General features: G+C 48.3%; 4 protein-coding genes across 6 annotated transcripts; 2 read left to right on the plus strand and 2 right to left on the minus strand.

The window, feature by feature from the left end:
* Positions 1 to 2,715: 2,715 nt before the first annotated feature.
* On the minus strand, positions 2,716 to 8,927 carry NICOL1 (NELL2 interacting cell ontogeny regulator 1). The gene is made up of 3 exons (XM_087726714.1): positions 8,789 to 8,927; positions 5,247 to 5,335; positions 2,716 to 3,143 (listed from the first exon to the last, which is right to left on the minus strand). The coding sequence occupies exons 1-3, from the start codon at positions 8,907 to 8,909 to the stop codon at positions 3,072 to 3,074; spliced, it is 282 nt and encodes a 93-aa protein (XP_087582840.1). The 5' UTR covers positions 8,910 to 8,927; the 3' UTR covers positions 2,716 to 3,071.
* Positions 8,928 to 13,509: 4,582 nt separating this feature from the next.
* NELFA (negative elongation factor complex member A) lies at positions 13,510 to 35,740 on the plus strand. The gene is made up of 11 exons (XM_087726713.1): positions 13,510 to 13,777; positions 21,242 to 21,413; positions 23,483 to 23,644; positions 24,137 to 24,226; positions 25,541 to 25,671; positions 27,702 to 27,771; positions 28,660 to 28,748; positions 29,183 to 29,294; positions 30,202 to 30,476; positions 31,331 to 31,430; positions 32,494 to 35,740. Exons 1-11 carry the CDS (start codon positions 13,568 to 13,570, stop codon positions 32,676 to 32,678), a joined length of 1,596 nt encoding a protein of 531 aa, XP_087582839.1. The 5' UTR covers positions 13,510 to 13,567; the 3' UTR covers positions 32,679 to 35,740.
* A 6,500-nt stretch (positions 35,741 to 42,240) lies between these two features.
* Positions 42,241 to 91,169, minus strand: NSD2 (nuclear receptor binding SET domain protein 2). Its single transcript, XM_087726193.1, has 23 exons — positions 91,049 to 91,169; positions 78,214 to 78,826; positions 72,552 to 72,747; positions 70,645 to 70,811; positions 69,625 to 70,101; positions 67,443 to 67,587; positions 66,392 to 66,469; positions 64,977 to 65,098; positions 64,584 to 64,659; positions 63,329 to 63,444; positions 58,055 to 58,186; positions 57,082 to 57,205; positions 56,059 to 56,259; positions 55,187 to 55,366; positions 54,071 to 54,227; positions 53,642 to 53,847; positions 52,480 to 52,583; positions 51,098 to 51,367; positions 49,782 to 49,898; positions 47,820 to 47,961; positions 46,145 to 46,251; positions 44,407 to 44,611; positions 42,241 to 43,551 (listed from the first exon to the last, which is right to left on the minus strand). The coding sequence occupies exons 2-23, from the start codon at positions 78,796 to 78,798 to the stop codon at positions 43,298 to 43,300; spliced, it is 4,161 nt and encodes a 1,386-aa protein (XP_087582319.1). The 5' UTR covers positions 78,799 to 78,826; positions 91,049 to 91,169; the 3' UTR covers positions 42,241 to 43,297.
* Positions 91,170 to 95,397: 4,228 nt separating this feature from the next.
* LETM1 (leucine zipper and EF-hand containing transmembrane protein 1) lies at positions 95,398 to 119,943 on the plus strand. Of its 3 annotated transcripts, none has more exons than XM_087726613.1 (14): positions 95,398 to 95,506; positions 97,463 to 97,520; positions 101,611 to 102,064; positions 102,297 to 102,440; positions 103,036 to 103,173; positions 103,360 to 103,563; positions 103,790 to 103,909; positions 104,900 to 105,031; positions 106,493 to 106,672; positions 106,920 to 107,060; positions 114,989 to 115,123; positions 115,576 to 115,757; positions 116,006 to 116,162; positions 116,667 to 119,943. In XM_087726613.1, the coding sequence occupies exons 1-14, from the start codon at positions 95,422 to 95,424 to the stop codon at positions 116,814 to 116,816; spliced, it is 2,280 nt and encodes a 759-aa protein (XP_087582739.1). In that variant the 5' UTR covers positions 95,398 to 95,421; the 3' UTR covers positions 116,817 to 119,943. The 3 variants fall into 3 exon arrangements, with proteins under 3 accessions (XP_087582739.1, XP_087582740.1, XP_087582741.1); XM_087726614.1 differs by having other exon boundaries at positions 116,024 to 116,162; XM_087726615.1 differs by lacking the exon at positions 106,920 to 107,060.
* The last annotated feature ends 20,627 nt before the right edge of the window (positions 119,944 to 140,570 follow it).

Below are 140,570 nucleotides of genomic sequence, written 5' to 3' on the forward strand. Positions count from 1 at the left end.
GGGCATTGCAAACAACTGACCATCCAGCAAGGCTGAGATCTGGCTTTGTCTCGGATGGAACGGGGGAGTTAACCGGCTGTGAAATGATCAATAGGATCATTTGTGCCGGAGCTTCTGAAATGGCACGGAGGGAGACTAACAAGCACCCGGGGCAGGAAGCGTTTAATTGACGTCCAGCCCAAGTGACTGGGAAATGCTATTGGACGGGGGCCCAAAGGGTTTCCAATGGGAAATTTCTGCCAATCGACAGATTAAACGGCCCTCTTCCTCGGAGGCAGAGGGCGTGGCAGGGATTGGGCCGTTTTGGATCCATGCATTTAAACAGAAACGGCTTCAGACTTCTCCTTTGCACAGACAGCCCTGCTCATCTTCTGAGATCTGGCTACAGAGGTGGAATCTATGGCATCTTTTTATTTCCGCTTTCCCCAGAGCAGAGTGCTCAGCAACTGACTCATATTTATGACGGTCACATGTTCCCCTTTTTCAAGTTTCTGAGAAGCAGTCAATGGGGAAGCCAGATTCACTTAACAACAGGGTTACTAACTTACCGACTGCAGTGATTCATTTAACAACTATGGCAGAGAAGCTCATAAATTAGGGCAAAATTGACTTAACAAATATTTTGCTTAGCAACAGAACTTTTGGACTCTATTGTGGTCATAGGTTGAGGACTACATATATATATATAAAAGCTAAAAGTCAGAATGCAGAATTTAGCAAAGACTAGAAAAGCCCCAAGCTGGGTTTCTTTTTTAGAACTTCCAAATAAGGAACCTGTTTAATGAAGATGGGAAAATGGAACCAAAAACAAAAAGAAAAAGGCAGAATGACTCACCTCTTATTTTGTTCGTCCTTCTTTTGGAAGAAAACCTCTTGTGGAGAGCAAGCGAAAGTGGCTGGATCAATGGAAACATGATCAAGGGCTATTGTACCTTTTATTTTATATTTATTGCATTGCTCTTTTAGGATCAGTCTAGGTAGTGGGAAAACTCCAGGGGGGGTTGGCAGAATCTGGCTGTATTGTATCTATGAAACCCTGAAGGCCTGGGGTGAGCCCACCTTGTCCTGGTCTTCCAAAAGGACCAGTGCTCATTCTGAGATGGACAGAGGCCGGCCAGCCTGGGCTGTTCCGTAGTCCCATTATCTTTAGAAATTACAGTAGGCATGTTTCGTAGATGGGAAAATCTGTGGGTATAATATACTGCAGAGCCATTTCAGTCAACATCCAGCAAAACCCTCTGTAACGTCTTGATGAGCTGGCTAGTGAAGCTTGGCTGGGAGGGTTTCCCCTCTCGCTTGATGGAGGTGAAGGATTGGCTCCTCCTGCTACGCAGATGTAATTTCAAAAACCCCTAATTTTAAAACTTCACCCTCCTCACACAGAAACATTGCAATCAATCCAATTGAGTGAAGAAATCTGAACCTATCTAAGAGATGAGCCAACTGAGCAATACTTACTTTTCTGGCAACATTTTAAATAAGTGCATTTAAGATTAAACCTTAAACAAGGTTGTGGTTCCTGCTCTTTTAATAGCTGCAACATTGTTGTACAAAAAAAACAGTGCTATTCAACCACTTAGTAGTGGTTGGAGGGGGGAGAAGGAGCCTGCCCTCCTATTTTTAACCCTGCCATGATCTGCGATTTCTCCGAACCAGTAGCTAAAAGATTTGATCCAGACTTTCTCCTCCTTCTCACGCTGATTTCAGCATCCTAGTTGTTCCCCCCCCCTTCTTGCATAGAAGCAGCAATTATCCAAGTATTTAATCTCCGTTTTCTATTTCTAAAAACAGAATTGCCATTTTATGCAGCCCCACAGCTCTTTTCTCGTGAAAATGGGAATGTTATATTACAGATACAAGCAAATGCAGATTATTACTACAGAGGATTAAAAATAAATAAAAAGGCTAGGCAAGCTATACCTGGATTGGTGGCCAAAAGAAAATCGCGGTATTTGGATCCCTGGATCTTTTCAGGCCTGATGTGGTAGCCCTCAGGGACCCGAAATCCAACTCCTGAGATGCAGTTTTCATTTCTTCCAGGCTTTCAAGCTTTTTCTTTCTGCAATTAACTTAGCCGCCCTGGGTTTTTTTCACCTTCAGAAGTGAAAGTGGACATTGACCTGAACTGGGCCTTTTGAGAATATTGTAGTAATAATAGAAGAGTGAAGCATAATCTAAAAAGATTGCTAAAGCCAGAATCAGAATCATTACTGTTGAAATATGAAGAATTCATAAAATATCTATGCTTCTCAACAACAACAACAAAAAAAGAATGTATGAATTGGAACAGCGCAACCCAAAGTCAGGATCTCAGATCTTTATTTTAAAAAGTGCATTTCCCCAGGACTGGAGTGTTTGTACATTTACACACACACACACAAGCGCACACATACACTCACAGAAACCCATTTCTTGGAAAAGAAATGCTACACGGATAATGTCTATGATGCGCTGATAACGGAATAACAGTTCGGCTGAAATGGTTGGGAGATGAATGACAAATTGCTCAGGGCACCAAGGGCGGGAGAACGGACTTCCACAGAGCTGCAAGGAAAAGGGGAAAACTGGAAACCTTCCCAGGCCTTGTTCACGAGCGTCTAAAACAGGGGTGTCAAACGGCATTCTCACCTGATGTATCGGGACTTTTCTCCCCTTCGCTAGACCGGGCGTGGGCATGGACAGCAGGCAGTTAGGCGTTTGGCCCGCGGGCCGGTCTAGAAGTTCTACCTAAGTGAAACCTTCTTCCCTCAAGTGAAGAAGCCCAATTGCCTGGCTGATCGTTTTTGAAATGGTTCCCTGTTCAGTTAATTAACTATTAAATATAGTATTGAAAAAGAAAGCTTCTGGAAAAGTCCATCGTTGTCCCTCCCGTTTTTCCTCCTTTCCCCTGGGAATTACCTTGCAACTCCTGACGACACAAGGTGAGGTCCGGTGGGCATCAGACAGGACAATCTCATACCAACATCCCCCCCCCAGTTCAGTTTCAGAAGCAGTCAAATTCACATGCTGGCACCCTTTCCTCTCCCGAGAGTAGTTTGAGAAGCCAGGGGTGGGGTGGGGTCCCGCGGGGCTCAGTTCAGGCCATTGGCGGCTAAACAGTCGCATAAGGTTCTCTTCTCCACTTTGAAAAGCAGCGTCTCCGTCTGTGGGGAGGGGAAGAGAGCAGGGGACAAAGCAGGTGAGTCAATCTCTCATTGCAGCCCCTCCCAGTTACAAACAAACCAAGTGCAAGAGAAAAAGGCATGATTCTAAAACTCTCCTTTACGCTTAGTTTAAGACAAATCTTGCCACGCTACACAAAAAACGTGGCTGTCCTTACTTTAACTATGGTTATCTAACAATGCAGCAGAACTACCGACTAATTGCTACTTTCCTGTTGGGGTGGGGAGATGACTAAAAGGCTATTAAACTTCCCCTTCAGTCTCCTGTCCCTTCCAGTGGATGAGAAGCCGTGTAAAAGCATCACTAAGCACAGCTTCTAACGGCTGGATCAGAAGAACCCCTGGATGGTTTGGCTTTTCGGCTTTATCTGAAAATATCCAGAGGGGCAGAGAGTGATGCTTTTCTAAATAATCAGATCTGCGGGCTCCCCTCTCGGCTCTGAGTTGGCAGGAAACAATGGCCAAGTCCCAGCAGCCGAGCTTTCCAGGGCCCCCGTGACCCTCGTCTGTGGGGTGCTTTCAGGGCCAGGACCGGTCAGTTCCTCGGTCTGACAGCAGCCAGCAAGAAGAACTGGAATCCGAGGGGAGGGGCTGGGCAAGTGGTGCCCAGGAGGGGGAGGGAGGGAGGGGGGCTGAATCAGTTTTCCAGTTGCCCGGCTGATGGTCATGAGGCAGAGGAGGGACGTGGGGTGAGTCAAGGGGGAGCTCCGTGGCTCCATTTCACTGCCGATCCCTCCTCAGCCTCCCTCTCAGCCAGGTGATATTCAGAGACTGCCGTTTTCCAAGCTGAGGGTCAGCTCTGCGTTCAGAAACAGTCCATGCATGGTGAACTCTACAGGGGCTGCAAGAACCTCTGCAGGGCTCCCTTCCTCCTCCCAACTTGCCTGGGCCTTTAACCTCATTGCAAGGGGGTGGCAATGGGTGTGGTTAGAGCGTCCAGTGGAAAATACAGACTGGGACTGGAGAAGAGAAAATGGCAGGAGAGGCCAAAAGAGGCAAGGAGGGCCGTGTCAGTGTTCTGACCCAGCTCCCCAAACACGGCAAACCCTCTGGGGTTGAAGCAACAATTCCTTTAAGAGGAGCGCCAGCAGCCTCGGCAAAAAGGGTCCCTCTCGCTGCAGGCTAAGAAGTCCGTCTGTCCGAGAGATGAATAGTTGTCTGCCCCATCTCCACCCCCTTCCTTTTATCCCCAGAGCTAGGGTGGGGGTTCACTAACGGCAGTGGCTCTTCTGCCCCAAGGACCGGCCCCTAGGTTTCCACTGCCCTCCTCTCCTCTGCCTTCTGCACATCTGTGTGTCAGGCACTGGGCCCAGCTGTTCCTCCGCTTCCTCATCAGCCACCTCCAGAATACAGAGCTCTTGAGTCTCCAATTGAGGTCTGACGGACAGCCCAGGCTCCGCCTCTTGTCTGTATCTCTGACAGTTCCATTCCCTCTTCCCCTTCGGAGCGCTCAGGTTGCCTTGAGGCTTACCCTGACTCTCATGCCTCCTCCTCCTCCTCTGATTCAACTGCTGGAGGGGCTGGCGGCTGACAGGGCAGCCACCGGAGGGGAGGCAGCATGTTTGTAACAGCCTAGAGTGGCCAATGGGAGCCGGGCAGGTGCATCTCGCCACATCATCACCAAGGTCACCAATGAGGGTCAGCAAACTCGGGAGAAGAAAACTACTTTCGATCTGACCCGGTCAAAGACAAATAAGCAGCCCAGGGCTGCCTCTGGAGATCAGACAAAGGGGAAATTATGAACATAGAGTTAAGTTCTTTAAAAACAGGCAGCAGAATGTCCTGGTGTCCTGAGGTCTGGGAAGATGAGCCCTGATGAACTACCTTTACTCTTCAGAACTTGACTGCACAACCCTGAGCTGCAGAAAGAGGGGGAGGGGGTTCCCCAAGGCTCTGGGCCCTGGGCTCAATGGATCTTCTGCCACCTCCTAGCAACCCTGACACTCATCACATTTCCTGCAGCCCTTATCGAGGGAAGCCGGCTATCTCTCCTCAGTCTCTGCGCTCTGTGTGTTAGCAACAACGAAAGTTGCTTCGAAACAAGATGGGTGGGCCAATGAATTAAATAATAAATAAATGTCATACTCGTGAATCTAAATTGTACGCCGTCTTCTTTAAATCTTGCAAAGCCCTCTGCATGAATTCAAAGGCATGGCAGTCAACGCAGGGACGACCTAGAAGTGGGTTTCAATGGAAACATTTAAAGAAAATGAAATGTTACAGAACGTGTGCAAAGGTCCACAGCGAGCACAGGGAGTCAGCCTATGGCATTTGGCTAATCTCCGAATCAGAAGAAGGCCGAATGAGTAAATAAAATGCAACACCCCTCAAAAAAGGCAGAGGCTCAGAACAGACCCCTTGGTTGCGACTTCCACATGGCATTTATGGCAACATTGCCAGAAGGAGCACCCATGCAATGCATTTTAACTTCCCTGGCTCTTCAGTGGTGGAAAGCTCTTTCTCCCAAATTCTGGAAACAGCCTTTGGCTTAACACAGGAGAAGTATTACAATACCTCTGGTAGAACTTTTGTTTTAAAAGTTCCTATAAAATATCACAATCAAAGCTAGACAATAAAAAATCTAGACACATTTCTGCAAAGTTAATATTACAAACATTTGGAGACAGATACCATCAAAAAGAGGGAGAACCTATACAATGCCTAGACAAGGCCAGAATAAACATGCGTTTTTACCAAACAGAGCAGCTTAAAAAAGTACACTTTGGTGGATTAATATGGCCTGGAAAAAGAACTGGAAGATGGAGGCTGAGATAAACGAGGGACTTGATCACTGAAGGATCACCGAGCCTGTAAAGATGAAGTGAGGAAAGCTAAGGCTCACAATGAAGAAAGGCTTGCCACAAAAGTAAAAAATAACAAAAAAAGTTTCTTCCAACATGTTAAAAACAAGAAAAAGGTTAAGGAAATAATTGGTCCATTGCTGGGAGAAAGTGGCAAGAAGGTGACAAGCAACAGGGAGAAAGCAGAACTATTTAACTCATTTTTTTGCATCTGTCTTTACACAAAGGGATAAAACAGTCCAACCTATCAAAAGCAGCACCACAAAAATCAGATTAGGAACACAAATTGAAATAGGGAAGAAAATGGTAAGTGAGCACCTGTCTACCCTACACAAGTTCAAATCACCAAGACCGGATGGATTATACCCCAGGGTTCCGAAGGAACTGGCAGATGAGATCTCAGAACCACTGAACTATATCTTTCAGAGATCCTGGAGCATCGGGGAACTACCAGAGGACTGGAAAAGAGCTGATGTGGTTCCCATCTTCAAAAAAGGGGAAAAAATAGATCCAGGAAACTTTAGACCTATCAGCCTGACCTCAATACCAGGAAAGATTCTGGAAAAGATAATCAAGCAACGAATTAGCGAACACCTAGAAGCAAACAAAGTAATAGCCAAAAGCCAACATGTGTTTGTCAAAAACAGATCATGCCAGACTAATCTTATTGCATTCTTTGACAAAGTGACAAAATTACTGGACCAGAGGAATGCCATCGATATAGTTTACTTGGACTTCAGTAAGGCATTTGATAAGGTAGACCATAACCTACTACTAGATAAAGTAGATGAATGTGGGTTGGACAGCATCACCACCAGATGGATTCATAACTGGCTGACCAACCGCACTCAACGTGTAGTCCTCAATGGAACTGCATCTTCATGGAAGGAAGTATGCAGTGGGGGACCCCAAGGCTCTGTTTTAGGCCCAGGACTCTTCAACATCTTCATCAATGAGGGGATAAATGGGGAACTCATCAAATTTGCAGATGACACCAAGCTGGCAGGAATAGCCAACACTCCAGAAGACAGGCTAAAGATACAGAAGGATCTTGACGAACTTGAACATTGGGCACTATCTAATAAAATGAAATTCAATGGTGAAAAGAGTCAGGTTCTACATTTAGGCAAGAAAAACGAAATGCACAGGTACAGTATAGGTGGTACCTTGCTCAATAGTAGTAACTGTGAGAGGGATCTTGGAGGCCTAGTGGAAAACCATTTAAATATGAGCCAGCCGTGGGCAGCAGCTGCCAAAAAAGCCAACACAGTTCTAGGCTACATAAACAGAGGGATAGAATCAAGATCACATGAAGTGTTAATACCACTTTATAAGGCCTTGGTAAGGCCACACTTGGAGTACTGCATTCAGTTTTGGTCGCCACGATATAGAAAAGATGTGGAGACTCTGGAAAGAGTGCAGAGAAGAGCAAGAAAGAGGATTAGGGGACTGGAGACTAAAATATATGAAGGACGGTTGCAGGAACTGGGTATGTCTAGTTTAATGAAAAGAAGGACCAGGGGAGACATGATAGCAGCCTCCCGATATCTCAGGGGTTGCCACAAAGAAGAGGGAGTCAAGCTATTCTCCAAGGCACCTGAGGGTAGAAGAAGGAGCAATGGGTGGAAACTAATCCAGGAGAGAAGCAACTTAGAACTGAGGACAGTTAGAACAATCAATCAGTGGAACAGCTTGCCTCCAGAAGTTGTGAATTCCCCAACACTGGAAGTCTTTAAGAAGATGTTGGATAGCCATTTGTCTGGAACGGTATAGGCAGGGGGTTGGACTAGAAGACCTCCAAGGTCCCTTCCAACTCTGCTATTGTAAGTTAATGACTGAAGGGAAAGGGATGTTGGTTGAATGCATTTCAGTGAAGAGCTGCTCACAAGTTCCAACCTTTTATTATTTTATCAAGCAAGAAATGAAACAGGAAGGAAAGTACGCTTTGCTACACTCTCAAATACCTTATGCAACATTTTTCTTCTACAACCCTTACTTTCCTGAGAATCTTTCGGTGAGGATTTGGATTCTGAATTTGTGACTCTGCTTTTTCTGCCGTAAAACTGCCTGTCAATCCACCTGAGCATGTCGTCAGGAAGTAATTACAGAAGTAGTTCACAGATGGTACAATATTTCTTTGATGGTGCATTATACTAATCAAAATATTTTTAGATTGGGCTGGAAGTGGTTTGTAATCAAATTAGTGCCTCTGGTGGCAATCCATAACCATTGCATGAATTTAAAAAAACCAATAAAGCAGAAAAATCATGCCAAAAAGCTTGACCATTCTTCTTTGGCTTCCCCAAGACGTGTAAAAAGTTGCAATGAAAAAAAAGTCAATTAGCAATTTTATAATGTGCAGATTTCCATTCCTGGGACTCCCTCACCAATATGGCTGGGGAACTCTGGCTCCACACTCCTTCAAACTGTAAAGGTTTAGAAACACGACTCTGGAGTACAAGTAAGTTTCCAAACTACTGGTAGCACAAGGAAGCTTTTCTTTCCCGTGTGCTAACTCTGATTCAGGAAAGAAATACAGGTAGTCCTCAACTTACAACAGTTCATTTAGCAGCAAAACAAATTTATATTGTGTGCAAGGTAACTTCAGTCTGTGATCCAGCTTGAGACCAAAGATGGCAGGTGCACCTGGAAGGTTTGTGTGTGCATAAACAACAACACGGGGGGTGCAATAGGTGGGGTGTAGTTGTTGGCTTGTTTAGAAGGACCCTCTCTTTGCAAACCGAGGTTCACCCCAGAACTGCACACAGGGGTCCCTGCTGCTGCTGATGTGTTGATTTGAGAGGAGAGATGAAGTTTCATACTTACTTTCAGGAGGAATCGCTGTTCCTGATTCTTCCTCAGCCGCAGCAGCCTTCATAGAGATCAGCCCCGTCATCAGAAGCAAAGGGGCCAAAAGTACCACCTTCCTCGTGCAAACAGTGAGCATCTTGCTAGTTAACCCTTCCTAGGAGAAAAAAGGAAAGGTGATGGATAACAGAGATCGTCTGAAGCTGAATGTAATTTGGCTGACTGAGATTTTTTTCCCAGCAATCCACGTGAGTCAAAACTACAAAATTAAGAAATTGTAAATCAATACCACATTCTTACTATCTGACACAATGAATTAAATCATCTTTAGCTACACCTTTTCTCATGAAATCTGTGCAATTGATAGAAATAGAAGACAGAACGAATAATAGAATGTTATTAAATAAAAGTAAGCAGTAAGAACAGAAGCAAGAAGTAATAATACCAAGAGGTTTCTTAAAAGAAAAGTGGTGAAGTATTTTCCTGAGGACTGTAATATTTCCATTCTACTCTCTCTACATATATATGGATCCCACTGTCAAGGGAGGAGATAATTTCAAATTGTAATACTTCAGCTCCTAAGAGCAGCAGTGTCCCAGGAGCATTCACAGTGGCATGGTCAAAAAAGTCAAAATGGCCACTGTACCTGCACATACAAACCACATCTCAACCCCAAAGCTGGTTCTTGGCCCAAAAGAGATGGACCAGAAGGCAGAACCTCTGCTGCAAAGTATTCCGGTCAAAATCTGCATTTATATCCATCTGTTATTTGGTTCTACAACTTTAAAATAGATTGCAACAGGGAGCAGAGTAAAAAACCCAGGGGGGTAATGATATACATCAAGCCATCTAACCCCAGAATTTCAGCAGAACGCTGTGACATTTTACGATGTTCTCAAAATAATGTGACATCAATCGCAAGCTTTGAGATATGATTCAGCAACCACTCTTGATCCCTGTAAGGGAGGGAGATGGCATAGCTGTGGGGTTTCATAGCCTTAAACCATGAAGCATTGCTATGGAGAGTTGGGATATTTGTGTACAATTAACTAAAGAAATTACATAAGAATGCACAGCGGGAAAGAGCACTATTTTGTCTTTCAGAAGTCAGTCAAAATTATGACACCTCAACAAAACATCTTTTGCTCACAATGATCCCACAGCACCAATAAAAGCAAAACCATTTTCTACTTAAAAATAAAAGGTCTTATTAATGCCCATCCTTCCATTTCCCCCCCTATTATCCACACATGAACACTGTATTCCGATGTGGTGATCAGAATGGGCTTTTATATCCATTTAAAATGCCTGGGTCAGAAATGTGCAGAGAACCTTCATTTCTGCCCTTGTAGTAGCTATGGTAGCAGAAAGTGTCCCCCCCCCCCGCATGTCCCCTTCTGACAGCTGCCAGAGGGGGCTTCCCTCTTGCTCAAGTGAGCCCAGGTCTTCTCTTTCACCAAAGCGAAGCCTTGCCTAATCTCCAGCCCAGGGTGGTTTCTCAAGAACAGCCTCTAGTCCAGACAAGGACTTGAGAAATCACCTGTTCTCCACCCAGGATCTGGCGACTGCTGTGGGGGGGTCCAAACCACGCACCCCAGCAGAGTGGAGGACACATGGCCGTAACACAGGGCACGGCCCCTTTGCAGCTAGCTCGGACCTCAGGGAATTCCAACAAAGGAAAGATAGAAATACCTGCTCTCTCTCTCTCTCTCTCTCCCTCGTCTTTGTGATGGCCGCTCTGAATGGCTGCCGCGGCTGCTGTAGCGCAAGATGTGCATTGCTGCCTTTGAGCAGGCGCACAGCGGCTCTTTATTCTTTCCCAAAGGGTCTGCCATGGCAACCATGCAGAGCCCCAGACTCACAATGGCCTTGCTTCCCCTGTTGTGTTACAAAGGCTTTTAGCACATCCCTTAGTCTTTTAGTGTGCAGCGTAAAAAAAAAATATATATTGTGGCAGGGGAAACAGGAACATGTGCCTGAGCGCAGATGCCTCCGCGAGTGATCGCTTCTTCAGATGCAAAGGAAATCGAGCATTATTACCAACGGGGAAAGGGAGGCACAAGGAATTATCTGTAGCTAATATCTGAGATTAGTTCAGTGACGGACATTCCTGGCCTGATTAAAATGTAACACGATGTGATAAGCAGTCTTAACTTTTTTACTCCATTAAAGCTCCAGTATAATTCCAGTTCACCTTTCTTTTCCATGAAATTTTCATACCTTTTCAATAGCCAATAGCCACTCGGGTGTAGAATGATTGGATGAGCCCAAAGGTTCCCATGGTGGGTTTTGGAACCACAAGGGCTCTTTCTGGGCACTACGGGGTTAGCAATTGCACTTAGAGACTTACAGCATGAACTGCTTTTACAAAGTCAGCCTATTGCCCCCAACAATCTGGGTCCTCATTTTACCGGCCTCGGAAGGAAGCCTGAGTCAACCTTGAGCCAGTCAGGATCGAACTTCTGGCAGTGGGCAGAGATTGCCTGCAACGCAGCCTTGTAACCACTGTGCCCCCCAGGCTCTGTGGGATTAGCTTTGCTGGTTGTTTGCTTTATGTCGACTGTTCATCTTTCTTTTAATCACTGCATTATGTATTGTTGGTATCCATCTGGGTGTGTCTGTGTGCAGGGCTGCCTGAAACACACACACGCACAGGGATGGAGAAACATCGTACCAGAAACATCTTTCCGGCCTAAACGGTCAGGACTCATTATGCAGCCTCATGAACTATGTGAGCCAGCTACTCCCACACCTGCCCCTTCTCCCCCCTATGCCATGCAGCTTGTAACTTTCGATTCCCCGTCTCCCCTCCCTCTGCTAGGTTGTAACTTTCTATTCCCCCTTTGCCATGATGTGATTTTCTATTGGTTTATTTGTAGAATGCTGTGAACTTTTCATTAGTTTACTTGTACCATGGTGTGATTATATATGCCTTCTGATACGCTTCTTTTGATGAGGCTGTAACTAACTTTTCTAATAAAAGAGACCTTCGATGTTCATTCGGAGCTCGTTCATCCCGAGGAATTCTGCCTGGTGTTTTCCTTTCAATTCAGCCAAGGACACATGAGCGGCCCTCCAGTGTGGCAACAACACCGCAATGGATCTGGGTTTTTCTCTGCAAAATCACCTGGGGGCTGAAAGTCAGGAAGCGTGAAAGATTCAAACTGGACCATCCCACGAGAGCTTTTGCAAAGAATCTGCACCTTTCTCCTCCACACAGGCAATCCTCGACTGAGCCCAACATTTATGTTGTTAAGCGAGACGTTTTCGGCCCGTTTTACAACCAGTGCGCCAGTTGCGACCCTACCTGAACCGGGAGGCCCTCACAACAGTCACTCGGGCCCTTGTGACCTCTAGGCTGGAATACTGCAATGTGCTCTACATGGGGCTGCCCTTGAGGAGCATCCGGCGACTTCAGCTAGTGCAGAACGCAGCCGCGCGAGTGATTGCGGGTGCACCCCGATTCACCCGCATAACACCTATCCTCCGCGAGCTGCGCTGGCTACCTGTCGATCTCCGGATGCGCTTCAAGGTGCTATTAGTCACCCATAAAGCCCTACATGGCAGTGGATCTGGATACTTGAGAGACCGCCTTCTGCCAATCACATCCCTGCGACCGATAAGATCCCATAGATTAGGCCTCCTCCGTATCCCATCGGCCAGCCAGTGTCGGCTGGCAACCACAAGGAGGAGGGCCTTCTCAGCAGTAGCCCCGGCCCTTTGGAACGAGCTCCCTGTGGAGATTCGTACCCTCTCCACCGTCCAAGCCTTCCGCATAGCCTTGAAGAACTGGATTGCCCGTCAGGCCTGGGGATAAGGATAATTACCCCTCCCGAATGATGAATGTATGTTGCCTACTATTTTATTATATGTTTCTATCTTAATGTCTGTATTCCCCCTTCCCGGTTTTGTGTGAGCCGCCCTGAGTCCCCTCAGGGAAAAGGGCGGCCTACAAATACTAATAAAACTCTAAAAAAAACCTGTAGCCACAGTTGTTAAACAAATCTCTGCTGTCGATAGTAACATGGTTGTTAAGTGAAGCGGCTTCCCCATTGACTTTGCTTGTCAGGATGCTACGATGGTCATAAGTATGAATCAGTTACCAGATTTTGACCACGTGATCCTGGGGCTGCTGTGAAGGGTCATAAAATTACTTTTTTTTCATTATGGCTGCAACTTTGAACGGTCGCTATAAGTGAACGGGTGTAAGTCGAGGACTGCTTGTATAAACTTATGGCTGGCTGGGGAATCCTCTCCCCCCCATGAGGGTGAGGGTGGTAGCGGTGCTTCAGCCCAAAGGAGGCCGTGGCTGGCCTTGGGGGGGACTTCCTTGGCTGCTCCCCTCATCGCGGGTCGCCAGTCTTCCCCTCAGGAAAACCAGGGAAAGCCCCGGGATGGAGGAGATGCCGTTTCCCTCCTGGGGAGGGTTGGAGATAACACCGGGAGGAGACGGGGCGGCTCTTTCGGCGTTCTCCGCCGAGGCCCCACCTCCCCCAGCCCAGCCCTTCCTCGCCCGAATCCCCGCAGGAGCCGCTTTAGCCGAGCGGCAGCCGCTGAGGAGAAAAACGGCCGGAGAGGAGACCCTCCATCTTGCCGTACGGGAAAGCCGGCGCGCGCGCGCGCGCAGAGGCCACGCCCCCTCCTTAACCCGGCCATTTCCCGGCCCTCCGCGCGCGCCGCCATCTTGCTTTACGGACGGCGCGCTTTGGGCCGGGTCCTCGCTGGGCGTCCCCTCCCCCCTCCCTCCCTTAGGTGTCCTCGTGAAATGCCCGCCGCGCGCCTCGGCTGGGCCCCAAGATGGCGTCGATGCGGGAGAGCGACACCGGCCTGTGGCTGCACAACAAGCTGGGCTCAGCCGACGAGCTGTGGGCGCCCCCGAGCATCGCCTCGCTGCTCACCGCCTCGGTCATCGACAACATCCGCCTCTGCTTCCACGGCCTCTCCTCGCCCGTCAAGCTCAAGCTGCTCCTGGGCGTCCTCCACCTGCCCCGCCGCGCCGTCGACGAGGTGAGGCCGCCCCTCCTGAGGCGATTTCTCTTTCGGGGGTGGGGGGGCTCCCCGCCCTGGCCTCGTGGGGGGGGGCGCTCCTGTGTGTGTGTGTGGGAGTGTCGGTTGGAGGATCTGATCTCTCGGGGGGGAGGGGCTGGGGGGGTCTCAGCCGAGCCTTCCCGGTTGGGCAGCGGCCTGACTGACCCTCCTGCCCCGAGGCCTTGTGGGGATTGAGGCCAAGATCCCACTGGCAGCCCTCGAAACACAACCGTCCGTTTAGTGACCGTTCAAAACTGGAACGGCACTGAAGAAGGGAATTATGACCGATTTTCAAACTTAACGGCCGTTGTAGCAACCCCCCCCCCAAACGGCTCATGTGATCAAAATTGGGACACTTGGTGGCTGACTCCTATTTATGACGGCCAGAGTCTTTTTGCGACTTTCTGACAAGCGAAGTCAATGGAGAAAGCTGGATTTGCTTAACAACCAATGTGACTAACTGAACAACTGTGCTGATTCACTTAACAACTGTGGCGGGAAAGGTCGTAAAATGGGGCACAGTTAACTTAATAACGGTCTTGCTTAGAAACGGAAACATTTTGGCCTCACCTGTGGTCGTAAGTCAAGGACCGCCTGCGTAAACGTGGATGCCCCCCAAGTGTTGATGGGGCCATCCGAAGGCCATTGGGGGGGGGGGGTTATTCGTAGTCCAGCCTGTTCCTCAGCCCCTCCAGAGTCATCTTAAGGGCCAGGGGCTTCGTGAAGGGGGTGGCCGGTGGAAGATCTGGGGGTCCCTGGGCTTCAGGGTCTCGTGCAAGGAAAGGTGGTGAGGATCGACGTCTTCTGTGCTGTTCCTCCTTTTGTGGGGTGATCTCCTTTGCGGAGGAAATTTGGAGCAGGACCATCCGAGGAACGGCAGCGCCTGGCTCTTTCCCTTGATTTTGGAGAAGCTCATGGCTCCGTGGAGGGGAGACCACCAGGAAGCGCCCCAGGTTAGACTGTGATGCTGAGAATTCAGGAGAAGAGGACACCCAAGGTGTACGGGTTCAGAAGTGGTGGCTGCAAAACTTGTACCTTGGTGCAGCTCCGGTAACATCTTCCAAACCGGAATGAGTGTTTTCCTGTCACTGGGACTGCCGTAAAAATAAATCCCTCTGCCAGGCAGCTACAGACGGGGGGCCAATGCCGGCCCAAGGATTTCTTGGAGGCCGCAGGTGGAGGTGTGATCCGTCAGGTTGCCTGGCTCAGGAGCCATAGGTAGCAGATCAACTCCCCATGGAATCGCAAGGACTCGGGTGGTGAGAGGCCAGAGCCGGACAGGATGCCCATTTCCAAGATGGGGCAGCAGCTTCAGACACCAAAACAAAAGAGACCTGCTTTATTCCTCAGGAAGCGAAGCCCTCAGTGGCCCTAACCTTTGGCTGGGCTACTTGAGTGGCCTCCAGAGATCACCACTCTCTTGGGAAGAACTCTCTGATGTTGGCCTTCTATTCCTGCATTGTTTGCCTCCTGCTCTCCTCGTTGGCTCTCAGTTTTGCAACCCAGAGCAACATATGGAACTCTCTGCCAGTTGACTGGACTCTCACCAGTCCTGCTTGCCCCTCTGCCTTGCCCTGTTTTGAACTGATGCCGCATTGGCCTTCTAGCACTCCTATCTGCCTCCCTCAGCTGCGTCTCTGGACTGGATTTCTGATTAGCTGCATCTGGGTAGCAGGCGTGATGTCGCTTTTCTGTGTATTTCCAAGTATGTGTGAGTCTGCTCAAATAGCTTTCTACCTGCCTTTGGGTTTGCCTGGCACAAGTACACTGGCTGCAACTCGCTCCTCAGTGTTTACTCAGCCTGGAACAAGACAAAGTATGTTTCCTGCCACAGGGCCAGATAAGTACCGCACACCTGTGCTTGCAAACAACTTTGGTCTTGTTGGCACAGAAGTGATGTGTACATGTCTGGGTAGTCATATGGCCTTTGACTTTGCATTCCAGAAAAACCATTTCTTAGCAATCCAGGTTGTCTGTTTCTTTCTCCTGTTTCAGCATCCCTCCCTCCCTCCCTCCCTCCCTTGGACAGGTTGATCAAAACTGCCTCCTTAACAGGGTTCCTCTTTGGATTTGTTGGCATCACAGTTCCTATGCTTCCAGTCTTCATGAAGGATCATATGCTGGTTTGGGAAAATGGGGGTGGTTACCTACAGTATTGCTCTTGATAGAGATGCATAGATTAGGGGAGGCTAGTCTAGATGGCCTTGAAACACTTGACGAAGGGAGCATTTGCCTGGGAATTCTGTTTGTAGCCTCCAGCGTTTATCATCCTGAATTCTGTAGAGGAAATGTAGACTATAAATATTCAGTGAGTCATTCTACCCTACTAAGAAGCAGGTAGAATAAATATCAAACTGTGTTAAAAGGCCTGGATGAATAAATAGTTCTTACCTAGTGTTCTGAATTCTTGAAAAAAAAGTTGAGAATAACTTGTTTCTTTCCTACATAATGAATTGTAGATGAGCAGGTGCACTTTGTGTCCAACTTTTCTGGCAGAAACCTGGCCTGGAAACAAGGAACCAAATTTTCGGAGCTTGGACTTTTATTAGTGGAAAGATGAAAGTGTTCCAATGAGTCCTTTCCTTTACAGGTGGGCGAATTAAGGTAGCTCAGTTCTCATCTTCCAACGCCCTGGGGAGGCGACTCGGCCTCCACCTGTAGGTTGCTTGGAAACAGCCGGTGTCGCCTTACAAGTGTTGAGAGTCCGTCTCTCCCTGTTTGGTTCAGGAACGCACTGAAAGTGCATATTTTGCTTTAAAACTGCTTGTGTGAGGAGGGTGCAGCTATTCGGATCCAAAGCAGAAAAAGGGGGCTTTGAGGAGGCTGAGAGAGCACTCAAGTACACACATCTTTAAAAAACAACAAAAAACAACACTAGTTTTCTGGGCTCCCATGAGAGCCTTGCAGTCCCAGGAAAATGTGAGTTAAAGATTTGTGGGAAGCAAAGTCCAAGTGCCCTGCCCACTCTCTCCTTAATTCCTATTTTCCCCTCTCTGTCCAGCTGCAATGTAGACCCAGGGCTAGAGGGGGGGGGGAAACCCACCAAGGCATAAAAACAAGAAATGCTTCCCACTTCTAGAAAAGCACCTTTTCTGCTTTAGACCTAAGTGCACTGAGTTGGCTTCCATGCTTAAGGAAGACCATAACTCTGCCGCGCCAGATTTGCTCCTGCTGTTGTGTTGCATTATTATTAGTTATTAGTCCTTAAAAGAACCTGGATGAATCTCAGCCGCCAGTCCTGAACAGGAGACCAGGGAATTAGCTTGAAGGGAAACCAGGGCAGGAATAGAACCATGGAGATTTTTTGAAGGAGCTGTGGAGCTGATCGCCTGGCTTTGGGGAAAGGCTGTTGGGCTTGAATGAGCAGGAGTGTGTGACTTTTCCTCAGGGAAGATGTTTGCTGAGGTGTGAGGAGCAGGAGGGGCGTATAAGGACAGCTGATTGGTCGGCTAGTGCACAAGCCAGCTCAAAGGGCATTCCTTGGAAAGGGGCCAGGCAGGTGGGAGCCTATGGTCAGAAGGAGGAAAGAGAAGAGCCAAGAGGAGTGGGGGGAAGGTTTAGCAGAAGGCGGACCAGACCATCCTTGTGCCCTGCTAAGGGTTGGAACCCTAAGGTAGACCTGTATAGGATTGAGTACCGTATACCTTCCCCCTTAAGTATGCTTTGTACATACTTTACGCTTGAAATCTTGTCTCCCTTGGCTGAAGAACCAGGGGAAAGGCTGCAAGCCAGTTTTCAAGAGTACAGAGGAAGGCTCATTAAAGAAGGGGAAGAGAGATCTCCTAGGAAAGCAGGGTATCAGCTGTTGGTCCAGGAGTGTAGGATGATCCCAGGAAGGATGAAAGTGTCCCCATCGGAGTAGTAAATACTTAGCGGAACTTGGCAAGAATTCTAGGAGTTGACGTTTGGGCCTCTTAAAGTTGCCAAGGTTGATAAATGTTGGTCTAGAAACTATGGCACTCCCACAAATGTAACCAACAGTATGGATCCGTTATGTAGGTGACACCTTCATCATCGTAAAAAAAGGAATAAGTAGAGGGGACACATGAAACGACAACATCTTCGAAGAATAACATTCACAAGGAAAGAAGAAAACAACAACATACTACCTTTCCTGGATATCTTCAGCACCAGAAGCAGCAACAGCAAATTAGAAATGTTTCAAAACTCCCAGTAACCAAGTGCTCCATTACCAAAGTAACACCCCAGCTTCCCTCAACAGGTGTTGGGTAAGAACATTGTCCAGACGAGCTCAAAGGCGTTGCAGCAATCCAGAATGCCAGAAAAAGGAAAAGGTATCTATACAACTTCCAACAAAATGGATATGCAACGTCATCAAAAAGTGCCATTCAACCCACTGCAGCATAACCTGTTACAACAGATTGTGAAAAGGATAATGCTACACATAAAAATAATAATAATAATAATTCAGAAATGGCCAAAAGACCTTATTAGAATGACACATGCAAGCCAACTACTAAAGTTCTCCAAAACATCTTAAGTAAGCCAAAAGAGCCACGGGGCCAAGGGGAAAGAAAAAAAGTCACCTACAACGTAAGTGCAAAGACTGTAACAGGGCTAAGTAGGTCAGGCAGGCTTAAGATTAGCAGAGTGCATCCATGTACACCAACCAGCAGTCAGAAGATAGGATAAAAAGCTCTTAATTGCACAGGATGAAGACAAATTTCACCAAAGTTTCATCATGGGGACGGGGAGCATTCTAGACCAAATAAAATCCAAAAACACTAGAGAATTTCTGGAAGTCTGGCACTCAAACAAATCACCATCAACAGGCACATGTAAATATAAGCTACATTTATATACTCTTCAAAATAACCGATTAAAAACGAAGTAAGGACCAGAATACATCCTCTCCAGCAGCCAGCAGCCAGATAAGCAGGGATTAACATCAGAAAACAACACCCTAATCAAGGAACTAACAAGGAGAAAACCATACTCCCACTGATACTGGCAGAACAAGCTACAAGGAGCAAACCTCACGCTCCCGTCTTTCTGATGATGTTACCCAGCTGGGTGGTGAAATGTACTCTAGTTGTATATAATGTATATCACCCCCATTTCATCAGAATATAAACTGAACTCCTTCAGGAGGCCTTCTCACTCTCATCCACTCCAAAGACCCATGTGTTGCATTCCGGATACCTTTCAATAGAAGGTCCAGAATTCCCAACCAGCCTGCTTAAATCTTGCCTGCAGGGCATTCTAATAACAGAATTCCATCTGTGATTAGGTCAGCTCCGGATCTGCCGCTCTTTTGCAAGGCCCTAAAAACTTGGGTTTCTGCCAGACCACGGAAGTGTGATGCAGCCTCCCCCCCCCCCCCGGCCGCCCCTTGGCTTTGGGGATGGCCATTTCAGGATGCTCGGCTGCTACGCGTTCTGTATTATTTGTGTGACTTGTTTTTTTATGTCTCCTATGGAGGAAAGCTTCCCAGAGTCATGGACAGGCGTGCTATGAATCAGATAAATCAAATTGTAGACTAATCTTATTTGGTTGGCAGCCAATACTTTGAATTTTAGAACTTTGAAATCAGATTGGGAGAGGATGCATATTCATCATATATTCAAATTGTGTGAATGGTTTCTTAATATAGTAACTAAAATTCAGGAGTCCCAAATGTGCTTTTCCAAAAGGCAACTGGACTTTCTTCAGTTTTTTCCCCTCCTTTGAAAACAATTCGCTTCTCATCCCAGAAGCTTCTTTAGTTCTCAATGAAGAGAACTGAAGAGTTGAATAGAACCGAAGAAGCTTCTGGGATGAGAAGTGAAATGTTTTCAAAGGGGAAAAAAACCCAGAAAGCCAAGTTACCTTTTGGAAAAACACCTTTGGGACAACCATGACCTGGATGGTTGAGAATCTCCAGAGACATTTAAAATTCAGGCGCAACATACTGTATTTTTTTTTCTGCAAATTTTGGGCAATGGGAGTGGAAATAATTGAATAATCTTAACTGCAACTGCAAATTGGAAAATAATAATACATGGCAATTGTATAAATTTATTGATTATGCCATGCTGTACAGTAAATAAGAATACTTTCCTTTTCAAATTATTTCATTGTGAAAGACAATTGGACTGCTATAAGAGCAGAAATTGAAATATTGGATTGTGGGGTTGCCGAATATGTAAAATATTTTAGAATTCATGAACTCTCTATTCTCAACTGGACTTCGTTTACATTTTCCTTCTTTGCATTGTGACATAATTGTCATCTGCATTTATAGCCAAAGTGGAGAAAGCATGTAAACGGTTTCACCTTCGGTTGTTTGGGAAAAGCAGCCTTTTAATTTGTGCCTCGAAGGTTGCTTCATCCTCAGTTAAAAAAGAAAAGATAGTTTTGATTACCATGGTGGCTCACTTGCGAGAAGAGGAGGAAGGCAGTTAAAGAAAACTTAAAACTTGTTTGAAAGGATAGATTAAACAGATGCTGAATATGTATTTATCCATATGAATTGGGGAAAAATCAACACCAGAACGAAATGAGGGCATAAAATGACATTTGGCAGGTAGCTAAACCTAATAATAATTACACCATAAAAACATTTATGTAGGAAGAAGCCTAAGAATTTGGATTACTTTTATCTCCTTGACTTGCCTGAGTTAAGAGTTTGATGAAGTCCAGTTGATGCTTCTCTCTGAGATGAATTTTCTTGGTTCCTGCCAAAACATGCCAACTATAAAAAGCTAAATTTCATTTTCATGAATTGTTATGATAAAGCTAATGATGGACTGCAGCACAGTTCTTTTCACAACTTTCATATCTAATCTGATACTTTTCCGTTGATGGGGAAACTTGCAGATGGCAGTTTCTACCAGCTGCAAAAACCAATGTCTGTTCTTTGAACAAATAGATGCTCTTGGCTTCTCACAGCCTTTGCATCATGTTTGACGGTAGGTAGATAAAGAGCATAATTCACTGATAAATCTCCCAGATTCAATTCTTGGGTTCTCAAAAAGGAGGTTCCAACAATGAAAGGCCAGTCTAGTTAGGATTCTGGAGTCCTGCAGGCCAGACAAGGAGGACTCAAAATAGTTTCATGGATTTTATGCAGCTTTGTTTTGTTTATTACTTTGGAAATAAGGTTGCAGCTCTCTTATAAAGCAGCTGTTTCAGTAATTCAGTCATATGTTGAAAACGTTGGCGATTCTGTCAGATAAGAAGCTTTATTGGGGTGCTGCTGCAGAGGAGTTGTGTGTCCCGTCCCCCCCCCCTCCGCTTGCTGGCTGTTCATTGCATGGAGGGTGAGAACGGAGTGGAGCCGGTGTTGGGATGAAAAGCCCAGCTCTGCTCCTGGGTCTCGGCACAGCCTGGTTCATCATTCATTGTGAGATGAAGGGATGAGTCTGTCCTGAAGAGCTACAGAAAAAAAGTTCCAACTGATTTTGAGCGTTCCACTCTTAATTTTTCTTTCTTTCTTACTAGATGAAAGGCGCCCTGACCGAAATTATCCAGCTGGCTACTTTGGATCCAGACCCCTGGGTGTTGATGGTGGCTGATATTTTGAAATCCTTTCCAGATATTGGCTCCCTTAACCTTGATCTGGAAGAGCAGAACCCCAATGTTCAGGATATCTTAGGAGAACTGCGTGAAAAAGGTAACCGTCTTCCTCTTTCCACCCAAACCGTAGCTTTGACGTTGCACGGAAGAAGCTAGTTTGGGAGGGAATGTCTGTGTATTATTAGCCAAAGGTGAAACACCCAGTGTATCATTTGCAAATAGCTTGGGAACAGATCGGGCTTGTTCCACAGAGCCCCCCCTGTGTAGTGAGAGAAACCACAGAAGCAGGCGGCCTCTGATCTCTGGCTGATTCCCTCCGCTGCCTGAATGGCCCCCTGTGGATGAAGCTGCCTCCCTCCAGCGCTGTGATCAAAGGGGGCAGCTTTGGGGGTCCTTCCCGAAAGCTGCTTTCCCAGCCTGGCCCTCCCTGGTCGGCCTTTGGTGGATTACTAGAGAGCGGAGGCAAACAGGTTTCCCCAGTTCAGCCGTCTTCTCCAGCGGCCTCCGGAGCAATGGATGGATGGGATGCCAGAGAACCTGTTTGGAACCAGGAAGTGAGTAAGCAGGAGACTGGCAGGATGCCCAGGGCACGCGCCACGAGGGGATTGCAGAACTGGCACAAGAATGGCTTGAGTGGAAGGGAAAGCGTTTCTCCCTCTCGGCGACCCTGTTTAGGATCCGGTGACAAAAAAGGATGTGCCAAGGGCAGTGTGTCTATGGTGGCCGGGTGCCAGGTACTCTCTAGTGGTAAAGGTTTGCCAGTATCTGTGCAAAGGGACTCGGGGACACTTGGCAGAAGGAAAGGGGGGCTTCTCTGGACACCTCAACGTTGCGCCTCTTCTTCTCTTACATTTGGCAAGCAGGGCTGGGGAACGGGGGCCTCTCTTTAAAATTGCTTCCCTGTATCAGTCTGTTCGGGGGGGGGGGGGATGTACAAATAGCTGGAGCTTTTCCTGTGCCTAAAAGAACATCTGGGGTGTGTGTGTGACTCTTCTTGGTTTTTGGGTGCAAGGAGGCACGATTGGTGCAAACTAGAATGAATGAAAATACTCAGACGGCTTTAGCTTTGTGTGATCTGTTGCATTCTGTGTGTAGCCCTGCACGGCTTTAGAAACGTCTGATGGAATTGCACACGTGTGATGCTCTGTGTTTGTATATAACATACAGCTGGGCTGGTTTTAATTCGTAGCCAACTCGGTCTTGTGGTTAAGGAAACAGGCTGGGTGCCTTTGTCCTGCCTGCCGCCTAAAGTCAGCCGAGTGACCTTGGGCCAGTCCCTTTCTCTCAGCCCCCGGGAGGGAGGCAGTGGATATCCTTCCAGAGAAAGGGCAGGGGTTTGTCCAGGCAGTTGCCAGGTGTCAACACTGAGTTGAAGGTAACGTGGAATACTAATTGGAAGGGTGTCTGATCTAGGAGTTGTTTCCTTACCTTGAATTTGTCAGTACATATAAATAATAACTCTGTATTCACCTTTGCAGCAGGGGCTGCGCTGCTCTTTGTATCATGTGGTTGACCTGAGTTACTATCAGCTCAGAGTAGCTTCCCCTCCTTCTCCCCCACCCCCCAAAAGGCCCAAAGTGGTGGAACTCCTACCACTGACGACCCCCCCTGCTTCCTTATGAGCAGCCCCCACTCCCGAATCCTCTGCTGAGCCTGCTGGTGTCTGGCCTGGCCCACCTGGCCAGAGCCCCCAGTGGTCAGGAGTCCATAACAAGGAAAAGGCTCTTTGGCACTGACTTGGCTCAGGCTTGGTCTCCTTTGGATTGTTTTCTTTTTTGGTCCCCATCTCTTGAGGTACTTTCCCAGTTGCTTCGTCTCCTGTAGCTCAATAAGGCGAAAACACTCCATGCAACAAAGAGGATAGAAATGCAGGATTAAAACACAGGAAAAGGCACCCAAGAATATCTGGAGCCTCTGAATAAGTGAAGCAGAAGAAAACCTCTTGATTTCTTTGCAGGGTTTGGAGCCCCGAGGCTCTCTGGAGGGAAAGGGGGGTCAGAGGATTGTGGCCCCTCCCCATGGAGGTGCAGGGCCCCTCTCTCTTCTAACGGTCGCCCCAGTGGCCCCCGCCATGCTTTCCCCTACCTGTCTCATGCTCAGTGGCTGCTCTTCCTGTTTGACACTTGAGAAAACTGAACTCCTTGCGAATTCTGTATTTTCATCTAGTGAGCGATTGTGAATCCTCAGCCATGTTGCCTTTGGAATGCCAGTACTTAAACAAAAACGCCTTGACCACCTTGGCCGGACCCTTCACGCCTCCCGTCAAGCACTTCCAGTTGAAGCGGAAGCCCAAAAGTGCCACTCTGCGAGCGGAGCTCCTGCAGAAGTGTAAGTAAGCGCCCCCCACCCCCTGCGCCCGGTGGCTCTTCTCCCAGGAGTAGAGGAGAAGCAGGCACGGAACAGCTCGACTTAACACAATTCTACTAAACACAACTAAAAGAAGTGATTTATGACGGAGGGCAGGGACCCCAATGCAGCAGAGAGGAGGTTTGAGCAAGAAATAGGCTTTTTCATGTCTGAGTGACAAAATAAAACCTCTACAAATGTTTGATTTCTTTTACAAAACTTCTTAAGTAAAAAAGTTCTTCCTTATTTGCATCTGACTGTCCTAGAAAGTAGTCTGTTCTCTTCTGTCCTGTTCTGTTCCATTAAAAAGACCCACCCACCTCCCTGTGTGAAAAAAAAGGAAGTGCTTTAGATTATCTTCTTTTTGGATAGAGTCAAGTTAATTACTGCATTAAAAGCTTTCTTTGAAATTAATGTGTGTGATTTTCTTTCTTTTAAAGTTGGATGCTAAATAGATTTATATAATTTCTTTAGCTGCTGAAACTGCGCAACAGCTGAAGAAGACGGCTGGAGTAGCTTTCCATGCCAAAGGAAGAGGATTGGTTAAGAAGATTGACACAACAAGTAGGTTTTTCCCTCATTTTATACGCAATCGCTTTGAGCCTTAAGATAAATTGGCAGTACAGTTGCCAATTGGTTCCATCCCTGGGTGGATATAAGGAAGGCAGTAGATTGATGGGCTTTAAGGTTGGTGGAGAAAATGCTCTCTGGAGAGAGAAAGTCGGGGCCCTCATTGAGTTTTCCAGCTCAAACTTGCTTTTGGGTGAAAGACAAGCAACGCTGAGCACCGATGGTTGTGGGAGAGTCCCGCTTTGGGACTGGAAATGTCCTTCTCTGTTGCCGTTGAGGGTGCACCTGCCACCCAAAGGGAAGACGGCTGTCTTGGGCTCTATAAGGCGCCCGTGGCTGCCAGCGTCTTCTGTCCCAAGCGGTCCCAGGGATGGGAGGTTTCCAAGCAAGGTTCCCCAAGGAAGGAAACGGGGGCCTTGCATCTCACCTCTCCTCCTCCTCCTAAAGGGGGCCGCTCTCTTCCACAAGCAGCAACGGGGCTCAAAAAGTACATTTTGGGGAGCCTTAATTCAGAGCCGGTCAGAAGAAGAAAGAGCCTCTTGCCTGATTACTTGTGGAGTAAACATTTTTACATGTGATGCCAGATCTGTCCTGGAGGAAGTTTGGCAGCTTCTTACCGGTCAGAGTAAAACCTCTCCATCGGGGCAGAGCCTCTGTGCACTTTGCCCTCTGTTGCTGTCCTTCCAGAAGTTTCTTTTTGCCGTCATCTGGATTGCATAGGACAGCAGATGTCAGGAGTCTGGCAGTCAGCGTAAGATGGATGGTGGCCATCGTCGTCATGGCTTCTCCTTACAAGAAAGGATAACTGGAAGGATCCCCAATCCTGGGGTCCCTGCAGGAGGAAGTTCTTGTATGATGGCCTCTCCTCTGGCCTCCCCGGAGGCCCCTTGGAAGAGACGAGAGCTCCCCGGGTCAGGATCTTCCTCATGGCAGAGTTCTTGAGGCAGAAGGAAGTTTCCTGGAAGCCCCTCGATTTGGTATCTGAAGCCTCTTCTGTCCGACGTGGCCTTTTATTCCCAGGCTCACCTGAGCGGCCTAGGAGGATCGATGGGAGGTCTGTGACCCTTGGGGGGGGGGTCTGGCTTCAGAGAGGCCATCATGCGCCTTCTGACCTTCACAGATGTTTCAGGACAATCTGGGGTTTTTTGCTGTAACGTTTTAGTTGAATCTTAAAAACGAGAGCTCCCAGGGCATGGAGGGGGTTCGAACACAGAGCCGGTAATATTTCAAAGATTTTGATACTCTTCTTCACTGGAAATGGCCAGGAAGGTGGCCTGCCTTAACTCCCCCCCCCCTCTCTATCTGCAGCTCCGCTCAAAGGAATACCAAAGCAAGCGCCCTTCAGGAACCCCACCGCCCCCATCGTCTTCAGCCCCACAGGGAACCGGACCCCCATCCTCTCCTCCAAAGTGCCTCTGTGCAAGGAGAGAGGCGTCAAGGTACCTGCACGTTTTCTTCTTCTTCTTCTTCTTCTTCTTCTTCTTCTTCTTCTTCTTCTTCTTCTTCTTCTTCTTCTTCTTCTTCTTCTTCTTCTTCTTCTTCTTCTCCTCCTCCTCCTCCTCCTCCTCCTCCTCCTCCTCTCCTCCCCTCCTCCTCCTCCTCCTCCTCCTCCTCCTCCCCCCTCCTCCTCACAGGCCAGTGACCTCCCTTGGACCCTGTGCTGCTTCTCATCACAAACACCTAGTAATGTTCTGGTTTGCAGTTTTAGAAGCTTCTCCCTTCGGTCATTCCAAGCACAAGGCCTGCCCTCAATGTAATTTGGCATTTCACTGGAGCTCCCTTGTGCCTCATAATGTGGTGGTAGAGTTCTTTCGTAATCTGTCTGAATGGCCGCTGGTGCAGTTCAGAATTTCCATGCAAACATGTTTACGTTAGAAAGGGGAGATCATTGAAGAAGCACCCCTAAAAGTAAGTTAGGTTAGGTTAGGTTTGGTTTATTGGTTTTGTATGCCACCCACTCCCGAAGGACTCCAGGCGGCTCACAATAAACAGGGGAGGGAATAAATAAGACAATACAAACAATTTTAAAATCCACAACAGTCACAATTAAGACGGGGCTGGGTGCTTTAACAGCCCCCAGCCTGTCGGAACAGCCAGGACTTAGTAGCTTTACGGAAGGCCGGGAGGGTAGTAAGGGTCCGGATCTCCACGGGGAGCTCGTTCCAGAGGGCTGGAGCAGCAACAGAGAAGGCCCTCCCCCGGGGGGGTCGCCAGCCGGCATTGGCTGGCAGATGGAACCCGGAGGAGACCTAACCTGTGCGATCTGATCGGTCTATGGGAGGTAATCGGCAGGAGGCGGTCTTTCAGGTACCCAGGTCCAATGCCATGTAGGGCTTTATAAGTAATAACTAGCACCTTGAAGCGAGTCCGGAGACCAGTGGGCAGGCAGTGCAGCTCGCGGAGGATAGGTGTAACGTGGGTGTACCTAGGTGCACCCACAATCGCTCGCACGGCTGCATTCTGGACTAGCTGAAGTCTTCGAACACTCTTCAAGGGCAGCCCCATGTAGAGCGCATTACAGTAGTCCAGTCTTGAGGTCACGAGGGCGTGAGTGACTATCTGAAGTGCCTCCCGGTCCAGATAGGGTCGCAATTGGTGCACCAGGCGAACCTGGGCAAAGGTCCCCCTGGTCACAGCCGATAACTGGTGATCTAAAGTGAGCTGTGGATCCAGGAGGACTCCCAAATTGCGAACCCTCTCTGAGGGGCGTATAATTTCACCCCCCAGACTGAGAGATGGAATCATTAGCCAGTCTTTGGGAGGGAACATCAGTAGCCATTCGGTCTTGTCGGGATTGAGTGCAAGCTTGTTCGTTCCCATCCAGACCCTGACAGTAAGAGGAGCCTTTATATCTGAAGTGCTTCATGCAAGAAAAGTAACACTTTTCACGAGGAATTGGGACTCCTGTAGTGTTAGTATAGAGGGAACAAATCCCACATGCCGCTAGCCTTTTGTTTTGGGGCTTCTACATTCCTGCTTGCTAAAATCACTTTTGTCTGTGTCATTTTGAGACGGATACAATTCATAAAACAGGTTTCCCAGCCTTGCTGCATTTTGTAAGTTAGAGAATAGTGTGCACTTTTGGTGTGCCTCGTCCCCAAGACTCCCTGAGGAGACCGTGCTGAAATCCAGGAGCAAGATGCTATGGTTACACGGGTGAGGATAAAAATAAGCCCTCCAAACAGAAGGTGTGGGCCTTGTCTGGCAGCTTTTGCAGACTGGGAAAAAACTTTAGGAGGGGAAGAAGTTGTTTCATACACTGATGAGCTGTTTCTGGCCACACAGAAACATTTGTGGCTGTTGTGCAGTAAAGGGGAGCAGGAATGCGGGGACTAAAAGTCTCCCCAGCTTTGTAACTTTTAGCCAGGTGTGGAAGAGCTGATCAAAGGGCCCACGGAGAAGCTGCTTGGCAAAATCCTCCGGCTGTGCCACAGAGGAGAGAGTGAACCTTCCCTTCTTGTATTTGTAGTACCTAGACATCAAGGAGCTGAAGGCCGTGGATTCTGGGCGGGAGGCGAAAAGAAGAAGGAAGACTTTAGGTGCGTTGAACTGCCCCTTCTCCTGGATCGGCTGCGGGAGGGGTGGGGTGGGGAGAATCATGGAGACGGGGGGGGGAGCTGCTTGTGGGGAGCCCCAGAAACAGGGAGCGGCTTCTCCCACGGCCCCCGCTTCAGGTGAGTGGAGAATGGAAGGATCCCATCAGGAAGGCAGAGCATAAAAGGCTGCCAAATAGAGGCTGCCATATAGACAGCCTGGATGTTACATCCTTTCTGGCCACAGTTGTTAAGTGAATCACGGGAGTTTTGTTAGTCATATGGCCATTAAACACATCCGGCTTCTCCCTGGGCTTGTCTTGTCAGAAGGTCGCAAAGGGGATCACGTGACCCCGGGGCACTGCGACCGTCATAAATAGGAGTCGGTTTTCAAGCATCCGAGGGTAGATAACGTGGCCTCGGGGGTGATGCTGCGGTGGTCATAAATGTGGGAAATGGTCATAAGTCACTTTTCCCAGCGCCGTTGTAACCTCGGTTGCTAAAGGGACCGTTGTAAGTTGAGACGACCTGCACGCCTGATGTTCTGACTCTGGCTTGGGTTGAAAGGAAGCCGGGGGAGAGGCTGCTCGAGGGAGCCTCTGCGGGGCTTGGAAGGAGTCGGAGCGACCCCTTGAAGCAGCGCAGTGTTTCTCAACCTTGGCAACTTGAAGATGTCCGGACTTCAACTCCCAGCATCTCCCAGCAGTGGTTAGGACAGTGTTTCTCAACCTTGTCAACTTGAAGATGTCCGGACTTCAACTCCCAGAATTCCCCAGCCAGCATTCGCTGGCTGGGGAATTCTGGGAGTTGAAGTCCGGACATCTTCAAGTTGACAAGGTTGAGAAACACTGAAGCAGCGGAATGATGATCCGGCCTCTTCCCTTCCTCCCGTAGATACAGACGTGGTGGCCAAGCAGGCAAAGGAGGAGACGGTCGTAGAAAACGCTACCCCGGATTACGCGGCTGGGCTCGTCTCAACCCAGGTACGGCTTTCAGGGGGAAGGTGTATCTTGGGCCCCAACTGATGGAGCAAGGGTGTAAGGCCAGGCGGCCTGCGAGCGGCCAGGGCTTCCTCTCTGAAACGCTGGGGATTCCTTCCCTGGCCTGTTGGCGGAGAGAGGCTCAGGTAACAGAAGTAACGGCTTCAGGATATTTCCCAAGACATATTTGGGGCTTTCCTTTTTTAGGTTTTCACTGCTTTTAAGTCTGACTTTTTTGCTGGATGGGGTTCTTCCTTGTACGGTTTTAAATGACAACCGGTTTACCAGTTTGATGCCGGCCGGTGTCATCGTGATGGCTTTTTAATCTTAGTCTAGTCACTTTGAACAGGCGCATGGAGGAAACGTAGCGCAAGTGCTGTTTTCCCACTCTGAAATAGGGTTCTCTGTGTGTCTGTGTGTGTCTGGTCCTTTTGCAGAAACTTGCTTCCCTGAACAACGACCCGGCGCTCGCTTCTACCAGTTACCTGCCTGCAGCGCCCAGCGCGGTGCCGTCCTCCTCTTATGTCCCAGGCTCTGACCCACAGCCAGGTCAGTGACAACCCCCCCCCCCGCCCCCAATTGTGTCTCCAGCATCTGGGGGGATGGTTTAGGTGGCATGAAGGGATTGCAGAATTTGGCTTAGAGACCGTGGGAAGGCCGCTCTCTTTGAAGAACGTCCTGTCCCAAAGCAAAAAGTTCTGATAACAATGAAAATAACATTTGAGGAAGAAGCAGAACCTGGAGAAGGTGAAAGAGGCAGAGACTCTTGAGTTACCGTTTGCAGCCAGGAGCTGTGGGGGGCACAGTGGTTAGAGTGCGGTACTGCAGGCTCCTTCTGCTGCCTGCAATTTGGCAGTTCAAATCTCACCAGGCTCAAGGTTGACTCAGCCTTCCATCCTTCCGAGGTGGGTAAAATGGGGGACCCAGATTCTTGGGGGCAAGAGGCTGACTCTGTAAACCGCTCAGAGAGGGCTGTAAAAGCACTGTGAAGCGGTGTATAAGTCTAAGGGCTGTTGCTAGTGCTATTGCCTGACTTCTCTGGGGATATGTCACCGTTGTGAAATGATCTTCCTGGGCTCCATTCCTCCTGCGTCTCCTTGGTGCTTGCCGGGAGGGTTCTCTCTTGCAACCTCAGCATAGAAGCCTGAATGCGTGTCGGTGATTCTCCTGTAGATGTGTTCTTAGTTCCACACAGCTGTTTGCAGCTTAGAATTCTGTGCCGAAAACAGCCCCGGCCGGGGGTTGCCACAAGAATTCAGATTAAGGAAAAACGACCCACGTGGGACGCTTTTTAAAGGAATTTGTGCTGCATGAGAAGCGAACGTGTAACGTCGCTCTACGAAGTTCGCTAGAAGAAGGAGGAGGAGGAGGAGGAGAACAGGAGCAGGGAGGGGATACGACAGGTATGCCTTAATGAGCCCTTCTACTCTCACAGCCTGTTTGTCCTGACATCCAGCTGGCTCCATCTGGGACCCCCTGCAAGCTAAGGAACCAGCTGCTTCGACCGCCGCCGCCGCCGCCCCGCCGGCTCTCCCGGTGGCTCAGTTTAAGCAACGGATGCCCATGTACAATAGTCACTTGAACCTGACTGCTACCACCGCGGCAGCAACGGCAGCAGGGGCAGCCCCAACCGCTGAGTCCCCGGTGTCTCTTCCCGTGACCTCTCTGGCAATGCAGGGACCACCAGCCGCTCCTCAGGACGCCCCTGCCAAGAAGGGTCTCTCACTCACAGTAAGCATCTAGTGAAGAAGCCCCCCTCCAGCCGCGCTTGGGGCTTAAGGAAGGAAGGAAGGAGAGGCACCCGGGGCTCACTTGGTTTCCCCAGAGGAAAAAGGCCAGGCCGGGCGCGTCTCCCTTCTGCTTGCAGCTCTTTGGGGCGGGGGTTTCATGGTTTAGGTCTGACCCTAATACAATCGCGGAGGATTCGTGCAGCCAGAGTGGCAGAATTTGTGGGCCTAGCAGGGCTTGTGGGGGGTTTCTATTTTTTTCATGCATGGCAGCATTACTAAGCCACCCAGTTGCTCTGGGTAGGGAGAGGGGTGGCAAATACATTTAATGAAGCAAGGAAAGCAATCAATAATTTTTCGTGTCACAGGCCTGTTCGTAGGCTTTGTTCTGTTCTTTAAAAGAGCCAGCGGATGAAGGGGGCCGTGTCTGTCGGGCAAGGTAGCCACTGCTCGTCCTCCCCTCCAGTTGAGGGATTTATTGAGGGGAAGCAGCTGTGCGCGGTCACTTTCGGTCAGAGGGTGGTGGTCCAACCTTTCGGCTCGCCTGGGCCATGCGGAGAGAAGAGGAATGGTCTTGGGCCACATAGCAAATCTGTAACAGAGTTAAGGCTTATGAATAACAAACCTCATTTAAATGTTGGTGCCTTTTATTATCTGATGTTGCTACATCGCTAGTTGTCCAGGGTCCTCAGATGTGCCTCCAGGGGACGAAAAGTATTAAGATTTTCCAATTCACAGGAAAAAATGGGCAGGGGGAGGGGGGCATGAGAGAGAAACGGTGAAGATGGTGGGATCCCTGTGCAAACAGGTTCTCCTCCTCCTGTTTTCAATGGAAGATGTTCTTGAAACTCATTGCAGAAGGAGCAACTGTGTGCAGCCCATGAAATCTTCCAGATGGCGAACAAAGTTACAAGGCCCGAGAAGATGCTCATCCTGGGATTCATGGCGGGATCCAGAGGTGGGTACATGGGTAATGTTCCTCCCCAAGGGATGGCTAAGCGAATCCTGGAAGAGGCAAAATGTGGGTCATTTTTGGAGTGCTGGTCTCTGATTGGTTGCCTTGATGCCTTTGGGGTTCCGGTGGGGTCTCTATCTGAGCGTCTTGAGTTGTCACTGGGTTCTTCTGGTGGGGTGGGGGGTGGGGAGGGGGAGATTGGTGTTGAGCCTGCTTTTGGGCAGTATAGGTTTATATTAAGCCTCAGGCTTGACTTTGATAGGATGTTTGTGTATCTCAGTGGCAGGCAGACTTCATGGCTGAGGTTGTTGAGAGCAGGAGTGTGGCACAGCGCAGCAGTTCGTCTTCTGATACCGATAATTTTTTGGGTTCTCCTCGCCTTCGGTGCCTCTTATGTGCTGCCTCTCAGTGTGCTGTGGAAGCCATGTTTTGTGGTGCCAATGGCTGCCTGTCGCTAAACAGGTCACTAAACTCTGAAGCCCAGGCACTGCCCAGTAGCTGCTAAGTAATTTGATTGATTTGGAGTAAGGATACTCTAAAATAATATTTAGTGGTCTTTTTGTATAACATTTAGATAAAGGTCTAGATAGGAAAAAGTGTAGTTGTTTTATAAATCAATTTATTATAGAGCATTTTTAAGGCAAGGCCGCCTTCTATTGAAACGCAAGCAGTCAACCTGTCTTCTCCTGGAGTTCCACTAAACAAATATTGCTGAGGAAACAGTTTAGTTCCCAGAATTTTTTCAGCCAAAGGATCGGAACGTAGCAGTTAAGAAGGCTTCCTTTCACTCAGTGTGTGGTGTCCACAGAGGCCACGTAATGACCGCTGTGCACACTTAGCTTAAGCAAAGTAGCTGGGAAGGTTAGGCTGCTTTCATTGAAGGGCGATTTGTCCTCCCAAGGCTGCCCTCGCAGGAAGGAACGTGGAGCAGCCGAAGGATGCTGGTTCCCCCAGCAGGGAAGGATCTTCTTCCCTAGGATTTAGCTCTTCTCCTAAATGGTGTTTCTGGCGTCACTCGGTTCCTCCGAGGGGTCTGATTTTGGAACCTCTGATTTCTCCTCCTCAGAAAACCCCTGTCAAGAGCAGGGCGACGTCATCCAGATCAAGCTAAGTGAGCACACGGAGGTCCTGCCGAACGCCGATGGCACCGGAAGCACCACCATGCTGGTGGACACGATCTTTGAGATGAACTATGCCACCGGCGAGTGGAGCCGCCTGACGAAGTCCAAGCCCATGACAAACGTTTCCTAAAGGATTCCGTGACGGGGAGACGTAGACCAAATAGATCCTAGAATAAAGCCAGCTTGTACGTCGTGTGTCACCTCGAGCAGAACGACATTCCCCCCACGTAGGACTCCTTGTAGCCAGCCTCCCATGTCCCATGTGCTACGCTTGGCCAAAGTAGGAAGGCCGGAGGCCAGAGCGGCGCAGGGCTCTCTGTCGTAGGAAGGATTGTGGAAGGATGCGGTGACTCACGGCTTCCAGCACTTTGGCAGGAAAGGGGCTTTTGATTTGCCTGCCCTGAGAAAGGACCAAGAGGGGGGAATCCTCTTCACCAGGCCGATTTCATGGCAGGGACCTCACTCGGTTGGCTTTCTCGGTGCTCTTGTTAAAAATAGGCCCTGCCAGTTTGGCCGTTTCTCCCCCCCCCCCTTTTGTAGCTGACTGCAAGTAGCCTTCGTCCTTTTGGGCGGCCCTCCTTCTGAGGCACCATGAAGACCCCGTAGGATGATTTTCCCCTCTTTCTTCTGCTGCTCAAGATTGCACAAATAATAAACCTTCCTTCCCTTGAGAACAGCCAGCCCCCTGAGTGTATGTGCGTGCGTTAGTCACATAAGGGGGTTGCCTTTTAAGACGGACACGTAAAAAAGGGCGACCCCCCCCCAAAAAAAAGCTTACAATCTCAGTGGCGCAGTGTGAGTTAGTTTCCCTGGCGTTGAAGTTGAATGAGTGACATCGGCTTCCAATGCTCTTCAAAATGGTTAAATCCCAAGACTTTGAACTCGGGGGCTTCAGGCTGAGGTAGCTAATTCCAAGACCTCCCAAGGGTTCCCTTGCAGGATGGGTGACCGAGCGGCCTTTGCTAAAGAGTGAGGTTGGTGGATGTCAGAAGAAGCAAGCAAGCAAGTCCAAACAATAATTAGGCCTCCTCCTCCTCCTTCCCTGCTGTGCGGCACCGTTACTGAAGGAGGATCTGAGATGGTTCATCAGGCAGGGCTGCAGGGGAACTCCAGGAGTGACGTGGCTTGCAGGGACATTATTATTGCAAAGGTCCCCCCCCTCCTGCCCCCTCCCTTCACCACAGCTGAGGGCCACTTAGAACGGTTTTCTTAGTTTCTGGCCTCTTTAATTCTGGCCTCTGTAAGCCTTTGAAGTCCAAGAACGGGCAGCTCAAAGAGTTTAATCATTTATGCAGAGGAAGAGTTTTAAGAATAAGGGATTTCTCTCTGGTCACTGGAATGGTAGGTAGATGGTAGGAGATAGTCTTGAAGGTCAAGGGAAGAAGCTGGTTGAGCTGGGAGAAGAAGAACGAAGGCTTGGCCAAAGGGCAGCTGGAAAGGCAATGCCCCCTCGGGAGTATCTGAAGCTAGAAAGAGGGGAGATGGGCAGCCTTTCGGGTTTGCCTTTAGCCCACCTGAATGGTGGGTTTGTTTCTCAATTCTGCCCAGCGGGCCAACCAGAATCGGGGAAAGCCTGACGGAGGTTTCACGAGGTTCTTCTGCAACTTCCTTTGATTTAACATTTCAGCCATACTTGAACCTGGAAGCAGCATTTGGAACAACGGGACTCGTTTTACCAAATTTATGTCAGTTTTATGCAGTATCAACGTGGCTTGTTCAGATTATTTTAAGAGGCCGTGTTCGTTGGAAGCCCACTCCCACCTTTCTGCTGGCGTGCAGCGTGATGTCCCCTAGGGAGTTCAGACGCAAAGGCATGATTCACTTTTTGTTGGGCCATCGGGGCCATCTCTGGAGTACGTTACAATTCATCTTTTATCCAGAAACCTGGTTTGAAGATAGACTGCAGTTTTTCTGTAGAATCCTTGTGAAGACCTGCCAACCAGCAGGTGTTCGTGGTTCTGCTCTTAAATAGGGGCGGTGTAATCCCCTCCCCTCCAGTATTTAGCCGGAGTGGGAGGAGTCCAGCTGGTGTCATAGCTGTGAGATCTGAAGAGGGCAGAATGGGGCCGGGCTTTGACTACAGAATGGCGGCCATGCGGTCCCTCCGTGGTGGAATTCCCTCGGGTGGATTCAAAATAGGAAGATGGCTTGTGTGAAGCTGGCATATCTGCTTTGCCTTGGGGTGGGGGGGCTGTGGGGGGAGAAAAGCTTGCCCTGTCCCCCCCCCCCGCCAGAGCTCTTCCTTGAGTTAGAAGCCTTCTTCATTCAGAGTCCGTGCAAGGAATGGCGGAGTGAAACGCCTGATGGAGCAACCTAGAAAGTATCCTATAGGTGTCCTGAGGGACCTCCTTCTTAGATCCTTGTCTCTGCTAAGCTCTTGGGAAATCATCCTCCCGTTTTTAAAAATCCGGTTTGGTCTGGCAAGTACCGATGCTGTCCATTGAGGTGGAGGGATGCCTCTGTCCAGGATGCCCGATTTCTCGCATCCCTGGTCGTGCTGTGCCCGGCCTTTGTAGGTTAAGGTCTGGCTGCCCGGAAGTGGCTAGGAAGAAGCCTTGCCAAAGGAGGCCGGAAAGGGACACGGGATGGGCTGGGATCGAGAGACACCGAAGGCGCCCACTCACGTGGAATGGAACTGCTCAGAACAACCAGGCCCTTCAGTTGTCCTGCTTGGCTTAGAAGGAACTCGGTGCTGATTCCGACAGAAAAAGACAAATGGCCAGTCCTATCCGCGGCTCTGATCTTTTTCCCCGTGGGGGTGGGGGAGATGTTTTAGAGTCTAATTCTAGATGTAAGATTATTTGTAGTATCCAACGAGCATCAGGCAAGCTGGAGTTATTGTTGAAACAAGCGTGCAGCATCCCTCCTGCCCCACCAGTTAGCAAAAGGGCCCCCCAAAAGTCCTTGGCAGCCTTGGGGTTTTCCTCACTCTGCCCCCCCAATAGCTGTCCCCCCCCCCAAGCCACCAATGGAAGAGAAAAGGCAAGGTAGGAATTGAGCCCCGAGACCTTGGGATTCTGGTACCTTTTTAACAAGCAATGTTGTTTTCTAAAATGTTGCCTATCTAATAGAGCAGGCCAGATGTTTTCTATCTATTTTGTTTTTTGTACAGATGTAAATGCAAAACCTCGTGTCCTTGAATACGTTATTTTCGGCATAATATCGGTAATAAAGTTCAGATTTTTCTAAGTACATTTTTCTTCTCCTTTCCCCAGTGGTGGTGGCGTTTTTTAGCATCCTTGACCCGGGCCAAGAGCACCAGCTCAAGTGATGTGCTAACTAAAGGCTCCTTCTCTCTAGGCCCTCTTCCAGCTGAATGAACGGAAGAGCCCAGAGCTGCCAAGAGACTGCTGGCGATTCCAGGGGTGTAACGTTTACGTACAGCATTGAGGGAACGACTTTTCTGTCCCCCGGTTCTATTTAAAGTCTTCCATCCATCTGACCCCTCTGGGCACTTTAGGAAGCAGGACGCAGTTCACGAAAGCTCAGGCTGTTTTAAAACAAAATTTGCAATCTCCAAAGGCCGCCGGTGTTTTAGCTACTGTGGCGTAACATGGGCTCTCCTGCAATTTCTATCAGGAGACCTAGCTGAAGGGTTTGTCTTGCTCAATGACACGTGGTACTCTACAATGCATCACTTCTGTTCGTAGCTTTGCAACACTCCTAAAGAAGGCAGGAAGAGCCTCCTTTGAGGAAAAAAAGGGTTCTATAAAGGAAGTTGGGATTCCCTCATCCTGCCCATCAGCACAACTCTTGAAAACAGAACTGAATGGGATTGGGCGTTGGCTTACCTGATACACTGAATCTCTGGGAAGGTGGAGACAGCAGTCATGAAAGGATTAACTCCATTATCATCCAATGGGATTGAATCTGAAATTTGCATATCCCGCCTTCTTTACTGGCCTCACCAGCTTTTTATGACGAATGCGATCCGCAGACTGATGTGCTATGGTAACATCAAGGAAACACCTCCAACTTCGGACCGGACCACTTCATAGGGTGGGGATGACTGCTGTCTCCACCTTCCCAGAAATTGAGCGTATCAGGTCCGCTTGATGCCCAATCTCCATTGGTGGTGGAGACAGCAGTCATGAATGGGGCATACCAAAGCTAGTAGTGTCCCTATGGGTGGGCCTGCGACCGGGCCAAATGTTCTTGAGCCTCTTGCACATGTTGCAGAACCTGTCTGCCGAAGGCTGCATCCGCCAACGCGTAAATGTCGATTTTGTAGTGGCGGATGAATGGCAAATGGGACGTCCAGGTAGCCGCACAACAAACTTCCTCAAGGGAGGCTTGAGTGGCCCCGGCAGCTGAAGTTGCTGCACTCCTCGTCTAGTGCACCAAGATACGATCAGGAACCAGCTGTAGTTGCAACTCGTACAACTTGGTAATGCAGGCTCTGATCCACCGACCCAAAGTAGCGGACGATGTTTTAAGTCCCAAGGAGGTCGGTTGATAAGATACAAATAGCGCCTCAGTGCGTCGAATAGAAGTCCGGTGGATGTAAATTCGAAGAGCCCGCCTCACGTTGAGCTTGTGCCACTGTCTCTAGTCTGTGGGTAGGATACGGACAAAAGTTTGGGAGCACCAGCTCCTGTGCCTTGTGGAAATGAAGAGTTGATTTTGGGCACAAAGGAGGGGTCCAGCCTCAAAACTACCCTGTCTTGGTGAAATACACCAGTCGCACAGACAAGGTTGCCAACTCAGAAGCTCTCCTTGTTGATGTAATGGCTACAAGGAATAAAACTTTGAAGGATAGATACCTCAGGCAGGTGTCACGAAGCAGTTCAAAAGGAGGACCCGTCAAAGTCAGGAGGATCTTGGGCAGGTCCCAGGTAGGGTAGCGATGAATTACGGGTAGCCGCATATTCAAAGCCCTCGTAAAAAATGAATCGGGATGTTGTGAGAGGGAGTTGCAATCCCCGCAAGTCAAGATAGACGAAAGCGCAACCACTTGGTGTCGTAGGGTATTTGGCAAAAGACCCTTATTCAAGCCCTCCCGTAGGAAGTTCAGCACATGATGTAATTGCACTTTGTTGCAGCCACAACCTTGCCTGAACACCATAAGAGAAATGCCTTCCAGGTTGCGTTGTAAATACAGATCGTGGACGGTCAACGAGATGCTTGGATTGTGGCCACCACTTGAGATAACTGTCACGCAATCAAACTGCACCGCCCAATCGCCAGGCAGTCAGCTTGATCCAGCCCAGATCCGGATGTAGGAAAGAGCCTTGCCTGAGAACATCTGGCGACAGCGGCAGGTGCCAAGGTGGGGCCACAGATACTGCCTTCAGGTCCGCAAACCAGGAATGGTGGGGCCAGGCTGGGGCAAGCAGGATGAGCTGCTCCTCTTCTAGCATCTTCCCCATCACCCGCTGAATGAGGGGAATGGGGGGTGGGGAAATGCGTAGAGAAGGCTGCCGGGTCACCGACACCTGAGTGCGTCCCTGCCTTCTGCTCCCGACCCTGGGTACTGTGACATGAACTGCTTCCCCTGTCTGTTCTCCTTCGTCACTAAGAGGTTGATGGAGGGCGATCTGTACTGATTGCTCAGGTGATGAAACGGTCTCGGGTGGAGTTGCCACTCCGTCTGGTCCGCCTGATAGTGACTGAGTAGATCTGCTCTGACGTTGGCTGTGCCAGAGATGTGCTCGGCTCTCATCGACAACAGGTGGCACTCCGCCCACGTTCCGAGTCGCGACGCCTCCGGCATCAGGGACCTGGCGCGTGTACTGCCCAGGTGATTGATGTGTGCCTTCGTGGTCATGTTGTTGGTGTAGATGAGGACGTGATGTCCTTCCAGGTGACGACTGAAGTGCAGGAGCACCAGGCGGATGGCCTTCAGTTCCAGCCAATTGTTGTTGCGTTGGCTGTCCAACGGGGACCAGAGGCCCTGGGCAAGTAAAAGAGCCAAGGTGGCGCAGTGGTTAAATGCAGCACTGCAAGCTACTGCTAGATCAGCAGTTCAGCGGTTCAAATCCCACCAGCTCAGGGTTGACTCAGCCTTCCATCCTTCCGAGGTGGGTAAAATGAGGACCCAGATTGTTGGGGGCAATATGCTGACTCTCTGTAAACCGCTTAGAGAGGGCTGAAAGCCCTATGAAGCGGTATATAAGTCTACTGCTATTGCTATTGCTATTGCAATGTCCGAGCAAAGGTGCTCTCCCCAGCTCGAAAGGCTGGCATCCATGGTCACCAAAATCCGGGTCAGGTTTCGGAACAAGGTCCCCATGGAAATCGCTGATGACATCCACCACCTTAGGGAACCGCATACCGCCAGTGTCAGGACCACCCGTACAGTCTAGCTGGCTGTCTGCCCTCTGATGGGGAAGGAGGAACCATTGGAGTGGCCTGCTGTGTAATCTCTCCCATGGCACGATGTGGAAACAGGACACCATCTTCCCCAACAGTTGGGACAACACAACCAGCTGCACCTGCTGTCTTGTTGCGACATCCAACGCCATCGATCTCAGATTGGTCTGGCGTTCCTGCGAAAGATAGAACTTTCCCTTCCTGGTATCTATGACTGCCCCCAGGTGGAGAATTCTGGTGGTGGGAGAGAGGTGACTTTTCTCCAGTTTGATGGAAAACCCATGGTCTCTTAACAGCTGGAGGGTCCATTGAAGGTCCTAGCTTGCCTGATAAGGAGACCTGGACAGAAGCAGGATGTCGTCCAAATAGCAGACAATCCTGATGGGACTGGCCATTATGTGGGTGGCCAAGGCCACCAGCACCTTTGTGAACACCTTGGGTGCTGAAGAGAGGCCGAATTGAAGGACCTTGTATTGATAATGTCGAACTCGGTAACAAAACCTGAGAAACTGCCTGGGAGCTTTCGAAATGGGTATATGGACAGATCCACTGAGGTGAGGAAGTCATCCCTTCAGACACTCTCCAGGATGGTTTGCAATGACTGCATTTTGAAGTGCCAATATACTATATGGCGATTCAACCGCTTTAGGTTGAGTATTGCCCTCCATCCCCCCCAGGTCTTTGGAACGATGAACAGGAGGGAATAAAACCCCAGCCCTTTCTGATCCGGTGGAACTGCCTGGATCGCTTGGATGTCCAGGAGGTGCTGAATTGCCTGTTCCACCAGAAGCCTTCGGTCCGCATCCTGGACACTGGGCAAGTTCTGAAAAACCTTGGGGGGTAGAAGCGAAACTCGAGGGAAAGTTTGTTGGACAGTCTCCCTGACCAAGCGTCGGATGCTATTGCCTCTCATTGGTGGGCAAAAAAGGCCAATCGGCCCCGATGGGTATCGTCTCGAAGCAGTCATTTCTGGCGCTGAAAGGGGCGCCTGGCCCCACCTCGGAAGGATCTCCTGGCCTGACAGTGCTGGCCTCCCTTATTGGACTTTTCCTGTTGATACTGGTGTCCCTGGAAAGGACTAAACTGGTGCTGGGAGCGAGGGGAGGAAAAGCCTCCCCCTCTGCCATGAAAGGGCGACCTCCTGTAAGAGGAAGAGAATTTTTTGTCCAATTTCTTAAACTGGGAAGGAAAAATCTTTTTGTCTTTGGATTCCACTAACATTGGCTCAGGGGTGGACCAAAGAGCTGCTGACCTGAGTAGGGGGCTGATGCGAGACTCCACTTATGTTTGGCATCGGCCTGCCATGGCCTCAACCATAGGAGTCTTCTAGTGGCAATGGAGGTGGCCATGGACTTGGACGTGAAACGGGAGGTGTTAAGTGAGGCGTCCGCCACAAATTCCATATCCACCTTTATTTTGTTAAAATCCTGGTGTGCCCTAACATCACTGGCAGGAATCCTATCCTGTAATCTTTTGAGCCATTTGAGGGCCGTTCTACCAAAAAAGGAAGAAGCAGTAGAGGCTTCGATGGCCCAAGCAGCCGACTGGTGACCTTTAACCAGTGCCTGCTCCACCCACTTATCCTCGGGGCGGAGGGAATCCGCTGGACTACTAGTGACTGCTGATGGAGCCAAAATAGCCGCAATCGGTGCATCCACCGTGGGGACCTCCAGTGCCGTGTTCAATTAAAACCGTTTATCATTAGAGTTGGGAAAGGGGCCTGATCCCGGGGAAGCCCACTGATGCTGAACCACGTCCAGAAACAGCTTAGGTGCCGGTACCACTTCCTTAGGGGCTGCTGGCTCTAAGAACAAGGGATCAGTGTTGTCTCCTGGCATCGGAGGTGGAACAAGGGGCTCCAGTGACTCATCCCGAGCAGTCACCCTACGTGCCTTGTACAGGAGTGACTTAAAGGGCGTGGGCTTAAAGAGGCCCACAAATGCAGCAGACATCTCTGAACCCTGTTGGCTGTCCTCGTCCTCCTCAGAAGATGACTGACCAGGTGATCTGGATGGGCGTCTAGGTTCAGATTGAGTCCTTGCAGAAGTTTTATTCTTCTTCTCATCTCCCAAAGATTTCCTGTGGCCAGAGGCCCCCGAGGAATCCCTCTGCATCATGCTAGCCGCTATGCCCTGGCGGATGGCCTTAGAAATTATGGCGGCCATGTCAGGTTGAGACCCCGGATGGATCCCAACGGTGGGAGTATCAGTCACAGCCTGGCACAAACTGCCCCTGGGGGAGTCGGGAATGATCTCACCTTCCTCCCCGCTATCAGTGGACAACTCCTGGGGCAGAAGAGGATCAGGAGAGACAGAAACCTCTTCAGAGGGCAGAGAATGGACTTGGGCCTGCACAGTAATTTGGGAGGCTATTTCTCAGCCTCCTTCTGAGCTCTGGCAAATTCACGATCCAGGGCTCTTCTGCCAGTTGTGATGCCTTAGAGGCTTTTTGAGAAGGCCCAGCTTTGGGAGGAGGGGCAGCCCTCTTTCTGATGGGGGACGGTACCCCTGAAGGCCCTGCAACAGCCTCTTCCAGAGGGGAATAGGAAATCACCTCCCCTGGGGAACCCTCCATATTTATGTGCCCTGCAGGCCTGGTGCTGGGTTCTCCGGCCTCGTGCAGCCAGCCTTGCTGGCTCACCCTGGTCCCAGCGGTAGTGGCAGGAGGCTGCAGCTCTGCTGCGGTGTGATCTAACTCGAGTTGCCCACTAGCCTCAGGGAATGGGCCTGCAAAGGCGCAGGGGGGCTTCCCAGGGCTGCCCACATCTGCAGGGCAACCACTGGTGTTCAATGAAGGAGAGGCCTGCCGGTCTTCTTCTGAGGTCAGGTGCTTTTCGCGCCAAAACAAAATGGCGGTCACAACTTTTAGATCATTCAAAATGGCGGCTGCCTGAAGAGAAATTCCACCGGCAGCTCTAGCAGCCACCTGGGGCGAAGCCTGAGCCACACACCTCCCCACGACGGTCTCAGCTCCCCTGGGACTTCCCGACGCCTCCAGAGCTCACCCCCCCCGCCAAAAGGTTTGAAATGGAGGAGGGGGAGCAGAAAGCACCCCACAGCAAAGCCCTCACGTCTGCAAGGCTCCCCTGGCCTTGCTGCTTTAGATTAAAAGAAGTCAGGGGAGAAATCAGTGAAGAAAGGATCTTTTTTTGGGGGGGGGGAGTAATTTCTTATAGCTAGAGAACTAGAGTAGCAGGTTATCCCTTGAAACAGGGAGTCTAAAAAAGCTGGTGAGGCCAGTGAAGAAGTCGGGATTTGCAAATGTTCAGACTCAAATCCCACTGGATGAGAACGGAGTTAACCATTTCATGACTGCTGTCTCCACCAACAATGGAGATTCAGCTGGGGGAGAGAGAGGACGGGGAGCAGGTGGAAGGAAGGAAGGGCCTGGATCCTGTCGGGGCCCCTGGAGAGAAAGGAACCCCCACAAGGCCTTCGAAAGGAGAAGCAACCCGGAGCCGCTTGGGAGGACAGGATCGGTTATCCTATTTCACCTCCTTCCCGGTCCTTCAAAATGCCCGTCTGTGTCGGGTTTCACATCTGGCTTTTAGCCCGAAGATGGATGGGGGGAAAGGGAAGACTGTTCCGGAAGAGTTCGTTTGGCTTCCAGCGTGGCTTTATTCCTGCCTGCTTCTCAAAGGAAACCTCAAAGGGCTTTGATTTGGAAATACTTTTATTATGCAAATACGATCTAAAAAATTGGGCACAGATTTTAATATCCATTTAAAAGAGGACACTGGTAATCCAAGTTTCGTTTTCTTTTTTCTTCTTCTTGGAACTAAGAGTTGACCTGAGGCACAGATGGGCCGGAGCCTCCTCCCGGAGCTTGCCCCGGGGTTCAAGAGGTCCGCTGCTCCCTTGTCTTGATAGAAGGTTATCACAATTAAAACAACAAAATCAAAAGCTGTGGTACGACACTTCCCCCGCCCTCCCCCCTTCTTATTTAATGCGATCCCGTCAAGCGGGTCTCCTCCCCACATTGGGCTTCCAAAGCTAGTCGAGGTCCGCCTCTCGCCCTCTACCCAAAGGCTTCCGAGCGGGGACGGCGGCTACTATTCCAAAAGCTACGAGGAGACCTGTCCACAGACACCGTCGCCGGTCGGATATCAACACACCTCCGCTGAGGAGGCGGGGAAGAAGAACTGTTTTCATTCCTAACAGTTCAAGTATTCTCATTATTTCTGGAGAGAAAAACCTGGTTTGTCCTGAAACGTCTGAACCTGGCAGGCCAGAGGTCATGATCAGTGCAGCTGCGGCAGGCGCCCTGCCCGCCGGTTGGCTCAGTGGGTTTAAAAATCGCTCCCCTCCCCCCTTCCCAGCCCCGGTTCTTGCGCAAGACGTGTGAAAATGTGTCCTTCCCTGACCCTATATTCACAACTTATTTACAAGACAACCCTGGGCAAGTGGGACTGGTGGGGAGAGTTGTTTCCTCTCAACATTATGTCCGCTTCTTCCACTTGTTCCTTTGCCGTTTGCATTTGAGGGAAGCAAGTTTCCTAGGAGGCCGCCTGGCTTTCTTCTCCGCAAAATTCTCCCCGCTGTGGTCGGGGCAAAACAACTGTCCGCTCCAGTTGCACTCCAGTTCCGCCTCCTCCTGGTGGTCCTTGCAGAAGGAATTGGGACAGAAGTGGCAGAAGGAAACTGAGGGCTTGCCACAGACGTCGCAGTGGTGCCAGGGGCATTCCCATTTGCCTGCCAAAGAGAGAACAAAACGTCAATGGGGAAACGTTGGCCAGGCCCTCGGCTCCGTCTCCCCTCAAATCCTCCCCTTCAACCCGAAGGACCCGGGCGCTCGCTCTTTGTCTCCCTGGCTACAGGACTGTTATTGAAGAACCAATTGAAGGTAACTTAAAATGAAAACGAAGCACTTTATTTTAAAAAGCTATACACACACATTGGAAGAGGATCAACCTCTTTAATGACGTTTCCTTCCCGCTGAATAAACTACGATTAGCTTAACAATGTCCGGTTTAGCTTTGGATCCTGGTTTCCTCTCCGCGAGTCTCTGCTTATCAAGGACGATGGCGACTCCTGAAAACCACAGCCCTCTCCCTGGTACAGAGAAGACCTGAGGCAGGTGAAGGTGGCGCTTGTGGAGAATGGCTGCTGGCATCCTTCTCCTGCCCCCTCCCCCCAAGTCATGTGGCTGGCATGCAGGTACAGAACAGGTGAAACGGTTCTCCCATGTCAAATCCCTCAACAAAACCACGTCTGCCTTTCCCTTCTCACTGCTCTACCTTGGGCCAATCCAGCGGGAGAAAGTTAGTCACATTTTAAGCACCAGAGTCAACACTTCACCTTAGGACAGTGGTTCCCAAACTTGGCAACTTTAAGACTTGTGGACTTCAACTCCCAGAATTCTCCAGCCAGCAGAGCTCTGCTGGCTGGAGAATTCTGGGAGTTGAAGTCCACAAGTCTTAAAGTTGCCAAGTTTGGGATCCACTGCCTTAGGAAAACTCCTCCTAAAGTTGGAATTTGTTGGATTTTGGGGACCCAAAATCTTTGTTACGGAATTGAGGCTTATCTCAAGGTTTCCCTCTTACTCACCGAAAGGACGCTTTACCAAATCAAGGCAGGAGAGGTGATAGGCCTTGGTGCAAGACTTGCGGTCGCACAGGACCAGCTGCCCTCCGTCCCCACAGCGGAAACAGTAATCCTCCGTTTTCTTCCTGGCTTCACTTTTCGTTTTACGCCTTCTTGCTCTTCTTTTGGCCTTCTTTCCTTTCTCTTCCGAGGCGTTGGAGGATGAATTCTTAATAAAAATAATGTTTCCCTTTTGCAGATTAGGAGATGAATGGAGTCTTTAAGAAGCCCACCCCCCCCCCTCTCTGTTTTTAGCCATTTCAAATTATAAAACCCTCTTGGAAAATGTTTCTAGTGACTGACAATTGCCCTGCAAGACACATGTGCTAGTCGTTCCTGACTCTAGGGGGCGGTGCTCATACCCGTTTCAAAGCTGAAGAGCCAGCGTTGTCTAAAGACGTTTCCGTGGTCATGTGGCTGGCATGATTCGGCACCGAAGGCCCACGGAACACTGTTTCCTTCCCACCAAAGGTGGTTCCTTGTTTTTCTACTTGCATTTTTATGTGCTTTCGAACTGCTAGGTTGGCAGAAGCTGGGACAAGTCACGGGAGCTCACTCTGTTATGCAGCGCTAGGGTTTCAAACCGCCCAACTGCCGTCCTTTCTGATCGACAAGCTCAGCATCTTAGCTACTGAGCCACTGCGTCCCACAGAACCAAAGACAAACCCTGGGCACCCAAAAGTCACCCATCACCCCCTCTTAGCTGCCTGGGAGAGAGAGACTACTTAGATTTTGCAATTTTACGGAATACTCCTCCACGCAACACAGTTCTTGGTAGTCCCAAAGGTGCTTTTTTCAAGAGACAAACGGACTTTCTTGGGTTTTTTTCTTTGAAGACGTTTTGCTTCTCATCCAAGGAGCTTCTTCAGCTCTGGCTGGATGGTGGGGAAGGGAAGGATTGATACTCCTTGCAAGCAGCTGGTCCTTTGCATTCCTTTTGAGGGGGTCTTTGAGGCCACTTGGAGGTTTCTCTGTGTCCTCTCTCTCTCCCCCCAAAATGCAAAAGACGAGTTCCCTGCAGTGTCCCATGTTGAACAGGTCACATGGTCTTCAACTTACAATCCTTCTCTGGTGACTGTTCAAAGTTACAATGGCACTAACGAAAAGTGATTTACGACCGTTTTCCCCATTTGCCCCCATTGCAGCATCCCCAGGCTCCTCACACGTGATGAAAATTCGGACGCTTGGTGATTGGCTCGTATTTATGACGGTCGCAGTGTGGGTTACGTGATAACCTTTTGCAACCTTCTGATGAGGGAAGCCAGATTCACTTAACGGCCCTGGGACTAAAACAACCGCAGTGATTCCCTTAAACAAACGTGGCGGGAAAAGTTGTAAAATGGGGCAAAACTCACTTAACAACTGTTTCGCTTAGCAACAGAGCTTTTGGGCTCAACTGCTGACCACCTGCAGTGTCAAACATCAGGAGTTGACCACAGGAAGTATTTTATGACATATTGCATTGCGTCATAAATTGCTTTATGGCGATTTTGTTGGGATTTTTTTTAACGTCACAAAATGTTTTTAAAAACTTGCCAAATTTCATTGGCAGTTTAGGGGTTCCAGATTCTGGGCACCTTCTCTTAAGTTATTTCGCACCGAGGAGCCTTGGCGCCGCAACCCTTGCCTTGGGATGCCCCGTAAAAGGCTCCTCGGAGGCCGACCGCGGGAGCGGCTCCTCCGCTGCCCGTAGAGGGGATACCTTTGGTCTGTCTCCCAGGAAGCCGCTGCAGTTCGGAGCACCACATTTACACGCAGTCTTTTCATTGCCGAGGCAGTCAAGGTTGTAGTTGAAGGTTAGTTCTGTCCCTGAGGGGGAAACAGGAGGAAACGTTTATTGTAGCCATCATTAAAACAGGGACGTTGGCTCTTTCCCCAAAGGATGCTCCCATTTCGCCCTAGGATGGGCGGCTCCAAGGAGGAGGAAGGCTCCAAAGAAAGGAGGGGGGGAGGAAGCAAAACACACACACACACTCCCCCCTCCTTCTAAAGAGAGGCAGGTGCACCCATGGAAATACTCCCTGCAGTCACACATAAATTTTCATTTCATTTTATTTGTCTTGTATGCCGCCCACTCCCGGAGGACTCCGGGCAGCTCACAACAGACAAGGGAAGGGGGATAAATAGACAAAGACAACACTTTAAAAAGACGCAACATTCACAATTTCCATGGGGCTGGATGTTTCACAAGCCCCCTGGCCTGCTGGAGCAGCCAGGACTTGGTGGCTTTGCGGAAGGCCGGGAGGGTAGTAAGGGTCCGGATCTCCACGGGGAGGTTAAAATAGGACACCTGGAACTGTGCCAGTGACCCATGGGCTGCACAGAATTTTGTCCCTCTGCTGGAAATGCCCAAAGCTTGGCTTTTGAAAGCTGAGGAAAGACAGAATTCGGACTTGAAATCTTCTTGAGATGGACATGAATCTCTCTGACCCACAGATAAAACAGAATCGGGAGGGAGTCCCTCAATTCCCCTGATCATCGTTCCGGCAGTGAATTTGGGTGGCTTTCCACAGCTGGCCTTGACTGAGCCATCATGAAGACCACCCAGTTGGACGACCCAAAGGGGCATCTTGAAAAGGCAAAAAGGTTTTGAAAAAGCCCCTTGGAGACAACCATGAACCTGGTTGACCATGAACCTGGTTGACCAGGTTCAACCATGAACTCCGTAGACCAGAGTTGGATCTTCAGCTGATAGACTGGAAGAAGATGGTAGATGCATCTCCAACTTCTCTGCACCCTCCCTTTGGAAGCTTACATTTCAAGGACTCGAAGCAGAGAATTGTCTGACAAGATTCTCCGTGTGTGTGTGTGTGTGTCTTGTTGGAGCCGCTGGTGTCCTGAAGGCCATCAACACTGAAGAGATCAAGAGACTAAGCATTCGCCAAAGAGAGGATGCTTCATTTAATTAATTTTAATTAAATTAACGAATGAATAAACAGATGGGTGCTCAAATATGGTCATAAGTTGACTGTAAGGATTTTAACATTGGTGAAGTTGGTCTTCCCAACTTAAGGGGCAGAGAGTAAAGGGGCAACGGGTGATAGCAAAGGCCAGAGAGGGGTTGCAAACAGAAAAAAACAACCGGGCCAGGGTCCAACCCCAAGGGGGGGGCATTTGGGGGGCGGCGGCCTGACTTTTAAGGCTTCCAGGCTGCCTTTTGCCCAACTGACAGGAGGAGCTTGGAAAAAGCCCCACAGCTTTGCAGCTTTGGTTAAACGGAAGGGTTGAAAAGAGATCGTGGCCTGTGGTTGCTCTGCTCCATGAAGAGGGAGAGTTAAGCCCAGGCAGGAAGCAGGAGGGGGGGGGACGTTTCAGCGGGGTCGACATAAGGGGCTTTAAGGGGGAAAAACCGTTGACGGGAGGAGAGCAGCTGCTACCTGTAGGAATGTCGCAGACGGCGAAGAGGCCCACGCGTGTGTCTCCGTGCACCGTCCATTTCAGGGTCTCGCAGTTGGGCTGGCAGCTGTGATTCATAAAGCGAGAATAATTCCCTTTCGGCCCAGCGTCGATGATGCGGTCCTGGAAATCAAAGGGCTCAACGTAAGAAGGGGCTAATCTACTTAATAACACGTATTATTACGGCAGCAAGAATGGTCTTTGCCCCAAACTGGGAAGTTCCACCAGAAGAGGAAGTCGTTAGGAAAATTCTGACTTGTGCTGAAATGGATAAATTGACGTGGGGATTGAAGGACAAAGACGAATCAGGATATTGCAGGATCTGGGATAAATTTTATCGATGGTTGGAAGAAAAAAGGAAAGAGACAAAATAAGCATTGACTACAATTGATAGAATGGAGACTAGAATTATGTAGGAAATCATCACAGTGAAAATGTACAAAGCAACATGGATGGAAATAGGATATATTTGTAAATGCTGAATAGACCAATTGTAAATAAGCCTGGTGGTTATAATATTTAAATTTTTATTCTCGTATGTATGGCAAAGACAGGGTCCAATGTTTTAATGTGTGTTTAATAAAAAAACTTTTTAAATTAAAAAATCAAAACAAAAAAACGCCCCCAAAGTGTTCAAGCAAAAATCTGATTTATGGCAGCACCATTTCAACAGACCAAACTAAATTAAGATACCTGGGAAACATATAGAAAATGTGTCAGAAATATAATTGTTCTTGGGTTTAGCTTGGGAAAGGAAGATTAAAGGTTGGTTTCTTTGGCTCTCGTGCCTTGAGATGAATTACACAGGGAAATTGTTTTTGCATCTTCAATGAAGACTGCAAAGGAGTTGGGTTCCTTCCTGTTTTTAAAATCAAACCTTGATCGCCCTTTCTGGAAACGCCAGGAGGGCAGAGATGCCCTCCAGGAAGCATTTCCAGTGCTTGGACTACGGAAGGGTAAGAAGGCAAGCGAGGTTCTTTCTCCCCAGCTATTAGTTCCTTCAGAAATGATTTCCACTTAGTTCCAAAGTAGGTGAAGAGATTGAAGGCTCAGCTTTTTGGGACCAAAGCATTTGTAGATGAAAGATACAGAGCTATCGTATAATGCTGGGGTAGTCAACATTTTTATACCTACTGCCCACTTCTTTTGTATCTCTGTTAGTAGTAAAATTTTCTAACCTCCCCCCGGGTTCCACACTAATGGTGATTTATAAAGTAGGGAACTCTTGTTTCCAGCGGCCATTATAGCGCCGTTTAGTTTCACTTACGTGAACTAAACTTATGCGCAGGCGATACAAATAATATATTTTCAGAAATTTAAATTGTCACGGGGAATTTTATGAAAACCTAATGAAAATGTTTTTAAATAAAGCTATGTTGTTTTTTTTTAAAAAAAGTCAATTAATTTTTTTTTAAAAAAGGAAAGTGCTTCAGTATGGGAGAAAATCCCTACTGCCCACCACGAAAGATGGAAGGCCCACTCGTGGGTGGTAGGGACCAGGTTAACTACCACCGGTATAATGCAAGCTCTTTTTCTACAATTCAGATTATATTATTGAATTGTTACTATATTCAATTCAGAGTGTAATCCAATATACCTCTATGTAAAAGTGAATGCCACGATGCATAATGGGATTTTGACCAAGATATGTAGATATAGCACTGTGCGGTGTTAATCGTGACTCAAAATTGGGTGTCAAAGGAATATTACCACTTCCTCTTCCCCTGATTTCTACCCAGATATTTGAACTCATTCTTCAGCCAAGGTGGGGTTGATCTCTAGGCTGATTGGTGGGGTTTTTGAGGTAGGGTTATTTTTCTCCACAGAGAGAAAGGGAGTCTTGCTATTATTGTTAAATAAAAAGCGAGTTTATAACTTCCGGTGTTTATGGATTTAAGATGTAAGCTCAACAAGGGGTGCCAAGCCTTGTCAGAATACTGTACCTTATCGATGGTGAGCATGTAAAAGTGCGTGATGTCGTTTTCATGAGCATATTTGATTCTCGCCATGCATTCTCCTTCGTCAATCACCTCCCCAACATACTCGTTCACGAACTCACCCTGGAGGAGACAAAACCGCAGCTGGTGCTCAACGGAAGGAAACTGCGCACAGCCCCCAAATCTCACCAGTTCTTCCGCTGACAATAATGAAGTCAGATCCCAACGGCTGCGTATTTTGGGCTCTCTTCAGGTTCCCTTTTCCTGGCCTTCGTATCCTATAGTCCTCAGACTATGACGACAATGGAGCCCAAAATGTATGTTGCTAAGTGAGACATTTTAAGTGAGCTTTGTCCCATTTTCCGACCTTCCTTGCCACGGCTGTTAAGTGAATCGCTGCAGTTATTGAATTAGTAACCCAGTTGTTAAGTGAATCCGGATTCCCCACTGACTTTGTTTGACAGAAGGTCGCAAAAGGAGATCACATCACCTCAGGATGCTGCAACCGTCATAAATATGAGTCAGTTGCCAAGTGTCTGAATTTTAACCACAGGGATGCTACAACGGTCGTGTGAAAAACAGCGCCAATCCCCCCCAATCCTGTTGTAACTGACCGGTTACTAAATGGGCTGTTGTAAGTTGAGGAGTCCCTGTGTATACATCTTGAGCCACAGGGAAAAGAAATAGCAATAGCAGTTAGACTTATATACCGCTTCATAGGGCTTTCAGCCCTCTCTAAGCGGTTTACAGAGTCAGCATATCGCCCCCAACAACAATCCGGGTCCTCATTTTACCCACCTCGGAAGGATGGAAGGCTGAGTCAACCCTGAGCCGGTGGGATTTGAACAGCCAAACTGCAGATAACAGTCAGCTGAAGTGGCTGCAGTACTGCACTCTAACCACTGCGCCACCTCGGCTCTATCTATCTATCTATCCATCCATCCATCCATCCATCCATCCATCCATCCATCCATCCATCCATCCATCCATCCATCTAGCAGTAGCAGTTAGACTTATATACCGCTTCATGGGGCTTTCAGCCCTCTCTAAGCGGTTTACAGAGAGTCAGCATATTGCCCCCAACAACAATCTGGGTCCTCATTTTACCCACCTCGGAAGGATGGAAGGCTGAGTCAACCCTGAGCCGGTGGGATTTGAACCGCTGAACTGCTGATCTAGCAGTAGCTTGCAGTGCTGCATTTAACCACTGCGCCACCTTGGCTCAAACGCCCCAAAAGACCCCCGAGGAATTCTCGCTCCCGGGAAGACCGGTGCCCCCCTCCCCCCCCCCGGCTGAGCCCCTCCAGCCCCCAACCCCCTACCTTTTTGATGTCCCTCTTGGCGACCAAGCCCCAGCCTTTGCCCTCCGTGCGGATGGTCTTGGTCTCGGGGTACTGGCGCTTGGTGAAGCACTGGTTCTGGCAGCGCTCCCCGGCCGGGCAGACCTGCGGGTGGCACTCGTACATCAGCATCCGGTTGAGGCACTCGGAGTCGAGGCCACAGGGGTTTTCATCGGAGGGTTTGCAGTTGCACTTGGGGATCTCCGAAATGTCCGCCGTGTAGATCTGGACCCTCCCGAAGGGCTTGTTGACCTGGCACACCAAAGAGGCGGAGCTGGTTACGTCCCTCTCAAAAAGGCCCACAAAGCCCCGCCCCCCGACCTCACTGACCCACACGAGCCCTTCCCACTGGCGCGTATTTTGCGCCTCTCTTACTCTCTACCACTCCCTCTGCTTTTATGGGACCTCAAATGCGTTTATGGCTCCTGGTGTGGCTCAGGGCTTGACGGGTCTTTGGCCTCCAAGATGGCTGGAGAGCAGCAGAGCTTCGGTCCTACCACCCTGCCCTGCTTCTATTTCCCCAGCAACCCCCGTGGGCCCAAAGCCTCTCTCCAGCCGACAGGAGGGTGGAATCCGGCTAATCCCAACCCAGTCAGCCTCCTCCTCCAGCTGGAAAGAGAAGGACCAACCGCGAAAGGTTGCGCTGAGGGGCAAGAGACACCAGGAGAGGCCTAAAGGTCTCCGGAGTGGCTGGAGAAGAAGGAGGGCTAGCCAGACCCTTAGCCTGCTCTGCTGTACGGAAGGGCCCGTTTGAGACCAGAGAGAACCAAAGGAAGAAATCTCTTCACCCAGGGGTTTTTTTATACTTCACGTAGACAGAAAAATATTATTAACTCCAGATAATAAAACATGCCATTCGATTTATTGAATGCTTTTTGGAGGTGAGGATGTCTAATTCCTGCTGAATTAGAAGAAACCCGTCTCCTGCCAACAAATATTTCCCTTTAAGTAATTGCTAAAGAGGGGTTTATTTTTAAAAACCTTATAGTTGCTCAGTTCTGTTTCCCATAGGTTTTAACACTCTATAAATCCAAATACCTTCTAGTTATCATTCAGCTTGCCAAGTAGGACTAAAACCCCTTGGGAATATCTTATCCCTTCTCCAGCACATTTTATTTAATAAATCAAGCTACTCAAATTGAATAGAATAAAAAGACAATGAAAAACTTTATCCCTAAGAAATACACTCCCGTACTTAAAAATGGCCCTTTGCCCGGACGATTGATACGAGTCTTTCCACAGTTAGGCTAACGTTGACCCAACTCCCCTATTCTCCTTCACCCCAGAGCCTCCTGGGCCCATCACCGGACCGGCTAACTTGGGGGGTCAGAGAGGGACCAGCCCCGTCCTTCAAGGCATCTCACCTTGATATGCTTGTAAGGGGGAGGTTTGCGTTCATTTTCTTGCGTTTCCTTGGCTTCCCGTTGAAATTTTATCTCTCGGAAGCGTGTTTCCGCGTCTTGCAAAGCTTTAAAAAAAAAAAGTTGTTAAAATTAGAACCACACATATTTCCTATAGGAATAGGCCTCCATTTCACTAACTGCTTGGATCCGCAACTCTATTGTATCAATTCATCACAAGATGGTAGGTTCTTGGGAAGAATGCGGTGCGTCTGAAGACCAACAGCCGCTAAAGGACCGGCATCGGTGATTTCACATGGCTGTGTTGACCGTAATGGAGCCACTGGTCTTGATTTTACAACAGGCATTAAGCAACCACAGTGGTTGATTAAATGGGCCCATGGTTTGCTGGAGGCAGAGTCTTACAGCAATGTACAAAGCACCTGAAGTTTGGCCATGTGACACGGGGGGGGGGACCTTTAGAGTTTCAAATCCAGCCCCCCCCCCCAGTAAGTCTGTTGCAACTTCCAATGTTTGCTAAACGATTGGCCACAAGTCAAGGATCACCTACTGTAATGATTCCACTCATATAGCCTCCAACCTCACTGACCCTGCTTAGCTTTTCAGAAATCAACCACGTTTAGCTAGGCGCTCACCGGGTGCAGCATAGTAAAATACCACAGTCCCAACTCGCGGGCGAACGCCAGGGCATTCTGATTCCACGCGAGAGAAATCGGCCACAAGGCAGGAATGGCCAATTACCTCCAATAGACCGATTAGATCCCACAGATTAGGCCTCCTCCGAATTCCATCCGCCGCCCAGTGTCGACTGGCGACCACCCGGAGGAGGGCCTTCTCTGTGGCTGCTCCGACCCTTTGGAACGAACTCCCCGTGGAGATTCGAACCCTCACCACCCTCCAGGCCTTCCGCAAAGCCCTTAAAACCTGCCTGTTCCGACAGGCCTGGGGCTAAAGAGCTTTTGCCCCCCACTCGAATGGTATGGTTGTTGTGTGCTTTTAAATTATGGTATTGTCTTGTTTGTCTTTTTATTCCTTACTTGTACACACACACACCCCTTGACTTGGGTTGTGAGCCGCCCTGAGTCCCCTTCGGGGAAAAGGGCGGCATAGAAATATAATAAATTCAATTCAATTCAATTTTGAGCTGAAAGGTGAGATATTTTACCATTTTTGAAGACTTTTCCGATCCCTTTAATGGCCTGGTATCGACTTCCCCGGTCTCCTTCCATGTAGGGGAAGACCCGAGCCTGATGGGTCCAGTAGTAGTCCTTGGAGCCAAAGAAGAAGACGGGGAACTCTCCAATCTCGTGCTTCATCTTCTGGATGTTTGGGGGGACGTTTTTGGGATGGCAGACTTCGGCCGGCCACCACCTGGCACAGGGAGAGCCCGGCAAAGAGGGAGAAATTGAGGCTGGTGCTCCTGGCTACCTCGACCTCACAGAGGAGGTTGTGTTACCTCTATCAAAGGTCTTTCTACGCACAACCCCCCGCCCCTCCCCACTTTTCTGGGCTCCAAAGAGGACGGAGACACAATCATACACACCGACAAAAGATTGTTTTTTCAAATGTTGAAATTATGTTTATAAATCCAAACCTGTAATTTCCCAGTTTGACCCAAATAATATCTTGGAAATGGATTTTCTTCCCTGCTTTGCAGTCGTTGCAAAACCAGCTTCCGTCCGGCATTTCAATGTTTAAACAGTCGGGATGAAAGGCAGCGGGACAAGACTCACAACACAACAGGCTCCCCCCTGTCACAAAAGGCACACAAAACAACCCTCAGGGACAGGAAAAGCTAGCCTGAAAACGCTAAACCTGTTTCACTCTAAGGATTAAAGCCCAAATCCATGCAGCCAAGAAGGAACTATGCACATAGAGGGTGTCTGCCAGAATCTCCTTTGAGAACAACAGCGGGAGGAAGACTGGCAGATGTGCCTCAACACCTCCCTTCATGACCAAGAAAAACCAGAAGCCCAACACCCGAACCGTGTTTGCTAGACAGCATAAAAGAGGACCAAGTTTTTGGAGCAGATTTCAGGAATCAAATGGGGGGTGGGGGGAGCAGCCGGGAAGAGTTTTCTCCCTAGCCCCACCTGGGTTCCACCACAAAACCGCGGAGGACAAAATCGCGCTCGACGAAAGCGCGCATTTGACGTCATCACAGTGCGACGAAAACATTGCGCTGTGATCGAAAAATGTAAAAAAAAAGCAAAAACCTTACCCTAACCCCCCCAAACCTAACCCTAAACCTAAACCTAACCTTAAACGTAACCCTTAACCTAACGCTAAACCTAACGCTAACCCTTAACCTAACGCTAAACGTAACCCTAACGCTGTAAAACTAACCCTAACCCTAACCCTTACCTTTATGTGAATCGGCTTGCTTTAATTTTAATTTTATTTCAATTTTTAATTTTTTTCGTCGCGCTGTGATGACGTCAAATGCGCACTTTCGTCGAGCGCGATTTTGTCCTCCGCGGTTTTGACGGGTCACGCCCCACCTGCTCACTCTGTACTTATCAAAGAATTCTTCCCAGCCTCTTTTAGACATGCAAATTCTTCACCTCCATTCAGAACCAAAATCAATTTTTAAAAAGATGCGTTTGCAACACCCAGAATAAATAAAAGGGCTTTAGACTTTAATCAAAATCCCCTTTCTCCCTCCACAGCCCCGAAGGACCCTTCCTATAAAATTCAGCCAGCGCTTTACCTTTTGAGCAGACAAAACACCAGCTGACGTTCACGTGGGCATGGTGGCTTTTCCCTTTGGTGGCAGTGAAGTGGTTGGTACACACAATGGTGCTCGAGGAAAGCATGGCACAACCAGCCGCCACACAACTGTCTCCTGCGTGGTAAGCCACGGGACAGCGAACACAGCGTATCATTTTGCCTGGGTACGAAGAAAAAGGCACACAGCGTTTCGGTCACAGTATATTGGCCAAAACGTGTAGGAACTTAATAATTAGAATGCAACAAAACCCCTAACTAGCTAATGGACGAGGGCAGCGTTTCCCAACCCCTCGAGAACTGAGAAGGTCGGCGGATCTCAACTCCCAGAATTCCCCAGCCGGCACAGCGGACTTCAACTCTGCAGCTGGCTGGGGAAATTCTGGGAGTTGAAGTCCGCCCACCTCAAAGTTCTCAAGGGGTTGGGAAGCATTTTAGATTACGGCCTGAGCTCTCATGAGCTCCTCTCTGAAACAAAGGTGAGGGTCCTCTTGAGAGATGCAAAACGAGGCTTATAAAATGGACATTTGGACGCGAGTCAAACGTTCCTAAGAGAAATGCACCAAACCCCTAATTGGACCGGGAGATAAAATGGGCCTTAACTCACTTAACAGCTTAACAGTTAAGCTTAACTGAAATGTTAATTCACTCAACAGCTGCCTCACTTGGCAATAAAAATGTTGTGTGCTCCGTTGAGGTGGTGAGATGAAGGACTACCTGTATCGCTGACCGGAGTCGCAGCACCTCCTCGTGCTCCCGGGAGCCCCCCTGGGACCATCGGCAGCCTCCGAAGGGGACCCCCAGAAGAGGTTCGGAGGAAAGGAGGGGTGGGTGGGTGGAAAGAAAGGAAAATACCTTTAGATACTTTGGGGTTGGAAGGATTCGCCACGTGGCAACTCTCGCAGCTGTGCAGGGGGCACCGAAAGCCCCGGTTTTCCACCATGGTGAGGGGGAACTTTTTCACACAGGCTTCGTGGTAAAACTTCCCGCAGTGGGAGACGATGCAGCGCTTAACTTCCAATTGCTTCTCCTTGCACACGAAACACGTGTGGATCCCTAGACGGAAATTTAAAGCCACATTCAGGCGTTTCTCACGAATAGAAGGGAAACCAGGATCGTTTTTAACTGCAGGTGGAGTTAAAGCTGGTATTAAAGTATCTGGAATTAAATTATCTGGAAGAAAAAAATATTTTTCTTCTTCTTCACTAGCCTCCGCCTTTCAGCGTTAAATGTCTACCTTTGTAAATCTCTTTTAGGGAATAGTAGGGAAAACCGGAATGGTGACTACTGTCGGGTGGATTCCGTCATTGTCAGCAGAAGAAGGGCCGCCTTTATCCCTCTTGGGAGACGGGTGGATGGAGGGGAGGTCCGTCTCCAGCTCTCTCCAGCTCAGTTCATCAATCAACCAACCGAGAATGCTCCACAATTAATCACCACGTTCTTGGATCTGGCAGAAATCCTTAAGACTTTCGCCTTACAGGTAGTCCTTGAGTTATGATGGGTTGTTTAACGGCTGCTCAAAGCACCCAAACTTCGTTTGTTTGACGGGGGGCACTACAGTGGCCCCATCTTTGAAATCAGGGCATAAGTAATTTTTTGGGGGGGGGGGGGGGTTCTCATTGCAAAATCAAACCGGTCGTAAGTTGAGGACCACTGCACAAAACAAAGGGATAAGGAACCTTGTCCTCCTGAGCAAGGAGAGCAGGGAAACACAGGGGCATCATTCCTGCTGTTATTTTCCCAGCATTAACCTCTAACGGTCTGGGCTTCCAACCGTTGCTTTTGGGCAAGGAGGCGCCCAGAGGGCGAGACCCAAGGGGCGAGCGTTTTGCACAGGGAGCGTGCAAAGGCCACCAATCCCCACGGAAGGAGACTTGCCTGAGGTGCACTCGCCGCACACAAAGCGTCCTTTGGGCCTCCCGGAGAGGCCGCTGCAGCTGGCATGGAAGGCCCCAAGACAGCGTCCCTCACACAGCATCACTTCCCCGGGCTTCTCACAGACCTGGAGAAGAGAAAAAGGAAACCTTACAAGGCGAAGTCAACACGTCCTCGCCCTTCGTCCAGAAGGAAACCAGAGTCCGAGGCAAAGGATTGCTCAAAGTTCCCATTGATGAAGAGAGCCACGTTGGCACATCTGGGAAAACCCGAATCTGAAAGCTTCCCGGTTTCCCCCCCCCCCAGTTGTACGTTCAAGATCTCCCCCCCCCCACCCACAAGCCCATCCCATGGCCCAATCTCCCACTGCCACACTGGCAGTTCCACCCATCCACTTCTGGTCAGGTGCAGAGGCAAAGGATGACCTTGGCTTTCTAGAAAGAATGTTGTTATGGCTGCATATCATCTAACTCCATACAATCCCATTTCCCCACCATAGAAAATGCATAGCAGAAGAATAGAAAGTGTGGCAGGCCAGAGATCCAAAAGAAAAGATGGCGGCAGGCCTGACAGGCATCTTTTTAAGGGCTCCTTTCCTAAAAACAAAATTCAGATTAATTGAGCAGAGGCCCCTTTCAACCTCCTTGGAAAGCGTCTCGAAGGGACACCCGTGACAGCCACAGACCTGGCTTTGAGGAGGAGCTTCCAGAGAGCATTTGTGGCTTCTTGAGGGGGAGAAAAGAAACATCTGCAGATTCTTTTAGTACAGGGAGTCCGATGGATATTTCAACCTACCTGCTCATGTTACGTTTTCAGATTTACAGATAAGAACACGCCTTGACAAGCCTTAATTGCTTACTATCAAGCGGAGGGACCACATAAGATGCATTTTCCCCCACGATAATCTCTCCCTCACCTGGTCTTTGCAACAGTTTTTGGAAAAAGAACTTGCTTGAGGAGAACCTTCCTCTCTTACCTGACAGACAAACTCCTTCCTGGCTGTGGCCCCCCGGTCGGACTTCTTGGACAGCTGGGAGGCCTCTCCAAGTCCCTCGTCGGCGCTTTCGTAGGGAGACTCCGATCTTTCGTCTCCTGGGCCATCTGAAATCTAAATACCACAGGACAAATTAAAGAGCCTCTGGGCCTTCTGAGCTAGCATGGCTTCTCTGGAAAAGAAACTTATGATTTATTAGCCACGTCAGCCCTGCAGGAGTTGCTGAACTACAGATCTCATCATCCCCAAACAAGTCCTGCGGGAGGGAGCCCTTAAGATTTCTTCTGCAGCAACGCCCCAAATTGTCGCCCATCAACTTTCATTTGTGACGTCCGTGAGGCGCATTCAGTGGGTTAATTAATTCCAACATGGATAATTTCCAGAGAACAAGCGGCTGACCTGTGGTGCCAACTATGAATTCATACGCGTGACTCCTATGACTGACCAGAAGCTCTTACTGGGGCCTCTCAAGAGGTGAGACCTCGCAAGGAAGGGAGCCCTCGGGTGGGCCTGGCTGATCAAAGCTTTCCCCTCTCTTTCCCCAACAGGTGGGAGTTCTGGAAGCTGAGCACTCAACAAAACCGAGAATCTGCAAGGCGTGAGCGCGCAGGCGACCATTTGAAAAGATGACAGGCAAACAAGCTAGTCCTCAGTGGGAGATCTGGGTGCGTCCTTGCTTGCTTGCTACGGGGGAGTGACAAATTCAGCCGGGAGGCAGGTCCGCCTACTGTTAATTTAGCAGAGCACAGCACAGCTCTGCCAAAGGACACGGGTGTGTGCAGGGGCACGTAAGTGTATGAACATGTCGCATGAAGGTTTGCTGGTAGCGCGAATGTGTTGGGGTCAAATCGGGCCACAAGAGAGGGTTTCCGGCACAGGAAGGGCCCCCTGGCCAACTCTGAAGGAAGGGCTTAGCTGGGGGGCAGGGGGGATCTTGAGCCAGGGTGTGAATCTCTGCATTGAAACCCGTTTTTTCTGTCCCCATCGTAGCCCACCTGCGAGAACGACAGGGTGCCTTTATCAGGGACAGGGCTCTGAGCCCCGGCTGCACAAGAGTCCCCCCACATCGGCCATGGGTAGACGGCAACAGGGAAGCTGTGAGAGGGGCCGGTTCATGGGTGGCTCTGAAGAGGCTTTCTTAGGAAGACCCCTGGTCAGGGAGACGTCTACAGAGATCCCCAGTCATCCAAGCCATGGTTCTCCCCAAACGGCAGATGGATTTTCTTGGTTTTCCCTGGAAGACATTTTGCTTCTCACCCAAGAAGCATCTTCAATGGAAAACCAAGAAAATCCATTTGCCATTTGGGGGGACAAACTAACTTTGGGACCTGCTTAGAGAATTATCCTATTGATATCTGGAAAAAGTGAAGAGTTCTGAGCACTAAATTTGCACATCCTCCTTGGATGAGAAGAGTGTTTCACTTAAGGACAGAAAACTAAGCTGGCTTCCGTCAGTACATAATGCGCAGTGATTGACTCAGAGGAGAAACTGAAATACGGCTATTGTGTTACACAGGAAAGGGAGGACCATCGTCCAGTCCACGAAATCCTTCTGGAAAAATATCTAGACCCGTCCAGTGTCCTTAGTAGGACTTGTCTGACGGACGAAGCCACCTTTTCTTCACCATGGACCCCCCTTAAGTACCTTCTGTGGCCACCGCCCCCGGGACTAAACTCAAGGTTTAAATCCCAACATTTCTTCAAGCCCCCACGGACCCCCTGTGAGGCCATCAGGGCCCCCCAGGGGTCTGTGTCCCCCAGAGGCTGAGAAGCTCTTAGGACGAGGCCACCTACTGTGGGGTGACGGGAGCGGAGGTCTGCCTGGAGGACCTGCGACACGTTCCCTTGCGAAGGACCCGGGCAAATGCCCCCGGACAGGAGGAGGGGGCAGCCCTGGTGGGACCATCAATACCGCCGCCTGGGTTCATGGATGACACACGGGAGGGAAGACACGCAGCCGAGAGAACGGCTCTTCTCGGTCAATGAGCTTAGTTCCCTGTGGATGAACGTAGGGTGCCCATAGGGTCAAGGTCAACCTCTTCTCCTTTGAAGGTGGACCGTTGCACTCTTACTCTTAAAGGGGGGGCAATTATTCTGCTGTCCAGGGTTCAAATGAAAGCAGTGCAACCGAGGTTCTTATCAAGAGCATCAAGAGGGTGGGAGAAGGAGACCCCGCTTGCAGGTCTACAAGAAGGACATCTACCTCGGTTCCACCACAAAACCGCGGTAGACTAAAGAGCGCTTGACGAAAGCGCGTACGTGACGTCATCACAGCGCGACGAAAACAGCACGCTGTGAGCGGTAAATTTAAAATTAACGCGTAAATCTAAACCTAACCCCCCCAAACCTAACGCTAACCCTTAACCTAACCCTAAACCTAACCCTAACGCTTAACGTAACCCTAACCCTAACCCTAACCCTTAACCTAACCCTAACCTTTATGTGAATCGGCTTGCTTTAATTTTATTTTAATTTAATTTATTTTTAATTTTATTTGTCGCGCTGCTGATGACGTCAGGTACACGCTTTAATCGGGCGCGCTTTAGTGGACCGCAGTTTTGTCGTGCCACGTCTACCTCTGCTGGCCTGGATTCAAATCTACTACAGGTTGTACTAAGAGAAGACGGCAGTGGTTGAACGGATCCATGGTTTGCTACGGGGAAGTTTTTTGCAATCATGCGACGGAGCCATTTCGACCCTGGGTCAACGGTAACTTTTTCGGTTTCCATTGTAATTTCAAGCAGCCCCTAAACAAGTTGAGGGCTAGCCTCCGCCCTTCCCTGTCAATCATTGTATTGATCGCTGCGTTCTCTTGGACAATGTGATGGAAACAGATCCCAGAAGAAACCTCTTTATGCTTACTTGATCAATCGTCCCGTGGCCCTAATCCATGTTCACTAGCAATGATCACCAAGGGGAGAGTTGATTTAGGCTAACCAGATTTTATGATCTTTTTATGGCGGTTGTTAAATGGGCGCCACGGTTAAGTGAGCCCATTATTTATTATGGGGGAGGGTTTTTTTGCTGGAAATTTGAAATAAACTTGAGTTTTCAGCAAAAATGTTGTAAATGGTGGTCACGTAACTGAAGGATTCTGCAAACGGCAGTAAGTGGGGGCAGGTGGGGGGGCAGCTGCTCACCTGACTTAGGGCGGAGGTGGGCGGCCATCAGATGGTCAAATCCAGGTCCTAAACGCCTTTCCCGGGGTTTGTCGTAACTCTGAATGGTTGCTAAGCAACTGTTAAGGACTACCTATAGCAGTGTTTCTCAACCTTGGCAACTTGAAGATGTCTGGACTTCAACTCCCAGCATTCACTGGCTGGGGAATTCTGGGAGTTGAAGTCCAGACATCTTCAAGTAGCCAAGGTTGAGAAACACTGACCTATAGAAATGCTTGCAGGGTGTGTTGTCGTTGTAAGAGGAGCCAAGGTGGCGCAGTGGTTAAATGCAGCACTGCAGGCTACTGCTAGATCAGCAGTTCAGCGGTTCAAATCTCACCGGCTCAAGGTTGACTCAGCCTTCCATCCTTCCGAGGTGGGTAAAATGAGGACCCGGATTGTTGGGGGCAATATGCTGACTCTCTGTAAACCGCTTAGAGAGGCCTGAAAGGCCTATGAAGCGGTATATAAGTCTACTGCTATTGCTATTGCTATTGCTCCGAGTTTTGAGGTTGCCAAATACAAAAAATACGCACCACCTGAGCAAGCACAACGGGGGCTGTGTGGGGCTCAAAGGTGCCAAAGGACAGGTGCTCCCCCACCTCAGAGGGAGGAGACGGTGGGCCAACAAGTGGTTGAAGGGTAGGTTCCCCCCTGCAGGCCCCAAAAGCCTTTGTCCTCCTCCCCACCGCAACTCCTGCACAGGCTTAATTGCATTTTTAGGAGAGAAAGCCATCTCGATAGCCAGGAAAATGTACTTTCCCTCTGGCTCTTTATCTCGCTTGTGAGCTGAACGTGTTTTGATTTTGCTTTAACTCTGCCAACAGAGCCCACTTCTCTCCGTTTCATAATGTTTCCCTAGAAGCGCTTCTTCTTCTTCCTAAGCATTTTAAGAAAAGCTTTGGTTGAAATATTTGGGATTAAGCCGCTTTTGGAGAGGCCCAAGTAGTCCCAGTCAGCGCCACACCCTTAAGAGTTGGCCTCCAAGAGAGTTGGATCTACCCCGTATCTGAAACGCTTGCAGCCAACGGCTTCTGCTGGGACCCCCAACTTTCATGCCTCACAAGGACCTGGGGAAGCCAACTCAGGAAAGCAATAGCAATAGCAGTTAGACTTATATACCGCTTCCTAGGGCTTTCAGCCCTCTCTAAGCAGTTTACAGAGTCAGCATATCGCCCCCAACAACAATCCGGGTCCTCATTTTACCCACTTCGGAAGGATGGAAGGCTGAGTCAACCCTGAGCCGGTGAGATTTGAACCACTGAACTGCAGATAACAGTCAGCTGAAGTGGCCTGCAGTACTGCACCCTAACCACTGCGCCACCTCGGCTCTTAAAAGCTGGCATGAGCTCATCTGACCTCAGTGGAGAACCACAGCGGAGTTCCCGCCAGCTTCTAGAGCCGAGGTGGCGCAGTGGTTAAATGCAGCACTGCAGGCCACTTCAGCTGACTGTTATCTGCAGTTCGGCTGTTCAAATCTCACCGGCTCAAGGTTGACTCAGCCTTCCATCCTTCCGAGGTGGGTGAAATGAGGACCCAGATTGTTGTTGGGGGCGATATGCTGACTCTGTAAACCGCTTAGAGAGGGCTGAAAGCCCTATGAAGCGGTATATAAGTCTAACTGCTATTGCTCTTCCTTCCTTCCTTCCTTCCTTCCTTCCTTCCTTCCTTCCTTCCTTCCTTCCTTCCTTCTTCCTTCCTTCCTTCCTTCCTTCCTCCCTCCCTCCCTCCTCCCTCCCTTCCCTCCTCCCTCCCTTCTTTCCTCCTTCCCTCAGCCTTCCATCCTTCCGAGGGTGAAATGAGGACCCGGATTGTTGTTGGGGGCGATATGCTGACTCTGTAAACCGCTTAGAGAGGGCTGGAAGCCCCATGAAGTGGTATATAAGTCTAACTGCCATTGCTATTCTCCTCCTCTCTTCCCTGCCAGAGGTAAACTTACCAGGCTGTATTTAAAGAGAAAGGTGAACGGAGGGAAAAGGTCTTTATAAACCACATTCATCTTGTTTCAACCGTTATTTCTTTCCATCGTTTAAAGAAAGCAAATTTAAGTCGCTTGCATCTTTTTTAATCTGTCTTCCATTGTCCATTTGCAGTTTACCTCATTCTCAGTTAGGGATGCGGAAGGAGACGAACTTTTGCTATAAGGGAGATGCGAAGAGTCTGGTCCCGAGGCCCGATTCCGTTTCTTCAGTGGCTTGCAGGCATCGGACAGGCCTGTTGTTGTGGTAAAATAATTATGGTTTATAAAGAGAGATTAAGTGCCCCAGGGTCTTTCCTTGAAGGCAACATCGCCCGATGGACGCATGGAGAATTTACAATATTCTTTCGAGATCCCCACGGTTTAGAATTAGAAGTATAGAGAACAGAGACACAATTAAGAATAGTTCAGAAATAATGCCTGTAGCATATTTGCAATCTAGCATTCCATGGGTTCCCCCACCTTTTCCTTAAAATGTGACATGGACGGATTGGCTCAATAATTCTGTTACTGGTGTTTTCTGAAGTATATTTGCAAATAATTTTTGCAAGGTCCGAACTCCTTGAATACTCACAGGGACTAATACTACTATCTATCCATCTGTCTCTGCCTATCTATCTACGGTATCTGTCTCTTTACCTCTATTCATCTGTCTCTGCTTATGTCTGTCTCTCCATCCATCCATCCATCCATCCATCCCTGTCTATATGTCTGTCTATCATCTATCATCCATCTTCATCTGTCTATCAATAAAATCTCTCTCGCTCTCATCTGCCTCAATCTGTGTCTGTCCATCTAATTACAGAAGAGAATTCCATTCACCAATTCTAAGAATCTCGCAGGGCTTTCCCATCCTTTCCTGATCGATTCTCTAAATGTGGTTTGTGAGAGCTGGAGGCTCCCTCCGCGTAAACCAGGGGTTCCCAACCTATTTTTGGCCATGCCCCTCCTAAGCATCTCTCAAATCCTGATGCCCCTCCCCCCCTTGTGACATATAATTCTTACTTTACTCAAAAAGTGAACTCTACTCATGGGGAGGAAGCCTAAAAGGCCATTAACTTGGTTTAAATAAGGTTCAAGTTGCCCCCATTAAAAATCAACCCCCCCCCCGTGGGGTGTGTTCCCCCATGTTGGGAACCAGTGGCGCAGGCGTTTCAGTTGGGGTGGGAGGCTAAAGTGAAGGGGGGAAAGGGGTAACAATTTAGGACCCCCACCTTCAACAAATAAAAGGGGTGTCCTACTACTCAAGCGTAAAGAGGCATTGGACTGGTGCCACGGCGCATGGCCCCAAATTTCAGCAGCCGCTTTGAACAACGGAGCGTAGAGTCTTTTTAAGGCTAGAAGTCACGCATGACGCTCGCTCTGACCACATTACCTGACTGCTTCTTTTGTGAGGTTTCTGTGACTTTGGCAGAGTTTGTTTTCGTGGTTTTGTCATTGCTCCTCTCCTTCTATTATAAAAAATTGGGGGGGGGGGGGAAGGAAAAGAGAAAATGAAATATAGAAAAAGATAAAGAGCCCTCCTAATTTAGATATAGAAAGAAAACAACGGAAGGAAATAATCACCCCATTGAAACAGACTCTAAGTAAAAATATAATCTCCACTTAACCATCCATTTAATGGGTCAATCCATCGATCGATTACTCCATCCAATTAAATCCTCTGCTCCAATGAGGCAGAAGGCTATTTTGGTAGAACAAAGCCAAACAATCATCAGGCTGGTTGCCACCATGGCACCTCCAAGTAAGCCAAGAACATCATAATTACCTTCTGATCCTTCTTCTTATCCATCATCCTCAGCCTTTTCCTGGGGGCCTCTTGACCTTCAAAATCTTCCGTGGGTTTCCTTGTCCTCTTTACAGGTTTCCTTTTATTTCCATATAAGTTACCTTGGAGTAGGGATGGGGAGACTTACATGAAAAAAGTCTGAAGCTCATTTAGAAATTATCTCGAACCAAAGCAGTTACACGCTAATGTTCTAAGACAGCCGGATAATGTTTATTAACCCTAAACATCTTGTGGCTCCCCACTTCTTATTAAAACCAGCCTTTGCAGCGCACACCTACCACAGCTGAGCTTATACACAAAAACATCCTACAACTCTCCATACCTCTAATATTATTATTTTTTCATTTTAACTTATAATGGATCTACAACCAGGGGTTTTGCTTCGAAGGAACTTCTTTTAAGAAGCACACTAATGCCGTATAAAGCAATTATCCCATTTTCTGAGATTATTCTGCGATAGGACATCACCCTAAGGCTGGGAAAGCATAAAGCATAAATGCACGTGTTAAGGGAATTTGTTTTATATAAAGACCAAGGGAAGAGGAACATTTTAGACAAAGACTGTGAAAAAGAGAATTTTAAGTACCTCCTTGCATATCTATACCTGAAGCCAGCGGGTCTGAGTAAAACCCATTTGAAATAATAAAAGTTCCATGTTACAAATTTTCAGAGCATCGCAACTAGTTTATACAACCTATTTCACTAATTCTCCTTTGTATGTAAAGATTCTATTCTCTATCCCCCAAATCCCCTATTCAAGTGTACCAAAACTTTCTAATTGCCCTTTATTGTCCCCCAATTATATTTTTCAGCCTAGGGGCAAATTTCTATTACTTAATTTGGAGCCACGTGACTTCATTCAAATGCTTTGGGGGGGGAAAAAAAATCAAGATTCTTCTGCTGGTTAATTAAAATTTCAAGCCTCAAAACAGATCTTGCTTTCCTATAACACGTTTTCTTTTCTTTTTTTAAAAAAATGCGTGGACAACTGTTCGTTTCCGCCTGCCAATCAATGGTGAAGTTTAAAATCTATTGGGAGAATCTATGACGTAGGCCAAGGTTTTGACATAAACTCTACCGGCTGCAAAAACCGTCTTCCACAGGTCCCTAAAGGTGCCCAACCCTGAAGGTTTATATCTTATACAGAGATAAGTGTCCCAAACGGAGGAAGCAAGATTCATTTTAATTGGATGGTAAGAAGAAAACTACCATAAAGCTGGACAGGAATTTGTACTACAGCACTCAAATATTTAATTCAAGATCCATAAAAACGCTAAAACTGAAGGAGCACAACATTTGAGAGAAAGAGATTATTGAGCAGTTACATGAAAGGCAGACTTAAGTAAGGGTTACTTAGTTTAAAATCAACATTACACAGCACAAATTTCAATTACTTCTGGATCTTGGTCTTCTTTTACGTGATCCTTGAAAGGCTTTGGGTTTGGCCTTGGTCAAACTCCGCTGGGCTGAACCTTGAGAGATACAGAATGTTGTGTAGTCTCGTTTGCTTTTTAAAACCGACACCCACATATTTTATACATTGAGACAAAGCATTCAACTTTCCCCACAAGTCGTCATTTCACACACAGATAACAAAACTGACTATAATTTTAATACATATTGTCCAAAATTGAGAAACCTTTTCCAACACACTCTCATTCTTCTCATTGTCCAAAGCAGCAACCTGATATCTTAAAATTTCTGTCATAGTCCAACAACGTTATACAGACTATATAATATTAATACTGAGAAACAAAAATATGGCTTTTCTTTTTTTCTGCCTTTAGGCATATCCACCCTTCCAAACCTGTAGCTCCTCAGGATATTAAGCTAAAAGCTTTATAAAAATGGAGATCTGGCCAGATTCCTGCAGATTCTAACAATGCTCTCCACCGCTATCTACACCCGTGTCAGTCCTGGAAATGTTTTAAGCGTTGTCCGTTTCTGCACATCCACAGATCTTAATTATTGCAAACACAGGGACACAGATGCAAACCCCCCCCCCACTTCGATTTTAAAAACAAAGAGTTACGTGCAGAGCGAATGTATTAAATTTAAAAATTTCAGCTCAATTTCTTTCTAATCTCCATAATTCTCATTTCGTCGACAGCGATACAGGTGGCGGCTGCTTAGAGACAGGAAGGGAATGAGAACACCAGCATATCTACAATAGATTTACACAGAGCAACTTCGCAGAACAATGACCAAGAAATGTAGACGTGATCGACTCTTCTGGTTTAAATTTAAAAAGGGGGGAAAAGAAAAAAGAAAGGGGAAAAAAGGACCGCGTTCACTGCTTTTATCAGCACAACATCCCAAAAAAGTTAGAAACGGAAACAGTGAAAGCTGATCGTCCCTACAGGCTGAGAACCGTGTGCTTAATTAGACATGACTACACATATTAAAACTTTTAGTTAGAGTATACTAGCACAGTTTTACGTTTACCAGTGTCTTCTTCACATTTGGGAGAGGTCACTAGGGCAAATTTTGTGTTATAGCGTGTTTTCTGTTTTTCACTAAGCATGTTCCACTGTGACTCCAGCAGCTCCTCGATTTCGTCGCAGGAAGCGTCAGGATGCTCAGCCACCACCTGGGCGGAAGAGAAGGGAGTGAGAGGGAGAGCAGAGGGTTCCACCACAAAACCACGCTCGACTAAACCGCGCCCGACTAAACCGCGTCGCTGACATCATCAACAGGGCGACAACAGCGCGGAGACAGAAGCACGCTGTAAACGCTAAACCTAAAATTAACCCCTAAACCTAAACCTAACCCCCCTAAACCTAATCCTAAACCTAATCCTAAACCTAACCCTTAACCTAACCCTAAAGCTAACCCTTACCTTAAGTTGAATCGGCTTGCTTTCAAAGCGCTATTTAAAGCGCCCTTCTTTCTCCGCGCTGGCTGTTGTCGCCCTGTTGATGACGTCAGCAACGCGGTTTAATCGGGCGCGGCTTAGTCGAGCGCGGTTTTGACGGGTCACGAGAGCAGAGAGCCCGGGACCCGCCCAGCTTTTGAGTTTTTCCCCCCTTTCCATTTATTTGTTATTTTAACTTTGTCAGGTGACGGACGTGTCCCAAAAGGGTTTTTTTTTTTCCTCCAAAAGGCGGCAGGATTTTCTTTGGTTTTTTCCCCCCCTTTGTGGCTGCAAGGAAGCGAAGTGTCTTCAAGGGAAAAAAGACCCCGAGGAAATCCAGCTGCCTTTTCAAAAAAGCCGCCCTTGGGACGACCGTGATGGAGAATAATCTCGACGGACACAAAGGACGAGCATTTGCCCCAAGGAGTTTATATCAACTTGCCAATGTGTTAATCCTCCAGCTCCCACCACAATCGAGCAGCCCAAAGGTTACGTCAAGGCAAGAGAAATATTTGTTACGTGAGTTTTGCCCCATTTTATGACCTTTCTTGCCACCGTTGTTAAGTGAATCACCGCAGTTGTTAAATTAGAAACACGGTTTCGGATCCAAATCTTCTGCACACCTTAAAGGTCCTGCGTCCCCATTAACAGAAGAGACACAAAGGGCTCAAAAACCAAGGCCAGCGGTAAGAGTCCAGCTCTGCAAACACCATGTCAGGAAAAAGCGCCTGCAACTGGCAGATAAGCGCCCACAATACAGGCAGCCCTGACTTATGGCTGCTCGCTTAGCAGATGCTTGAAGTTACGACAGCCCACTCCAGGGGCACTTATGACCCAGTAGGAATTTCATTTTAATGTATGCCGATTAATGCACATTCAAAGTGACGATAAAATTATTCTATTTTATTCTGTCCCGTTCATTCTGTATTCTATTCCTATTCCTTCCTGTTTCTATTCCTATTCTGTTCATTCTGTATTCTAATCTAATCTATTCTGTTCATTCATCTATTCTATTCTATTTCTATTCCTATTCTATTCTGTTCATTCATTCATCTATTCTATTCTGTTCTATTTCTATTCTGTATTCTATTCCTATTCCTTTCTATTCTATTCATTCTGTATTCTAATCTAATCTATTCTGTTCATTCATCTATTCTATTCTATTTCTATTCCTATTCTATTCTGTTCATTCATTCATCTATTCTATTCTGTTCTATTTCTATTCTGTATTCTATTCCTATTCCTTTCTATTCTATTCATTCTGTATTCTAATCTAATCTATTCTGTTCATTCATTCATTCATCTATTCTATTCTGTTCTATTTCTATTCTGTATTCTATTCCTATTCCTTCCTATTTCTATTCTGTTCATTCTGTATTCTAATCTAATCTATTCTGTTCATTCATTCATCTATTCTATTCTGTTCTATTTCTATTCTGTATTCTATCCCTATTGCTTTCTATTTCTATTCTATTCTATTTCATTTCTATTCTCTATTCCATCCCATTCTTCAGTTCCAAATTCCGGAGGGCTGCCCCCCTCCCCCCCATCGTTTGACTGTCAGTGTTCACAGCTGTCTATCTCTCAATTTAGACTAAACTGCCAGACCTTCAGAAGGCGGGACAAGCCCCGTGGATTTTTGCAAGGCTTCTGAGACCCTCCCCAAGTGGGGGTCAAGGGGCTGAGGAGGAGCCTCGGGGGCTCTGTGGCCCTTAAGGGACCTGAAGAAGAAAACGAGGGAAGACTCACGATACGGATTCTGGCGACACCAACCTCATCTCGGTGCTTCTGGCAAAAGACCAGGAACTGAGGGACTCCGTCGCTTTTCCGATTCCGGGGAGCGTAGGGAATCACTTTCTTCCTCCCGAAAGGGGAGCCCCCCGCGCCTCTCTCCTCCGGGTTCCTTTCGGGAGGGGTGCTCGGGACGGCCTTGGGGGCGAAGTCGTCCGATTCCCTCGTGCAAAGCGCCTTGGTCCTTCTCCCCCTTTTGGCCGGGACGTCGTATTCTTTGCTGGACTTCAGACTCTGCGAAAGGTCTTCGTCCGAGTAAATCTTATCCATCTCTTCCAACGACTTCACCGCCAGTCCGGCTTCCTTCGCCACCTGGGGGTTGAGGACCGGCCTGCCCCGGATGTAAATGAAAGTGTACTTGGCTTTCCTTTCCTCCAGGCCCATGGAGAGGGCGTCTTTGGACTGCTTGAGCCCCATCTCCCACTGGGGACGCAGCTTTCCCGAAACCGGCTTCAGCATCTGCAGGAAGAAGGCGAGAAAGAAAGGCCATGGAGTCTGGTGTCAGGCCTGCCGCCATCTTTTCTTTTGGGTCTCTGGCCTCCCACACTTTCTATTATTCTGCTATGCATTTTCTATGGTGGGGAAATGGGATTGCACGGAGTTAGATGCTATGTAGCCATAACAACATTCTTTCTAGAAAGCCAAGGTCATTATCCTTTGTCTCTGCACCTGACCGGAACTGGATGGGAGGAATCTGTCTTCGTGGCAGTGGGAGATTGGACCATGGGATGGACTTGTGGGTGTGGGGGCAAGATCTTGAACTTTCAAAGGGGGGGGGGGCGGACCTGGGAAGCTTTCATATTCAGGTTTTCCCAGATGTGCCAACGTGGCTCTCTTAATCAATGGGAACTTTGATCTTGATTTACTTTTGGATGCTCTTTGGAAGCCTGGCACCTGATGAAAAGCCAGCACTTTCCTCCCTTCGTATCAAGATGAAACCAAAGGCTCTTATAGCAGGCAGACAAAACAGCCCAACGATTAGGAAGCCCAAAACACGGTTACCTTTATTTTCTCTGCTTTGTTAGTCGACTGCTTGGCACTTTCCTGGCACAGTTGCTCAAACTGCTCCTCCCCTTTGAAGGCGACCAGGCTCTTTTCAAACACCCAGGCTCGTTCTGGCGCATCCCCAAAAAACTGTACGTGATACTGGCGGAAACTCTTTTTCTGCCCTAAAAATTACAAACCATTTGTAGCTTAACAGAGTCACATGCAAAGATGGAGTCACAACATTTGACGGTGTGAAGTTAAAATCTCCCCAGTATTTTTGCCGAGTTCAGTTGTTCAATACCAGCTTGGCATCCTAGATGTGGGGTGGGGGTGGGGTCTCTTTCTTGGCAATGGCCAGGATGGGGGCGGCATTTGGAGAGCTGAAACCCACCCATTGGAAGACTAACCAGATGGAGGAAGACAGGGAATGGCTCCAGATATCGTGGCCTAGCATAAAACACAGCTGCAGGAGGTCAGCCCTTCTGCTGATGAATGACCTCTTGGCTTAGCATTGTGTACGGATTCAGCAAAACCGCAGCTTGTTCAACAAGCTAATAAATTTAGCACGAAGCGTGAATCCACCCTGTCTCATCCATTTCAATTGTGTCGGATTCTTAATGGCAAAGCCAAAACTGTTCCTGAAAGAGGCTGTTTAATGAACGAGCATGTGCATCTTTCAAGACAGTGGGTAGAGACGTCATGACCTCTCCCACCTCTGGCATTGTCCCCCCCCAAAAGCCGCACCCCATTTAGGCCTTCACCAATGGCCTTGCGAGGGTCAGCCTCTCTTTAAAAAGCCGCCCGGCGCTGCAGGTGAAGTGGTGGCGGGCTGCCCCTAAAGACATCCCACGGCCGGTGGTACAGTCCTCGCGATGGAAGAAGCTTCAGCGCATTTTGAAACTGTTTACAGGTAACCCTCAACTTAAGACCAGCATTCAAAGTTATGACGGTCACTGAAAGGGTGCTTTACAGCCTGAATAGCACTTCCGGTCATTGCAAAATGTTACACACAGAAACACCCTACAAAGGTGTGGCTCCATTTGGGACAGTTGGCAAGCAGCTCGCATTTATGACTGCATGTCCTAAAGTTGCATGACTGCAATTTGCAATATATATCTATATCTATATCTATATCTATCTATATATATTATAGATATATATCTATTAAATTTTTCGCTGATAATGGATAAGAGCCTGTGGCCTAATGGCTAAGATCTCTGCCTAGTATGCAATATAGCCCAGGTTCAAATCCCAGTAAGGGTATGGCTAGCTGATGAGAGCTAAATAGCTTGAAATAGATCTATACTAGTCTCCCTTTATTTATTTATCAGCACAAATAAAAAAACAAAAAACATATATATATAAATATATAAACATAAATGAAGGTATTTTGGCTGAATATATATATATATATATATTCTATATATTCTCAAATGGAGGTATTTTGGCTGGAAACTGGTGAAAAACTCCCAGAAACTGGCTCTGTGTGTGTGCGTGTGTGCGCATGCGTGTGTAAATGGATGGAGAGAGGGGAAAGAAGGGAGGGAGGGAGGGAGGGAGGGAGGGAGAGGGAGAGAGAGAATATTTCTGGGAGTTTTTCACCAGTTTCCAGCCAATATACCTCCATTTGAGAGAATGGATTTGCTGAAAAATGGAGTGATTCACTTAACGACTGCTGTAAACATGGTTGGAAGATCAGGTCCCGTCGTATGGGTGCCTGAACCTATGACCACAACCACATATGACTGAAGGATCACCAGTCAGGTGCGTTTAAAAGCTGCACCCATTCTGCACCGTGGGAACCAAGGCAGGTGTTTGAAGGGAAGGGCCGTTGTGTCGACTTCCCTCCTCCTTGGATTTCTCTCTGTCTGAAACCGGGGGGCTCCCCCCTCCCCTCCCCTCCCCTCCCCCAAAGGACCTACCATTGAGCTTGGTGAAGGTATGGAGGAGGGGGTCTGTGGAGATCATGCAGGGCCACCAGGGGTATCCAGACACCTTGGACCAGACCACGTCTCCCACGCTGTACTTCAGGAGGAGCGTCTTCTCCTCCTTCCCAGCCACCAGAGAAGAGTCTTCTTCTTCTTCCTCCTCTTCTTCCTCCTCTTCCTCAGCAGAGATCTTTAGGGAGGGGGAGGGGAAAGGAAACACACCCAAATTCTAGCAATGAGAACACTCCCGCGCTTGAAGAGACACGAAACTCCAACGCTTCTTATTAAGGTTTCAATTTTAAACAAGAGCCGTCGTGGCCCAGTGGTCAGAACGCAGCATTGCAGGCTAAACTCTGCCCACCGCCAGCAGTTCGATCCTGACCGGCTCAAAATTGACTCAGCCTTCCGAGGTGGGTCAAATGAGGACCCAAACTGTTGGGGGGCAAAAGGCTGACTCTGTAAAGGGGCTTAGAGAGGGCTGGAAAAGCAATATGAAGCGGGAGAGAAGTCTAAGGGACGTTGCTATCTCCAACCTGGATGTATTCAGTAGTTTGAAGGCACTTTGGGGCTCTTAGGAGAAACAGCTAAAAAGGCAGCCAGGATTTCACTTCTGATGCTCTGTGGAATTCTCTGGTCTTCAAGGAGGGAGAAGGGCTGCTCTTTAGCAATGGAAAGGGAGCATGCAGATGGAGCTCGGTTTGCTACATCATCCACTTAGTGACCATTTGAAGGTACAACGGCACTGAAAAGAACGACCTATGGCTGTTTTCCACAGGACCGTTGCCTCACCTCCATGGTCATGTGATCGAAATTCAGAGGCTTGGCAACTGGCATGTACTTAGGATGGCTGCCATGTCCCAGGGTCACGTCAACAGGGAAGACGAGTCCACTTAACGGCCATGTCACTAACTTAGCAGCTTGGTATGGCTGTTGTGTGCTTTTAAATTGTGTATTGTTATGTTCGTCTTTTTTATCCCCTGTCTGTACCCCCTTCCCTGACTTGGATTGTGAGCCGCCCTGAGTCCCCTTCGGGGAAAAGGGCGGCATATAAATGTAATAAATCCAATCCAAGCTGTAGTTATCCACTTAATCGTTTGCGGTAAAAAAGGCAGTAAAATGAGGAAAAACTCACTTAACAACCATCTTGCTCAGCAAAGGAAATTTTGGGCTCAATAGCAGTTGTAAGTCGAGGACTACCTGGGTGTCTTAAGAAGGGAGCTTCTTCGCTCAGTTTCTGTAGGGATTATGGGTTTGGGGGTCACCATATAGAGAAGGACTCTTTGCTTCAGATACCAGGAACTTCCAAGGTGGCTTTAAATGAGTCAATTCCTAAGCAAAACCCACTCCTGGATGTTGTGGTTCTCCAGGTCTTCTCCAGAGACACACCTGAAGCCCTCTTGGAGATGACCGTTTCCAGGAGGGCCCCAGAGCTGCAATCCTTTTGAGAAAGACACCAGGAAGTCAAATGAATTGGGGGAGGGGGATGCTAGGAGTGATCCATAACGGGGCCTTTGTTGTCCTGATGAAAGTGGACCTTATTGGCAAGAAAGGCCTGGACAAGCCATAACAACCCAGAATCCGCAGGAACCTTCTCAAGATGTTTCTCCAAATGGAGGTGTGAAGAGCTCATCTTTTGAAATCTGCCGAGCTCAAAAATCAAAGCCGCTTAGTTGTTTCCATCAAAGAAACTGAAGCATTAAACGCCACAGCAACGCCACCTGGAAAGCACCTGCACACACTGCCACCTTTAAGGTGGGAAACGGCAAGACGAGATCTAACTTTCCTTTCGTAAGCATTTTACACTGTGCACTATGCAGTTTTGCACTGTGTCCAAAACCATTTCTGGCCTCTGAATGCAACTACATTCCAAATCACAGGTCTAATTTCCTTGTCAGTGTTTCTCAACCTTGGTGACTTTAAGTCCTGTGGACTTCAACTCCCAGAATTCCCCCAGCCAGCTGTGCTGGCTGGGGGATTCTGGGAGTTGAAGTCCACAGGACTTAAAGTCACCAAGGTTGAGAAACATTATTCTAGGTCTTCTCCCTCCTGCAACTTACGATCAGACTCGGGCTGCCTTCAACTGTGCCGGCAGCTTCCTTGGAATCGGCCAGCGACAAGGAATGAGGAATTTAATTCCTGACACTCCAACACACACACACCCATCTCTAGCAAGCGGGACTCTTTCGGAAGACAGTGGATACCGCAGGGGATGAGATGCGTCCACGTGAAGGTGTTGCGGGCTGACAATTAAGGAGTCCAACAGCCTCACATCTTTTGCTGATGGTCTCACAGAAGTGGCCTAAATCATTATAAAAGTCCAGTTTTACTAAAGCAGTGTTTCTCAACCTTGGCCACTTGAAGATGTCTGGACTTCGGGAGTTGAAGTCCGGACATCTTCAAGTGGCCAAGGTTGAGAAACACTGTACTAAAGGGTCCGTGTGGAATAAGGTCCTGGAAACAGCCAAAATATCTACAACTGGGAGATTGGCACTTCCTCCATCTAATCTCTTTGAGTAGGTCCTTTAACCAAAGCACTTTCCGTGACCCATCAAAACCGCGGTCCACTAAAGCGCGCCCGATCAAAGCGCGTACGTGACGTCATCAGCAGCGCGACAAATAAAATTAAAAATAAATTAAATTAAAATTAAAATAAAATTAAAGCAAGCCGATTCACATAAAGGTAAGGGTTATGTTTAGGGTTAGGGTTAGGTTAAGGGTTACGTTACGCGTTAGGGTTAGGTTTAGGGTTAAGTTAAGGGTTAGCGTTAGGTTAAGGGTTAGGTTTAGGGTTAGGTTTAGGTTTTGGGGGGGTTAGGTTTAGATTTACGCGTTAATTTTAAGTTTACCGCTCAAAGCGTGCCGTTTTCGTCGCGCTGTGATGACATCACGTACGCGCTTTCGTCGAGCGCGCTTTAGTCTACCGCGGATTTGTGGTGGAACCAGCACTTTCTACCCCAGTATAAATCTATCCAGGCTCATAGTTTGATATGTCTAACATTAAAAGGAGACCCTCCTCTCTTCAGCCAGAAATCAGGCCTGGACTTGTCCTAGCGTCCATTTGAGAGGAGCCCTCGCAGAGAGAAAGGCAGAAAGGGACTCTTCAGAGCTCAGTTTTACTCAAAATCAAAGCCCCGTTTTCTCTCTGGAGGTTCTCCGTCATCCAGGTCTTGGTTGTCCCAAGGATGCCTTTTCCAAAAGGAAGCTGGAGTCTCTTGCTTCAGTCGAGACCCCAAAAAGCCGCCCTGAGTCTCTTGAGAGTGGGCGGCATACAAACCCAATAAATGATGATGAAAAAGTCCGGTTGCATCTCCTAAAAAGCACCTTTGGGACAACGCCTTACTTTGATAAAAACGTAGGGATTGTTCGCAACCTCGGAGGGCGACTGAGGAACCTTCTGCTTTGTCCTACATCTGAGTTACTCTAAACTTAAAAATACTTCAAACACTCTCCACGTCAACGGAGAGGAACTCTAACTGGTTCCTGTCCTCAACAGAGATAGAGAAGACAAAGGTAGCTTCAATCAGAGTAGAGCTGGAAGGGACCTTGGAGGTCTTCTAGTCAAGCCCCCTGCTCAAGCGGGAGACCCTATGCGATTTGAGACAAGTGGTTGTCCAATCCCTTCTTAAAAGCCTCCAGTGACCCACAACTTCTGAAGGCGACTTCTGTTCCACTAGTTAAGGAGAACCGTATTCTCCAGTGACAAGCCATTCGGTGAATTTCAGTTTTTAACACACCCAATGATTTGGGATTGGGAGGGAGAAGCCAAACCCACCCCTTCATAGAAGAAAAGCATTGCACTGCCTTAGGCTGATGATCGTACTCTGCATGCATTCCTCATATATTTAATATTACGTATCCTCATGTATAGGGCCGTGGTGGCGCAGTGGTTAGGGTGCAGTACTGCAGCCACTTCAGCTGACTGTTATCTGCAGTTCGGCAGTTCTAATCTCACCGGCTCAGGGTTGACTCAGCCTTCCATCCTTCCGAGGTGGGTAAAATGAGGACCCAGATTGTTGTTGGGGGCAATATGCTGACTCTGTAAACCGCTTAGAGAAGGCTATAAAAACACTATGGAGTGGTATATAAAGTGCTATTGCCCTTCCTTCCTTCCTTCCTTCCTTCCCTCCCTCCTCCCTTCTTTCCTCCTTCCCTCAGCCTTCCATCCTTCCGAGGTGGGTGAAATGAGGACCAGGACTGTTGTTGGGGGCGACATGCTGACTCTGTAAACCGCTTAGAGAGGGCTGAAAGCTCTATGAAGCGGTTTATCAGTCTAACTGCTATTGCTCTTCCTTCCTTCCTCCCTTCTTTCCTCCTCCCCTCAGCCTTCCATCCTTCCAAGGTGGGTAAAATGAGGACCCGGATTGTTGTTGGGGGCAATATGCTGACTCTGTAAACCGCTTAGAGAGGGCTGGAAGCCCTATGAAGCGGTATATAAGTCTAACTGCTATTGCTATTTAACACTCTCTGCCACAGGAAGCCACAGGCATGTCGATCAGAGCTCCTGATGGATTCCTTGCCTGGTTCAGCCCCGTCTAAACCAGACTTATTCAAGCGCAGCTTTCATTATCTCTGACCACCAGGCAGGGGTGGGGGGGAATGGTATCACTTGTGGTTCAAACTGGGACAGAAGGCGGCTTCCCCAGGGCATCCAGATGAGCTACCCCCCAGGGCGGATAAAAATCAATGGTTTTCTAAAAAAAAAAAATCTGAAAAAATCAGATTTTTAAAAAAATTTAAATCGGGTTTATTTTAATAAAATGCTTTTGGAATAAAAATCTATCTAAGGATAGTTTTCTATTTAAGATACGTTAATAATTTAGTTTATTCAGCATGAAATGGAGCTGAGTTGTGCAGCACGAGGACGCCGTATCTTCTGCAATATTTACATTTTTGGTAAACTCGTTGAATGAATCCAAGCTCTGCAAGCTGAGATCACATGCCCTGCACTGATGACGCATTCACACAATTTCCCACAGCAGAGGACAGTTTGCTCTTCAAAAATTATGATTTAAATCGAGTTGATTTAAATCAAGCCCTTTTCCTAGTGATTTCAATTGACTTGATTTAAATAAAATCCAAATCAAGGCAAGGGTAAGTCCCTTTTATATTGTGGCAAGAAAATCATAGGCATACAGGTAGTCCTCGACTTATGACCACAATTGAGACAACATTTTCTGTTGTTAAGGGAGACGTTTGCTGCGCTTTGCCCCGTTTTACGACTTTCCTTGCCACAATTGTTAAGAGGAGCACTGCAGTTGACAAGTTAATAACCCGGTCGTTAAGTGAACCTGGCTTTCCTTGTCAGAAGGTCGCAAAAGGGGATCACGTGACCCTGGGACACAGCAACCATCGTGTCAAGTGTCCGAATTTTGATCACCTGATCATGGAGATGCTGCAAAGGTCGTAACTGTGAAAATGGTCATAAGTTGCAATTTTCAGCGCGGTTGCAACTTTGAATGGTCACTAAATGAACTGTCGTAACTCGAGGGCTACCCGTGTTCTGCAGCCATCACAAAGCTCGACTCAAGGATGTCTTTACCTTCTCAGAAGCCACGGACCGATTCATCTGAGCAAAGACCTTAAAGCCGGATTTCAACCAAGCCACAAATTCTGCCCCCCGCCCCCCAAAACAACGGCCGGAGGGGAGCTAGGGTACCTTTTCGTCAGAGGAACCGGACGAACTGGACAACAGAGCCGCTTCCACGAATCCTCGCTCCAGCAGGGAGTCGTACTTGATGCTCCTCTTCCTGCTCCTCTTCTCCTTGCTTCCCGGATTTGGCTCCGCCTGAGCGACCTCCAGCACGCTGTCGCCACAGATGGAGGACTCGAAGAGGGGCTTCCCGTTCATGTACGTCTTAGTGATTTTCAGCTTGATTTCCGGCGAGCCGTTCTTGGCCGGCGTAGTGTTGGGGGGCGTGGCGGCTTCCCTGACTTCCTGAGGCTCGAATCGCAGCTTGGCCTCCTGCGCCCCGGATTCCCCGTTGAAGACGCGGGAGGTCAGGTCCTGGAGCTTCTCCACGGGGATGAAGGGCAGGGCGTCGCGGCCGTTGTATTTCGGCATGACATCGTCCTGTAGTGTGGCGGAAAGGTGGGCCTTGCCCAGGTAAACAGAACACTCCCGGCTCACTTCGCAGCTGGGCGGCTTTCCGGTGGGACCCCCCAGGATCTCGGGGACCGGCTTCATTTTGATGTGGTTGGCACCTTTCTTGGGGAGCAACAGCGAGTTACTTTTGAAATCCATCGCGGAGGTTTCCAGTTTATTGGTATTTCTGCGTAAATAAGGGAACAAAGCCACAAAAATTGTATTATTAGTCCCGGAGGAAGCCCACTGAGCATGTTTGGGGAGCCGAGCATTACCAAAAACACGCTCTCAAAATAATATAAACCCAACCCAAACTTTGAGGCTGATTCGGCAGTGCAGCTTCTAAGATAAAATAATCACGACCCCCACTTTTAAAAACCACATTGGATTCTTCTAGGTCTGTGATGGGCAACCTATGGCACGCAGAGCCATATCTGCTGGCATGTGCACCGTTCGCTCCATTGCACATCCATGCGCCAGCCAGATGGTTTTCAGCCTTCCAGAAGGCTGGGGGAGGCTGTTTCCGCCCTCCCCAGGCTCCAGGAAAGCCTCTGGGGCCTGGGGAGGGCGAAAAATGGGCCCAACGGGGCCCATTTAACCTCTGCCCCACTGGAGGAAATTTGCCCCGCCCCCCAGGAAGGAAATACCAAGCTCAGCTGGAAGGCGAGCAGTGCAGTGCGTTGGGTGCGTGTGTGGGGTTGTGCAGGCCTGTGCATGTGGGGGTAGCACTTTGCATTATGGGTGCCCGCATGCACGCTATTGCGTGCGCACCGTTGCATTTTTTGCACCCAACAGCCAAAAGGTTAGGCATCCCTATTCTAGGTGATTCTCAGAATGAGACCGATAGGCATTTTGAAAAAGAACCAAGCACTGACGTTTTGCTCTTCTGCGGCCTTACAAATGAAAGAACAAGCAGAGATGGGAAGTGTTATTTTGAGAAGGGGGGGGGGGAATAGCTACTCAGGCATTATTGTGGCCGGACAACTTCGAAGGATGCATAAAAACAAAGCGCATAAGGCCCACAGGAGGGACCCCAAGGCCCCCCAAGGACCGTGACTAACAGCTAGGCTCCACTTCAACCCATCCAAAGCAGAAATGGGCTACAAATAGACAAGAGGCAGATCTTGACAGGAAATTAAAGGATGTGGGATTGAAGTGACTCATTCTCCTTTTGCAGATCTCAAAAGCTGCCCAAGTGCCAGTTGCAAACCAGCCTCGGCCGTCCCCGCTTTCATTGGGAGACCAGGCAGCCCAGTGGGAAGCCTCGGCCCCCTTCGCAAGGAGACCCCCGGGGGAATCTTCACTCGCAGGAGGTTCTGGGGAGGCGAAAGGATGCACACGCAGAAGGATTGCGTTTGGGATGTTGGGGAGAAGGACTGCTCCACGGTCATAAATCAGGCTAGTCATATGATGGAACGGATACACAAGCATAATGGGCAGATCTCCATTTTGTCGTAGGTAGAGGTGGGGCAGGGGTTACAACGCAGTACTGCAGGCTAACTCACTGCCCGTTGCCAGCAGGAGTTCGATCCTGACCGGCTGAAGGTTGACTCAGCCTTCCGTCATTCCCTGGTGGGTCAAATGAGGACCCAGATTGTTGGGGGAAAGAGGCCAGTTCTGTAAACTGCTTAGAGAGAGCTGTAAAGCACCGGGAAGTGGTAGCTAAGTCTAAGTGCTACTGCTACTACTTGATTAAGAGATCAACGGAGTTGGAAGGGACCTTGTAGGTCATCTAGTCCAACCTCCCAACCAAGCAGGAGACCTTGCACCATTTCTGACAATATTTGTAATTGATAAGTGCAATAAATATAAGCTCAAGACTGAAAACCATAGAAGCAGAACTTAAAAAAAAAAAAAACTTGTGAAAAGGCTCCCGTTGAATCCTTCCGTTTCTCTGCTCATCTCTACAAGGTGAACTCCCGGCATCAAAGGCAGAATGCCGAGGTGGCGCAGTGGTTAAATGCAGCACTGCAGGCCACTTCAGCTGACTGCAGTTCGGCTGTTCAAATCTCACCGGCTCAGGGTTGACTCAGCCTTCCATCCTTCCAAGGTGGGTAAAATGAGGACCCGGATTGTTGTTGGGGGCAATATGCTGACTCTGTAAACTGCTTAGAGAGGGCTGAAAGCCCTATGAACCGGTATATAAGTCTAACTGCTATTGCTATGCCTGAGACTATTCATAAGGGTCATCAGATGGTGGCCATGCTGAAGAGGAGAGTTGGCCAACGGTTCCCCCTCCCCCCATGGCTTGTTGGGTGGAGTCAAAGGACACCACGGGTCGAAGCAGTAAACGGGGCCCTGGACAAGCAGGAGCATCCATGGTGAGCGAAGGGAGGCATGCAGACAAGGAGAGGGCTGGGTACGGATGTGCTCACATCCAGAGCGACACACTGCGCTAAGCATGTACGGCAGGGAGCCCAAACGGAAGGGAAGGCTTGCAAGCATCCCAACGATGTTCAGACATGCCCAGGGCCACAAGCTTAAATGACAGAGATAAGAAAACTTTTCTGAACCTGCAAATGCCCCCCAAACGGTCTTCCCAGGTGAATTACCCACCATTATCATCAGAAACATGATCAAGGCAGCAGAATTAGCCTGCAGCCCCCTTTAATTGGAAGTATGTGGACAAAAGTCAAATTAAGAAAAAAATAATCCTAGCATGCCACTGTGATGTCTATGTAGAGGGATCATTTTGTATCTCTCCTTTACCAACAGGAGATAATATGAAATTATATTGTTTGGCTGAGCTGCAAGAGCTGCATGCAGGATGAAAATCTTGACCTATCTTGACACCCAGGCTTGCACTCTGTAGTATCTTTATAGTAATTAAGGTTGATCTAACTAAGTACAAGTTAGGAAACGATTTAAACATTTATCTCTCAGCTGCACAATAAATCAAGCTCACCCTCCCAGTTTAAAAATACAGCTTTACTTTTGATTGATTACTTCCCATAGAAAGGTCTTATTTTAATAAAGTTTCAAGCTTCCAATGTTTTTTTTTTAAATACACCTGTGGGTAAGTTCAGATGGGGATAAAATGAGCCAACCCCTCCTTTCAGGATCAAACTTCTGAACTTCCATTCAACAACTCACGATGGATCCCAGTGTTCTCCTGTCCTCATCACGTAACCAGGTTGATCCTTGTCATAAATCAGAAGAGGGCAACTTGTGGCCCCAGAACCCCCTTACAGGACTCCACAGCTCTTTTGGAATGCCAAATATTCCAAATATTTGGAATATGTATGGAATATATATGGAAAGCAAATTTGGAATACGTTATGCAAATCTGATGGCTGAAAACCACTGGTGCAATTATCTAGCATTAAAACAAGAAACTCACAGAAAACATCCTAAGTCCCAGAAACGCACAAAAAGGCCCAGCCAGAGAGGGGACCCCCCCCCTCCTACAAACTGCCAGCCCCTCCACCAGAAAGCAATTGTTGATCCGACTGCCTAAAACTTGGGCTGTCGCAACTAAAGGCCCTGCAAACTTAATAGAGAAGATGGGAAGTCCCAAGAAACCAAAGCTTAGGATTTAGCTTTAGAGTTTAATTTAGTAGCGTCTAAATTAGCCAAATAAAAATGGGCAGAGAGATTTGCTATAATAACCTGGTAAGCCCAACTTCAGAAATGAAATCGCTCATTTTTCGATTTAGTTGTAATGGTACATTATTGTAAGTTCAGGACTGAAAACCGTGGAAGCTGAACTGAAAATTTTTTTTTTTTAATTTGTGAAAAGGCTCCCGTTGAATTTGGTAGCTCGACAGAAGGTTGAGTCCGTTTCAAAGAATACCACATCGCTAACAATTATCCCATTCATTCGGCGCGCAGAGGACCACCTCCTCAGATCTCTTTTATTTATAAAAGATCAGTGTCTCCTTTGACTGCAAGCGAAACCCCCCCCAAAATTGAAGTTCATCCGCAATGCAATTTTTCGTCTGAAACTCAGGAACTGGTGCTCTGCGGTTGCCTTTTAAGGATGGGAAGCTGAAATGTAAAATATAAAGCCGTTTTCTAATTGTTGCAGCTACCGGATAGGCGGATATACCCCGGACGTCTGAGTTACGGCCATGTTGACTGGAGAATTAAGTCATGAAACGCTAATCTAAACCGTTTTAAGGAACAATGCAACGTGCAATTATGGTGGGTTTGCTGTGATTTTAATTGGAGGTTCTAAGTTACCTGGATCTAATTACAACGACGACTCTTGTTGTTGATGGTAGCTTATCCAGGGGCTGCTGACACTTCCCTTCCCGTAAGCTTCCCTAGGCAGAACTGGGCACCCCGGGGCAAAACGCTTTGAATCAAGGGGCCTCAAAGGGGTTGACTTTCAGAATGGGTCCAATATCTGGGACCCCAAAACTCCCGTGAAACTGAAATCTGGCTGGTTTTATAAGACAAGTTATAACATAAACGTTACCATAAAACAGTTTGTGATCATAATACAGAATGTCACCATAAAAACATTTCCTGCGCTGATGTCTGACTACGCTTTACAGACCAACATGGGCTTCCTTACAAGCCAAGATTCCTCTTCGAATCTTCCAAGGCCGGACATCAGAAGCCCTGTTATTGTTTGAAGCTGTTGAGGAATCTGGTACAGAAGCATCTCTGAAACCGTAAGCCGAGTGGCCAGAGGTCATCTAGTTAAAACTAAGCTGATGGGTTTTTTTTTGTTAAGTTTCCAGAATGGCCATCGAAGCCAACTCACTTCAAGAGTTGCAGAATCCAAACTCAAGCGTCCCACCTAGATGGCCATCCAGGGTCTGCGTACATCCAAGGAAGATGGGGGCCAACATCTCTCTTGCAAAGTTGGTTCCATAACTGAAGCCAGGCGTCCCACCATATTCCACTCAAATCTGCTCTCCCATAACTTCAAAGCAGGTCTTGATGTCCTACGCTCTCCAACAATAACAGTTCTGACCAACTTCTTCCAACGTCTTTTCTGGTCTAGGAAGAGTCCCCTAATAATATCCCCGTTGAACAGGCCCAACCAACCGCTTCAATGTCTCTTCATAGGATTTAATCTCTCACCCTCCTCAGAGCTTTTTGGGTTGCTAAAGCCTTCAACACAATGCTTGGGGGTAGCGTGACCCGTCAAAACCGCGCTTGACTAAACCGCGCCCGATTAAACCGCGTCGCTGATGTCATCAACAGGGCGACAACAGCCAGCACGGAGAAAGAAGGGCGCTTTAAATAGCGCTTTGAAAGCAAGCCGATTCAAGTTAAGGTAAGGGTTAGGTTTCGGGTTAAGGGTTAGGTTAGGGTTAGGTTAAGGGGAGTTAGGTTTAGGAGTTAATTTTAGGTTTAGGGTTTACAGCGTGCTTCTGTCTCTGCGCTGTTGTCGCCCTGTTGATGACGTCAGCGACGCGGTTTAGTCGGGCGCGGTTTTGTGGGTGAACCTGGGGGTAGACAAGGGAAACTCAAAGGAAACCTTGAGCAGTGCAAAACAGACTTATTCCCCATTATTTCTGCTCATGAAACCTAACAAAATTAACTGGGCATGGTGAAAGGGGGAAAATGGGGACAAGATAGAAGGAGGTTGGAAGTCTGCGAGCCTAACAACCACAACTGGGTCTACCAGAACTGCCATCAACAAGCAGTGGTGTCATCTGATGATTCACCTAACGACCGCTTTGCTTAGTGACAAAAGTTCTAGTCCCAATTAGGGGCGCTAAGCGAAAACTACTTGTGCGGCGACGCCATACCTGTGCATTCGATGCTTCTTGTTTCCTTACTGCAAAATTAATCTCCCTTCAACTTTATTCTGAGATGATCAGCCCACAATCATTTTGTACAAATTGTCTTTGTCTTCTACATCACTGGCTTCGTTCTCCAGATTTCTTCCTCTACACCAGCCGTTAACAAAAAATACTGAAGAATGCAGGATTCAAGCCGTAATCCTAAACATTTATTGACCACCAAAGACCCCCAAGACTTAACTTTAGGTCATCCCACTCAACATCTTCTCTCCAATTTTGCAAGGAGTCCCTGATAAGAGCTTTGGGTTGTTGTTTTTCCCCGTCTCACCATTTTGTTTTCATTTTACTATGATGTGAGCATGGATGCAACAAGGCAGAAAACATACACACACACACCACTGCAACGCCTAAGGAACCGAGTGGGCAAGAAAGGCGATCCACTCTGGCCCTTCCATAAAGAAGAGAGATAAAAATAATCAAATATGATTGTGAACAGGAGACGGGATGACGGATCCCCGGCAGGCAGAAAAGTTGTAATTGCATCAAGTCAACTGAAGGTTTTGTGGTAGTTGGTGACTCACAACTGCGAGCAACCGAAACAAATCTGTGCCAACTACATTCATCGGTATGTGAAACACGCTCTTTGCCAGCAGCAAATATTAAGGATGTGACAAAACAATTTCCAGAACTCACTGAGCCTCTGCCAATAAATTTCCTTCCCTGCCAATTCCGATAGGCACAAAATGGTATTCTGGAAAAAAAGGTAGAAATGTGCAGCATCATGGGCTTTGGAGTTCTGGAGCCTGATATTCCCCATCAGCCAACCTGTCCATGGAAGATTACGAACTAGCTAAGCAGTCCTTAACTTATGACCAGAGCCAAGCCCCAAATTTGTGTTGCTAAGTGAGAAAATTTGTTAAGTGAATTTTGCCCCATTTTACAACTTTTCTTCTCGCCTTTGTTAAGTGAATCTCTGCAGTTGTTCAATCATTTTCCCCATGGACTCTGCTTGTCAGAAAGTCACAAAAGGTAAATCACGTGACCCCCGGCGTCATAAGTATGAGTCATGTATGAGTTTCCAGCTGGTGAGGAATTTTTATTGCTTTTTAAAAAAGAGACTGCCTATAAAAACTCAAAAACCAATTTAAATTAAAGAATAGACGAATCAAGCGGCGGAATTAAATTTGGAATGGTTTTGGACGGTGGTTATCTTACTTTTTAAATGTTATTTTCATGGATCAAATCTATGCAAACCTTTTGAAACGGATGGATTAAGTTTTCTTCTTCTACCTTCTCTTCGTGACTCTCTGTAATTTACAGACTAAAGTTTCCCTCTTTTATTGCTGTGGGTATTTTTCTAATTCATTTAAAGATTGGACCTCTTTTTCTAATTTGAAATGATAATAATGTATACAATGTGTAGTGTTATGATAAGTAATAATTGGATCTGAATATTGAATGGTACCCATGAAAGGAAGATTAGAAATCCTTTTGGATTATATACAAAGGTTAATAAAAAAGAACTAAGTTAGATACAGTTAAGTTTTGATTATTAGGGGGAAAATGTTATGATACAGGATATAATCAAATAAAGGAGGGATAATGATGACAACATATATGTATGTATGTATGTATGTATGTATGTATGTATGTATGTATATATGGGTATAATATAAGGAAACTAGATGAAAATTGCAAACAGTGATTTGGAAAGGAGGATTAGAAAAGGAGGATTTTAGAAATATTAAATGGAATGCCAGTATGTGGTTATGTATTAAATCTTGGTATATTTTATGTTGGACGCTTAAATAATTATAGTCAAATAAAAATGGAGGTACAAGGGTAACATGTATAAATATCTGAGTTAAAATACTTGAGTTAATATAAATTATGCTTGATGACTGTGGAAGAGATGCACGGAAGTCTTTTTGTAACCAACTGATACACTTTCTACAGTATGTAAAGAAGGAAGATTTTACGTGTTGTGTTTGTTTTGAAAATAAAAATAAATTCTATTTTTTTAAAAAAAAGTATGAGTCAGCTGCCAAGCGTCTGAATTTTAATCCCATGACCACGGGGATGCTGCTGCAAAGGCCCTGTGAAAAACGGTCATAAATCACTTTTTTTTCAGTGCTGTTATAACTTCAAACGGTCACTAAGAGAACTGTTGTAAATCGAGGGCTCCCTGAGACAATGAGAGGCCCCTGGTGCTCTCTGAAACTGGATTATTTTTCTTGCAAACTTCTCACCTAAACCTAGGTAACATTGTCAGTTCTAGCCAGGACTCCCTACTAGCCCTGATGATGTTACCTAGCTGGGTCATGAAACGTCTGCCAAGCTCAGAGCGCATGGAGGGCTGCGCACTTCAACCCTGAGCGCCAAATACCCTCCTTTCTTCTTGCGACAGTGAGTGCAGATCGCAGAGAGCTGGAAGAGGCTTGTGGCTTGACTCAGGGTCTCCGGAGGAAGGGGCAGAACTCGAGAGACGCCACCAGGACTAGCACAAAAAATAAAACAAAAACGGGTGGGGGGGCTGGATCAGGGGGGGCTTTTAAACCTGGCCTCTGAGAATCCTTCTTTATTCAGGGACACAAAGACCCCGCAAAGGCCATTGAGGAAGGGGCTAGGAGAACCGTTTCCTTCCTCTGTGCAAACTATGGGGAGTAAATCAGAAGGAACCAGCAAGACAGACTTGGGGGGTTTCTAGCACCAGAGAGAGAGAGCAAGCAGCGCTTAATACACGAAGGCAACTGGCGGGAGGCCCCCCCGTGGTTAGAGGCAGGCAACGGGAGGAGAACTACCCAAAAGGAACGGAAAGACAAAAAAAGGGAGAAGGTGCAGTCCTCAATCTTATGACCGGTTGCTCAGAAAACTGTCCAAATTGCCTGAAAAAAAGGAGACTTACTACTCAGATCAAAGGGTCTGGTTGTTGCCCCCCCCCGAAGTCATGTGACCGCATTTCCGGCGCTCAGCAACATGGCCGCATTTACCGCCATTTTAGTCACGTGACCATGCTTTACTGAAAACTAACGGATGCTTCCAATTTTCGGTGAAACTGTAGCATGGCAGAAAACGAGTTCGTTTAACAACCACTGAACACACACAAAGGTTGCAAAATCAGGTTTAGGCATGTGGCTAAACCCATTTTACGACTTATAGCCCCAATTGGCAGCCTCCATTACGGTCACGAGAACTACCGATGTTTTAAAAAATCCACAGCTTCAAACAAAGGAATAAAACCAGATTAACTCCAGGTTGAAATAAGCGGAGGAAGACATAAAAAGGAATACAGGTAGTCCTCAGTTTATGACAACTGAACCCCAAAGTTATTTTATAGCAATAGCACTTAGACTTATATAGCGCTTCATAGGGCTTCCAGCCCTCTCTAAGCGGTTTATACAGAGTCAGCAAATTGCCCCCAACAACAATCCGGGTCCTCATTTCACCCACCTCGGAAGGATGGAAGGCTGAGTCGACCCTGAGCCGGTGAGATTTGAACAGCCGAACTGCCGAACTGCAGTCAGCTGAAGTAGCCTGCAGTGCTGCATTTAACCACTGCGCCACCTCGGCTTTTGCTAAGAGAGGTGATTACATCCCCCCCCCCATTTTACAACATGTCTTCTCACAGTTGTTAAATGAATCATTACAATTAAGTGAGTGACACGGTCATTAAGTGAATTTGGCTTCCCCATTGACTTTGTTCCGTCAGAAGGTCACAAAAGGGGATCACGTGACCCTGGGACCGTCATAAATACGAGCCAGTGGCCGAGCATCTGAATTTTGTCCCTGGGGACGCTTGCAACAATCGTAAGGCTGAAGAACAGTCAAAAGTCTCATTTTTCAGTGCCATTAGAAGTTCGAACCATAATTAAACGAATGGTTGTTGAGCGGAGGGCTTCCTATGGAGTTGTTGGTGTCTATTCTTTGTAAGAAGCACCAGTGGAAGAAATGGATTATCTTGACCTCCTCAGGGACCCCAAATTCCTCCCAGGAAATTCCCAATTTATCTCGCTTGAAAAATCTCTCCTTCAGAGAGCAGAGCGATATACAAGACTCAGCTTTAGGGACACCTAAGATGGGGAAATCGGAGCAGCAGGAATGTTGGGAGAAAGAGTTGCATAAATAGAAGAAGAATCAAGATTAAAGACTCGGCCTTGTTTAGGGAAACACAATCAGGAAATACCCATTTACTTTCTAAGTCTCTAGGACCAGATGAACTATAAACCTTGGCGACTTTAAGATGGGCGGACTTCAACTCCCAGAATCCCCCCGCCAATTGTGGTATGGCTGGGGAATTCTGGGAGCTGAAGTCCACCCATCTTAAAGCCTCCAAAATTGAGAAACACTGGCTAGAACAGTGTTTCTCAACCTTGGCAACTTGAAGATGTCTGGACTTCAAGTCCCAGAATTCCCCAGCCAGCGAATGCTGGCTGGGGAATTCTGGGACTTGAAGTCCGGACATCTTCAAGTTGCCAAGGTTGAGAAACACTGGGTTAGAATATTAAAGAAACTTGATGATCTGCAGATCATAAAAGAAATTAATCCGTAACAGCTTGAAAACCACGCCGTAATTGTTAGTAACCAGGAAGGGTTAGTCAGAAACAAATCTTTTGAGGACAACCTGATTTCTTGATTCCTTAGCAGATTGCTGGCTAGTATAATTTAAAGGACTTATATAGTCAATTTACAATCCACGCCATCAGCAATCCCTGTGAAACTGAAGTACCATCAAATTACAGAGCCACCCAATTCTGCGATGGGCTTTTATGCTGTCCTGCACCATTTTTTAATTAATAATTTGGATGAGTGCATGGAGAACTGTATGCGCTTAAATGATTCATGAGATGTGAATTGAACCTTGTGTCTGAGACCAAGCCACTAATTAAAGTAACATATATTTTTTCAGGAATTCCCAAAAACCTAAAAAAAAACACTGCTGCTCAAGGGATCCAGTCCCCAAAGTTAACTCTTAAAGCATCTTGATTTCACAAACAATCCCTCCAGAAAAACTCACCTTACTGGGGAGAAGGGAAGCAGAGGCATTTAATAGAGAAGCATAAATAAGTCACCTTGTTTAGTACAGATTAATTCCTATTTTTTAAAATGAGCACAGATTTAATGTTTATCAAAAGTGATGCGAGAAATCCAACTTTGATACGTAGAACAAAAAAAGTCATCCATTTAATAAAAATTAATGTAAGTAAGTTAACGGCCAAAACCGGACCAATAAACCGAGTTCCTGGGGGGGAAAGCTTCTGACTATCCTTTGTCAGCCTCCTTACAGGACCAACTGGAGGAGAGAAACCCTGATGGCTGCTGGGGGACCCCCCCACTTGAAGAGAACAAAAAGACCCCTGTGAGATATTTCTGAAACTTTTATGGGCCCTTAAAGCCATTGGCCACAGGTTGGAGGCGCATCAATCAATAAACAAAGGCTGCATCAGCCACATGGGCTGGGGGGGGGGGTCACACCTGTTAATTCACAAAGGGGAAGGGGGGGAGGGGCTGGGCTCAAGGACCCTCCCAGCACCGGGGAAAACCGGACGGCGTTTCCCGGGGATGTAAAGGGGGCCAAGAGAATCCCAGGCCTGCTGTCATATCCACGTACATCTTTATTTGGAGAGCTTTGGGGTCGTTTGGGAGCCCCCAGACCCCCTTCCTGCCCCGGGGAGGGGAGGGGAGACTTGGGGGTCTGCTGCACTCCTGCACAAAGCAGCCCCGAGCCCAGCAAGACGGGAGCTCCGGAGCCCCCTCTTTAAAGCAGCTGCCTCCCCCTCCGCCCCCCGCGACCCCGGGAAGCCTCCAAGGGATGCTGGCTGCGCCCTGGGTGGCCGGTCCCGGAGAGCCGCCCAGAGGAGGCGCCCTTGCGGTCAAAGGGCCACGGGCTGCAGGAGGAGCGGCGGGCGCTTCCTTTGGGGCTCAACGCCGCCCGGGGCCCCCTCCGACTGGGCTGCAAGAGACGCGGCTCCCCGCTTTCTTTTAAGCTTCTGCCCCGGCGAGGCCGGCCGAGGGGCCGCTGGGGGCGCAGCGGGGAGGGGTCCGGGGGGGCATCTCGACCCAGCGGCCGCCCCGCTCAGCCCCATCCATACAAAGGCGCGCAGCTCTCGCGCCCCTCCGGATCCCTCGCTCCAACCCGGCCGCCTCCTCCACGCGCGCCCCGCTCCGGGAACGCCGGGAAGCGCGAAAGGCGAGCCCGCAGGAGGGGGCGGGCGGATCCCCGCGGGGGAAAGAAGGGAGCCGGGCACGGAGAGCCACGCGGGGATCCGCGGGAAGGGCGCCCGGCACGCAGCTCCTCCTCCGCCCAGGCCCCGCCGGCAGCTGCCCGCCTTCCCGCGGAGGACGGAGCGCGGGCGCAGCGGCTGCCCCGGAGGGAGGGAGGGAAGGCGGGAGGCCTTCGGGGGAGCCGCTTCCCCTGCCGCGCATCGCCTGCGCCCCTTCCCCGCCCCGCTGCCTCCCGGCCCCGGCAGAAGAGCCGCCGCCGCCGCCGCCGCACGTGGCCGGCTCTCCCCTCCGCATCCCTCCATCCCTCCGGCGGCCGCAGGACGGAGCCATCATGGCTTCCCCGCCGCCCCGGAGCCTCCGCGCCCGCATCGCTTCTGCCGCCGCCGCCGCCGCGGGTGGCCGGGATGGAGAGCCGGGAAGGGGGCAGATGGAGGGAGGGAGGGATGGAGGGGGGTCCGCCTGGGGGCTCCGGGCGCTGCACTGACCTGCCGCTCCTGCCGCCGCTGCTGCCCTCCTGCCGGACGGGCGGGTGGAGGGAGGGTCGGGGGGGCGCCTGGCGCTGGGCCGGGCTGGGGGTGCCGCTGCTCCGGCTGCCTCTCCTGCCGCCGCCGCCGCCGCCCCGGCCGGCCGCCCAACCGCCCCGCGGACCCGCCTCCTCCGCCTCCGCCTCGCCCGCCGAAACCAGCGCGAAAAATGCCCCGCGTTGATTGGCTGCCTGGCCGCCTTCGCGCCGCCGGACCCGCCGCGCCCCATTCAAACCCGCCGCCGCCGCCGCCGCCGAGGAAGGACCGCCGGAGCCCCCTCGCCCCCCAAGGCTCACCCCGCCACGGCTGCACCTCCGCCTCCGGCTGGAAGGACGCGGCTCCTGCAGGGAAAGAGTCTCCCTTCTGGGGGTCCCGCCTGCAGCGCTCGGCCCTCGCCCCCTCCCCTCCCTCCCTCCCTCCCCTCCAGCCCCGACCCCGAGAGCGTCTGCTGCCCCGAGGGGCTCCCCAGGCAGCCTGGCGCCCGCGGGCCCCCGGATGGGCCTCTGCGCTCAGCCCCTTCCCTTCCGCCCGAGCCTCCCGGCACAAAGGGCCGCCTTTTGCAACACAAAGCCCCCCCCCCAGGAGCCCCCCTTCAGCCCCCTCCCCAGCTGCAGGAGGGCCGCCTGCCTCGCGGGCAGAGAAGGAGGGTCCCCGGGCATCTGGCTGGGCCCGCTTGGCCCCCCAGAAGCCACGTGGGCAGCTCCACAACAGCTGCAGGCTCAGCTGGCAGGGTTTGAAGTTGGAGAATGCAAAGATATGGTGATATAAATAATCCATATTATTATACGTGTTAGCATTACCCTTGTTACGCTATAGGACAAGGTTGAAGCAATGGGGAGGCAATGCAGAGAATTATAAAAGCTAAGCAGGGAACCCGATACAGAAGGCTGTATAATTACTTCACATTGTTATGTATGTTTTGTTTGTTTTTGTGGTGTTTTCCTTTCTATTTTTAAAGATTAAACATTCAATATTTTTTTTTTAAAAAAAAAGCTGGGGACCCCAAACCCCCCTAGTACAGCTGCCCTCTGCGGGGAAGCCCCTTCTTGGTGACTCCAAAGGGCCCCTTGGAATCAACGGTTGTGATTCCTAAGGCTGAACTAGGAAAAATGATGTTACTTGGGATTCTGATTTCCAAGGCGCTTCAGACAGCCAGGAAAAAAGGAAGGAAAAAAGAGAAAGAGAGAAAGAAAGAAAGAAAGAAAGAAAGAAAGAAAGAAAGAAAGAAAGAAAGAAAGGGTTGAGACATCAAAAGAAAAGCTGCAGGAGGGGCAGAAGAAATTCCAGAAGAGGAAGACAAGGGAACAAAGATCCGGGTTGGGGGATGAGGGGTCCACCAGGTCGGGGATCAAGGCACAAAGATTACGGGCAGCCATTCAACCTCCGTAGCCCTGAACAGAAAGAATCAGGGAGTTTTGTTAAGATAGGCCTCGACGTAGGACCGCAGTTGAGCCAAAATTCATGTTGCTGAGTGAGAAATGCGTTAAAATGAATACTGTCCCATTTTACGACGTCTCTTGCCAAATTGGTAAATTGAATCGCTGCAGTTGCTAAACCAGGTTGCGAAATGAATCTGGCTTCCCCGTTGATTTTGCTTGTCAGAAGGTTGCAAAAAAAACATGACCCCGGACATGCAACTGTCATAAAGGTGAGTCTTTTGTCAAGCATCCAGATGTAAATCCTGTGACCCTGTGGATGCAGCAAAGGTCCCAAGGGCAAAAAAATGGTTGTAAGTCAAAGACTAACCAGCAGTACAATTTATACCTCCGACTTTACTCAGTGTTTACTCATAAAGTTAATCTGGCTGCAAAGCCTGCTTGGGGAAATAACTGCTGGTGCTTCATTGGGGGGTGGGGGGCTTTTCCATGCTGCAGGGGGCAACTTCACTGCAGAGTTTTGCCTTTCTATGGACATTTTATAACTTCCCAGACTTTTTTTGCTTCTCCATATCATTTTCTTTATTTCCGCTTTCAACTTTCATAATCCAATCCTTCGTTGTAATTTTATCTTAAGGCTCCAAACTTTTGTTTCCATGACAAATAAAGTAAATAAAAAATTCACCTTTGGGTCGGTATGTGCTTCGATTAGCATGTTTGGTTTGCATGCTACCAATCGTGGGTTTGTTAACAATTATTTCTGACGCCAGTAATAGCTCACTCAGCAGATAACAACACATCATGGCTTATGAATGATGAGGCTTAAAAACCAGAGACTTCATCAAGGCATAGGGAGGCCTCTTCCTGTGTTGATTTGGAGCAATGAACGCCTTAACCTTTTCCTTTCTCCCAGGGTGGAAACTCCAAATTCATCATCATAAACCAGAAAAACCAAGTCAGCATCTCCTCCTACACTGTAAGGGGCCTGCTTTGTTTCTGCTACAGTTTTTCTAGCCCAGGGGTGTCAAACTCACGTGGTCACCTGACGTATCTGGACTTCCCCCCCCCTTTGCTAAATCAGGCGGGGGCAGCATGTGACGCAACCGTGAGCTTGGCACCCCTGTTCTAAGCCATCTAAATTACTTGCACAACTTTCGAGCTTCCAGGATTTCTGGGTAGATTCAAACACAAAAGAGAGAGAGAGAAAAAAAGGAATTTCCTGCCTTTGGGAAGAATGACCGGGAAACGGGCGCTTCAGCTAATCCTCAACTTACAACCACAATTGCCTCCCAAATTTGCATTGCTAAGCAAACTTAAGTGAGCTTTGCTCCATGTTGTGACCTTTCCTGCCAGTTAACTGAATCATTCCAGTTCAGTGAATCACATGGTCATTAAGTGAATCTGCCTTCCCGTTGCCTTTGCTTGTCAGAAAGTTGCAAAAGAGGATCATGCCATCCCCGGGGCTGCTCCAACCGTCATAACCATGAGTCAGTTGCTAAGCACGTGAATTTTGGTTTGTGTGAGTACAGGGATGCTGCAATGGCCGTAAGTGTGAAACCTGGTCGTCAGCCCCTTTTCTTAATGCTGTGGTAACAGTCACGGACCGAATGGTCGTAGGCCTGTCACACGTAAGCCAAAGGCTGCCTTTATAGTCCCCAGGGCAGCAGTCAAAAAAGCGAATCCTAGGCTGCGTTAAGAGAGGGAGAGATTCAAGACCCTGTGAATCATTAGCAGCGTTTTATAATCCTTTGATAAGACCATGCTGGGAATCCTGCATCCAGTTCTGATCATCGCAATATAAAAAGATGTTGAGATTTTGGAAAAAGTGCAAAGCTGAGCAACTAAGATTAAAAGGCCTGGAGACTAAAACATGAAGAACAGTTGCCAGAATTGGATATATCTATAGAGAAAAGAAGGACGGGGGGGGGAACACGATAAGTAGTTTTGCAATATTTGAGGGGCTGCCCCAAAGTGGGAGTCGAGCTGTTTCTCCAAAGCACCTGAAGGCAGGAGGAGCAGCGATGGATGGAAACTAATCGAGGAGAGAAGCAACCTGGAAGCAAGGATAAATTTCCTGACAGAACAATTGATCGGTGGAATTTCTGGCTTGTGAATAGAATAAGAATAGAATTCTTTATTGGCCAAAGTGTGACTGGACACACAAGGAATTTGTCTCTGCTGCAAATAGCAATATAGCAGTAGACTTATATACCGCTTCATAGGGCTTTCAGCCCTCTCTAAGCGGTTTACAGAGTCAGCATATTGCCCCCAACAACAATCTGGGTCCTCATTTTACCCACCTCGGAAGGATGGAAGGCTGAGTCAACCCTGAGCCGGTGAGATTTGAACCGCTGAACTGCTGATCTAGCAGTAGCCTGCAGTGCTGCATTTAACCACTGCGCCACCTTGGCTCTGTAAATGCTCTGAGTGTGCATAAAAGAAGGACAAGATACGTTCGTCAAGAATCCTAAGGTACAACATTGAATGATAGTCATGGGATACCAATAAGCAATCAGGAAACGGCATCAATAGAAAGTGTAAGGCAGTGTTTCTCAACCTTGGCAACTTGAAGATGTCTGGACTTCAAGTCCCAGAATTCCCCAGCCAGCGAATGCTGGCTGGGGAATTCTGGGACTTGAAGTCCAGACATCTTCAAGTTGCCAAGGTTGAGAAAGACTGGCGTAAGGATGCACGCGAGAGTCCCGCAGCTGTGGGGGCTCCATTCCTGGTGGAGAGCCACTTGTCTGAAACGGCGGAGGGGGCTGGACTAGAAGACCTCCGAGGCCCCTTCTTCCTGCCCTTCCCTTCTTCTTCCCGACCTGCCAGGGCGGCCTGAGCACGTGCTCCTCCCTCCCTCCCGCGCCCCCTCCCTCCCTCGCCCGGAAGACTCCACCTCCCGGCGTGCCCCGCGGCTACTTCCGGCCCCTCCCAGGCGCAGACCGGCTGGCAGGCCCAGGCATGGCGGCCTTCGTGCTGCTGAGGCGATGCGCGCGGAGGGCGCCGGGACTGCCCCGGCTGGGCTGCGGAGAGGCCGCCGCGGCAGGTGAGGGGAGAGGCCCGGGGGAAGAGGAGGAGGAGGAGGCCAGCCTTCTCGGGTCGAAGGGCGGCCGACCCCCGGGGCAGGCAGAGGGCCCCCCACCACAGGGGAAGGGTCTGTGGGTGAGGGGGCTGCGAGGGGGGCTGTTGCGTGGGGGGGGCGGTTGAGGGACCCCCCCCGTCTGTGGGAGGCGGAGCTGCTTCCCCGGAGGGCCCCGCAGCCTCCCCTGCCCTTCCCGGGACGCTATTATGGGATGTCCCCGGGTCTCCTCAGGTAATCCCGGCCTGCCCGCGAAGGCCCCGGATGCCTCCCTGAGAGGCTTATAAAGCCAGGACAGCCGGGGGATCCGGGGCCCTGCGTGCCCAGTTCCTCCCGGCAGGAACGACGGGGCAGCCGGAGCCCCCCCCCTTTCCCTCGGGAGGGGCGCAGAGCAGGCGGGGAGGGGAGGGGGAGAGACGGGGTCCCCCCCCCTTAGAAGAAGCGCCCCCACCCCCTCAAAGGCCGGGCACAAACCCAGGCGGTCCTCGACTTACGACCACGATTTGACAGCAGGGTCCAAGCCCTTAAGGGAGCTTTGCCCCACTTTCTTACCACGGTCATTAAATGGATCGCTGGAGTGGTCAGCCAGATGGTTGTTCAGGGGGCAAGACGGCTTCCCCGTTGACTTGGCTTGGGTCACCCAAGGGGATCCTGTGAGCCTGGAGACGCCAAGACCGTCGTAAGTGTGAGTCAGCTGCCAAGCATCCAGGTTTTGATCACGTGAGCCTTGGGGATGCTGCAACGGTCGTTAATGTGAACAAAGGTCATAAGTCACTTTTTTTCAGCGCCATTGTAACTTCCAGCTGTCCCCAAATAAACTCTGGTAAGTCAAGCCTGTGCATGCTGAGGGCTCCAGACCTATGAAAGTGGAAGAGTTGATTGCATAGGGATTATTATAAAACCACAGCGGGGAATCACCGGCTCCTTTGCCTGGCAGGAGATGTTATCACCCTGGTTTACCCTTTCCCTGTTCGTCTCGGGGCTTCTGGTCTTAACGCCAGGCACTGGCAAGGACCAGCCTTCCTGTTCTACGCGAACCCTTCAGGCCCTTTTTTTTTCAGGGAAAAAGGTTTTCTGGCCCTTTGAGAGACACGTTTAGGGCACCTGCGGTTTATGCGGTGCCAGTAAAGGCTTCCTTAACTACTTTCTGCATCCGTTGTCCTTCTGCACAGAAAAGAATTTCAGAAGTTGTGGGAGCTTCATCCCTGGAGGCTTTCAAGAAGAGGCTGGGCTGGCATCTGTCAGAAAGGGTGCAGGGTCTCCTGCTTGGGCAGGGGGCTGGACTAGAAGACCTCCAAGGCCCCTTCCAACTCTGTTAATCTGATTTTTTTTAAAAAATTATTCATCAGGCTCAGCTCTGAAATTTTTATAATTTAAGTACAGGGAGTCCTTGACTTATAACAGTTCGTTTAATGACTCTTCGAAGTTACAAAGGCATTCAAAAATATCGACTGATGACCATTTTTCACACTTAAGACCCTTGCAGCGTCCCCATGATCACCTGATCAAAATTCAGATGCTTGGCCACTGACTCATTTATGACCACCTGACAAGCGAAGTCAATGCAGAAGTCAAATTCACTGAACAACCCTCTTACTAACTTAACAACTGCAGTGATTCACTTAACAACTGTGTAAAGAAAGGTTGTAAAATGGGGCAAAATTCAGTTAACAAACATCTTGCTTAGCGACCAAAATGTGGGCTCAATTGTGGTTGTAAGTCGAGGACTGCCTGTAATCTCTGCCGCTGTGAGTTCTAACAAAATCCATTACAGGTTCTTGATCTTAACTGGCATTGTTTCTTCCTGAAGTATTGAATAGTGTCTGGATGTGAAAGTTATTTTGATATCAGACTGGTAAGTGTAATGTTCTTATCTATTTCTGGACGGCCTGCCTACCCAGACTGCTTTTTCCCCACTTGTAGGTCACTTGGAGAACCTTGCTTGTCTTAACTGTTCCTCCATGAGGCTAATAAAAGACTTGTAAGTACGAATCTTTGTAACACTATTACGAGTAACCTGCTTATTTGGACATTTGACAGAATGGAGGATGCATCTGAAAACTACCTGTGTCTTATAAATAGTTGGATGTATACATGTTTGTAGTTACAAAAGACTGAAACATCCTTTGAGGTGTGGCTTAAAGTTTAGCCTTCGATTGGTCGGTGATGCTTGTGTGGCTCCTTTACCTTTTTACAGTACGGAAATTGGCTTTTCTCTTTAACGTCTCCATTTCTGTTCACTTGCAACTTCCCAGATTCATCCGGTTCTGTTTCCTCCCTTCTCAGTGGAGTCTTCTCTGTTAAGTCTTCTCATTCATCTCCATTATTTTTATTTTATTGTTTGTGTTGGTTATCGAATGGGGTGTGCCTATATCGACAATGTTTCTTATTAAGATGGAAGATAACTTATTTTATAGGCAGTACAGTTTAGTCAGTAGTGTTTAACTAAGGGATTTTGTTTTGACTTTGATGGAATATAACTTCTGGCAAAATGCAGATGTTCATATGCTCACACAGATGATGTGGGAGATGTGTCCACATTTATTCCAGAGGGAGGAACTCTGGTCTCAGCTGGATTTCACCTTAGGTTGATAAGGGGGGAAGCCAGGCACTGCACAGGATTTTGCTCATCTTTTCCTAAGGGGTGTGGACATATTTTGGGTAAATAACATGCCTGCCTTAAGATTGTTGGTCTATTTTGTCTTAGTACGGACAGGTTTAAATTTGAACCATAAAGTTGTTACTGTTTTAAGTATTTCTTAACGTGTAGTGCAAAGCAAGAAGCAGAATAATTTTGAAATGTGCTTCCAAAAGTCCAATCCAGAAAAAAAATATGGTAAAGCAATTTTGCCATCACATACACAGGAAATGAAAGTGTGGTCCTCTATATATTTGCAACTTCAGACTGTCATCATCTTAGCCACATGGCCTACAGAGGTATTGGTGGCCTAAAGGATTATTAGTACTTTGCCTAGTAGTATCCGAGAGTGACAAGCTGATTTTCCCTCTCCCAGAGGATAGGAAGGATGGAAATAATGATCACTTGTTTGGAAGATTATAGAATTACAGGCAAGGGCGTTTACAGAAAGCTATGTGTTTATTTTCAATAGAAAATATTTATTATCCTGCTTGTACTATCTATAACAGAAATATTATAAGATAAAGCCATTATATAGAGATCAGAGGTTTATATCGGATGTTAATGACAAACCACAATAAAATATAATGAATAGGTATTAAAGCGATTATTCTGTAAGATTTATGCATCTTCATTTTCCCAGTGTGCATTTAAGAATATTTTAAAAAGGTTTGTTCAAAGAAAAAATAATAATTTCAAATAAGCCGTTGGAGTTAATCTCGTTTAGGAATGGTGATGATCAGTGTATCCTAAGTGTACATGTAAGATCACATAGTTATAGGATAGTTTACTACAACAGAAAACAATTATTTTTTAATAGAGGAGAAGGATTTCCATAGAATATAGAAATCTATAGGTTTCTTCCATGCAAATTATCTGGCTAGTAGCTAGGAGTAGGTGGAGATTTAATAGTGAAGTAATAGACTTGTGTAGACAGAAAATTTAAAAATGGGTGCGATATAAATGCACATATTTATATGCTGTCTTTCTGCCCATACATCAAATGTAAGCCATCTAGTTATTTAATGAAATGAATTGTGCATAAATTATATTAGAATTTCTCCCCCCCCCCCAAAAAAAGCTTTCATCACAGCCAATAAAGAGAGACCCTGAGATGTTTTACAATTATGGGTGCTTGTGCCTTTGAATTGCCATACAAAGGCCATACAGGTAGTCCTCAACTTATGACTACATTTTAGGCCAAATTTTCTGTTATTAAGGGAGACTTGGATTAAATAAGTTTTGCCCTATTTTACAACCTTTTGTGCCACAGTTGTTAAGAGAATCACTGCAGTTGTTAAGATAGTAACGTGGTTGTTAAGTGAACCTGGCTTCCCCATTGACTTTGCGTGTCAAAAGATCGCAAAAGGGGATCCCATGACTCTGGGACACTGCGACCGTCATAAATATGAACTAGTTGTTGCCAAGGGCCGAATTTTGATCACCTGACCATGAGGATGTTGCAAAAGTTGTAGCTGTGAAAAACGGTCATAAGTCCCATTTTTCAGTGTCGTAACTTTGAACAGTCACTAAGCAAACTGTTGTAAGTTGAGGACTCCCTGCTCCTGATCTTGTCCTCCCTATTTTCTCTCTCTCCCGCTGATTCCCATGCCTGCCAACAAAAGCCACGGGCTCAACGTTCTATTTTAAAAAAAAAAATAATAATAATCCCAAGCCCAGTCCTAAAATTATTCCCACCCCCACCCCCCCGCCGCCTGTAGCCTCATAAGAGGCAATTATAGATTAGTGGGAAATCCCAGAAATGTTCTTCCAAGAGACGAGAGAAAATGCCAGGAAAGAATTGAGTCACGTCACAAAGAACCAGTGAGAAGAGGGCAGCTCCCTTGCCTGGCTCTGCTTCCCCGCTGGACTCTCTTGGCTCACTCGACTCGGGGTGTGTGTGTGTCTCTGGGCTGCCCAGGGTCCTCTGGGGTTTCTGCTGCTTCTTCCATCGCCTGCATGGCTTTTCTTGTCCAGATGGGAAATGTTTTCTCCGCTGCTGCTGCTGCTCCTCAGAAATTGGGTCCCCCTCCTTCTCTCCCCTCTTTGGCAGCCCCCGGAGCAGAGAAGCCCAGTCAACACCGGCCTCCCTTTTAGCCCGGCTACTCCCAAGCCACCTCTGCTTCTGCCAAGAGGCTTCCTTCGCCCCAGCCTCCCATTTCGGCTGGGCAAGAGGCTGTCGTTGCGACCATCCCTGACGGGGGCATCTCCTTTCAAAGGGAGGGCCTTAAGTGAGCCGGCCTTTGTTCCTGGGGGATCCTGCAGCCCTGCGCTCAAGTTACCCTGAATCCCTGAGAATTGCACCAAGCAGAAGTTCCTTCTCCCGCTCTGTGGAGAGGGGTTTTGCTCCCCCAGACTAGCCTTATAGGTAAGGGGTTCCTTGTGGGTCTCCTCTCTTAAGTATAACTTAAGGAACTCTAGTTAAGTAGCCTAACTAGATCCATTTAGTGGTGCCGGGCTAGAAAGTGTGAGGCTGCGAGTTCAAATCCTGCCTTAGGCATGAAGGCCGGCTGGGTGACTTTGGGACAGGTCCTCTCTCAGCCCAACCACCTTACAGCGTCGTTTTTGTGGGGAAAATAGGAGGAGGGAAGGTATTTTGGACATGTTTGTCTTCCTTTGTCCTTGAACCCAGGCAAAGCAGCTAAGGTGCCATTTGCTTAGGGCAATTTTTAGTTTTTGTGGGACTTTCTCACCAAACACTTTTTCTTCAGGGTTTTGGTGTAGCCTCTTGCTTTTCTGCTTGAATGTCGAAGCAGTAAACTCAGGATTTCTAACCCTTAAGCATTTTCCCTTTCGGTTCTTCATTTCTTCCCCTTTATCATGGCGCTTTGCGTTTTCACAGACTCAGTTGTGCATCAGCGGTGTGTATGCTTAGGAACATCTAATTATATGCGTGCTTTGTGTGACTGAATCATAGAGTTGGACTGAGGCTTGGGTCCAGTCCAGCCAATAGATTGCAGGGTAAACATGTAAACGAAGGCATCCTCAGCAGTTGACAGCTTCTGCCTGAATGTTTCTTCCCCTCTTCAGCCAAGCCATTAATACCTCTGTTGAATAGCACTTCTATCAGGACTGAAACTTGGGATACCCTCTCTTCACGTTTGGTGAGGAACCCCTGATCGGCACTCCTTGACAGAGATTTTGGGGTCAACTATGTATCCACTTATTTTGGAGCCCCCACTTAACTAGCCGGTCAGAATGTCGTGGAGAACTTGCCAGATGATCTGCAAAGAGTCCGTCCGTCCTGTTTTCCCAGGATGAGAGAGTCTCCTAGTGAGGAAAGAGGCTTCCATTTGTGGAGAACAAAGGGAAGATTCTCAAACATGCAGTTAGCTTCTGGTGGGCCCACTTAACTTATGGCCACTGTAGAACTAAATGGGATGAAAAGTATAACGTAGACTATTGATATTAAAACCTGCTTTTTCTCTTACAGGCCTGCCCGTTTTAAATATTGCACTAATATTTCACCTTACGTTTATTGTACAAAAGATAGCTACGCTTGGACAAAAGGATCAGAAAAAGGGCAGGGGGCAGCCCTGAGAGCGTTTGACTCCCAGTGGCCCTCTCCCCACAGGGGAGTTTCGGGGCCTTGTTTGGTTACAGTAAGGAACTGGCATTCTTCAGCATCCAGATACGATGACTCTGTCGTAGAAAAATCCCTGAAGTCCCTGAAAGACAAAAGCAAGAAGTTGGAAGAAGGGGGCCCCGTTTATAGTCCAGTGGTGGAAGAAACCGTCGTTAAAAAATCCATTGGGCAGAAGATTGTCGATGAGGTGAAGCATTACTACCACGGCTTCCGGTTGTTGTGGATCGATTCCAAAATTGCCGCCAGAATGCTCTGGCAGATCCTTCACGGCGGCTCCATGACCCGCCGGGAGCGCAGGCAGGTAATACTGCCCACAGCACTCTTCTTGGGAGGGACACCAAGGAGGAACTAAAATATTAACAAGCCCTTGGAGATACTTTAATGTTCAGAGAGGGTCACCTGCGACGTTCAGTTCTGGTACCCAATAAATGAAACACTGGAACTAAAGAAATTACAAGATGCGAAGAAATAGCCGGTGGCCTGCCTTCGTTTTCCTTTTGCGATAAACCCAAGCATTCTCTTTTTCTTTGCAGTTCCTTCGGATCTGCGCCGACCTCTTTCGCTTGGTCCCTTTCCTCGTCTTCGTCATCGTTCCCTTCATGGAATTCTTGCTCCCCGTAGCTGTGAAGTTGTTCCCCAATATGCTTCCTTCGACATTTGAGACCAACTCCAAGAAGGTAACCATTACAGCGGAAAGTATTTGTAGGAATGTAGAAAAGAGTGGTCGTATCCCTGGCTAAAATTCCTGCTGACCTGCACACCTCAACAGGTGGTCCTAAGTGTTTCAACCCCCTTCCCCCTGCTAGGTGGCCCATGCTGTCTGCAGACCCCCCCCCATCCCATAACTCTGGGTTCATTTTTGTTAAAGTGGGCTTACTGTTCAAAGGGGCACCGCGGAATAAAGGATTGGCGTGTCCTTCACTTCGGCCAAGACCTAGGGAAGTTGGCTTCAGAAAACCCACATGTGAAGGGCCTTAAATCCAAATGCGAAAGAACTAATGTTTAGCCAGAGGACTCAGAAAATACCTTGATGAAACAGTTGAATTCATTTAGATAATCATATGCAAAGCTGCAGGCTTGCAGGCTTAATCGGGAATAAACCCATTTCGTGTAGCTCGACTTGGTTCCCAATAACTAGAAGAGCTTACATAAGAATGCTGATAAATAGTGTATTCCTCCAATATTTAATAGTGTCCAAAGCGGATATAACAGGAAATAAATGTTTAACGCCTAGAGCAGTTTTCTATTAAAATGCTTTTCCCCCCTTATTAGGAAGAGAGGTTGAAGAAAGAACTGAGAGTAAAGCTTGAGGTGGCTAAATTTCTTCAAGATACTATCGAAGAGATTGCCTTAAAAAACAAAGCAGCTAAAGGGAATGCCACCAAGGATTTCTCAACCTTCTTTCAAAAGGTACTTAATTTGTCTTGAAAATTTAAATTATGTTGTCACATTTTTATCACTAGGTTTCCAAGCGGAGAATAATAGACACGCCTGATATACAATAGTTAACATTTCTCAGAGTAAATCCTTGTCTTTCTGAGGAAAGAGTTCCAGGGAGCGTCTGAAGACTTTATAGCGCACCATTTCTAATTTCAGATACGCGAGACTGGTGAGAGGCCGAGCAACGAAGAGATTTTACGGTTTTCTAAACTGTTTGAGGACGAGCTGACCCTGGACAACCTCACACGGCCCCAGCTGGTTGCTCTGTGTAAACTTTTAGAGCTTCAGTCAATCGGGACAAACAACTTTCTTCGCTTCCAGCTAATTATGAGGCTGAGGAGTATCAAAGCAGACGATAAAGTAAGGGGGTCTTTTTTCTCTACAGTTTATTTAAAGAAACTGTGTTGTGGAAAAGAAAAATAATTTTAGAATCACGATGTATGTGGTGCGGAAGGAGGGCTCAAGCGGAGAATGGTTGCGACCCATTGTTACAAATGAATGGAGCTATTTATTATAACAATTGCTTCTGACTATTTGGAGAATGAGTTTCTATGCACTGTAGCTGTTCATCTTTCGCCCTCTCTAGCTGATCACTGAGGAGGGCGCGGACAGCCTGACGGTAAAAGAGTTGCAAGCAGCCTGCCGAGCGAGGGGCATGAGAGCCCTCGGGGTCACGGAGGAGCGGTTAAAGGATCAGCTGAAGCAGGTATTTCATCTGCCGTAGGAGTATCGGAAGGCCAAAACTCATCCTGGATCCTGGCAGGAACAATTAACACACAGAAGCGCTGGGAATAATTCTTCACGGGAGAGAATGGCTCAAGGACCAGCAAGGCTCTGCTAAAAACTGCCAGGGTTCAGTTCTGACTCGAGTTTGAAATGTTGAACTGCGGGTGATGTGTCTGTATAGCTAATCATGCATGTGGCTGTGGTGGCACAAACATCTTTAAAGCCAGAATGGGAGAAAAAAACACCACACATTGCTTATTGAAGAGAACACCCCAAACTTTCTGTCTCTGCTGGGGGAGGCCTGGCTCCTGCAGACATTCAGATTTTTAAGCAATAACCCAGAGAATATAGTTCTGTCTCTCTGCTTGACAATTCCGATCTCTATTTTGATGCTCGTCCTTTGATCAAATCTGGAAGGAGATTTTATCAAAGGAATGAGCTCTGCTGGTAATTTTGGGAATTTGCATTGCACGCTAAAACTTTTCACAAACTCTCGCTTATGAAATCTATAAAAACACAATGGAATACTCAAGATGATGGCATCCCTAGCAACTTAATACTCCCCCCCCCCACCCGAATTTAGAACTTTGTGGAACAGCTAGATTGCCATAGTTTTTGGCACCCTGGACTTGATAATTTCTGTCCTTTGTGGGTCTGTTTTCAGTAATATTTGAATTATGTAGTATAGTATAACTGCTAATACTATTCCAACCACGATCTTGTGCTATCCAAAAACCCTACTTTGAGAAGAGATGTTGCTCTGGGGCAAATTATACACTACCTCTATTTCAGTTTTTAATTATTGTATCTCCCATTTTGTGTGTCCCACTTAGAAACAATATTGCCAGTTAAGATCTAATTTCAACACCCCCATCCCTCCCCCAAAAGGCCTTCTTTTAAAGGGATAATTGCTTTAGTATGGTCTCTGCATCAAACCAAAAACTTCTAATATTTTATCTTTTAATTGCAGTGGTTGGATTTGCATCTGAATCAAGAAATCCCAACTTCGCTGCTTATATTATCCAGAGCGCTGTACCTCCCAGAAACTTTGTCTCCGGCTGACCAGCTGAAAACGACTTTGCAAATTCTCCCAGAGAATGTGGTATGCTTTCCTTTACACGGCCAGCTTTTGTCTACGAATTTGCGGTCTTGGAAGCAGTTGGGCGCGTTTGTAGCGTTAGGAATTTTACACCTTTGGGGGGATACGTTGTTCGGTGTTCCACATCCACACTTTCATCTGACTTCTGTGTTAGAATTCTTTTGGTCATTTTGGAATACATTTTCACGTTATTTCATGTTTGGTGGAAGTCTGGTTGTTAAAGAGCCGTTTGTCTATCTTTTCCGTGGACACCGAGACAGAGTGGATGGAAGAAGGCTTAGCTCGCCGTGATGGAAATGTCTGAGGTTTAGCAGAGCTGATCTCGGGGACACTAAAAATACGGCTGGACAAGCCGTGATATTAATTGGTCTCTCCACGCAGAGATTATGTCTCACCTAGACAATTAGTCCACGCTCTTTTCTGCACGACATCTGTTCTCAAACTCTTCTTCACCACGGACCCCCCTCCAAAGGCCTTTTGTGGCCCCCGAGGCCCCCAGGGCTCAGCTCAAGAGTTACATCACAGCATTTCTTTAGGCTTCCACAGGCCCCCTGGGACAGCACCGCAGCCCCCTCAGGGCTCCATGGGCCACAGGTTGAGAAGCACCGCAACATCCAGAGAACCTATTCGTTCATATTCCCTCCAGGGCATTTACGTTTATCTTAAAAGTAACGGAGGAATCTGATTTATTTTATTCGGACATTCGAGAAAGGCAATAGATGTAGACGGACTTTTTGATCCACTTTGAATGTTGACCTTATTGCTCTTATATGTGGCCGCTTAACATGCTTGGCTCTGGGCTGGAGGCTGCCGATGTTGCAGTCTAGTACAGGTAGTCCTCAGTTTATGACCGTTCATTTAGTGGCCGTTCAACGTTACCACGGCACTGAAAAAAGTGACTTACGACTATTTTTCGCAGTTATGAGCATTGCAGTAGCTCCATGGTTACGTGATCAAAATTCAGACACTTGACAGCTGGTTCACACATGTCTCGGTTATATAACTTGTGTAACTTAACCCTGACTTATGTCTCAGTTAATGACATCAGTGTTGGGCTCAATATATGGCCGTAAGTGGAGGACTGCAGGGTTTCCCCCCCCCCCCCTTCTGGATTATTCTCTTTGCATCCTGTTAGGTGGCTTCTCAGAGCTTCTGGCTGGTCTCCGTTGGGGGTGATGAAAATAGGATTAGGTTTCCTGTGTTACAGATTGCCGGGACTGGCTTGTTTGCTCTGCAAAGACAAATCTTAGTATCCTCTAGGACAGTGGTTCCCAAACTTGGCAACTTTAAGACTTGTGGACTTCAACTCCCAGAATTCTCCAGCCAGCAGAGCTGGCTGGAGAATTCTGGGAGTTGAAGTCCACAAGTCTTAAAGTTGCCAAGTTTGGGAACCACTGCTCTAGGAAAGTCCTCTTTCCCTGTACGTATACATTTTATTTCCTTTTGTTTTTCCAAATAAAAAAGGCAAAAGAGGCTCAGGTGAAAGCGGCAGAAGTCGAAGGAGAAAAGATTGACAATAAAGCCAGATTGGAAGCGACTCTCCAAGAAGAGGAGGCCATCAGGAAAGAACATCACGAGAAAGAGCTGGAAAAGCTTTCCGAAGCGGCTGAGAAAGCCAAAGAGACTCTTCACGTGGCGGAAAGGGTGAGTAAGGAAGGCGTAAGGTTTTGAGGAAGAGGAGGCAGCGACATGGATGCCATGCTGAGAGCTCTTGGAGGAAGGGCAGGATGTGAATCCTCCAAACGAAGCAAAGAGAGGAAAGCCAAATAAGGCTTTGGGATTCTTCTTCCAAAAGCCCTCGTGGAAACTCCATGCATCCCTCTAGCAACCCCCAGTGTGAAATCCTCTGTTTAAAATGTGTCTAATTGTTGTGTTTCCTGTGTTCCGGAAGGAGGTGATAGTAGATCTGGATTCCTCAGCTCTGAACAAAGTCTCTCTAGATGCCACTGCTGAACGAGAACCGGCAAAAGTGAATGTAGCCCTGCAGTCAGAGGTTTTGACAGATACGGCCCCGGTATTGGAAGGCACGAAGGTAACACGTCAGGTGGGCGGGAGGTGACCACCAGGTCACGCTGGGAGGCTCAGCACAAATCCTGCAAGGGGAATCGGGAAGCAGTTCATGGCTGCTCCATCCAGAGGAGCTGATACATCCCATGATAAGAGATACAGAGAAGGCTCAGGCTGATTGGATTCATTCCCTGCTGGTTACTTAAGGTTCCAGCTCCAGTACTTAAAGTAAGCTGGGCAGCCTGTGGCTGATAAAAACCGGGCTACCTGAGATAAGAGTATCAGCACCGCCGTGAAACAAAGATAGAATTTGGAGCACAATCTTAAGAAAAATGCAGGAGAAGTCAGCTTCAGTTAAGCTGCTTAAAATGAAATCGATCACAGTCTTCCATAGCTGCCAAGTAAAAGTAGGAGAAAGGCCATTTTATCTATTGCTGCTCAAGGAGAATAACGTTTAGTAGCTGTACACCAACAAAGATATCAATATTTAGTCCTATATGAATCTTTCAGACTCCTGAGGTTTTTGCCTCTTTATGTTCTGGAAGAATTGCTATCAAGGTGCAATTGGAAAAACTAAGGACACTGACATGAAGATCCGTGTGAAATGGGCAGAACCAAAAACGGGCTCCATTGTCTCTCATCAGTCTCTGATCTCTGGAGCATAAACATTCAAAAGGGAGGGTTTTTTTGTTTTACATTTTCCCTCCTCCAATGAGCCAAAATTTTCCCTTCTGTGAGCAGGGCCTGTTATCTGTGAAAGGTACTTGGCAGGTATTAACGTTTATGTCTGGGTTTAAAGAGATTTGGGACTCTGCTTAGACCAGTCTGTCGTTCCCTATCCGTACTGTGCTGCTTATGGGGAGTGGGCTTGCCCCTGCCTCACTCTTGAGAAAGTAGGAGGTCAGGAGGTGTAAACCCCGGGAAAGAGAGCTTCTTGTAAGGATCTCTTGCAGTTCCATTTCTGTTGGAAACCATCCATGCTGTGAGAGTAAGAGAGCAAACAAGGAAAAGTGATGGGTTGGCCAGGAGTTAAGTATAGTTAACAAAACCTCTGTCTCTAGTTGTACTAAATCTATTTTTAGTTGTAAAGTGGCAGAACGGGGGCGGGGGGGGGGCAATTGGCCCCTGAAGTATTGGCCTAAGTCACTCAGACTGAACTTCTGAGGAAGCAGGTAGAGAAGAGATCGCATTGTGCCTTTCTCCAGCTGATGATGCAGGAGGGTCCAGAAGTGGGAGTTCAATAACCCTTATTTGCCCAAGAGACTGAGTCAGAGTTGAAGCCACGCCTCCAGCTTCCCCTGCTGACTTCCAATTCCGACTCAGTCTTGCCCAAGAAGACATGCATTTTTTCATTGCTGTGAGTTAGTATTTTAGTTTTAGTGTTATTTTCCTTTAAGTTACCTTTTTCTCTGTTGCTTTGACTGATGGATGGTGGGGGACTTGGCTCACAAGTTCTTTTTCACCATATTCGGTTTGTGTCTGAGACAATTAGAGCCGGGAAGCCTGTTGGAGGCTTTTACCGGAGGTTTCTTACTAAGGTGCTGCTGGCTGCGCCGGCTATCGGGACTTTGCTGCGGTGTTCTTTCACATTTTCCCATTGTGGTCGCCTATTTGTGAGCTCCCTCAGAGGCTCTGACTTGCCGCTTGTTCTCAGAGGCAATAGCGGGCTGCCAACGATGCGACAGGCGAGGGGAGTGCAGTCAGAGTGCTGGTACTTCTGCAGGGCTTGTGGCGAAGCAGGACGGCTGATCCGGAGCTCTCGGGGCTGTTTTTTCCTTGCCGGGAATACCAGACTTGGTTGCATGGCTTTCCACGTGAATACAGAACCTCATGGTGGTGGCCATTTTGGGGAGGATCTCATGGCGGTGGCCATTTTGTTGGTGGCCACAAGGTGGTGGCCATTTTGTTTGCACCTTTTTCAGCCACGTGGCTCATTGCGATTGCCGGTATCTGTGGAGAAGGTCGCAGATTGAGCAGCAGTCGCAGGGCCTGGTTCTAGTGTGTTTTTTTTTCTTCACATTTACGATGACCGATTCCCCCGGGGAATGGTCCCCTCTGGAGCGGTGCAGAAGGGAAAGGAACATGCTGCTCCTTCCAAAAGCTCCAGGAAGAGGAAGGTTTCCTCATCAGATCCTCCAACCCTGAAAAAGCAATCTACCTCCAAGCAGGGAGGCAAAGGGGCAGGGTGGTGGAGATAAGCCCTCCCCCTTTCTAAGGGCGGCACCACTCTTCCCCCCCGAGGCTCTCTGGTTCCCCAAGGGCCAGTTCTATTTCACCACCCCTTTCGGAGGTGGAGGACATGGATGATGAGTGGCAACCTTTGCTTGCCTGGATGCTGCCCCCAGATTGGATCACAGGCATAAGCTGGCGCCCAGGCCTGGGCCTGGCAATACTGTGGGTGAGATTTGGCCTCTGGCTGGAATTCCTCTCCATCCCCCCTGTGTGTTCAGGGAGCTGGGAAGGCTCACCCTGACCACGGATGCCAGCCTTTATGGTTGGGGGGTGTTGCTGGGTACACAATTGGCACAGGGCCGCTGGTCCCCTTCAGACCTTACTCATAACATCAGTTGGCTGGAATTGCGGGCGGCTCATCTGGCCCTCCGATGCTTTCAGGCCCTTGTAGAGCATAGACACATCCTGCTATTGGCAGACAATGTAGTTGCAAAGGCGCATGTAAACAGGCAGGGAGGCCCTCATTCCAGGGCCCTCTGGGCGGGGTCTCAACGTCTCGGATTGTGGGCAGAGAGACACCTGCTGTCCATCAAGGCAGAACACATCTCCGGGGAAGCAAATCACCAGGTGGATTGCCTGAGCAGGGCCACAGTGGATCAGGGCACGGGTGGATCCCAGGCACCCATCTCTGCCTGCTATCCTGGAATTTCTCCAGGATGGGCTGGAGGGGGGCCTGTCCCATAACACCCTTCATAGGCAGGTTTCGGCCTTGTCCACCATCCTGGTGCTGGACGGTCAGGAGGGTCTGAGCCACCATCCTGTGGTGAAGAGGTTTTTGAAGGGGGCGGCGAATCTTCGTCCCCCCCCATAGTTCACAGGTTCCCATCGTGGGATTTGTCCACAGTTGTTCTGGCACTTATGGATCCCCCCCTTTGAGCCCCTGAGAAAGGTCTCCCTGCAGTTCCTGACCTTGAAGGTGGCCTTCTTGGTCGCCATCACATCTGCAAGGAGGATGTCCGAGCTGGGGCCCTGTCGGTCAGAGAGGACCTCTGTATTAATTAAACGTTTTTTCTATTTTAAATTTTCAAAAGAAATACAACAAAAAGAATCCTCCTTCTTTACATACTGTAGAAAGTCTGTCAGTTGTTTATAAAAAGCTTTCGTGTGTCTTTTCCACTGTCGTCACAAAATTTGTATTAACTCAAGTATTTTAAATCAGATATTTTTATACATATTACCATCATCATACCTCCATTTTCATTTGACTATAATGAAATAATGACAGGATCCAGGTTGTCCCCTTCTACCATCACCATTTGTCAAGCACTATTGGCTCGGTGCCTTTGCGTCTGCCGTAAGGTGCTTCAGGGGGTCCATGCTCCCTCGGGTACCACGGACCAATGAGTTCACGCCCTAGGGACTGCCGCTTTGGTATGTCCCACTTCTGGACCCTCCTGCGCCATCAGCTGGAGAAGGAACATTGGTCCTACCTGAACGTTCTTCTCAGTGTGGCGCAGGACGGTCCATATCCCCCCCCCCTGTTTGTTGTGTTAGATCCAGGGTCCCGGGGCTATTTATGCTGCGGGGAGGGCCTGTTCTTCTTGTGTGTCCCTAGTTGGCGCTGCGCCTAGTCAGAATTGGAAGTCAGCAGGGGAAGCTGGAGGCGTGGCTTCAATTCTGACTCAGTCTCTTGGGCAAATAAGGGCTATTGAACTCCCACTTCTGGTCCCTCCTGGGCCACGCTGAGAAGAACGTTCAGGTAGGGCCAACGTTCCTTTCCATTGGAGGTGGGTTGTCCATTTGGGTTCACATAATTTGACAGCCGTGGGCACAAAACAGTCCCCCGTTCTGCAGAATTGTGCCTGTCAGAGAAGAAGTTGCCACTTTGTGGGGCTGAGTGTGTAAGGGCCATGCGCTCTTCCGCCAGCGGTTTTCTGGGAAACCATCTCAGGCGTGTTATGAAGCGAGGCTTGCTTCCTTCCGAGGTCGTTTGTGCCTCCTGCGTGAGCCTTTGCTCTCTTTGGAAAGGAGATAATCTTGACTTTTACTATAATCCCTCTTTAATTGATCTTCTTTCCCAGAGCCTCCAAAGCTCTCCTGGCTGTGAGACTTTGGCCGGGTGGCCCAGTTAGCCACTGAAAGTGGAGTCACCCTAAGCGGATGAGCGGATGAGGTTTCCCCAGCAACCACCGGGACCTTGGATGTAAACATTAAACGGAAGTGGGAGAGCAGGCAGCTTCCTTTAACTTCCCAGGATTTGATAAATGCCCGTTTATCATAGCAGATGACTACTTAGTAAGGGTTCAATAACATCCTCAGACTGGGGCAGTTATAAAAAATCCAAATAAGGGAGGATCTCGCCTCTGGCTTCCTCCAGAGAGAAATTTCTCCAGGAAACAGAATCAGATGTGATTTATTATCAGTGGAAGCTGTGTGTAAAGGTTAAGGACCCCTCATTTGTAGGATGCTGGTGGAAAGTTCTTGACTAGAAAATCAACAAAAGCATTGTCAAATTGAGAGCCATGTTGGTGTGGGATCAGGCTAGGAGCTGGGAGACGGGGAGTTCTAGTCCCATCCTAGGCACAAAGCCAGCTGGGGGGACTTGGACCAGTCTCTCTCTCTCGCTCTCCCCCCCCCTCTTGCCAAAGGAGGCAAACTCTTTTTGAAAAACCTTTGCAAGAGAACCTTAGGGATTTATGTTCGAGGCAGCCTCTGAGAATCGGACGCGGTGGAAGGAAAGGGGAAAAAATAGTCGCTATGAGACCGGTTTCGCAAACCGGACAGAATATTTTCAGAGTTAATGTAGATTCACTTTTTCTGCTTCATTTTGTCAGCATCTCTTGGTAAAATATTTTAGCTTAAAGTTACCTAGATCTGGAATATGCAGGGTCCATGTTTTTAAAAATTCAGCTGTCTAGTGTTAATATAGGCCTTACTCTGTTTTGTATGCTGTTTTACTTCCTAAAAAGTTCACTTTAATTTGGGTGTTCTTTCGGTGATACCGGTTTTTTTCCCCCTGGGATGCTAAGAAATTATATTAGTAGCTTATAACGCTGGCACGGATAAAATGGTTATAATGTACCTAAGCAAATAATATAATTTATTACAACTTTTTCCTGTCTCGCATAGTGCGCTGCATCATAGCGTAGCACACCTCATAAGGTAGACAGTTTGTAACTCAGTCTGTGAAAGTTTGTAGTGCAGACGGATGCGGGAAAGGCAGAAGAAGGTAGGTGGATTTAGCCGTAGCATAAAGTAAGTTTGTCAACTATTTTTGCAGTTTAATGAAAAATCCAGGTGTTCTAGCTTTACCCAGATTTATATAGTATTTGTGGGTAAATAGAACTTTTTTTAACATTCACTTGAGTATTTGTTGTTTCCACAAAAATTTGAAACATCGTTTTGCGGACTGTAAAATTTTATTAAGTCAGCAGTCTTCTGGTCTTCAGTCTGCTCTGACTAAACTGTACTTGTTGCTATTTTTTTTTCTCAGTTTCTCCTATTTATTTTCTTTTTGCTACTTTTTTTGTACCGGGACTGCCCCGCCTGGTCTTCAGTGACCAAGGAAGTTGCTCATAATATTTGTCAGGATGATTGGCACTTTCTGTTCCTGCCAAGGGCACCTTCCAAAGCCCTGCATAAGGCCACAGCAGAATCCCTCCCCCCCCCGCTTCCTTGGAAGCTATGCGCCATCCCCAGTCCCTGCCGGGAGCTTCCTTCCTCTCCCGGAAGGGGTGGGATCCTTCTCCACCTGCCCTTCCATTCTTCAACCGAAGGGAATGCTTAATTAGGGCAGAGCGTTCTTCCTCAAATCCATCCGCTCGGTCGAATGAAAGGTGGCTCCTTTCCTCTTCACATGTCGCCCGCCGAACTAAACCTGACGGGGAGCCAGTTTGGTCTAGTGATGGAGGCACCAGGCTAGGAAGAGAACTGGAGACGGGGAGTTCCAGTTCTGTCCTAAGCATGGTTGGGTGACTTTGGGCCAATCACCAGGAGACAGTGAGTTCTAGTCCTGCCTTAGCCATGAAGGCCAGCTGGGTGACTTTGGGACAATCCCTTCCTCTCAGCCCAATTCACCTCACCGGGTTGCTGGGTTGGGATACATGGAAATGATAAAGCCGGGATACAAATCCACAAGATAATTCTCTTGGATGAGCCTGCGGGTGGGGAAGAGGTCTCCTACCTGACTGCATCAGCAAAGCCCCCCTTCCTAGCCTCTGGGTGAAAGCACCTCCCCCCCCCCCCCCCGGCTGCTCCTCTCCAGAGTCCCGTCTGTCCCCTCCGTCCTGCTCTTGGGACACCCTCTGAGCTTGGGGGTAAAGCAGCCGTTCCCTTGGCCCAGGGCCCAATCCTCCGGGCGTTTCACCGGGTGCAGGTGCCTCAGTGAGGTTAAGGGGCTCCCGGGGCTCCCCCAGGTCCATGGCATAAGGCCAAGAGAAGCCCTGGGCTCCACGGGGTCTCTTCCAAATAATAGCAGTAGACTTATATACCGCTTCATAGGCCTTTCAGGCCTCTCTAAGCGGTTTACAGAGAGTCAGCATATTGCCCCCAACAACAATCTGGGTCCTCATTTTACCCACCTCGGAAGGATGGAAGGCTGAGTCAACCCTGAGCCGGTGAGATTTGAACCGCTGAACCGCTGAACTGCTGATCTAGCAGTAGCCTGCAGTGCTGCATTTAACCACTGCGCCACCTCGGCTCCGTCCATCCCTATCTATCTATCTATCCATCTATCCATCCATCCATCCATATCTATCTATCTATCTATCTATCTGTCTGTCTATCTATCTATCTATCTATCTATCTATCTATCATCTATCTATCCATCCATCCATCCATCCATCCATCTATCTATCCATCCATCTATCCATCTATCCAGTCAGCCATCCATATCTATCTATCTATCTATCTATCTATCTATCTATCTATCTATCTATCTATCTATCTATCTATCTATCTATCTATCTATCTATCTATCTATCTACCTACCTACCTACCTACCTACCTACCTACCTACCTACCTACCTACCTACCCATCCATCCATCCATCCATCCATCCATCCATCCATCCATCCATCCATCCAATAGCAATAGCAGTAGACTTATATACCGCTTCATGGGGCTTTCAGCCCTCTCTAAGTGGTTTACAGAGAGTCAGCATATCGCCCCCAACAACAATCCGGGTCCTCATTTTACCCACCTTGGAAGGATGGAAGGCTGAGTCAACCTTGAGCCGGTGAGATTTGAACCGCTGAACTGCTGATCTAGCAGTCAGCTGAAGTAGCCTGCAGTGCTGCATTTAACCACTGCGCCACCTTGGCTCCAAATAATCAGGGAGGCGTCAGTGAAAATCCAGCCGGAAACCACCTGGGGATAGTAGCCCACCTTCACTCAGTTCTCTGAAAAACACGAAATTGTAGTTTGTACTGTAATTGGGAGTGGAGTCAGAGAGGCAGGCAGGGGCCACTCGTACCTGAGCCCATTCTTTTCTATTTATAAATAGACGGTTGCACGTTACGCAGAGCGAGTCTGTGAAACATTGAGAATCATATACCCGTCGCAATTGATCTCCTCCTGAATATATCTGGCACGGTGAAGATTTGCGCTGCATTCATGGGCTGGCATCCAGAGAGACCCTCCCTGTAGCATCCCTTGCCCCTCAACCCCCTCTGGCTCCTGGATGTCCCGTAGAGCCTCTTGTATCATGTCTGTTACACTAGGGAAGGAGGATGTGGGGGACAAGGGAGGCCGAGCGCTCTTTTTCCCTCTCCATTTGCTCAGGGCGAAGAAATAACAAAGGAGGAGATTGACATGCTAAGCGATGCTTGCACGAAACTGAAGGAACAAAAGAAATTGCTGACAAAGGAGAAGGAGGAACTGGAGGACCTGAAGGATGATGTGCAGGAATACAGCGAGGTGAGGCCGGAGGGGAGGGCAGGGGGCCGTTCTGAAGGAAAATGGGCGCCAGCCGTCAGTTGTGCCAGGGGGCTCCTATTCTAGGTCTCCCAGCTCTGATAGCGGGGAACAGAGATCACGCACAGCCCCAAGAGACTCCGGGTTTTGCTCGGTTATGAACGGCAGCTCTGGTGGCCTTTTTGCTCAAAATGCAGCCGCCTTCGTGTGTTTCTCTCAGTGCTTGTAGATCCACACCACAGGGCGGAGCAGAGTCACCGGCCCTATTGGCTCCCCTTCAGTCCTGGGCCTCGCCCCCTCGCTCAGCTCTGCCAGGCTGAGAGGCCGGCTGAGCATCTGCCACAGGCACAAACAGCGCCTTGCGTCTTCGGAGGACTGAGAGGGCCCCAGTGGCTCTCCTCTCCCCCTCCCCTCTTCAGTATCCAAAGGTTTATGGTCGCCTCTTCCGTCCTTAGGATGTGCAAGAAATCCAGGAACTAACTAAGAGTGGACCAGAAGAAATAGTGGAAGAATCCAAAGCCAGCAAGAGGCTGACTAAAAGAGTGAACCGGATGATCGGGCAGATCGATCGAATCATTCAGGAGTTGGAGACAGACCAAAAACCCCTCGGAGAAGAGCCGGGCGGGGGTCCCATTGGGTGAGTGGTTGGGAGTGCGGCCGAGGGAGGTGAGTTTTCATCCTCGCAGTCCGTTCAAGGAAGGGTCTTTGTTTCGTTGACCAGGCTTTGAGGAACAAAACATAGGTTGCCCTCGTCTCGGAGGGGCTCCTGCTTCCCTCCTTTCCAAATCCAGGTGGCAAATAAATGGGATTCCCACCGGAAGGAGCGAGATGGGCGGGTTGTACAAAGGCTCTGACTCTCGGAAGTAACCGCTTGCTTCACTACAGGCTGCGTTTCCCATTTAGGGAGAACCTCATCAGCATACAGGATCTTATTAACGTGATGAAGCAGCTCCAGGAAATCCCCGAAGGGAAACTCAACAAGCTGGCGGAGGCCCTGGATGAGAATAAGGACGGCAAGATCAACATAGATGACGTGGTCAAGGTGAGCCCACTGAGCAGAGGGTCTGCCTGCGAATCGGGGGGGGGGAGGGCTGCCTTGGTGGTCCTGGGAGCCCAGCAGAAGCTTCCCTCAGCCGACTTTGGACCACACCGAACTTTATGCTGGGGTGTGTCCCGAGTTGTGCCTGCGTAGTGTAACGTGGCAGCGTGGATCCCTTCAGCTGTGCGGATCTCAGTTCCTAGAAATATTTATGATTAAGGATGAAGGCTTCCTGTAAGGAGAAAAGCCGGTGCTCCTGTGTGTTTGTCCGAGAAATAACAATATCCATTCATGGGAAGCGCCTGTTTCTTTTGGAAAACGCCTTTTGACATTCTTAAACGGTGGCGTTTTCTGTTACTTTGTGCTTGAGAAAGGCAGAATTTGGGAACAAACTTGCTGCTTAAGGCACTTGGTTCGTACTTTCGTATTCAAGCTTTTCAGAAATATTTAGGAAGTAAACCGAAGCGGCCCACGTTATAATCCTCGCCTTTTCAAATGCTTGCCTAGGTGATCGAACTGATTGACAAGGAGGACATCGATATCTCCACCAAGCAAGTAGCAGAGATCGTGTCGCTGCTGCACAAGGAAGAAAAAGTGGAAGAGATGGAGAAGACGAAAGAAAGCGCAGAGAAGGAAGCTGCGGAGCTGAAGAACTAGCCTCAGCGGTTCAACGCTTCTTCCTCCTCCTCCTCCTGTGCAGCTGAGTCAGCACTTAGCAGTGGTGAGATGAAGCACCCGGGTATTTTCCCAACTAATCAAAGATAACGTAATTTTTGGGCCCCAGGGAGACAAGGGACCATTCCGTGCAGTGGAAGGGGCCTTGGGTCTTCTAAGAAACCAGCCCACCTTCTGCCGTGAGCTGGGTCCTTTTCTCCTGGTGTGTGGATTCAGCCCCTTTGTCTGCCGGTTGTGCTCTAAATCAGAAAATTCTTTGCAGTGCACAAGGAATCACTACTCCTTTTTAAACTATGTTACTTTTGCTTGTCATGGAGATAATAACGTTCTTCTTAAAAGTGAAAATCTCTACCGCAAAAATCTCCATACTGAAACCACTCAAAAATGGCTAAACCCAGGTGAAATTTGGTTTCTGAAAGTTTGGTAATTATTTTATGTTAAGACGTGTAGAATTGCACTGCAACCATAATTTAAAAAACAAAAACAAAAACCACCTCGAACATTTTTATTTTATTTGGCTTGGTTGATTTCTCAGTGTTAAAAAAAAGAGAAAAAGGTATTGCGCTATTTAACCCTCAATACAGACCATTTTAGAAAGGGTTGGAAGTCTCTCATCCCTCTATAATCCCATTAATCTTTCTCTCAGTTTTATCCATTGATCCAGTTTCACTCATGTATAATCTGGACTCCCAGAGTTTGCAGACCAGGCATCAATTGGCTACGAGGCAACTTTGAAATTGTGTAAAAGGAAAAAAAAAGGCCTACCAAATCACTGTTTATATAATAGGTGTACTTTAATCAGGAGATATTTTCTTTTCACCTTGGGTATGAAATAACTAATTCAACGTACTGGAAATATCATAAACATTGCCTATATAATCATGACCATTGAAGGCTGCTCATAAGTGTCTGCCTTAGTTCGCTTTTGATCTAGTCGGTTCTGCTGGTAGTTGCGCTAGGCAGAGTTTCTTAAGCGGCCTTTTAAAGCCTTTAGTGTGTCTGTGTGTGGTGGTGGTGGGGGGTTATGTTTTTCTGACCGGTGGAGGGGATTCCAAGTCTGTGGCCAGAAATGGAGGCTGATGAAATTGGCCGTGTTGAGCCTGAACGATTCCGTCTTCAATTCTGACGCTTGGGTTTTCTCAGGGTTCAGAATCGGCATTTGCATTGCCTGCCTTTTGTTGAGTTGCAAGACGAATCAACACCCCTGGTTTGATTTCTGAATGAATAGAAAATGTATTTCAGACCCCAGTTTGGAGGGATTGAAATTGCAAACCTTGGCCCTTCATAGATTTGTCCCTGTTTTCTAGCTGCCGCCTTAGTGCTGCTGATAGGCAGGAGGGAAACTTAGCCCATTTATTCTACACGCTCCTCTTCCCGTTGTGATAGGTGTTGGTTTTATGGGGACGTCACCGAAGCAGCCTCTGGTGACATGAGAAGTTCCTTTAAATACGTTTCCTTGTGTGAGGAGGAGGAGGAGGAGGGGGGGTGTCTGCAGCTGGATTTGGATCAAGGGGAAAACCTTCCCTAGCAACTTAAAAATCCCTGGAGGAGAGCAGCCTTCTTCACGGCAGGTGGGAAGGGGCGTCCTTGTTTATTGCCCGTTTATTCCTGTGACCAATTAGCGAAAGGGAGCACAACTGTCCTGTCTACCCCAGTGCCCACTTTGGATCCAAGAGGAAACCCCTGTTTGAAGGCAGAAGGAACGGTTGAGCCTTCTTACAGCTGCACTTCACACATTACGTCAGGTTGCAGCGGCTACATGATGCTATAAAGTACATTGGTCAAACCTGGGCACTTGCTGTTTGTTGCGGAGGATGTGGGAAGCCACACCCAAGCTAAACACAGCTCTTGGGAACAGTTGTGTGCATGCACAACTTCCAGAGGCATTGCAGGGATTACGTTCGTAATGGAGATACTAAGATTTCTGTGGTCTGGTGCTCACCTTGTGTGTAAGTTGATCTCTCTCCTGAAGGAATCCATGGGTGATCCCTCTCCATTCCCCGTTTCCTTTCTAGCTCCGCATTGCTACCAGCTTCCTTTGTCCAAACTGTGGCTGGTCATGTAGCCAGGAATGCAGTGAGGAGCTCTCATTTTGTGTAGTCGTTTTTGCAGATGGTTGTGCGTTCGGAGGGGCAACTGAACACAAGGTGATGGGAGATGGGAGCTACCCCACCTGCCCTTTGGCCATGATGGCGTTAGTAACCCAGTTAATCTTTTGGAAAAGAGAAGGGAGCAGCTGCAACTCACATATGTCACCCTTAGTTGCTCACAAGCGTGACCTTCAGAGAAGATTTGGGATCTATTTACGATGGTCTTGAGGGGGGAGAAGAAGACTTGCAGGCCCCTTTTCTGTCCTCTGGGGTGACTTTCAGTGCCTTTACCAGCGATGGGAATGTCCTCCTCCCATCGTGAAGAGAGAGAGGCAGAGAAGTCGGCTTCTCAACATGGTCACCTTGGTCCTAGATCAGAGGGCTCCCTCCGGCTGGCTTCTCTTGCATTCTAGCATCCGTAGCTTTAGCAGCAGATCTGAGCAAAGAACTTTTGTAGCTGATGGCCCATATCTTTTTTTTTAAAAACAGGGGAGCAAGTGGTGGGCTTCTTGTTTCACACATAGAAATTGCCAGAATTCTGTTTAAAACTTGAAAAAATCCAGTCTCAGCATCAATTCTGCTGACAGTTTCCATGAATTAACCTCCTGTCTCGATATAACACAGCTTTCTGCCTTTGTTTAGGACACAGAAAGGACAATGGATGCATAATCCTCAACTTTCTGTATTTATGGATCCATAAATTGGTGTTAGGAAAATATGCATACTATTAGGGAAACTATTTGCACTTTGTACATGTGTATAGTCTCACACACACATCTTTCTGGTGGATAAGGGTAAATATCAGTTGGATTTAAATGCAAAATTGTTGTACAGGATAAGGGAGCTGAAGGCATAAAAGAGGAAAGAGAGGTTGTGTTTTCAATAAACATTAATTTTCAGAAATAAAGTCTGAGAAGCGGTAACTGGTAACAATCTTCAGATGCAGAATATTAAACGTTTGATATTCATATTTCATATGGCAAAGAGCATTTACAAGCCTTCCCCCCCCTCCCTTTATTTCTGAAAATAATTGCGTTTATTTCTGTCCAGAACGCAGAGGGTTGTTTTGGCCCCGGGGTTGGCCATATTTTGATGTAGACCGTTGTGTTGATAGGCACAGTTTCCTTAGGTTGTTTTGCATAACTGGTTGAATCCAGCCGTTCAAAGCTCTTTGGGTCACTCCAGTGTCCCCCAAGAAGTCCAGGGATTTGGGGGCTGCAGACTAAGGTTCCGCCTTCCCTCCCTCCCCACAGATTTCTGCATCCAAACTGTTGCCTTCCATCTGTAGCTTCCGTTTTGCCAGCAAGCTGGAGGGGTTCACTTTCTCCCTTTCGGAGTCTGGAGCTGGAATTAGGCCTTTCAGAGCCCCCACCACCTCCCTCCCTCCCTCCGGGGAAGTCTTAGATCCATAGGCTTCCATAGGCTCCCTTCCCTGGCTGTTAAAATGCTCCCAAGGGCTGATCAGATGTTCTCCCGGTGCAGTGTGTGGTTCCATAAATATTCAAGGATGTCCTAGGAAAAACAACTGCTGAGTGAATTTTGTGATTAAAAAAAAAAAGGTTAAGAAATCACGGGGCAAATATGCTCCTTTTAAAGGTGCAACCGCTTTTTTCAATGAATTTTTTTTTAAGAAAAAGCATAGGATCAGAAAGCCAGATTTGAATCCTCCCTTGCCGAGAGAGAGAGAGAGAGAGGCTGGACTCTTTGGCTTCAATGAGCGAACCTTCAAGCTAAGAAAGGCCCTCTGAGTTTTTTTGAGAGTGGATCCTCCCCCCCCCCCCCCCCCCGCAGCCCTAGAAGGAAACTGAGGCAAGGGCTGTGTGTGTAAAACAGCTGTTCAGCCCCAGAGGGCTAAGGATCCAGTCAGGTGGGCCCTTCTACACTCCACTCGATACTGGGAGGGGCAGTATTGTTCCTCTGTCGAGATTTGAAATGGCAAATCAGCGATTTTTAAAAATACCTTAGCTGGCAATCCAGGCTTATAGATCCTCTCCTGTAGTAGCAGAGAAATTTCATGCTGTTTCCTAGATTGTTTAACAATTGGCACGAGGCAAAACCACCCTTGTTTTTTTCTAGAAGGGAAATTGGATTCTCTGTGGAAAAGAGCTTTGAACCATCACCAGTTATATAAGATCTGAGTTGAAAGACATTTCAGTGTGTGATGCTAGTGGTGCTTTGTGTTCAATATGTATAAAATCCTTTTTATCTTTCTAAGCTTAAATTATTATATAAAATACCACGTCATTAAAGAAAATAGACCATATCCCCTCTTTTACTGTCGATTATTTATGAATAATATCTTACATCATCAACCTGTCGATATTGATCATGTGAACCGAAAGACAGTACTTCTTGATGTACAGCAAAATAAAAAATGATTGAAACTTTTGATGCTTGTTTGCCTTTGACTCCATTGGAATTGGGGGGGGGGACTTGTTCTCTTTGAAGGTGTTGCTGCTTTAAGCTGCTTTTTAGCAATTGAACAATTCATTGAAGCTTAGCTGGTACACGGGTGATAGAATTATTAGCAAATGCAGAGTACTAACTCAGAATTGGTGATTTTACTCAGCAGATGCCCCTTTTTCAGAATGTTTCTCTATATTCACCGTCTCCAGCTATTAAGCACTGGAGCCGAGGTGGCGCAGTGGTTAAATGCAGCACTGCAGGCTACTTCAGCTGAATGCAGTTCTGCAGTTCGGCTGTTCAAATCTCACCGGCTTAGGGTTGACTCAGCCTTCCATCCTTCCGAGGTGGGTAAAATGAGGACCCGGATTGTTGTTGGGGGCGATATGCCGACTCTGTAAACCACTTAGAGAGGGCTGAAAGCCCTATGAAGCGGTATATAAGTCTAACTGCTATTGCTATTGCTATTAAATCTATGATTGGATGGTTGTGGTTGGTCCTTTGGGTGACTTAGAAAACCCCAAAATAGTCAATTTCTTTCTCTCCCAAACAAATTCTTGCTGCTTTTTCTTTAAAAAAAAATATATCTAGATTTTGGGCCAAGAAGTTGATCATCTTTTTAATCAGGTCCCTGAAATTGGACGTCCCTTTATCCAGGATGATATAAGGTCTCCGGCCTTGCCCAGCGGGTTGGACTAGAAGACCTCCAAAGCCCCTTCCAGCCCTAGGATTGTTATGTTTTCTTTGTTTTCTTAAGATGACCTGATGGTTTTGCGTTGCTCTGGGCTTCACGCACGGAGCCTTTATGCCTTCCTTGCTCTCCTGGTTGTGAGTCTCCCACAAACACCCCGGATCTCCGCGTGGGAGGTGCCGTGGGCCCCGAGGGCAGGGAGCAGCCTGATGGCATTCCTTGGGTGCATCATGCTTTCATTGCAACAGGCCTCTTCACAACTAACACCCAGCCAATGCAAACACAGAACTTCAAAGCCTCCGTTGACAACGCACTGAGTTACCCTTCAACATTTTGGGGGTGAGCCAAAGGTTAATAGGTACAAATGACACCAACAACTAACAGTGGTGGGTGTGGAAGGCGTTTGTTATTGGGTAGCTCCTAGTAGGGGTGAAGAGCTTGGGCTGGCTTTGCTGACCTCACTTCCATCTCACTGGGGGAGCCCAGGAAGAGACCCCCGGAGGGAGGACGATGTCCTGAAATAAGGAAGCGGCTGATCCCTTTCTCAACGTCCGGATGAACGCAGGCCAGAGAAGGTCAGCGGGAAAGAGATGGAAAGGGAAAGCTTAATACTTTATGCCATTCACCTCGTTACGTGACATATGAGATTGCTTAGTGGAGCAAGTAATTCTCCCCGTTTTTTAAATTACTATTTTTCTTTTTAATTGTTTTTAGCAGATACATTATGCTCTTTATTTAGTTGTGTGGTGAGCAGGTTGTCCGTAGTTACATCCAAGCAAGGTGGGCAGTTAAATAAATTAAACAAACAAATGGCGCAAGATCATGGTTTAATAAATTTAAACGATAAATTTGCCAAGGGCAGGGAGCACTCGCAGAATTGCACCTACCTACGCTTGGCCGTCTTCTTGCAATTCAACACTTATCATTTCTCAGGACCCCGGAAGGAGGCCTTCTCCGCGGCAGCTTTCTGGCACCCGGATGATGCCCACTTCTGCTGGCATTTGGAAGCCCCCCGAAGACCTGGCCTTCATCTAGGCCAGTGTTTCTCAACCTTAGCAGCTTGAAGATGTCTGGACTTCAACTCCCAGGTTAACAACACTTAGCGTCTAGTCCAGTGTTTCTCAACCTTGGCAACTTGAAGATGTCCGGACTTCAACTCCCAGGTTAACAACACTTAGCGTCTAGTCCAGTGTTTCTCAACCTTGGCAACTTGAAGATGTCCGGACTTCAACTCCCAGAATTCCCCAGCCAGCGAATGCTGGCTGGGGAATTCTGGGAGTTGAAGTCCAGACATCTTCAAGTTGCTAAGGTTGGGAAACACTGGTCTAGGCCATCCCCGCTTCAAACTTGGCAACTGTGAGGTTTGTGTGCTTAAATGCTGCCTGGAGAATTCTGGGAGTTGAGGTCCACAAGTCTTAAAGTTGCAGAGTTTGGAGACCCCTGATCTAGGCCAAGCGGCGACAACTACGACCCGTGGCCTTCAAGAGTCGTCCATCTCTCATCTGGGCCTTTGGGCAGGGCGGGCGAGACCCCTGCATTGGCCACCTCCCCTTTCCCCTTGGATTGAGGGTATTGCGATTCCTCTGGTGGTCGGGAGCCGCCTCCATTCTTGCTTTGCTAGCTTTCAAAATGAAAAGCGTAGTTGGCCTCCTGGGGAAAATGCTTATTATTTTTGTCCAAGTGGAGAGCCGAAGGCCCAGTTGGTGAGAATTTCCGAGTCAACCTTTTGAAACCGCAGCTAAGGTGGGTGCTGCTTGAAGCCAGGGCCCCTTTGTGCTCGCAGGACGCAATCAGGGATCTCACTTCCAGCCAGGATGTCACAGAAGGCGACGCTGATCTGAGATGGGAAGGACCAAGTAGGACCATCATCACCCAGCCAGCTGCCATGGAGGACGAGGATCTGGATCTGGCCACTTCTAATCCAGCACAATCTCAATCGCCGCATCCTACTGGCTGTTTTGTGATCCACAAACGATACACACACTCTTTGAACTCTTGTTAATTTTTCGTTGTGTTGTTCGGTTGCGATAACGCATCCTGTGCGCGGCTAGAAGCCAACACGCCTGAGAAACCTCCCACTAGGTGGCGCTGCAGGATTACAAGAGGCCACTGAGTTGGTTCTTGTGTTGATGAGGCTGAAGGTTCTGGCATCCCTGATTCCCTTTGGAGCCTTAAAGGGATCGGCTGCCCAAAGGATCACTTGATCTCCTTCCTCTGATGATCCTCTCGGGTCTCAGGAATGACCACCTCCAACCCTGAATGGGGAAGGGGCAGGGGAGAAAAAAAACACAACCCTGATTTTTGTTGTATCAGGGGAGCAAATGTTGAGTTGGACAGAGGTGGAAACACTCCAGCTGTCCTTGGGGCCTCTGTGTATGTGTGCAGAGGGAGTTGCGTAGGAGAAGGCATTGCATAAAAGGCTGCGGCGTGTGTGGGTGTGTGACCAGAGGGATCTCAAAAAGACTATTTGACAGAGAGATCCCTTGGCCCTGCACGAGAGTGACATTTGACAGAGAATTCTTTGGGAAGAATTCAGTCCTTAAGTCTCTGCCTCTCTCTCACTTTCTGTTTCTCTCCTTCCCTCTCTCTTGTTCTCTCTCTCTCTCTCTCTCCATTTGTTTCTCTTTCTCTTTCTTTCTGTCTCTCTCACACTTTCTGTTTCTCTCCCTCCCTCTCTCTTGTTCTCTCTCTCTCTCTCTCTCCATTTGTTTCTCTTTCTCTTTCTTTCTGTCTCTCTCACACTTTCTGTTTCTCTCCCTCCCTCTCTCTTGTTCTCTCTCTCTCTCTCTCCATTTGTTTCTCTTTCTCTTTCTTTCTGTCTCTCTCACACTTTCTGTTTCTCTCCCTCCCTCTCTCTTGTTCTCTCTCTCTCTCTCTCCATTTGTTTCTCTTTCTCTTTCTTTCTGTCTCTCTCACACTTTCGGTTTCTCTCCTTCCCTCTCTCTTGTTCTCTCTCTCTCTCTCTCTCTCTCCATTTGTTTCTCTTTCTCTTTCTTTCTGTCTCTCTCACACTTTCTGTTTCTCTCCTTCCCTCTCTCTTGTTCTCTCTCTCTCTCTCTCTCCATTTGTTTCTCTTTCTCTTTCTTTCTGTCTCTCTCACACTTTCGGTTTCTCTCCCTCCCTCTCTCTTGTTCTCTCTCTCTCTCTCTCCATTTGTTTCTCTTTCTCTTTCTTTCTGTCTCTCTCACACTTTCTGTTTCTCTCCTTCCCTCTCTCTTGTTCTCTCTCTCTCTCTCTCCATTTGTTTCTCTTTCTCTTTCTTTCTGTCTCTCTCACACTTTCGGTTTCTCTCCCTCCCTCTCTCTTGTTCTCTCTCTCTCTCTCTCCATTTGTTTCTCTTTCTCTTTCTTTCTGTCTCTCTCACACTTTCGGTTTCTCTCCTTCCCTCTCTCTTGTTCTCTCTCTCTCTCTCTCTCTCCATTTGTTTCTCTTTCTCTTTCTTTCTGTCTCTCTCACACTTTCTGTTTCTCTCCTTCCCTCTCTCTTGTTCTCTCTCTCTCTCTCTCTCCATTTGTTTCTCTTTCTCTTTCTTTCTGTCTCTCTCACACTTTCGGTTTCTCTCCCTCCCTCTCTCTTGTTCTCTCTCTCTCTCTCCATTTGTTTCTCTTTCTCTTTCTTTCTGTCTCTCTCACACTTTCTGTTTCTCTCCTTCCCTCTCTCTTGTTCTCTCTCTCTCTCTCTCCATTTGTTTCTCTTTCTCTTTCTTTCTGTCTCTCTCACACTTTCGGTTTCTCTCCCTCCCTCTCTCTTGTTCTCTCTCTCTCTCCATCTGTTTCTTTTTTCCCTTTCTGTCTCTCACATTTTCTGTTTCTCTCCCTCCCTCTCTCTTTCTCTCTCTCTCCATTTGTTTCTTTCTCTTTTTCTGTCTCTTACACTTTCTGTTTCTCCCTCTCCCTCTCTCTTGTTCTCTCTCTCTCTCTCCATCTGTTTCTTTTTTCTCTTTCTGTCTCTCACATTTTCTGTTTCTCTCCCTCTCTCTTGTTTCTCTCTCTCTCCGTTTCTCTCTTTCTCTTTTTCTTTCTGTCTCTCTCACACCTGTTTCTCTCTTTCTGTCTCTCCATCTGTTTCTCTTTTTTTCTTTCTCTCTGTCTCCCTCACGCTTTGTTTCTCTCTCCCTCCCTCCCTCCTTGGCAGAATTGAATCCTGTCCCCTTCCTTCCTCCAGACCCAATGCTCACGGAAAGAAATGAAATTGCAAATTAATCTCATCTGCTTTTAACACTAGCTATGAACCACCGGAGAGCCAGCCTAAACCACTACGAGGCAGTTTCAAACTCTTGGCGCTTTAGAAAAGTCACTTTTCTGAAAAAGCCAAGCAAGTGGGGGGGTGGGGGGGGGTGAAGATCTCGGGCTTTGCCATATAATCGTTTCAAGCGGACCACCCACCCACACAAACTCACCCACAATTACACAGCGGGACCAGGAAAGGAAAACGAAAGGGGAGCTTTGCGAGGTAAAAGAGACACATCCCAGCGCTTAAAAGGAAGAACCTGCCCTCCGACTCCTTCCCGGCCATCAAAAGCCTCCGGATGCTTTGAGAGCCTCTGCGCTACGGTTAAAAGTACACAGGTGGAGCCTTGGGGTGCAAATGAAAACAAAATGCTGGGCCACAGGCTCTGTGCATCGCCTGAAGGGCTTTATGCGGGTGAACGGAGCCATCTTGACTCCCCGGTGATCCCCTGGCTTAAAGGAGGCAGGAGACGGGCCTTCGGGCTTGAGAGGTAGCTCTGCCAATTGATGGCTCAGGCTGACCTCAAGGTCCCAAGATACTTACGGAGGAAAGTTTGTCAACCGTGGCAACTTTTAAGATGGGTGGACTTCAACTCCCCAGCCAGCCAATTCTGGGAGTTGAAGTCCACCCATCTTAAAGTTGACAAGGGAGAGTAAGGAAGATGCCCTTGATGGAAGAATGGATGATCTCTTACACTCCTGACTCTCTAAAACTGGCTTCCATACGGTCAGTTTCAGCCACGGATCTGATGCCGTCCTTCCATCCTTCTGTTTTGCCATCACAGTCCAGATACATTTGCTCCCCTAGTCACAACATCTGGCTGATCTTATCTGGATTCAGGGCCATCCTTGGTCGGGAGACGACCAAGATCCTCTAGGAAAAAACCTAGCGACTGGCCCAAGCTCTCTTTCATGCCTCCCTGCTAGCACTGATGATGTTACCTAGTTGGATCATGAAACGTCTGCAAGGAAACACCCAAGGACCCCATAGTCGTTGTCCTCCTCCTTCCCCTCCTCTTCTTCCTCCTCCTTCCTCCTGTCTTGAAACCTTTCTCTTCCAGCACTGATGATGTTCCCTAGTTGGACCATGAAACGTCTGCAATGAAACCCCCAAACTCAGAGAGCACCAAGGACCCCACAGTTCAACCCTCAGCTGCCCATATTCTCTCTCACAGGCAGGAGGGTGTTTGCACAAGTGAGAAAAGATGCAAGGCAGCCTCTGGGGAAGCCCTGCCACACTCCTTATGTGTGCAGTGTGCGCGTGTGTGGCAGATCATCTTAGTGGGTGTTCCAAAACAGCCTGCCTTTAACAGCCCCGGCCCCAGAATGCAGAGAGACCAGCGGCTGCCTTTTAAAACACGCCATGTCAGAATGCAGGAAGCTGGTTTTCCCTCTGGCACACATGCGCCTTTGTGCTCAAAATATGGCCCCCTCCTCCCCCTCCCCTGCAGATGACAAGGAATCCGCAGCTCCACCGTGGAGGCTACCTCAACCACGGTGGAGGTGCTTCTTAGGAGGCTCCTGTCTCCTAGCCAAACCTCACACAGGACGAGGAGAGGAAGAAAGAAAATACACTTCTTTGCCTCTCTCTCACCCAGATCCCGGCGAAAAAGCTCCCCGGGGGCCACGCAGGTTGATTGACACTGTTGGGGGGGGGGGTGAAGCAGCCACGTTTTTTGTTTCTATTCCTGAAAGTGAATAAATTAGTACACGGGGAGGTCTAAAAGGTTCAGAAGATTTTGGATGCCTCTTTTTGTAGAAATCAGAGGCTCCCAGTTTCCAGATACTTGAAAAAGGCCGGGATGAAACTTGGCATGGGCTTCATTTCCCCAACACACGGGAGGTTCATGCTCACATTTGGGGGATATTTTGAAATAGCAGTTAGCAGTTAGACTTATATGCCGCTTCATAGGGCTTTCAGCCCTCTCTAAGCGGTTTACAGAGTCAGCATGTCGCCCCCAACAACAACAATCCGGGTCCTCATTTCACCCACCTCGGAAGGATGGAAGGCTGAGTCAACCTTGAGCCGGTGAGATTTGAACTGCTGAACTGCAGAACTGCAGTCAGCTGAAGTGGCCTGCAGTACTGCACCCTAACCACTGCGCCACCTCGGCTCTAGATAGATAGATAGATAGATAGATAGATAGATAGATAGATAGGTAGGTAGGTAGGTAGGTAGGTAGGTAGGTAGGTAGGTAGGTAGGTAGGTAGATAGATAGATAGACAGATAGATAGATAGGTAGATGGATAGATAGATAGGTAGATGGATAGATAGATAGATAGATAGATAGATAGATAGATAGATAGATAGATAGATGATAGATAGGTAGGTAGGTAGGTAGGTAGGTAGGTAGATAGATAGGTAGATGGATAGATAGATAGATAGATAGATAGATGATAGGTAGGTAGGTAGGTAGGTAGGTAGATAGGTAGGTAGATAGATAGATAGGTAGATGGATAGATAGATAGGTAGATGGATAGATAGATAGATAGATAGATAGATAGATAGATAGATAGATAGATAGATAGATAGATAGATGGATAGATGGATAGATAGATGGATGATGATAGATAAAGATGAATGAATAAATGAATGATAGACAGACAGACAGACATAGATCAATAGGATGATAGATAGATAGATAGATATCAGTCCTCTCTAAGCGGTTTACAGAGTCAGCATATTGCCCCCAACAACAATCCTCATTTTACCCACCTCGGAAGGATGGAAGGCTGAGTCAACCCTGAGCCGGTGAGATTAGAGCCACTGAACTGCAGATAACAGTCAGCTGAAGTGGCCTGCAGTGCTGCACCCTAACCACTGCGCCACCTTCACAGGCTGGGCAGAGAATACGGAGGTCTCAGCCTTGGGCTCTGATGGAGGCTGCAATGGGGGGGTTGGGGGGGCTACGATGTGCGTGACTCAGTTACACAATTCCGGTGAGGCTCCTTGAGAGGCTGGTCCCCCTCTCCCAGCCAACCATCACGCCGGAGGCTGTGAGCAACGTGGAAGGAAGACGCTCTTCGGCTCTGGGAGATAAAGGCCGGAGGTCCGTCTAAAACAGTGCTGGACAACTGGGTGCTTTTCACTCGTGCTGGAACAACAAACTCCATAATCCTGAGCTCGAATGGCCACCGAAGATGCTGGTGATGAAAGGCAGCAAGCAGGGACAGTTGCTTTAGGCCCTTCTCTTCTTCTGGCTGATGTGGTTGATCAGTGGCTTCCCAGGGAAACGTTGAACCCTGTTCAGCCCCTCTTCCCCCCCTGACAAATACAGAAAAGTGGGGCGTGTTTTTTCCAAAGCTTTGAGGTTTCAGGCTGAATCTCTGGGAATCCTCTGAGGCTCCATCCCTGGGGTGGTGGAGCTTCTGCAGCCGGGGCCTATAGAGCAGTGTTTCTCAACCTTGACAACTTGAAGTCCTGTGGACTTCAACTCCCAGAATCCCCCAGCCAGCATAGCTGGCTGGGGAATTCTGGGAGTTGAAGTCCACAGGACTTCAAGTTGCCAAGGTTGAGAAACACTGCTATAGAGATTTCCCCCTTTGATGATTCTATGTGTGGAGCAAAGTTGTCTGGACAAGAGAAAGTTCCTCTTGCGCAGAGGAGTCCAAGCCCAGGATTCCCACTAGCTGCCCACTAGCTGTGACCCGTCAAAAGCGCGGAGGACAAAATCGCGCTCGACGAAAGCGCGCATGTGACGTCATCACAGCGCGACGAAAAAAATTAAAAATTGAAATTAAATTAAAATTAAAGCAAGCCGATTCATATAAAGGTAAGGGTTAGGGTTAGGGTTAGGGTTAGGTTAAGGGTTAGGGTTAGGTTTAGAGCGTTAGGGTTATGTTTAGCGTTAGGTTAAGGGTTAGCGTTAGGTTTAGCGTTACGTTAACGGTTAGGTTGAGGGTTAGATTTAGGGTTAGGTTTAGGGTTAGATTTAGGGTTAGGTTAAGGGTTAGGTTTTGGGGGGGTTAGGGTAAGGTTTTCGCTTTTTTTTTTTACATTTTTCGATCACACCGCGATGTTTTCGTCGCGCTGTGATGACGTCAAATGTGCGCTTTTGTCAAGCGCTATTTTGTCCTCCGCGGTTTTGTGGTGGAACCCCCACTAGCAGAGTCTGGGCCAGCCTTCCTGGGAGAGGCCAAGGCAGCCTCAGGATCCCCAGACGGAAGAGGTTTCACCATCAAAGGGTTTCACCGGCAGAGGAAATATCCTCTGGGTTCTGGCTGGTTCCTCTGTGTGACGCAGCCCACCCAGCCCCAGATTTACATTGGGGTGACTCTCAGGAGAATACGCCTTCTGCTTCAGAAGAAGACTCCCCCCCCCACCCTTGGTGGAACCTCCTTTGGTCTCTGAGCTCCTGAAAGGGGGGCGGGATTTGCAATGGCTCTGCTCTCTTGCCTCACCTTGCTTCGCTCGCTCTGCTAATTTAGCATCTCTTCCAGTTCAGAGGGAATCTCATTGAGGGGGAGTGGGGGGGGGGCAGGAGAGAACCAGCCTGACCCATGTGGAGATCTCCCTGGCTTGATGGACCTCCCCGCCTTGTCTCTTTCCAACAGTAACTTCCGTTTCCTTCCACCTTGGCTGCACCCAGTGGATCCCCCCACAGCCCTCCGTGGTGTAGCAGGACATCCAAGGAGTTGCAGAGAAAGACTCTGTGAATTCTCAGTTCCCTTCCAAATTTCTCTGGCCATCCCTCCCCCACCCCATTGCCCCCATCAGATCCTGCTTCTGCCCCCCCCTTGCAAAGAACCGACTGGGGGTTCTTGCCTCTTTTTCTATGTCAGGATGAGAAGGGGAGCAGGTCTGAATGTCTGTCATCAAAGGAAGCGGTGGGAGGGCAGGTACTCCTTCAGCCCCATTCCTAGCTCGATTTCACCCCACAGACTTCAGCCTTTCCTCACGGCTGGGACAAGGCGGTCTCCTGGCTGGAGCGGGAGCCGTTATGAAAGGACCCCAGTGTGTGTGCCGATGAAAGGTGTATTGTGTTGTAAGAGACGTGGGCCTATTCCAGGAGCAGCTTACGGGTACAGAGTCAGACCAAGGGAAGAGTCCCCCTCTTGGGCGAAGCACATCTGGAAGGGATCCCAAGGCACCTTGAAGGATGATCATCCTTGTAACCCTTGTAGATAATAACGGAATCGTTTTGGGAAACCGTCCTGCTTTGCACTGCAGTCACAGGTACGGGTTGTTTTGGAAAACGTCTGTGAATCGTAAGACGTGCTCGCTTGTCACTGGCTTAAGGGTCCATGGCAGAATTAGAATCCTGGTGGCCAGTTGTCCCTTGGATGAAGTGTGGACGCAGCTACTTCAGGGTGGGTTGAATCCTGGCCATATATATCAACCCCAAGGCTGATGGGTGAGAAAAATCTGAGGCTGGAACGAGAAGCACCGTGGTCCAACTTTGATGCAGACACCAGAGGATGTCCATCTGTGGCATCTTTAAGACTTGTGGACTTTGGGGAAGAGCCAACGTCACAACGATATGGACGTGGGGTCTCGATGCTCCAAGGCCGCAGCCAATACTTTTGCCGCTGGGTGGTCCAATTGGACCTAAACCGTCCCGCAGAGATGGTGAACAGGAAGAAGATGTCTTGCTGATCTCAGGGACATTACAAAGTCCCTGATGGATCCGAGAGAAGTTCTTCAAGCCGGCAACAAAAAAATCCAGCCATTAGGCTGATGAAGTCGGGGTGGCTCCAAAATGGAAGGATACGGAAAGAGAAAGTGTTTCCAGCTGGTGAGGAATTTTTGCCGTTTTAAAAGAGACTGCCTATACAAAACTTTAAGTTGATTTAAATTTGAGAACAGAAGAAATAAGCGGCGGAATTAAGCTTTGAATGGTTTTGGACAGTGGGCTATCTTGCTTTTTAAATGCTATGTTCATGGATGGAATTTATGCAAGCCTTTTAAAATGAATGGATTAAGTTTTCTTCTTCTATTTTTCTCTCTCTTTTATTATTATTCTTTGTAACCTATGGACTAAAATCCTACTTCTTCACTACTGTGGGTGTGACAACTCCCTGGGCCCTGAGACTTTCTATAGGACAAGTTTTATAAAAGCCCCCAAAGGCAGAACAAGAAGCAACGGATGGAAACTAATCAAGGAGAGAAGCAACCTGGAATTCAGGAGAAACTTCCCAACAGTGAGAACAATTAATCAGTGGAACGGCTTCCCTCCAGATGTTGTGGGTGCTCCAACACTAGAGGCTATTAGGAAGAAGAGACTGGACAACCATTTGTCTGAGATGGTCTCGGGTCTCTTGCTTGAGCAGGGGGTTGGACTAGAAGGCCTCTGAGGTCCCTTCCAGCTGCATTATTTTGTCACATGGCCTGCAAACGGCCAATCTAATCTTTAAGAGAAAAGTTTGCTTTTGGGATGGCATCCGACAACGTCTCCATCCTCTTCAGGAAGGGGTTGAGGCTGCTGCTGGTGTGTTTGTGGTGATTGTGGGGATTTCTAAAGGGCGGGAATGGGAAACAGGTCAATATCCCAACCTGGGAATTCAAAGCAGCCATGACGGGAATGGTCAGCTTACCTTCAGCCTTCTAGAGCTCTTTAAAACCTGTCCACTTTAAGACTTGTGGACTTCAACTCCCAGCATGGCTGGCTGAGGAATTCTGGGAGTTGAAGTCCACAAGTCTTAAAGTGGACAAGTTTGGGGGTCCTGTTTTAAAGAACAAAGATTGGCATTTTCCAAAGACAGCTTTCTACCAACTGGAACTTTGAGTCAATTGCACAAATCTGATTTTCTGCTTTGACAAGTATTTGGAGATATTTTTGGAAGAACTAAATCCGCCTTCAAGATAGACCGGAACTCAACTCATCTGTGTCTCTCAAATGCGCTGAGAGAGAGACTGAAAGTTTGGCATTTCAGACCCGACAGCTTAAATCCCTTTTCCTGCCTGGAAAATGCATCTGTTTACAGCTTGGTTTCCTTGGGAATAGGTTTTTCTCCCCAGAAGCTCTGGAGTCTCTTGTCAGAAACACTGAATTGCAGGGGCCCAGACGGAGCCCCCCGATAGGCTCCAACCAGGGTTAATTGCTCAGCTCAGTTTAATAATCCATATAGAACAACATGAAACAAAACCAAAGTGTCAATTTCTTCACAGTTGCAACCCGGACATTCATTTGGGAAGGTTGTTTAAGCCAGTGTTTTTCAACCTTGGCAACTTGAAGATGTCCGGACTTCAACTCCCAGAATTCCCCAGCCAGCATTCGCTGGCTGGGGAATTCTGGGAGTTGAAGTCCGGACATCTTCAAGTTGCCAAGGTTGAAAAACACTGGTTTAAGCAGTCGGGCTCTCTTTCCAATATCAACATCAAATGTGCAAGATTAAGATTCATCTTAAAAAATAAATGGAGGAGCTAAAAATAAAACTGCTTTTAGCAATGCCTTTAGTCCTGCATTGAGCAACGAACATGCAACGCCTCCTATATTGTATGTTTCCATTCTACAATAAAGTATTCTAAATTACAGAACGTCCTGTATATTCTATCCAGTGGATGGTTGCAAAAGCAAACTCTCAAAACCTTTACCGACCACAATGCAAAGTATATCCAACAGGGGGCGCTCACACAACTTTCTTACAAACTACCCAGGGTCCTATCCTTTTAAAAAAATAATAATACTGTAAATAAATTGTGGATAACTTTTTAAAGTGCCGGATTTTAGGTGCTCCAGGTAGAATTTGAGGCCATGGCATTTGAGTATTGATTTTTCCACCCACCCACCCCGCTGCTCTCATTGGATCAGAGAAAGGGAGAAATCTTGGCTCAGGGCAGGAATTCAGCCTCCTCCACTGATAACCTTCATTTGAAAGGTCTGCGGCCTCTCCAAGCAGCCGGTGTGAAGGCCGAAGAGCTCTGAGCATGAAGGTCCTTTTTCCCCCGAGGCCCCTTTCTCATCCTTTGAAAACTCTTCTTTCTTCTTATGTATCCTGGAAGAAAAACTGAACTCTTCCCATCTGTTTCCAAGCACAATTTCCGGGTTTGCGTTTTCCTGACCTGCTCTGGGCTGGAGGAGGAAGAAGATGCAGTGAGGGGTTTGGGCCCCAGCACAGCTCTCGCTCTGCCACTGGGGTCCTCGGGAGATGGAGTCTGTGCAAAGGACTCTAGGAAGACCCACGGAGACCTCCAGAGGGAGCCCGCCTAGAAGCCAAGAGGAATTCCCTGGCAGGGAGAACAACCCATCAGGGCAATGGCTGCCTTCAGAGGCTGTGGGTTGAAGTTTAAGTTTATTTTATTTTTTATTACATATATACATTCACAATTATATAATCTCATAACTGTTGTCAATAATATGTATTTATAACAATTTTCTCCCCTACAATTGACAATATAATTGAGTTTGCTTTCTTACCATCCCATACACCCATCTTATTTTACAACAATCCTACTTCTTCTTCCTTCCTTCCCTCCTTCCTTGCCTCCTTCCTTCCCTCCTTTCTTCTCTCCTTCTTTCCTTCCTTCCTTCCTTCCCTCCTTCCTTCCCACCTTTCTTCTCTCCTTCTCATTTTTTTTGAGACATTTTATTAGGATTTATAGGCCGCCCTTCTCCCTGAGGGGACTCAGGGCGGCTTACAATCACAGGGAAGGGGGTGCAATACCAAAAGACAAACAGTAAGTGAACAAAATAAAATAATAAAACACAACTTGCATTCTCTCCTTCCTTCCCTCCCTCCTTCCTTCCCTCCTTCCTTTCCTCCTTCCTTTCCCTCCTTTCTTCTCTCCTTCTCTCCTTCCTTCCCTCCTCCCTTCCCTCCTATCTTCTCTCCTTCCTTCCTTCCTCCTCTCCTTTACCTTCTCTCCTTCCCCTTCCTCTCCTCTGCTCTTCCCCTCTTCTTCCCTTTCCTTTTCCTTTCCTAAGGAAAGGAAAGTTTAAGTTTTCCTAAGTTTAAGTTTAATAACAGGAGTTCTCCATCACAGGAGGCTTTGAAAGAAAAGGCTGGAATGGCATAGGTCCTCCTGCTTCCGTTGGACCAGAAGACCTCCAAGGCCCCTTCCAACTCGGTTATTCCGTCTTCTACACCTGGCAGAGTGTTGGGATGAAAGGACAGAGTTCCATCTGCACAGTGGAGGAAGTTTTTGCGTAACTTAAGCCAGTGTTTCTCAACCTTGGCTCCTTGAAGATGTCTGGACTTCAACTCCCAGAATTCCCCAGCCAGCGAATGCTGGCTGGGGAATTCTGGGAGTTGAAGTCCAGACATCTTCAAGGAGCCAAGGTTGAGAAACACTGACTTAAGCTTCCACAAGGCTACATCACTCCCCAGGTATCCAGCCTAAAATACAACTTTATCTCCAGGCTTCAACGATGGAAGCATGTTGGTGGATGCTGCCTCTTAGGAGAAGCCTCTTATGATGAGAAGAGAAAGCCAAACCCCATCCAGACATGGCTCGTTTCCCACATGCAGGGAAGAACACTTGTCCCGTCACAAGACAAGGATCGGCAATCGTAGACTCCTAGAAGGAGTGTCTCCATCTGCAGATGGGGTGGGGTCCCCAAACCCTTCCTTCTCGGTTCCAGTTGATTCCCAATTCTGCAAGAAAGAGAAGAAAGAAAGCCCAGGGATCACACTCAAAAACCCTTCATCTGGAAAGTCCCATCGTATCTGATTTCGGGGGGGCTGGGTCTGTTTCCGTGGGTCCCTGGGCTCTCAGGGTGGTGTCAGTGGGCCAGGCCAACCTTGGCTTAGCTCCAGGAGAGAAGTTTAATTTGACAGGGTTCCCCCACCCCCTCCAAATCCCCCCAATCCTCCACCCAGCGAAGACTTGCCAGGAACGTTCTCCCCATCCTGGGAATCTCCTTAGCAACCCCAGGCTAAGCCCACTGTAATTCAATTTATGCCTTGAAGCTCCTCTAAAGCCCGTCACAGGCAGGTTGCCCTGGGAAACTATTTGAAGAGCCTAAACCTTTGACCAGACAGAGAAAATAAGCATTGGTATAAATCAAGCAGGCATCCCTGGCTGTTTTTTATACTCAGAGGACGGTCCATTTAACATTCTCTCCGTGGTCTCCCCCCCCCCAATGCATCTGCCACATTGTGCTTGGGCCCCACTCGGAGCTCCCCCCCCCACCCCCCAAGCAAAAGAGAGGGTTGGGCTGGGAGGGAAAGACCGCCATTCAGCTGGAAGAACCGCTGGGGCGGATGGGCCCTGCCATGGCCCCCGGGGGGGCTCCGGAGAGACGGGGTGTCATGGGAAAGATAAGCAGGGGCTGATCTGGCCATGTCTCAATCAGGACTTAAGTGGGTTTACAAAAGGGTGAAGCCTCAGCGGAGAAACACAAGCGATAATGAACTGCTTGCGGTGTTTAAACAGCGATGCCCAAATACTTTGGGAGTGAGGAGACTCTCACTTATCTCTGAGTAAACCAAGGTTGAGCAGGATTTGAACTTCTGAGGATTCCTGGCAAGGAATATTGGCAGTCAACAAGGTTAGCTTGGGGCAGGGGTGGGGTGGGAGTGGGGGTCCGACCCTCCTGCTCATCTCCCTCCCACCAGAAGCTTCCTGGAGGGGGAGCAGAAGAAGAGAAAGGATGTCCGTGAAGCAGAGTCCACCAGAGGAAGATCCTGGTCTTAACTTGGTTTGGGAACCCTACGGATAAAGGAGGGAGACCTTCCTGGATTGGCCTTCTAGCTAGGAATGTCCTTCAGGAGGATGAAGGGGCTGGAGATTAAAACATGAAGAACGGCTGCAGGAATTGGGTAGGCCTAGAGAAAAGAAGGACCAGGGGAGACAGGATAGCAGTCTTCCAATGTTTGAGGGGCTGCCACGGAGAGGAGGGGGCCAAGCTATTCTCCAAGGCACCTGAAGGCAGGAGAAGAAGCAACAGTATTGGACCTGGGTACTTGAGAGACCGCCTGCTGCCAATTACCTCCACTAGACCAATTAGATCCCACAGATTAGGCCTCCTCCGAATTCCATCCGCCGGCCAGTGTCGACTGGCAACTACCCGGAGGAGAGCCTTCTCGGTGGCTGCTCCGACCCTCTGGAACGAACTCCCTGTGGAGATTCGCACCCTCACCACCCTCCAGACCTTCCGCGTAGCCCTTAAGTCCTGGCTGTCCCGACAGGCCTGGGGCTAAAGACTCCAACCCCACTCGAATAGTATGACTGTTGTGCTTTTTTAATGATGTATTGTCTTCATGTTTGTAACTTGTTTGTCATTCCCTCCCCCTGAATTGTGAGCCACCCTGAGTCCCCTCAGGGAAAAGGGTGGCATACAAATAAAGTATCTATCTATCTATCTAAGCCAGTGTTTCTCAACCTTGGCCAACTTGAAGATGTCTGGACTTCAACTCGCAGAATTCCCCAGCCAGCGAATGCTGAAGTCCGGACATCTTCAAGTTGCCAAGGTTGAGAAACACTGCTCTAAGCCCTCTAAGGTCTCTGGAGCGGCAGCCGAGGGATTCCACCCCCGGAACGAGCGTTTGGGCACCTCGTGTTTTGGGGGACATTTCTAAAAGCAGGGAGACCCAAAAAACTTTGCACGCTGAACCAGCTGTAATGTCGGCAGCCACCCAGCTTGACCCAAACCGATTCTGACGGGGACAGTGCCAACCCATCCTCTTCTCCAGGGCTCCACAGTGGAAACGTAGGGGAATTCTGGCTCCATAAATCCGGTGGAGGCGACTCCGAAGGATTCCCATCTCCTGCATTTGTTGAGAGACAAACGATGGGCTTTATCCTTGTTCATTGCAAATGCTGCCTCCGAGACAATTCTTGGGTTGATCCACTGGTTGGTCCAGATTTGCCTCTTTGATGGGCTTGGAAAGGAGGCCTTTTGTCTTCTTCACCCGGTTCTCCTCTTGGCTGAATTGAATTGAATTGAATTTATTGCACTTATATGCTGCCCTTTTCCCCGAAGGGGACTCAGGGCGGCTCACAATCCAAGTCAGGGAAGGGGGTACAGATAAGGGATAAAAAAGACGAACAAAACAATACACAATTTAAAAGCACACAACAACCATACCATTCGAGGGGGTGGGGGCAAAAGCTCTTTAGCCCCAGGCCTGTCGGAACAGCCAGGTTTTAAGGGCTTTGCGGAAGGCCTGGAGGGTGGTGAGGGTTCGAATCTCCACGGGGAGTTCGTTCCAGAGGGTCGGAGCAGCCACAGAGAAGGCTCTCCTCCGGGTAGTCGCCAGTCAACACTGGCCGGCGGATGGAATTCGGAGGAGGCCTAATCTGTGGGATCTTATTGGCCTAGTGGAGGTAATTGGCAGCAGGCGGTCTCTCAAGTACCCAGGTCCAATACCATGAAGGGCTTTATAAGTGACGACTAGCGCCTTGAAGCATATCCGGAGACCGATAGGCAGCCAGTGCAGCTCGCGGAGGATAGGTGTAATGTGGGTGTACCGAGGTGCACCCACAATCGCTCGCTGCTCCCACCTCCTGCGGATGAATCCATGAAAACATTGGGGGGTTTTCCCCCCCTTTAATCTTTGAGGCAGAAACCTGAAAGTGTCTCAAGAAAACTGGTTTGAAGGAATCCTGCAGCAATTTATGGTGCTTTTCAAACTCTGTTTATTATGCTCGGTTTGAGTTTCTCTGCTTCTTCGTTTCTGTGCTTCTGTGCACATTAATGGGCCTCCTATTCTAAACAGAAGTTCCAAATAGCAATCTGAATGTGGTATGTAATATTCAGGGTTTCTGACCAGCCGCCTTAATTAAACCATGCAACGTAACGTTTTATTTATATAATTAATTTCAATAAGGAGTCGATTAGCGGCGTTAGTCATTCGGGGCGGCGTCCATATGGTTAAAACTCTAAAAAACAAAGGACATTAACAACAAAAATGTGCACACAACACACACCCAAGACAATGTCGCCAAGGCCAACCACAGCCATCGTCCCCTTGAGTCATCCCCCTTCTGGAAGGTCCCTCTAGCAGTCAGAATGTTTGCAGGACTCGCAAAAGGCTAGCAGGGATATATGGGGCCATCTGAGTTTGGGGGGGGAATGTCCTTTCACAGGGCAAGTCTCTGTAACAGAGGAGGAAGAGGAGGAGGAGGAGGAGGCCCACGTCCCTGATTCCACTGGGAACCCACTGATGCCTTCCCACAAAGGACCCAGATGGGCCCAGACTGCTGGACCTGGTGGCACACGGAGAGATATCTAGAGAGAGTCACTTGAATCAGCCTGAAGTCACAGCTGGCACCGCATTCTAAATCCAGGTGGGCACCTGTCCATCCTGAGTCCTCGTGCCGAGTACCCAGGTAGGTCTCATTAATATGCATTAGATTTTGCTTCTCATCATTTTTACCACATTCGGCAAGACAGTATCAACAGTGGAGGCCTTCAGGCTCCTTTCCCCAAAGGGGCTTTTTCAGGAGGCACCTGGACTTCCTCGCTTTTTCCTTTGAAGACGTTTCCCTTCTCATCCAAGAAGCTTCCTCAGCTCTGACTGGATGGTGGGGAATGGAAGAATTTATATTCCGTGTAGCCAGCTGGTCCTTTGCATCCTTCGAGAGGGTCGTTGAGGCCACTTGGGGGTTTCCCCCTGCCGTCTGGGTCACCTGAGCGGTGCAAATTGTTCCTGTATTCTGCAATTTCTTTCCCCTCTGGAAATCCATTCCTCCTCCCACCCCATTCAAGGCTCTGGATTCTATACCCTCCCAGGGCTTGAAATGGACACCTGACATTAGAACCGTCATTAAAAAGGCGCAAGAAATAACGCCCTTCCTGCGTCAACTGAGGAAGGCAGCCCAAGGACCCGCTGAAATCCTACGGAGGAGTTCTTGAGCCTGTCCTTCGTACTGTCATAAGTATCTGGTTTGGCACAGCAACCAAAGAGAACAGGCTCCAACTGATAGTTAGGACTACAGAAAAAAGCATTGCAACCATCCTGCCTTCCATTGAGGACCTGAACACTGCATGGCTCAGAAAGGGGGCTGGGGGGGGGGAAACTACAGACCCCTCACATCCTGGACACAAACTGTTTCAACCTCTCCCTCAGGATGCTGCTACTACAGGGCATTGCGTGCCAAAACAACTGCCTAATATGTAAAAACAGCCCAGGTTCGAATCCCAGTAAGGGTATGGCTAGCTGATGAGAGCTAAATAGCTTGAAATAGATCTATACTAGTCTCCATATATATATATATATGATAACGGATAAGAGCCTGTGGCCTAATGGCTAAGATGTTTGCCTAGTATGTAATATAGCTCAGGTTCAAATCCCAGTAAGGGTATGGCTAGCTGGTGAGAGCTAAATAGCTTGAAATAGATCTATACTAGTCTCCCTTTATTTATTTATCAGCACAAATACAACACAAATATAACAAAGGCAACAGTAAAAATATTGGCTTTCTGTCTGGATGGTCTCT

This window comes from Thamnophis sirtalis, unplaced genomic scaffold, assembly GCF_051295495.1.
Source record: "Thamnophis sirtalis isolate CommonGarterSnake01/CBP01778 unplaced genomic scaffold, rThaSir2_p1.2 scaffold_12, whole genome shotgun sequence".
NCBI classification, from domain to species: domain Eukaryota; kingdom Metazoa; phylum Chordata; class Lepidosauria; order Squamata; family Natricidae; genus Thamnophis; species Thamnophis sirtalis.

Excerpts from the sequence above, each read along its gene's own strand:
- NELFA (XM_087726713.1), top strand. The coding sequence starts at position 13,568 with ATGGCGTCGATGCGGGAGAGCGACACCGGCCTGTGGCTGCACAACAAG. Across the intron at positions 13,778-21,241 it reads CCCGCCGCGCCGTCGACGAG|ATGAAAGGCGCCCTGACCGA; the intron begins GTGAGGCCGCCC and ends CTTTCTTACTAG. Across the intron at positions 21,414-23,482 it reads AGGAGAACTGCGTGAAAAAG|TGAGCGATTGTGAATCCTCA; the intron begins GTAACCGTCTTC and ends ATTTTCATCTAG.
- NICOL1 (XM_087726714.1), bottom strand. The coding sequence starts at position 8,909 with ATGCTCACTGTTTGCACGAGGAAGGTGGTACTTTTGGCCCCTTTGCTT. Across the intron at positions 5,336-8,788 it reads AACAGCGATTCCTCCTGAAA|GTCGTCCCTGCGTTGACTGC; the intron begins GTAAGTATGAAA and ends ACCCACTTCTAG. Across the intron at positions 3,144-5,246 it reads CGTACAATTTAGATTCACGA|ACGGAGACGCTGCTTTTCAA; the intron begins GTATGACATTTA and ends CCCTCCCCACAG.
- LETM1 (XM_087726613.1), top strand. The coding sequence starts at position 95,422 with ATGGCGGCCTTCGTGCTGCTGAGGCGATGCGCGCGGAGGGCGCCGGGA. Across the intron at positions 105,032-106,492 it reads AAATTCTCCCAGAGAATGTG|GCAAAAGAGGCTCAGGTGAA; the intron begins GTATGCTTTCCT and ends CAAATAAAAAAG. Across the intron at positions 115,124-115,575 it reads ATGTGCAGGAATACAGCGAG|GATGTGCAAGAAATCCAGGA; the intron begins GTGAGGCCGGAG and ends TTCCGTCCTTAG.
- NSD2 (XM_087726193.1), bottom strand. The coding sequence starts at position 78,798 with ATGGATTTCAAAAGTAACTCGCTGTTGCTCCCCAAGAAAGGTGCCAAC. Across the intron at positions 67,588-69,624 it reads GCCAGAAGCACCGAGATGAG|GTGGTGGCTGAGCATCCTGA; the intron begins GTTGGTGTCGCC and ends TCTTCCGCCCAG. Across the intron at positions 63,445-64,583 it reads CTCACAAAAGAAGCAGTCAG|GCCTGTCCGATGCCTGCAAG; the intron begins GTAATGTGGTCA and ends CCACAACAACAG.